Consider the following 134,475-nt stretch of genomic DNA (forward strand, 5'->3'; position numbering starts at 1 on the left):
TACGGTAAATGTCATCTGTTATGTACTCCTGTAAATGCTAATAACAATATAAGTCATCTAAATCTTTGAAGATCTATACGCATCCATAAGATTCACTAAGTATCATGGTTAGTCTATTGTCTGGAAAGATAGAACTATTTATCAAACTCAAAAGAGCCAGACTTTATTCAAGATCAAAAGCTTCTAATGTACTTGATTCAATTGTACTTTCAATTTTTTCATTCACTTCCCATAATTGGGCTACCAAATACACTACCAATAAAGTGATATGAAGAGAAAAATAAAAAAATCAGGAACAAAAATAAGGTATATATATAAGAGACACAAGCATACATTCTCCAAGTTCTCACCTTTCTGCCTTCTTTTAGTTTCTCCAACTCCAGAATTCATTTTTCAAAAACTGAATCTAAAAACCCTAAATAAGATCTGGCAAGCATCATAAGCAAAACAAATTCAATCAAAAAGAAGAAAAATCATAGAAAAAAATAAGAAGGAAAAATAAAAGAAAGATAACCTGCTACTAGAAACTTTTTCAAAATATGATGAAATGAGCAAATATGTGTGGTAAAATGATTATTTATTTGAGAAATTTTAGGATTTGATTTGTTAAAATATCCTAGCATTAGACATTAATTATGCTAACCTTTTGTAATTATATTTAACTAATTAAGAAAGGAAAATTTTGGAAAGAATCAAGAGAGCCAGGTAGATTGTGATATGTGACACTTACTAGTTTGTTGACCGATGACCTTAATGCTACACCATTGGCGTGATGCAGTGCTGTGGTCCCTTTTATTTTGCTATTAATTTAAATACTATGATTAGAAACATAATATATTGGACAGAGAACAACCACATGTGGCTTGAGCAATTCAAAATTATGAAGATTTTAATCACATGTGCAGACTGAAGCTTAAAATTTAATGCTCATTAATGGAGTTCGTAAAAATTTTGAAGGTTTTGTTTAGAAGAATCTTGATTTTTGGGTTTCATCATGATGAAAATTAAGAAAAAAAAGTAATATGGTGAGAAAAAAAAGAGAACTTTACCTTTTGAAACAAATCATTTTCAGTTTATGAAGTGAAGAGAAAATTAGGGAAAACTAATCTGTTAATAGGTCTTAAAATGAATGTCAAATTAACACATGATTCTACGAAGTTCTTTATGTACTTTCTCCCTTCTTGGCTAAAATGCGAGATGGTTCAATTGATAAGATATCAGACCATGATTTCATTGCAGTTTGCAGGTTGGGCTGTTCTTATTTTCCAATATTTGATTGAGTTTATCCCCACATTTTGCAGTATATGCACAAATAATTAATAGCGCTGGAAAGATATAATTTAGTCTTAAAAAAGCTTGTGTTTGTATCTCAATGTTATGCGTATTATATCAAATCAAAATTTCGTTTTTCCTTTTATTTTTTGTGCTTTTCATACTGCAAATGGGGAAAGCCGACAATATGGGGTAAATACGGGCTCATATTATCTTTTGAGCTGGGAATAAATTGCTTACATGGGGTAGTGGATGTCAGCCTAATATTTTTGTCAAGGCATTGTCTATCGTTCAAGGTTGTGATTGCATGAATTTGTCACATATTAGTAATGGAATCATTAATTTGTGTGAGTGCTTTAAGTAGATTGATAATTTTAGATCAAAATTTCTATATATACTCCTAACTTGGGTCTTTCAAAATCCTCCATTGGACTACTTGTTTATTTAAGATCAAGGTTGTTTGCAAAATCGCTTAGTAGTAGATAGATATAAATGAATCAACAAGGTTCTTAAATTATGATTATCTTAATTCATTTTTGTAATAAAAGATCACAAAGAGTAAATGGGTAATGTTTTTTTTTTACCAAGTACTCTTTTTGTGCTCTATTGTGTAATCAATCCAACCTTAATGACAATCGATCCATGTTTATTTTGTATGTGAAATTTCGAATTTACACTATGATGGTGAGTTAATTGATTATTAATGAGGATATATATAGGCTAAACTTGAATCATATGTGCTTAGGAAAGTAGTAAAATAATTTTTATTTTGACTAGGAAATTGATGGATATTTGGGTATGTGATGGGTGTTGTTGAATATCTATATACATTTTGATGGAGTGTTGGTGCATTTGTATGTAATTAAATTGTTAATTTTTATTTTGACTATGAAATTGATGGATATTTGGGTATGTGATGGGTGTTATTGAATATTAATTTACATACATCTTGAAGGAGTGTTGGTGTATTTGTATGTATATTGTATTATTTAAATTGTTGGAAGAGTGTTGGTCCCTCATGCATTCTTCCACAAGGGGAGTGATAGCCTTCTTTAAGAGTAACAAAACACCTATTCAATACCCATTCCCCTTGGAGAAGATAAAGGTTAATCTTAAAAGAGAAAAACACCCAAAAAGGGGGGTGAATTGAGTTTTTAAAAATTCTTTTTAAACACAACAAATTTAAGCACAAGAGAAGCAAATATAAAGAAATAAGGTTAGATAAATCAAACTCAGATTTTATAGTGGTTCAGCACTTCCTTGCCTACGTCCACTCTCCTCAAGCTCCTAACTTAGTGAAGGTCTCACTAACTTGAAGTTTCAATCAAGTTTCTAATCACCTTTACACTTGGATTCCGGCTCCAGTGGGCTCTTACACAATCTCTTCAAGTTTTAACTCACTTGGAGGCTTTAACACTCAATTAACAAGTATTAATCTCTCAACCTAGCTCAACAATGACTCAAATACAACTTAAGGTTAAGATGAATCACAAAGATGTACTAAAAGATATGCAAATGAAGATTTAATGCATCAAGAAAAGAAATGAGAGCTTTTAAGTTAAGAACAAGTAGGTAAACAAATAAATGCAGGTGTTCTCTTGCTCATAAATGAAGTAGAGCTCTCTATTTATAAGTTTCTAACCTTAGGAGCCAAAGAAACCAAAAAACAACCTCAACCAGTTGAGCTAAGGGGTCAACCGGTTCACTAACCGTTTGAACATTTAATGCTTGGCAGGTAATTATTACCCTAGATCGGACCTTGATCGGCCCTTGACCAGACCTTGATCGGGAAAGCAAATACCTCGACTGTGAAAGAAAAGTTATTGGAAGAGAGAGAATGTTTTTACACCTCTTGAATGGATCTCGACCGGGAGAAGGAACCAGTTAACTGGTACCTTATTTGGTTGAGTCGGTTTAGATAGTGTTTTGATCGGTTCACCATTTTTTGTCTGAAAACCTATCTTTTTCTGGTCTTTTTGCTTCTATCACTTAGGCAAGGTCTTTAGGTAAAATTATATGTCAATTTTGAAACGTTTTGCCTAAGGTTCATTTGATAGATCTCGGATTTTGATGGAAATGTAACTTTAAAGCATAAACCGAGTTTTTCAAAGATGCATGAAATGATATGTAAATCCTAAGTGCACCCATGCATTCATCTTATATATGTTTCCTATGATTAAAAGTCTTCCAAAAGTCTTGATCTTGCATTCATTAGGTCATTTGATGAAATTCCAAATTAATACCTGAAATTCTTTATAATTCAAACCAATTGTAACTAAACCATGGTTTGTTATTATCAAAACATGATTAGGAGAACCCTTGGGCTAACACCTCTCAATGTAGTCCATAGTTGAGATTCGTATACAATTAGTATCAAAGCAAGTTTCCAATTTAAATTTTTTTGGTCCTTGAATCTCAAGCATGAATCCTTATATCAAGAAGGCACCTAGTACATGATGAGACCATTTTATTTCAATGGTTAAAATTTTTCACATTATAAAATGAAAATACAATACGAAAAAAATATGGAATGTTATTGAATTTGAATGAATTCCATCAAAGGTGTTGAATAAAGAAGGTAGATCAAAAGTTTGCACCATATTGACCCTTTCAGGTTTAAAAAGGGTTTGTCCTCATTGTGCTAAAACAACATAATTATATTTATCCAACAAACAAAGCCTAAGTTGAGTATTCACTTATTCTCAAAGACTAATCTTATAGCCTACACAAATGATAAATTAATTACACACCCAAGGAATTTTACATTTTCAACATCCTTGCATCATATGTTATATAAGAAAATCCTTGATTTCACTTCTTGTGTCAATAAAAACTAGTGTCATATTATTAGTTCAATAACATAAAGATAAAAAAATCATTCACAAAAAAAGTATACGAGGTTTAATCTAGTTTGACCAAACATGCTTATGATATTTATGAAGAAGATAAGAATCATTTTACTGAACATGCATAGAGAATATCATTCAAAATAGAAAGAGAGAGAGATAGCCATTAAACTTTGATCAAACATCTTATATTTCCGACTCCATTTATTTACATCCGCAATAGCGAGCCTTCTAATTTTATGAGAAAATTCCAAATATATAAAATATTGTATATTATGCCATAAAAGTAAATATATACCGAATAAGAACTTGAAGCTCTTTCCAATATTATGCCATAAAAGTAATAGCATGCAGCAGGATCAAGATATAACAGACGATTCCCCTCAGACTACTGCTACCAGAGAAAGCCTAGCTAGTTCAGTAATCTTGAGCATTTTTCAGAGCTAGATACATCTTATGTGCTTAAACACACTGGAACTAGTGGAAAGGAGACTGGTTTTTGGATCAAGATAAGGTGCCTGCATGTGGAAAACGATATTATTCTTGTAAGTTACTTCAAAAAGAGATCATTTGACATAAATTGAAATTAAATTGCTCCATATTCTTATGAGTTTCACAATGTTGTTCATGCACAGATGTGGGGGCATAAACATGACCCCAAAAAAAAAAAATCCTGGCCAGAAATAATTGTACTTTAGTATCCCAAGACAGTTTGTTTTTTCGTCATGGCTAGAGTCCATAAATTTATGAGACAGCTACATACCTCCAATCCAGTTATATCATAATTTCTTTGGCATGGATTCAGAGAGGGTGCATGGTGAGTACTCAATGTTAACATCTGCAGAACAGGATAAAATGAAGTAAAAATTAACTTTTCAAATTATTGTTGACATTGATTTCCTAAAAACATTGATCACTAAGCCACAAATGCATGTTTTATTAGAAGGGAATACTCTTTTAGACAGAAAGAACATGTTTTCTCTTCCAGATGAAGAGTTTTGACTCTATGTTGAAGCACAAAATCTCCTAGAGCTGCATGTCATGATGAAATGATGCTATGCTTCCAAAATGCTAGCTTCTATCTTCTACAATTGCAACCATGTATGGTTTTTTAACCTAAAAAACACCTACATAATATATAGCAATGAGATTCTCATATATATATATATATATAACAAGTATGAGGTAAATTTAATAAAATTAATTATCTTAATGTTTAGAAAAAAATACAAATAGGCCAAATATCAATTCTAATACCTTGTCATGCCAATATGGCTAAGAAACACAGTTGATGGATCAGTTAGATCGATGGAGCCAAAGTTGGAAGCAGTACCGTCTCCTTATCAGATACTTCATTGCAGTTGTGTAAGCTTAATGAATAAGATCAATTGGCCAATTATCCAAGAAACTTCAATGAATGCTGGTTGAAATTAAAGAAATATCTACATAAATACTTTCAATAGGAAAAAAGTGCATTGGATATATTTCATATGGGATTTGTTAACAGTAATAGTGAATATAAACCTTAAACAGCTCGGTTTCATTACTAATGCAGTTTGCAACTTCGGAAACTTTTTCAATACTTGCAACATTCTGAAGAAGTTAAAAAATATTTGAAGCAAGTAGAAAATTCGCCAACATTCAACACAATTTTTGCTAACCAAGTAATCTATGTAGTCGATCACTTTGTTCTTGATCATGTCGACATTAAGGGTTGGCAAAGAAAAATCTTCCCGCTTGTTCATGGGAAGTTTGGCCTAGGGCTAGAAAAAGAGGAAGCCCCCACGCCATCAACCGGTTAATTTTCTGAATTTGTCCCAGGGTTAGGCTTCTTTTTCCTGTTGTCAACAGACTACAATGTAAAACAGCTTAAATTTCATATATTAAAGACAAATAATTAATTTGAAAATAATATCAATTTATCAACAAGCTTTGAATAATAATTATTGTATATCGATTCTCCATAAATAAATAAAAAATGACATGTGGCATAATTAAGCGACCAAATACGGAACTAGAGTCTCTTTAGATACACAACATTCACATCTCTAGGCCTCTAAGAAAAATTAATCCTAGCTAAAAAATATATTGAAAGATTTGTTAGGGATCAATACTAGTGATGAAGTGATTAATTAATTCAATATATATAGTATTGGGAGTACTAAGATTTGTTTCAACTACCAAAAATAGGTCTGAAGAGAGCCTATATGACATGGAGCGAAAAATCAGATAAACTAATTAAAGATCAACAAAATGAGGCAAGCAATGAAAATTCAACAAAGATCACATGAACAAACAGATGTTGCATGACAAAAATTAACTATATGCATACTTAAGATCTAACCTTTGTGTTTATTTTTAGCTTCTTCAAATCCACCCTTCATTTTTAAAATTAAATCTGAATACCCTAAACAAATCCCTCACCATAGTAAGCAAAACAAGCTCAATCGAAGAGAGAAAAAGGTAGAAAAATAATGGAAACCACTTAGCCGTTTTGAGACAACCTTTTGGCAAACAGTGAAAATGTATTTAACGAAATCAATGTTTATTTGAGAAGATTTTAGGCATTGTAATTATGACGTTAATTGTCCTATGACAATATATATAGAATTTGCTGCATATACACTAATGAATTCTTGTTTTACAAAATGAGGTATATAGTACTCATCATTATGTAGCCTTTGTTGCCAAGAAGCATATATATGAAAAGAAGAATTTAATTATCAACTTTCATTTTTATGTAGGGCTTTGAATGGGGGAGTAGAGACTTGCTTGGATAGCTAGATAAATTAATCAGTCCATTGCTTCCTTCTCCATGAGAAAATTGTTTGTACTTCTGAAATCATGAAAAGCAATTACTTATGAACACTTAATGGAGAAAAATGGCAAGAATTGAAAGTATGATGAATTTATGAGTGGCACTGGACATATATATTTGGTCATTGTTTCTTTGGGTAATTGGTTACCCACTTAATGTTGTCAATGGTGTGTCATGAAGTTCTACTTCCTTCAAAATTTTTTAAGATTGTTGCATATTAGTATTAATTATAATCATAGATTCATAATGAAATTGGGAATGATGGTCTGAGCTTCAAATTTATCAGAATCTAGTTATATGCATGGACTAAAGTTAAGGTCTAAGGGGGTAACACTTGTTTATGGTGGTTGAAATATAGAGATTCCAAACAAGATTGTCAAACCAAGGTTTGGTTAATCTTGATTTTGATAATAACAAAACAAGGTTTAGAACTAATGATTATATTTCAAGTGTGATTAAGTAAGACGAATTCCAAAGTGGCAATCACAAAGACAAATCAAGCCAAAGAGAAATCATGAAGAAGAAGACCACCTCAAAGAGAAGTGTTTTTCAAGACCCAAGCTTCATAAGAACTCTTTGTAAGGTTATTGGTGCACTAGGATTTTCATCCATTACATTCTTTACTTATGCACCAAAATCATCGAAGAGTTATTTTGTTTTAAATATTTTAAGAATTGGATGACTTCATGTTTTCAACTAAAATCTTATGTTAAATGTCTTTCAAACTTGTTTTAAAAGGTTTTAAGTTGGAAAAGTTGGTTGTTGAGCCAAAAAACGGCTCAACCGGTTGAACCGGATGAGGAACCGGTCGACAGCAAGCTCAACCGGTCGAGGTCCGGGTCAACCCCCAGCTCAATTGATCGAGGTCCAAGTCGACCCACAGCTCAACCGGTCGAGGCCCGGGTAGACCCCCAGCTCAACCGGTTAAGGGTGCAAAAAACTTTTTCTTTCTTTCAGAACGGTTGTTCAACCGGTCAAGGTTGAACCTCAATCGGTTGAGGTCAGGTCGAGGTTCGGTTGAGGTCCGGTCGAGGCCCAACGATCACCTGTCAAGCATTTAATGCTAACGACTAATCAACCGATCGACCCCTAACTTGACCAGTCGAACCCCCAAACGGCTAGTTTGACTTTTCTCTTCTATAAAAAGATTATAATCTTCATTGTTTAAAGAGCTTAACCTTCCCAAACCTTTCTTGATTATATTTGAGCCTTGGAAGAGTGTTTTTTAGTGCACCATTGTTCTAAAACTTGCATATTCTTAGTGCATCTTTTAATCCTAGTTTTCTTATATCATTTGAGCTTAAAGTTCTTGTGTTAGGATTTTTGTGAGATCATTTACTTGTAAACCTTTGAGAAGAAGTCTCTCAAGAGTATGGTATCTCTTAAGAAGTGTAAAGGGTGCTTGGAGCCAAAAGTCCAAGATGGTGAATTGAAACCATAATCCAATTGTATTGCTTGAAGGCTTGGTTTGGAAGCCTTAAATTAGTGGAACCTCAAGCTTGGGATTGAAGCTAAAGAAGAGCGGATGTAAGTCGGGTTGCGCCGAACCACTATAAACTCTTATGTTTGCATTCTCTCTTCCTTACTCTTTAATTTATATGCAATTGTCTTTATATTGCTTATTATATACTTGCATATAATTGTCTCTTACATTCACATAGTTTAAATTTGCAAAAAGAGACCATCACCCTATTCACCCCCCCCCCCTAGGGTGATTACCATAGGTTGGATTAGCTTAATTTTCCTAACAAAGACAAATCTTTGGATTCAAAACTGATAAGAAAATGTTGTAGGGATGCATGATAGATTTAAGTCATTAAAAGCATTTCCCTCATTTACTTTTACATCCATCGACAGACTTTCCAATTTATTGATTTCAATCTTAACTTGAATTCTTTCTTCTCTCTTGTAAGTACAAAAATCTAGGTTTTCAAGCCCTAAAACTTTATTTGCCTTAAGACACTTTGGATCTTGTCAATTGTTATGCAAAAATAAATGAGCAAAGACTAGCTAGATCTAGAATATGAATGAGAACATGAGAAAAAATAATATTTACCATGGTTTTGCAATTTGCTTGCATCCATGGAGAGATTGGAAATCGATTCACTATACATAAAAGAGTAGTTAAAAACTTAAAAATCTCAACTCAAATGTCTTAATTACACTCAAAAGGACTTCACCATTTCGGTCAAAATCTCTTTCTACATCTCATAAAAATATTTGGTGTAGAGAAAAACCTATTTTTCTAACAAAATCTCACCATAGAAAACTTATTTTATGGTAATAGAGAAGTTCATACAAAATATTATCCAAATCAAAGATTTAGAAATAGGCCAAATGGAAATTTGAGACATTTTTCAATAACCTCCACTTTAACTCAAAGCCCCAAACTTATGAACATCTTCACAATATCTCTATTAATATACTAAATTATACTCCTTTATAGGTAAAAGTACCCGACCTTCCATCTTTAACAAAATGCGAAACAAATAATATTCAAGGAATGCTTGATTTCCCTAGGAATTACTTTAGTTAACATATATAATCTCCATTATCCCTATGATATTTCACACAAACATGTTTTTTTCTAGCATGAAAATTTTGATTCTTTTCCAAGTGAATGGTATTTTGATTATCACAATGTAGTAATATACTCCCCCACTCAAAGTCAAATTTATTTTTTCAATCAAATAACTTATTTTGTAGCTTCATTAATAAAACCATGTACTTTTCCTTTTTCCTAGATAATGCAACGGTATCCAATAATACAAATTCCAATTAATAGATCCACCAACAAAAATGAACAAAAACCTAATTATAGACGTCTTTGAATCAAGATCTTTTACATAATTTGAATCAATATATCTAACGATTTTAATAAAATGCACCTTCTCTTTCAAATAAAACTTCTAAATTGCAAGTATCTAAGAGGCATCTAAGAATCCATTTTGTAGCATTTCAATACTACTTTTCGAGATTCTCCATATATCTATTAAGTACACTTATTGCAGATATGATATTAGGTTGTTACAAACAATCAAATATAGGAGGTAATTAACGACATTAGGGTAAGGAACTTTTGACATAAACCTCACCTCATTCTTAGTACTAGGACATAACTGGGATGATAATCCAAAATGTGTAACAAAAGAGATACTTATCTGTTGGCTTCATTTGTGTTAAATCTTTATAGCACTAATCCATATATTCCTTTGAGACATCTACAAATAAAGGATTTGCTAAAAGTAAGGGAGAAGAAAGATGATTGAAAAACTTAGATTAAAATAGTAGAAAATATGCTATAGAGTAGGCATCTTCTTGAAGTTCCCTCACATGGTCCTTTGCCCCAAACAATTTATATAACTCTAGCATTATAGTAAGAGTGACCTAGATTGGAGGATATAAGTTTAAAACTAATTAGACATTTTCAAAAACATGGTATCTACACAATTGTCTTGCTTTTCACAAATAAATGAACAAAAAAACTTCAAATCCTTGACTTCAATAGTAAACTTATAATTAAGTCAGTCAAATATAGGTCGAGTTAAAAACAGAAGCATCTAAAGTATCTACAAGCATTCCATAACCTAAAATTGGGTTGCAAGGAATGAGAAGTACCACACTTAAAAGCTCGACCCAAACCCTAGAATTACAAAGGCAAGTAGAGGAAAAATATAAGTCAAGGCATACAAAACCCAAGCATTAGAAGTGTCTCACAAGCATTATATGGATGGATTGAAAAAAAATTAAAAAAAAAAAAACAAGATACGACCAAGTCAAACTCCATACACTAAATTTGAAGTGTTTAATGCAAAACAACCATGAGAGTTTACTCTTGAAAAATCTATCTCCCTTGTGATAGAAAACTACCTAAACATGATAAACATAAATACCTTCATAAATGAGCCCAACAACCAAAATACATTGTGCAATTGTGGAAAAGTAATTACAAAAATGGAGCTCAAGGAAGATATCCTAAGCGAGAATAAACCAAAAACAAACTAAAATCTAATGGAAAGCATGGAGGACATGAAGAGAAGCTAAACCCATGAAATGAACAAAGGGCTTGCACAAGGGAAGAAAGGCCCTCTTTTCAACTACAAAATAATTTTTATAACCCTAAAATGTTGTCGTAAACCTCAAACACATGAAGGCATGCAAAGGGGAAAAAAGGCCCTCTTTTCAACTACAAAATAATTTTTATAACCCTAAAATGTTGTCATAAGCCTCAAACACATGAAGGCATCATGAGGAACCACCAAAGATCTAAAGGTTAGGGAGGAAATTGTTTAAAAAGTAGGCCTAGGCACAAGCAACATTTCTGATGACGAGGGCACTACTCCTAGGTAAGGTTAATTTTAGTCACTTCTCCTAAGATTTTGACTAAATACACAAAGTCAGCATTGATTTGAAAAACCATCAAATACCTCTTTTGTTTTGAGTGGGAGTGGAAATAAGTAAAAATAATAAATAAAATGGATAAGACATATATTTAATGAAATTTCAAACCAATAGAGACTAAGTGTACTTCACTAAAACCTCAAAAAAGGTGAATAGCACAAACCTTTCATTGATATGGGTCATGGCATTGAACTTGTCAACAAAAATGGCAACAAGCATAGGTGAGGCTGCTAGGTTGGGCACCACTCATTGGGTAGCATGGACTATGTCACCCAAATCATTGATAAGCATGCTTCCCTTATTTCATTTTCCTGCACTCCTTTCACTTGATTCTTGTACTTCATGCCTTCTAGGAGGCTTCACTACATAGTTATTTGCTTAAAATGTCTACAAGACATCATAAACTAGAGAAAAGTGTCACAAATTCGAGCATACGCGAGATCGATATTGCAAAATTGGGTGATTGAGGAATGTGGTTGATGATACAAATATTGAACAAAGAATATGATTTCTACTCTAATTTATAGAAATATTTGACATCAATCAATTTTTCACTTCCATCTTTAGCTAATCTTTTATTTCTAAAATTTCATTTCAATGATTTACTCTTGTAGTTGAGTGCTTTTGTTAACAATTTTATTTGTTTTGGTCTTTCTTTCCATACATGCTTTCCACCAATACCACACCTTAGCTCACCAATTACTAGATCCTAAGGTCTATTCTCTTTAATTCCTTTCTCAAATCCAAGGAATATGCACTTTATTGATTTCAGAATATGCTTTGATCTTTCTTCACTCCGCACATAGACATAAGCAGGACAACCAAATACTTTAAGAACTAAAAGATCAATTGGCTTACTAGACCATTCTTCTTTAGGAATCTTAAAATTAATTGTCAAACATAGAGACTAATTAATTAGATAACAGGTTGTGTTGATATTCTTTGGTAATGATCATTAATTCCATCACATGTACCTAGCACATTCCAATGGTGTTTGATTCATTTTTTTCATTACTTCATTTTGTGTTGGAGTTCTTTTACATGTGAAATGTTGAGTGATATTAGAATTCCAATAGCTCATAAACACCTTCCATACTCAAGCTACTTGATATGAAATATTTTATGTAGCTTCCTATTTAGTTTTTAACAACCCTTTTCCATTGCTTAAATATCCTAAAGACCTTGATTTGTGTTTCATAAAATAAACCGATAATTTTCTAGAATACTCATCGATGAAACAAACAAATAATATACCGACCATGGAAAGAGCTAAAATAGGACATCATAATAAACATAATATGATAACTTGAGACTGATTTTATGTTGCTTCTTAAAAGAGTTTACAAAGGTCTAGTTTATATCACTACACCTTTTAAGAGATTTTTCATATGTAAATTCTACATGTTCCTCCTCACCCAAATATTTGAGATGCACATGTGATAATTTTATATCATCTAAATCTGACTCTTCTTATGGATGGTAAAACTTCAGTGTTGTCTACCAAATTGTATAAATTTCAATTCTTTAACTATGTAGTCACATCCCAAAACTCTTGAAATGGGACTCTCACCTCTATGAATCATGGGTGCATGAATTATGGGAAATCTAGTCAATAAAGAAAAAATTAGAAGCAAGGAGATTAACATTGGTTGACCTGAGAATAAAATCCCTTTTAACTCTCCTAAATTGATGTAATATTAGTTAGCTTTAGCATATTCGTCCTTCCTCTTTTTATCATTTTCCCACTTTATTACTTTTTGGTCTGCTATTTACCAATAGACCAACTCCATGGAAGGACGCCCAAAATCCAAATTCCATTTTGCATACTATAATGCATGTTTCAAGCGATCAGAATATGGACCAAAATCTATACACGGTTCTGCTCATATTCCAAAGGTGTAAATGAAGATAACATTCAATATAAACAAAAAGTTACATAAAGTAAAGTTGTAAAGTAAAAATTTACATGACCATTATTTGTACCCTTTTGGGTGCAGTCACATTTGGTCATAAAGCATGACAACAACACATGTCCATATTCAAAATTAGGGTTAGATTAATACTGTTACAACTGCAATGACTCATCATCTACAGATTTGGATCTGAAACTACTGATCTGTTTGCTTGAAAGTCTTGACTTAATTACTGCTGAATTTTGCTACTAGATTGGAGGCCTGCTTGAACTTTTCCTGAGAAAAAGGATTCCAGCCTGCAAATAAATGATCAAAGTTAGAATCAGGAGTATGTTTATACGTATTGTGTAAGGGAGCATGAGGAAGAATGGAAGATGTGCCTGGTGGCGCATTTATAATAAATTGTATCAGGAGAGTTGTAGGTGCGGGCATTTTTGAACATTGTCCTGACATCGGTAAGAAACATCTCCAATGTGATATAGTATTGCTCTGACTCCACCCTCTTTGACATTGTCTTCAAATCTGCAGCTCAAATGATAAGGATGAGGCGATCTGCCTTACAGAAATTTCTTAAAGGGGTATGGAAGATACATGTTTGCAATCTGAAAATTACTTGATATTAATTTGCAAAAGGTTTCATTATAACAGCTGGAGGAGAAAAGGCTGGAAAGAATGGAGTTTCCAAAATCAATACCAGCATTTTACTAGATTGCACCAACATCATGGTGATTCCAATGGGAAAGTGACTGGAGGAGGCAGGCAAAATAGAGAAAAATAAGGTTCCAACTATTGAATCAAGCTCAAATATTAGATACCAGCAAGCAACATTTTGCCAGCAAGCGTACGACTCTCCTAGGCTACCCCTAGACTCTTAAGATTGATAACAGGTGATCTTACTAATAAGAGAGTTTTCCAATAATCCAGCTTTTTTCATAAGCAGTTAGTCACCAGTGGTACAAAAGGGTGACAGGAAAAAAAGAAAAAATAACAGCAGACAAGAACTGTTAGTAGCACATGGGTACACATGAAAGCAATCAACAAAATTGGTAGTCTCAAATAAAATTAAATTGTGCTCATAATTTTTTACCTCCACAAATTGGTTTCACTTCCAACTGAACTCTGGCACAAAAATGGATTTTAAAACCTCAGTTAAAGAGCTCACTTTTTAGAGATGCCTTTCTCAACACGAGTTATACATCATTACTTTTTCATTTTTCTGGTTTTTGAAAACATGAAATATTTTCATTCTGTCACCATATTGAAGTTGCTGGTTTCAATTTTATTAAGCAATTTCTGGTTTTCTTTGCAGAGGAAACAGCTGAAGTAAATCCAGAAAAATCTGACCATCGTTACAGTGTAGATATATAACTAAGGTTGTTAGAATGGATAACATCTACAAAATAGTTCTTACCCATAGGATCTTTGATGATGTCATAATAATCAGGCACATCACGTGCATCAACTGGTTCCTTGAACGGCCAAGCATCAGGATGATCATGCATTAACTTTAAATGAAAAACAATTTAATAAGAATCCAATGAATAAAATAAGGATAGGAAAGACAAATTGAAATGTATGCAAGGCAAAAAGATTTTGGGATGTGTATGGTGTTGGGGGATGGGTGGGGGAGAGAGAGAGAGAGATTGAGAGAGAGAGAGGTAAGTAAAAATAAAGTGGAATGAAGCAACTTTGCAATTCTTCTATTCATAATGACAGAAACTAAAAGCTCCTTAGATGTCAAACACAAGTCCGTTAAGTCTCATCACTCTTGTGTATCACATATAAAGACCTAACCAAGTCTGATATCCAAGAGAAATATGGAATCTAGCATGTGAGTTTGCCATTTTTGCAATTGCCTTGTTATCATTAATATATCATAACCACAAACTTCAGTCTAACAACTGTATAGTAAAATGAGAACACATGGACCTAACTATCTCTAGTTATTGGTTTCCCATTTTTTCATGGAAGTATTAATATATATTTGAAAGATAATCGGACTGTTGTGGCTAAAGGCTACCTATTGAAGAATGGTTACCCTAATGATCAAGCATAGAATTACCATAATAAAAAGGCATAAACGCGAAACATTATAAAATAATCCCTGAAGAACAAAAAGTACTTTTTATCATGCAGCAATTTCTAACTAAACTCTACTTTTGCAGCCTTGAGTATTTCATTATACCATGTCATGGAAGCTTTTCTGCTTCCTTTGACAATATGATTCAGAATGATCATCAACAAAAATTCTGTTACAGTATCCTTTTGTGAACATTACTTCATAGTTACAATTTTTATGCATGTGGGCTAAAAGTTAAATGATAATAATAATAATAAAAAATTAAAAATAAAATAAATTTGAAAAAAAATTATAAAGCTTGCCTTTAAAAGTGAGCGCATGAATGCAGTTAGGGATTTTCTATTCGATGCTCTATCCGCAGAGGCACTTGTTGTTCTAAATCGAGAATGGCCATATTGATCAGGAGTCCACCCAGCCTCCTCTGTTATCAAATTTACACAAACTTAATATCAGAATATCCTAAGACTGTATTGAGCACGTGCAAACATGCACTTGAGCAGCAACTTGACACATGATTCTCTAAATGGTGTAACAAAAAAAGATTCAAATTAGCATGAAAGCTAATAAGAAACCACAGCATATAACACACCACTAAGAGGAGTTTGTATTAACTAGAAATCATAGTCTCGCATAAGAAATTTTATTGCTCTATCTCCACCTTCAGGCTTTAACAACAAGGCTGCTGACCATCATGATAACAACCCATTTCCCTTTCATTTACAAATAAATGGGAATATATCTGATCAAATATATTCCGCATGCTAAGTGTTCAACTTTAAAGAACACAGCTATCTATTAGGCTATATCTAATAAAATGTTCATCCAGTTCCTTGTATATTAGGAAATCAAAAATCGTGGTAAAGAATATACAAACACAGACATCATGTCAACACACAAATAAAAAAAGGGGGAGAGAAGAAAATCATAGACAAATTTTGCAAAGAGTATATAGACAATGCAATTAAAACACAAATCAGCCCCACTGAAATCAAGAAAAAAAAAAAAAGGTTTGATTCAAGAATCTTGAGTAAAGACAGGTTATAGAAAGTTCAAACTTACTCAAGCCAGGAATCTCCTCAACTTTGATGATCCTTCTTGGAATGCCAACTTCATTCTGAATAAATAACTTCTGAGTTAGAACTAACTATGAAACATACATCTTAATACATTCAAAGCATACTTGAAAAAATGACAATGATAAGTATGCGTCATAATGATGCACTTGTTCAATAAAGTGCATCATTATTTCATGGAAGTCTGGATTTGTGCACTTCACCAACATCTGGTCTACATGATCCAATTAGGGACCAGTCAATATCTTAGAATTTTGTATATAAAGTAGAAGAACACATTGATGAACCTAAGTTTTTTGAGATAAAGACACTTATTTTTTGAAGGAGAAACTTTATTTTGGGAAACAAATGTAACAAACAAGGAAGTCAAAAGACCAAAAAATTAATGAAGAATAGGGTAGCCCCAACCCACAAATAAAAAAAAAAGATAAAAATTAAGAAAAGATTATAAACAGAAAAAAAGAAAAAAAGAGGTCTTCAGAAAACTCGTGTTATTTAAGAAATAATTACTGGATGTTTCGAAGAACTTCCAATGGAGGGTTTATTTTTTTAAACAATGGAACTGCCTGGAACCTGAAACTCCAATAATCCGGTCTCTTTTTCCAGCTAACAGAAGCTGGGCTGGAAATCTTTCACAATGTAAGGTTCCCTATGAGCTTATTGGTGCAGCAAGATTTTCTGAACTTTTTTCTCTTTGATAAGCAAGTTATCGTTTTTGAGACATGAAATTTGAGATTGGCATTTTGGTTTTATTAAAGTTCCAATTTCATAAAACTTACAAACGGTTTGATGGTTTCCAAAATTTTCAAGGGATTTCTATAAAAAAAAAATTATAAAATAACGTAAAATATAATAACAAATTACAAAAAAATGTAATTAATCATACATTTGTTAACAAGGAACCTTGTAAAGTCAATCTTGTGCACATTTTTAAATTCAAACACACAATTTGAATAGCTAAAGGAATAATAGAAGTAAATGATACAATTCCATATTACTGCTCTTATAGATACTAAGTGTAACTCTAACTAGGCTAAGAGGTCCTATCCAACCTTTTCCTCTTGACATATTGCTTCCCAAGTCGGAAAGAGAGACACCTATCAGGTTACTTAAAAATAAAAATAAACGCCATTCCATTGCATTGTATAAAAACAGGTTAGATCATTCACAACTCCCTATTTTAAATGTGAAGCCAGACCAGACAAATTCAGTAAAAGGTCCAGGGAGCTTGCAAATGTAATAGTCAATAGTGGTGGCAATACCTTCTGAAAATCAATTCCTGTGTAGACAATATGACAGTTCGAGAGTTGCCTTATCTTTTCATCAATTGCCTATGATTGACAGAATAACAAGAAGACAAATAACATATTAGTGTGAGTTGCCTTATCTTTTCATCAATGGCCTACAAATGACAGAATAACAAGAAGACAAATAGCATATTAGTGCAAAAAATTTTATGATCATTGAGAGAAAGTACAAATAGGATACATAGGTAGCAGCTTCTAAGAAGTAATAAAGATGATATACAGCAGGAACTTAAATGAAAGTTGTTTGGCAACGTTGGGAGTATCAAGGAGAAAGTAATGTAGCAGGTCAGGGTCTAAAACAATGCCTAAAATTTCAAACTGCCACAATAGCAAATCTCCACTCACCTGCCTCTGACGACGAATCATAGTTGACAGATCAGTGTATGGAAGCTTTGGATCAATTTTGCATTCCATAAGGATTCCTCCATCATAATCTTTGATGTACCTGAAATTCCATGAGATTCATATTAACGGTCTAGAAGCATGTGTGACGAGGACTTATAAGTTACAACCCATGAAATACATCCAAATAAGGTTCTTCCAAGGTATAAGACATGAATTCAGAAAAAGACCGCCCTCAGTACATCAGCTGAATAAACATCAGCTAACTAGCACTTTCTCACCAATGGCATAACTTGAATAATAAATAAACCAACACTTTTTTTTTTTTTTTGATAGGCAAATAATAAAATTTTATAAGCATCAAAGTACATGGGAAGTATATAACAGGCACCAAAAGGCACATACAATAAGGGAGGACACAAAAACAACTCCACTCACTTTGCGATTGTCCAACCAACCAACAAAATCGATTAAAGACATAGCACCTACATCTTCACCCACATGAAAAACTCATTAATTCCTTTCTTTTTAAATTGTTCAAAAAATGCACAAGGGAGCTACTCTTCAAACCTTTAAGAGAGTCTCTTTTACTATGACAGATTGCACCCAAGAAACACCAAACAGGGATAAAAGCAACTGCCAAAGGGCCCTTGTCTTGGTGCAAGGAAGGAGGATCTGATCAATGGATTCTTCTTTTAACTTTACAAAGATAACATCTATTAGCCAACGACCACCCTTTCCTTTGAAGTTTGTCTAAGGTCAACAGTGTTCCTCAACTTAGCCTCCCAAGTGAAGAAACATGCTTTAAAAGGAACACCTGGATTCCAAATTATGGCTGTTGCAGAAGGAATTAAAACCCCTGATTCCAAGACAGAATATAAAGACTTAACAAAAAACTTATCCTTCCTTGAGCTTATACACACCATCTTGTCCTCCCTCACTAAGATAAACCAGCACTTGTTCCACTTCTTATCAAAGAAACACCTCAACAGCTTATTAAGTGTGCAATAAAACAGAGAAGCCATCCAAAATATTATGCAGGAAAACAACATAGGCAGTCTTAAATACTACCAGAGTAGGGCAAAAAACATACCCTTGCCATCTATCTTTCTCCAAGGAAATTTCTTTTGTAAAACCCTGTAAAGAAATAAATAAATTTAAAACAAATCCATTCCATCAGGGACAAGATACTATCAGAATCTGAAAAAGGCCAACTAAAAAAAATTGTCAAACCATCAAAAACTGAGATTAACTCACATTTTCCAGAACATGTTATAGAGAAAGGCCTACATCAGACAAATTAAAAGTTCATATAAATTACTAAATAAATGATATTATGCACTAAATGAGCGATATTATGCTATAAGAAATAATAAAGATTTCTAACTCTTTCAACCAAACAACAACACCTAAGTTTCCTTCCCTTCCCCCAGTAAAGATTTAATAAAAAAGGACACATGCTGTGAAATGTTTATGATGGAGCAAAACAAAAGATTTTTATCCATTTATCTCCATTGACATTTTGCAAAGAAAAGGAAGAAAATTAGATATCAATTGCAATATCAGAACCACTCTAAATTAAATTAATCATACACCACTTAGTTATTCTAAGTTTTATTAAACCTGCCTGCCAGACCAGCATACAAAAAATCAATGATCACATTTAGATTTTTTTCCAAAGAAAAAAAGTTTTTTACACTAGATAATCTTGTCATCATTTCTTTAAAAAGAACCAAACATAGATTCCAGAAGCAACATAGTCATGCCTCCAAATTTATTGTGTAAACAAAAGTTCCAAAATTACAAGAAGAACCACAAAACCAGGATAAAAAATAATCAAACCTGTTTGATAAAATAACCAACAGCGTTGTTATCAGCATACGTCAGAAAATGAGTCAACCCATCAATATCACGTGCATACTGTTTTAAATGATTCATCAATCTGGTGCCATAGCCTTTTACTTGCTCATCAGCTGTGATAGCACAAAAGGCTATCTCTCCAAATTTTTGGCTGCAAATCAGTGAAAAACAGAAACATCACTTGGATGAAAATGTAATATCAATGGTGGAATAATTTAAAATGTTTGCACAATTTTTTCAAAGACCAAGCTAGGTTATTAAGAAACCCTAATATCTTTTTGCAACACCTATCACAAATCATTTATCTAATGTTAAATATGTTTATACTAACAGTAATAGAATAGCCATGTACATCAAGGTAAAGAAAGCTAATCAAAGCGAACAGATTCTGTCTCACCATACAGCATAAGGAAAAAAAGACGTACAAATTAAACATATGAAGCTTCAGTCAGCAGATAAACGGATAGAATAACAGAACTTACAATTTCCAATGGCATAGGAAATGGAATATATATATAGATAGATAGATAGATAGAAAGATAGATAGATAGATAGATAGATAGATAGAGAGAGAGAGAGAGAGAGAGAGAGAGAGAATGAAAATGGCCATATACGGGGACCCATCTTATAATTATTCATCACCATTTTAAATGATTAACTGTTTCTGCATATGTACAGAGAAAGAGGGTTTGTTAAGCCCCCCCCATCTAATAATATGACAAACACCAAATATTGGAAGGAAATATAACAAGATAAAAGGGGAACATCATTACAAACATTACCCAAAAAAAGAAAAACCAGAAACAGTAATTTAATCAGATACCCAAGGAAAAAAATAAGAAATTGTAATTACGTTAACACCAAATTACCTGACATATGGGCGGTATGTAATGCCACCAACAACCTGGTTACGTCTGATAACCATTACAGACTTGTGGCTTCTGCAAGAGAACCAATGTAAAATGCATAGATGAATATTTTGGAAGAATTGGAAACGTAGGTCACCAGAGAAGTCTGCAATGGCATACAACGATAAAAAGCATTCCTAATATTTGTGCACATGGTTTTGAACTTCAAGCAACACTGTAAATTTTATTTTTTAATAGATAAGAAGCAATTCTATTGAAAAGAGCCAAAAAGCGCACCAAGGTACACAAGCAACACTGTAATTTATGAAGATCTCAGGATGCTCACCGGTCCATAACAAGACGAACGATGTATTCCTTGGGCATATTTGGTAGTTGTCTGGCAAATACATTCTTCAATCCTATCAACCTGAAGAAAGCAAGAAATCAAGGAATAAATTGAGACTATTAATAATGCATTATAATCTAATGAATCACCAAACAGATAGTCATTATGTCAGTTTATTAAAGGCTGAGAATAACATTATGTCAAAATGAGTAGTTCTTAAATTTTTAGATGCAGGTTCATAAAGGGAAGAAGTAGCAACCATATGGATACTCAGGATGTGAGAGTACCAAATCATGTGCTGATCAACACCATCATTTCCAAGGCACACAAATTTGAGCCTTCCTGCTTCCTCCTGTAAGATTCCAAATAGATTATTCCATTAGAGTGAAGAGGTTATAATGCATTTGTCACATGGTTTAATGAAATTCTTAATTAGGAAAGACTTTCTTTTTAAAAAAATTTTGATAGACAACTTTCTTTTTAAAAAATTGGCACATGTATCAGCATTAAATTTATTGTTCATATGTTTTAAACCATCTTTACATATTAAACCATCTTTGCATATTAGGAAGAACTTTCTTTTTAAAGCATTGGTGCATGCATCAGCATTAAACCATCTTTGAAAACCCATTTAGTTTGATCCTAAGAAAATGCCATAACGGAGGAAAAACAAACAGTTAACCAAGAAGCTAATAGACACACACACACACACATATAGGCAACAAAAAATAATAAGGATGTTTAACCCAAAAACAATGCAGCAGAAGTGACTGACCAACAATTGTACAAATAAAATCAATATCTTTTAATAGTGAATAATTGAAATTTCAAATGAAATCTAATGTAAGCAAATTAATAAACACAAAATTCTAAGCCCTCTGACACAATAACTCCCATTAATCCAAAATTCTTTATAAATATCTCTGTTGTGTTCACCACAATTGCTTGTTACTAAACTTACCGTGATGGGCACCACTTGCCCCTAAACCACTATCCTTTGCAATTCCTAAGGACTTGATCTTGTTCATCAAATCATCTAGATTGACATTCATATATCTAGGATTATATGATCTATGTGAGCACTTTGTTATGGCTACAGGTTAGGGGAGATTGACATCCATATATCTAGGATTATATGATCTATGAAAATACTTAGTTATAGCTATGGGTTAGGGGAGATTGCTATTATCATTCGTCACTATATTAATTTTTTTAATGCATTTTTGTTAAGAATCATATCAAATAAGATGATGATCTTCTTTCTTATTTCCTGCTATTCTTAGTATTCACTAGAATTGACAAGATTTTTTATGCTTAGTTATTGGTATTTTTCCAAGAAAATCAGTAAGTTGTACAAAATGTGTCACACTGGGTCAGAACCATTGATGCAGTTTCTTAACTGAACAGCATTCTCACTCAAATAGACAAATTCATTCAGAATATTTTCTTATATTATTATATAGATATGGAGATATTTTTTTTATTAGTCCTGAAATTCTAAGGACAGGTTTATCAGAATTTTTCATGATTTTCTAGATTAATTCCCAAAGCCGCAGCATTAAAGCCCTGAATCATTCTAAAACAACTAATTATGAGATCCATATTTTTTATACAAGGATTGAAAATTTGTTAAATCATTTAAAAAAATTACAAAAATGGAGATTTTTTCTTCTTTCTTTTTTTTAATAGTTAATAAGAGTTTAACATTAACAGTCACCCAACAAAATGGGATGCCAAACAAGAAAAAAGAAGGCAGAAGGAAGATAGAAAACCAAGACTCACCATACCACAAGTATGGTCCAACATACCAATAAAATCTACAAAAGATGGTCTCTTTGTCTCTATATATCTACCAAACCATACATAGAAAATTTAAGAAGCATTTTTCAGTTGTAACTCTGACTGTTTCATAACATCAAAGACTCTTCCTCTCCTCTCTTTTTATAAACACCAAAATAAACAAGGCAGCACAATTCAGGATCATCTCATCACAAGTTTGATTGGATAAATACCATAATACAAACAACAGCAATGTCGAGATGAGCAAGAAAAATCAAACATGAATAAAAAATAAAATAAAAAAGTTGCAGAAATTGGGCCTTTGAACTTGGAACTGAAAGCCCCAGCTCCAGTTCCTCTGGTTGCTTGCTTTATTTCTCGATGCTTTCTAATTGACTCAAAGTTTCATAAACCCAACACTAGCAGAAGCAATTCCACAATAACCCAGGATTTTCTAGTAAAACATGATTGAAATTCAAAACAAATTCAATGTAATCAAAATTTAAGAAACACAGAACCCTACCTCCCTTTTCAAACTCTCTTCTCTGGCGCAATAAGTCCCACTAGTCTGCATATTTTCTGTGAATATCTTCGTGGCGTCCTCCTTCACCACAATAGCCGGCACAGAACTAGTTCCAACCGGCGCCGCAGCCGAAGAACCTCCGTCCTTCCCAATTTCCGACGATTCCACTTTCACCGTCGAATTCTCCGGCTTGATCTTGGTATTACGGACTGCCGCTGAAGCCGTCGCACTGTTGTCCAGCCGCGCAGTGGTAAACGTCCGCATAGATTCGTTATCAAAGTCGTCCTCTTCGTCGTCGACGACAGCGTCCTCCTCGGAGTCATCGTCGGAATCGGAGCCGGGGCCCCCGGCGCGGGCGCTGATGCTATCGAGATCGTCATTGGAGGTAATGTCGGCGGAAAACGGTGGCGCGTGGTCGTCAGAGGTGAGCTTGCGCTTGTGGATTGAGGAAGTGGCGGAGGCGGAAGCGGAGGCGGAGGCAGAGTGTGAAGGGGATTGAGAGCTGCGAGAGCGTACTGGGGCTGTTGGGTGGGTAGAGTGAGTGTCCATTGTGTTGATTCTGAACGAGTTAGGGTTTTGCAGAGTTTAGGGTTTTAAGGTTGATGAAGATTGAAGCAGTGACGTCCTAGATTGGAACGGTGCCCACTTCCTATGATTGGCAACCGCCATTTTTAATGTTTTGCCTTTTTTTTTTTTTTATAAATTCTTTAAATAAAAATAAAATTTTCAAATAAAAATCATATTTTTAACAGATAGATTTTGAAAAGCACTTAGCTTGTTTGGCCATTCGAGAACGGTTCTCATTGGAAAGTCATCAAAGACGTTCAGGTGTAAAAATTGTTGTTGGTACTTAAGTCTTCAGATATTGTATACTTATTATATAAAAGTTTTTAAAATATTTTATACCTTTTCAAAATAACTTAAAATAACTCAAATTTATTCAAAAATGTATTAAAATAATTATCAAATAAATCCCTGATAATTTCTAAAAATTGAGAAATTGATATTTTAATGATCATTTCGCTCCACTTTTTATTTTTATTTTTAAAATAAAAATTAATAAATAACTTTTATATGAAATATGAAAATATAGAGAGAGAAAATTAAATTAAAAAAATAGACCTAAAATTAATAAATCATTTTTTTACACTTTTTTATACAAGGATAAAAAAATTTGAAAAAAAAAAACATAAAATTTAACCATTTTTAATTATGATTTTTTTTTCATATTTTCTATGGTAAATTAAATATGAAAAATTTATTTTATTATTATTATTTTTTTAAGAACTAGTTAAAGATTGTAAGCTGACCATTAAAATGGTGTTTGTTTTTTGACTGAATAAAAATACTTTATTGATATTAACCAACGTAAATAAAATGAACTTCTATCAATAAGTTTAATTTAATTATGTTGGCTGATATCAATGAGTTATTTTAAACTTAATAGAAAAAACCAAATATTTTAGTTTTTTCTATTCGGCCAAAAAACAAACACTACCTAAATATTAAAAAAACAATGTGATCGGAGTACCAAAATTGTGAATCATAACTGTAGAAATTTCATATTAATCAGCCACAACAAGAGAAAATTCACCAACTCCTTATCACACACCAAAAAAAAAACACTAATTAGCAAACAATTTAAAAGAATGAAGACCCAAGTTCAAGATCCCAGGCTGATAAGGCTTTCAAGGAAGAGACTGCTTTGCTACTATGAACCAAATGCTGATCGACTCTGATTTTAAGTGAAGTGCACTTTGAAATAATAGACAATCAAAGGGGATCAGTAGATGGCAATTATACAACAATTTCCAGTTTCTAAAGTTACAGACACTACCAGTAATGCCATCAGCTGATCCTTTCTTCTTCATCTCTTTACTTTTCTGATCATAAGGAAGGGTCTATTAAGGACCAAAATTCATCAGCGGGCTTCACATATAAAAAGGAAAAGCTCGCTCCAGGAGAGAATAAAGGCATACCGGTTTGCTTAGAGCATGCATTTTCACAGTTCATTTAGTCTGATCTCCGCCGATTTGAGCCACCTTTATGGTTGTTGTATAGAGGTAGTAGTCCTCGCGACCCATGTTTTCTCCTCCCATAACACCGCCAGTAAAGTACTAATATTGCCACTAACACACAAATGGGAATGGCCCATCTGTCACAAACATGAACAAAAAAACTCAAAACAAGAAATAAAAATATATACCAGTATGAACTTCAAGATATGGTAACAAAATTCTTTTGATAGATGAAGTATGTCTTGCAGGTTTTTGTAGGAAGGAACTCATGTTCAACACAACTTGTGAGACCATTAAAAGGGTTTCTTTTTACAAATCCTAGAAACCATTAAAAGGTTTTTCAAAGGGCACACCAGCAGATTCATGAGCCCTCTGTTAACTGTCTAAATAGGCAATATGGCATAATATAGGAAGCCCTTAAAACGCCATCCTTCAGGAATAAGAAATGTCAAATATCAAATTGAGTCGAGTAGCAAAGGAAGAAATTGTTAGTTACCTGTCCAGATCAAGGATAGGGCTGTAAACAAGGGTTTCCCAAGTCGCTACAATAAAATGCCAAACTGGGTTGTAGTAAAGAGACTCTGCTGACCAAAACATCCTTGTGTATGTCTCCAAGAAGATAAAAAGAATCCATGCCCCAATTTCAAGCAAAATAAATTTTATGACAAACCGGCCCACCACCACCATGAAGAGGGAGAAGGCCACCAGCCAATTGAAGAGCCTGTGGTTATACTCCTTAATAAATAGAGATCGAGACTTCTGCATCATCTGCAGATTTATACAGGCACAAACATAGTTATAATCGAGGGAACATAACAAGGAGACAGGATATGTAAGATGAATGAAAAATTAATGGCACTTTTGGACACTACAAGAATATGAACTAGTTCAATTGGTTTAATAGAGCAATTTTTTTTATACCACTCAATGAGTCAGCACTTTTTAATCTCTTATTAAAATTTCAAGAATTGAACTTTCTGTCTTCTAGTGTCATTTAGGGGACATTTCCATTTTCTTGTGATGTCTCCCTTAAATTTTGTGTTTGGTATTCCTTTCCTTGAGATACTGATGAAACAAAATGAGTTGATTTTCTTTCCATGTAGTTTCCAAATGCTAAACAATTCAAGAAACTTGAATCAAACTACAATTCCCAACCATCAACCAGAATAAGAAAATAAAAGTAAAATCGCCTATAGAAAAGAGAAATTTGGCCAAACCTTTGTCATTCGCTGCTCATAGTTGGTCTTTGAAGGTCCAACACACTCCTTTCCGAAACTTTGGTTGCAGTGAAGGAACCCAGCATTAAATTTTGCCATGGAAGGAAGTCTAAGGACTTGAAGCTGGTCCATTTTGTCCTCGCATCTAGTATACAATGCCTCACACAGCTTCGACGATTGGTATTCATTTGCTAGAATGAAGTTTTTATATATCTACACAGAATTTCGAGCATGATGGGAATGTAGATGATTTTATCACATCATTTATTTCCAATATGGAAGGAAAATATGCATGGACAGAAAATATGAAATAGGGTCTAGCATTTGAGCCATAAGCCCTAGACAGGGCTCTTAAGCACCATTAAGGGCCTCTGCTCAATGTGCAATGCTCCCAGGCCTGCCACAGGCTGGGCCATCCTCAGGGTGGTTCACTATGAAAGGCAAAAGGCACAATGGTTGATCAGGATAAAGATATTATCTCCAAGAAAGTTCCCAACTGTTTTGAGTAAAAAGGGGGTCAGCAGACAATCATTTGATCATCCTAACATTTTATATCATACAGCAAGAGCAGAATTGACCATTTATCAAGTCATGGTGAACTTGCTTTGATCACAAGTCAGAACAATTTAAACTCTTGGGCGGGACCCATTAACTGCTAATCTTTCATCTTCTATTTCAGACACGTATACAAAGAACAAAGTGCTCATACAGGTCTTTTAATAATCAGATTCCAGATTTCCCAGTAAAAGTTGGAAGTAATTAAGGAAACTTACTGATTAGGTAACTATTGTTATAGCAACTAAATGCTGCAAGAAATTGACATTACAAACTTGTTCAATTAAGCTTCTGTGTCATTGACTTCATGAGTTTTTATCAAGTATGCAATAGTTTAAGTTAAATAATTTAATTGGAAAGAGAAGTCATAAATTCATCTTATCAAGTATTCATCCAAAAGAAAACACACCTTCTGTATTTCTTCGTCAAGTGTTGTGACTGATTTCTTAGCATGGTAACGACCAAAATGTTGCTCATCAAAAACATTCATTGCTTCACCTCGAGATCCTTCGTGGGCCTCTAGAAGATATTTCTCTGAGAGAGGTAATGCCACTTTACCCATCCTTTCACTATATAGCTTCAAACACCGTTCAAGAATACCCTTATTAAAAACCTCCACAAGAGAGCCTGTTGAAGGAATCTCCCCTTTATTCAAGGCTTCAAGTATCTGAAATATCAAATTTATAATTGAAGAGAATCGTTAGAAAGTTTATCATAAACTGAATTTGAAAGTTTATTTTCAATATTTCTTATCCTTTCCCCTTCTTTCTGTGCAGCCATTTTCTGACCACTTATTTAGTCATTAAATACCTAACTGTGACAAATTATTTGTTCAAATATAACCTCAAAAAATTCAACATGTATTATAATAAGAACAAAAAAGGAATGACACGGTAATAACCTCACAGCAAATTACTGCCACAGGACTGATTCCCATTACATGGTTCAGGCTTGTATCATTTATTTGAAAATTTGGCCCCTTAAGTAATTCATTTGTATTGATTTTTAGAGAAGGGAAATCAGTTTCCATCATCACAATCTAGAACACTGTTCATTACTTGGAAGAACCAAAGAGCTTTTTTTCTTCGTTTTTCTCCAAGCCATTGCTAATCAATGAAAAGGGAGGTGCATTTATCCAAGTTTGGGACAAACCCTATTCCAACTCAGATATAACTAGTTGGCGTACATACCAACCCCATCTAGGGTGACACGGACATGATGAACCATCTAAAAAAAATTTTCACTCTTAATTGTAATGTATTTGAATCAGAATACACAAGGATTAAAGAAAGGCACCTGCTCCATAAAAGAGACAAACTCCTTTCCATTTAGAGGTTTACCCTGCACAATCTTTGGACGTATAATGCTAGCAACAACTTCTTTCAATTGGTCCCTCTTCTGAACATATGCGGGGTCAAGTTCACCATCCTTCATATCACAAAGCCTTGTCCGCTGTAGATGAGGCTGTTTGAAGGTTGAAATTAACCAGGCTATTAGAGCATTAGAAGGATGACAACCCAACTCTCAAATCACACCCAAACGCTTATTCAAGAATTGTTAATCACGCATATCCTATTTGCCTATCAAAGAAAAAAAAAGGACAAAAAAAACGTACATGCAAGAAGAACAAAAAATCAATTAAGCTACAGAGACATCAAGGGGAGAAGAAATGATTAAGGAAAATCTATACTTGTGGTAAGCTAAAGGCTGTACTATTATCACCCATAATAGCCAAAGAGTCCCGAATCTGGTTAACCTGCTCAATGTTTTTGTCCCCTGAAGTCACAATTAGCATTCACTATCAAAACTTTGTTCTGGAAATGCAGTAAAGATACTACAAGAACATGGTTGTAAGTAGGAGAAAACTAACCATCATAATTAGGAACATGTCGCAGAGCTTCATTCACCATTTCTTGCACAGATTTCCCTTCTGTGAAACACCAACAACAATGTTAACTATGTCTGCAAAAACAGGGTTCTTTGGATGTTTGGGAAAGGTACTGATGGGTCAAACAAAAAACCATGGGGCATAAAACTGAAGCATTATTTTGGCAGGCAAGATATATGAGTGCAGAGCAACAACTCCCTCGAGGATACTGCTCTCCTAATCGCATCACATATACTGGTGTTACGTTTATAAATCATTGTTTGGACTTCCAGGCAGCCACCTAAATTCATCTTAAATGAACCATATCTCAAAAGGTATTTCTGAACTTACGTAGAAAATCACGTTGGATAAGCCACAGAAGCTTAGCAGGTTCAAAGGCAACATCTTGTCCCTGCAATATCCATTCAAAAACAAGAAAAAGATCAGCTTTATTAAAAGCATTCACTTTTAGAAAGATTTATTACAACAAACCAGAGAATATACATAAGCAAAAAAAGAAAATAAAACTGGCTTGAAGATTACCTTCACTCTATTTGCCACATAACATTTGAAGACACAATGTGAAACAAATTAGTGATGGCAATAAAAAAATGGTGCATAAAGAAGCAATATTTGAAAATAACTTGACTGGTCTACAAAATACGGTAACATAATTGAAATTTAGCAACCTTCCATAGAATTCTTCAGCAAGCTCAACAGCAAATGATAATCGAGAAATGTCGGCTTCACGAATCTGAACACCCAACCAGACAAGCATATTAATATTAATATCCAAGAACACACACACACACAAAAATTAAAAATTAAAATAAAAAGAACCCACCAAATGTGAGTCTGAGAGTGTTACCGTGGGCTTCTTGACGGTCCATAACTAAGGCAAGAGTGTATGCTGACCTCATGATTAATTAAGAAAGGAGCATGTGACTAGTTCTATGGTCTAGGTCAAGGCCAAATTGATATGAAGAAATTATTATTTGTGGGCCCTGCTTTGACCCACAATCATATTTCTGCCTATGCTGGTAACTAGAATTTTTAGAACTTCAGAAAAATATTTTATTCTTACCCTGGAGATGTTTTGTAATTTTAGGGAATACTTATAGCCCTTTAGAGTTTCTTTGCACTACAAAAAAGAATCTAGCCTTTTTTTTTCATTTTTATGATAGACAAAAAGATAGATAATCTCCTGAGGATGTTTGTGAGTTTTAGGATTCCCCTCTGCTATGTTTTTGTGTCGAGTTAAGGTTTGTTGTTTCGCTTGCCTTTTAGCACTATTTGAATACTCCGTGAGTACCTCATACCCCTTTTCCAAGCACTTTTAATATATCTACTCTTTACCTATCCAAAAAAAAAATGTTTTAGGGGATATCTTGGGTACTTTAGAGGTTTTTTTATTTTTTTCGACAGTCAAGGAACTTTCCATGGCCAGGCCTTTCGAATTCTCCATGGGGACCCAAACCTTAGGATGTTGATCACACCTACGACAACTAGCACTCGGTAATCCAGGACATTCAACCAACAACAGCAAATGAACCCAGGAAACATCTTGGCATTTGCCCTAACCAATTGGGCACCCTAACAAGTAGAGTACTAAAGGTTTCTTGGTACTACAAGTCTACAAATAAGAATTTTTCTTTTTTTTGATAAGGAAGTAATGATAATATATATATACATATAAAAGGACCTATATAGCAAGGTATGAGGTTGTATGCAAAGGGAAAACAAAAGTATAGCCTAACAAAGGGAAAATACAAAAAAGGAAATCCTTCCCTCATCTAGATCCCACTCAATCTACAAAATCGATTAAATGCATAGTTCTTTTTGCTATGTACATCCTGACCTAACATGATAAACTTTTAACAAAGGTGTTCTTGAGTGTCTAAGCCAATTGCTCTACATTTTCAAAGGCTTTTCTGTTTTTTTTCTTTCCATAAAGTCTAAAAAATATACAATTGGGTGGCTCTAGAGACCTTTTGCTTTCTTCCCACAATCAAACTGTGCCAATTTAAGAGGGCCTTCCTAACCAAAAAAAGAAGAACCCAAATTACTCTAAATAGAGAAAATAGCAAGTGTCATAACTCCTTCACTTTAAAGCAATGAAGAAGGATGAGATCAATAGATTCCACCTCACTTTCACAAACGTAACATCTAGTTACCAAAGACCATCTTTTTTTAAGTTGATCTAAAATCATAAATCTCTCTCAACAAGCCTGCCAAGCGCAAAACTCACTTTAGATGGAACCCATGAATTCTAAATAACGCATTATGGGAAAGGGATTGAGCACCCTAGCTCTAACATAGAATAAAGAGATTTCAAGGAAAATACATGATTCCTTGAACCCATCCACACCACCATGTCCTTTTCTCCCCTCTTCACAACTTTCCCTTGCAACCCAAAGATAATTTCCAACTCCCACTCATTTCGATATTTAACAAAACACATATTCCAATGTCCCTATCCACTTGCACTTTCTATACACCTACTACCCAAGCCTCCTTATCTAAAGCAACAGCTTATAGAGAGGGAAAAGATGAGTATAGGGTTTTTTTTTTTTTTTTTTCTATAAGACAAGCATAAGGGTTCCTCCCGACACTATTTATCCTTCTGAAACTTCACCCTCTCCCATTCTCCAACTAAAAAAAAAGTATTACCAAAGAAAAGCTCCCAACCTTTCCTAATAGCTTTCCAGAACCCAACCCCATACCCACCTCTCCCTATGCAAGACCTCCAACCCCCTTCCTCTTCTCCATGTTTCTCCTCAACATCCTGCTTCCAAAGCATCTCTCCTTCTAAGGCATAACTCCAACTCCACTTATCCTAAGAGCCTTATTAAGAGTGCAAAGACACCAAATGTTTTGCCCTCCTTTCCCTTTTCTCCAAAGCACCCTCTCTCCAGAGAAATCTCTTTGAATTTTCTCGAGCCTGACTATTCTAGGAAGGATGAACAAAGACATAAAGTAGATAAGCAAACTAGATAAGGTACTGTGAATCAAAGTAAGTCTCCCCCCTTTTGAAATATTCTACCATTTCCATATTGAAAGTTTATGACAAATAAGGATCAAACCCTCTTTTTTTAATGATAGACAAAAAAACAAGTATTGATAAATGCCTAACAAAACATAGGCTCACCTTATGTACACAAGAAGTATACAAAAGGCACCACCTAAAATATCTAAGCCAAGAAAAATATACAAATTACACTCATTGAAGCTTAGGGCCCACTATTCCCAGTTTAAACAATCAACAATGAAGTTCAGTAAAAAAAACCAAGACACTATTCTCAATGGAATTCTAAACTACTCCATAAGGGTTTTAATGAAGGCCTCCTTCAAATGTTGATTAGAAGCTCTCTAACAATCTTAAAAGTACAAGGTAAAAGCTTTCATAACATCTGAGCTTTGCTACAACGAATCATAATATGTTCTCTCATTTCCTCACTTGCTTTACAAAGATAGCATCTAGTTACGAATATTTACCCAATCCTCATGAGTTGATCTATTGTTAAGACGTTCTCCCATGTCACCTATCAAGCTCAAGACAATAAAGCACTCGAATAGCCTCTTCCAAAGAGCATTACTTGACCCACCCATCCAACCAAAACTTGGTTCTCCTCCTATTTCTAACCAAGATAGATGCTCTAAGGTTGAATTCATCCACTCCAAACTCCTTCCTCACCTTTTTTATACATCACCTACTATCCAAATATCTAGACTTTGCTCAAATAATCTTTCTCCATAAATTTTCATGCTCAAGAGCATATCTTCACAACCACTTGTTGAGCAAAGCTCTCTTTAGAATGTCCAATTTTCTAATTCTTAACCCTCCCTCCTTTTGTCCAAGCACACGATAGACCAATTCATAAAATACAGCCTTCGTCCCTCTACAAGATCCTCAAGAAATCCCTCTAGATCTTTTCTAATCTAAGTTTCACCTTCCTGGGGATGACAGATAAGGACATGAAATAAATTGGAAGACGTTGAAGAGTCCTTTTAATGTAGTCATTCTCCCTTCTTTAGACATATTTTTTTTCCAAAAGGCCAATCTTCTTTTAAAGCATTCATCAACTAAGTTCCATGCTCTATGTGACTTGTAAAAAGCTCCCAAAGGAAGGCCTACATAACTAGCAAGAAAGCTTCCAACTCTCAACCGAATAAGAAAGCCAATCTCTCCATCCCACAACACCTTGCCCACTAAGATCATTTCACTCTTCTAGAAATTGGCTTTCAAACTAGAGATAAACTCAAAGCAAATCAACACTCACCTCAACTATCTCAATTGCTCATCACTAGCCTCAGAAATCAACAAATTACCATCCAATGCCTGTTGTATACAGCTCGTGTACTTTGGTGCACCTTTTTTAGTGCTTTTTATAAATTTCTTTTCATTTGCCTATTAAAAAAAAAGAATAGTTTGAAGTTGGATTCCTTCTGTTTCTAAAGGCGTACTCAAGGCATTATGAAAATGTGTAGGAGACATTCATTTGAGCATCTTTCCCCTATTTCTGATCTCATCTTCTTCAATTTTCATTTCTTCTTCTTGTCATACATTCTCCTTTTCATTTCGAACTTCAAAATTCTTTTTTATTTACCTACCACTCCATCCCCATCATCAAAAAATCACAAGAGGTATCAACCAGGCTAGGACATTGAGCATTAAACACATGTATGTCTGTGTCCCATTGATCATAAAATAGTCTCCACTTTACCAAGTTTTGTCTGCAACAGTTGAGTTAGGATTCCTATTTTAGTCAGTAACTTGTCCCCCCTACTATTCTCAAAGCATTGTTGAGATATTGGTTTCAGACTAAAACCATTTCTCCATCTTTCATGAGTAACATAGAGCAAAAAACATTTTTCCCTAAGGTTGTAACTTTTTTTATAGGAGCATTAAGGTTGTGCATTGGAAAGGAAAATGTTCACTACTATTCCTAATAGAAGTACTTCCATTGCTTCAAAAATTATGTAAAAAGGAGGACTTAGAGTGGGACTATATTGATGATGGGTTAGTTAAAGCCCTCTCTCTTCAAAGAAAAGAGGGAGTTGAAACCAAAACTGTAATCCAATGAAGGCCTGAAGTAGCTTAAAGATGGTGGATGATGAGAATGGACTTTTTATTAGTACCAGTACCAAGGAGAATGAACGAAAATTTAATCAACAGGAGATAAAGAAAACAAAGAACCAACTGCCCAGTAGAGATGAACAAAAGAAGGAAGAAACCTCCTGAAAATGGGAACTGAAAATATATAATGCCACTCAAAGACTTTGGAGCGCTTTTTAGCTAGGCACAGTTAATATAGTTTTTGCTTGCAAAGAATGAAAATATGTAATCCACTTGCATGGAGGTTTGAATTTGATTATGACACATTTGATAATGTATGATGAATGAGATATTATTTTAGGTTTCAGGGCCCGAGTGCAACCTGAAATGCAAGCATGTTTTATCCTATAGTTTGCCCTAAAGCCATAATTTGATACTTTACACTGCTATCTTAATTTCTGCATTAAAATTCTAAAATTCCTGGTTCTTAGGAATCTATGATAATGATGTTCCGCAGTAAGAGCAATCGAATGTGAGAAAGCGTGTGCATACCCATATGTGTGTGTGAGAGAGAGAGAGAGAGAAAGAAGTTACAGGAAGAATAACAAACCGTCTCAGGCAGGTTATAAATAAGCACAGAACTCAAAATGGTCGCTAGAGCAAAAATACTGCAAAAAGTGAAATTGGAAAGGCAGGTTATACAAAAAGATTTACAACCACTGCATGCATATTGAAGATGACTTCATGACTGGAAGATTACCGGTCATCATATACATTTGACTTGCCAATACTTTCAAATCCCTCTGTATCTAAGTAAAGCACAGAACTCTTTACTCCATCAATATCCATTTCTATAGGGGTTCCCCACACCCATATCCCTGTAAGAAAAAAAGAACACATTATAAACATTATCAAAATCAACAGCCACATCAAAAAAAAAAAAAAAAATCAACAGTTGCACACATCCACAATATCTTAACCCTGCTTCTACCTTTTGTTTTGGTGTCACGCATGTGCCCCACGCCAAATCCTGCAAAAGAATATTAAAGTTCAGTTAGAAAATCACTGAGGCCAACCAAGTTATGTTGAAACATTCACAATCACCCATTCCATGAAAGAAGAAGAAGAGAAAACCGAACGGGAAAAGAGTCTTGACAGTAGTAAATGCTGCACCTTCATAACAAGAAAGGGAGAGAAGTTGATTGAGCAAAAAAGATTTTCCAGAGCGGTATGGACCAATTACCTGAAGACAACAATCAACATTGAATCAAAAACAGAGAAAAAAAGAAAAACAAATATCTAAAGACAAATTATTCACAAAGTATCCCCAACTAGGAACCAAAACTAAGGTTTTTATGTGCATAGCATTAAACAAAGATGGACAAATGGTAGTCATGCACACTAGACAAATTGATATTTCATATCCTAAAGCATAAACAAGGTTGGAAAAAATGACAATGCTTGGGAGCAAGTTTATTTTATTATAATTGGTAATTAGACTATATCAAATTTCCAGTATGTCTAACTTAATTTCTGTTGATTCAAATTTTTAAGACTCCAAAACATTTCACTAAGCAGGAATTTCAAGCACGTAGTTTAAGGAACGATTATGAAATTTCCATAATGTACACTTGAGTGGACATTCACGATAAAGATGGAGATTGTTTAGAGTGGTTGAAGTATTTAGGCCTTTTGTCTTTGTTTCTCTATCTTGCCTTTTGGTGTGCTCTACATGCTCCCTGTGTGGTATGCAGTATCCTCTTTTTTGCTAGGTGCCTCCCATTTTATTTCTTTTGCCTATCAAAATAATAAATAAATAAAGATGGAGCTAAACACTATCTAGATATCCTGTCATCCCCTGTCCATTGTAATCCATCTATACTATTTTCTGCCACAATTTCTTAATTTATTATTATTTTTATTTTTTTAATAGGCAAACTTCAGTCACAATTTCTTATTTAATGATTCAACATACCTAAACCTTCAATTTTTTATTAGACGTAAAAGCAGACACTTCAGTCACTGGCTCTCAAGCAGTTTAGGATTCTTCTTAACACACAAATGAGTGGAGGTAGAATTAGACACCACAAACTAATCATTTAACATAATCTCCATCTTCCTTCCTGATGTCTATGTATAATAAAGCAACTGGAAAATAGTTTTCAACAATTTTGCACCCTTTATGGACTAATATCAAGAAGAACTTGACCTTTGATGCATAATGGATAAGCTTATTAGATTTATGTTTCCTCATAATTCCTTTGTTTTTACATTCATTTCTTTTCCTCATTCTTTTTTTTTTTTTTTTTTGATAAGTAAATGAATTTCATTAAAAAAGGGGAGAGGCGCTAAAATAGCGACTCTAAGTATACAAAACCTATACACCCGCCATCAAAGGCCAAAAGACAAAAATTCGATTGCCACAAGCCTACTTAGAACCCAACCAATCAATAAAATTAGCTATAGTTAGAGGGCAATCGTCTATGAACAACTTAGCCTCAGCCCATAAAGTAAGAATAAAAGATTGTTTCAATCTCTGAATTGACACCGATTCATCCTTGAAAGCCAATCGATTCCTCTCCTTCCAAACCGTCCAAAAAATATGAAGAGGAGCAGCTCTCCACACCTTCTTGCGATTTTTGCCCATGAAAAAACCATTCCAACTTAGAAGGGTCTCTCTAACTGAAAAGGGCAAAACCCAAGACACCCCAAATAAAGCAAAGAGAAGATCCCATAACGCCCTTGTCCTGGAACAATGAAGCGGAAAGTGGTTTATGGTCTCCTCTTTCTCAAGACACATAAAACATCTATTCGTCAAGGCCCATCCTCTTTTCTGGACTAGATCCAATGTTAAGGCTTTGCCCCACGTGGCCTCCCATGCGAAGAAACTAATCTTGGGCTGCACATTCGCATTCCAAATAAAGCTTGAAGGAAACAAAGATGAACCACCCGCTTCAAGAGCTATGTATAGAGACTTGATCGAGAATTTACCGCTCTTGGTTTCAGTCCAGGATACCGTATCCTCCACATCCTCAATAACTCTTTTACTCTGAATCCTCTCCATAAATCTTTCCGCCTCCTCAACCTCCCAGTCATTGAATGCTCTTAAAAAACAGGGGTTCCAACCCCCCCATCCCCCCTCAGCCAAGGGATCCCATATATCTGCCACCCACGCTTCCTTCTCAACCGTCAAAGCAAAAAGAGAGGGGAAGGTCATACACAGAGGAGACTCCCCACACCATCTATCCCTCCAGAAGCTCACCCTTCTCCCATTACCAACTATGAAAGCCATCCTATCACTCACCAACTTCCAATCCGCCCTAATTCCTTTCCACAAACCCAAACCATGAGCCTCTCTCACTTCCCACGAGCACCATCCCCCTCTGGCTTCTCCATACTTCCCTCTAATCACTTGATTCCACAAAGCCTCTCTCTCATTTGCGAAACGCCAATTCCACTTAGCAAGGAGAGTCTTGTTAAGGAGGGAAAGGCTTTTGACCCCCAAGCCTCCTTTCGCCTTGCTTAAACACACCAACTCCCATCTTACTAAGTGAGGCTTATGTTCCAAATTGCCCCCACCCCATAGGAAATCCCTTTGGATTTTCTCTAATCTCCGTCTAACTGTGCTTGGACAAGTATTGTCTCTTCCACATAGTTAACCTTCTTCGAAAGCGCTCTTCCACACCATCCCAAACTGTGACTGACTTAAAAGGAGCACCAAGGGGCATCCCCAAATAGGTGGTTGGAAGACTACCTAGACTACAACCAAACTCCTCAACAAGATCATCCATACTCTCCACCCTCCCTACTGGAATTAATTCACTTTTTTCCAAGTTTATCCTCAATCCTGAAGCAGCCTCAAACCACATTCTTTATATTCCTCATGTTCTTCCTCTACTCTTTTTTCATGATGCATGTTGAAGTTTCATGCATATTTGGACAATGAAATAATCAACTGTCATGCTAAGCAACTAAACATGTTTTTTAGAAGACTTAAGCATTGCCATTAGGCTTTACCCGAACTCTTCATGCCTAATGCTAGAAAGTTCCTAAAGGTCTGACCAGTTGAATGGTTTTTCGACTTACATTATTACACAAAGTGTTGAATCAACAAGCTGCACCAAAAAAAAAATGTTTAATTCTAATCCCAAGTCTTCTACTAAAACTTTTCTGAAATGCTACTTTCTTCTTAAGCATGTATTCTTGTTTTTCTTCCTTTTTCATATTTTCTGGTTTTTTAATGAAGTGAGAAATCTACGATACTTTAAGGCTTGCACTTTTACTGCAACAGGACAAAAAGTTGGACCTCCATAACTTCCTTCTAAAAACTGAGCTTAAGACAAGCCAATTGAAATGTGTCATAGAAGTAATTGTCGTGGTAGTGGAAATTATAATGCCTATTTGTTGTGCAGCAGAAGCTTAGACACCAGGTCTTGCGTAATAACTATAAGGATAAAACAATTCACACAAAGAAACACAAGTTTTACTGAGGTTTAGCCAACGATGATTACATCCACAGAAAAGACAAATCTACCCACCATAATATTTCAAAGGAAAGAAAATAATAAAAATACATAATGCAACTCCAAAACAATCTCATGTTTCATTGCTCTTAGTAACTAAATCTTGAACTTCAAGCCCTAAAACAATCCCATGTTTCCTGCTCAACCAACTCATACTTTGTATAGTATCTACAAGTCAATATCCATCTCATAACTTTTCTTCTCACAACCTCATAATATTTACAAAGATATTCTTAATATTGCTTATTCAACAAGGAAATTTATTTCCATAAGGAAACATCAATAAAGGAAAAATAACCTATACGGCATTCCATATCAGAAGGAATTCTCACTAATGTAACTATTGAACTAAATTTGGAACTTGAAACACTAACCAACAATAATTTTAATCTTGACTAGGTAATTCGGTTGACTATGATACCCAGACTCACTAACTTCGCATAGCACACCTATGTCAACACGATATGCCATTGGTGTGAGTATAAGCTCCTTGTCGAAAACTCCTGTTTTGCTTCAAATATTATTATTTGATTTTATTTAATTTCCTTTTGGGTAATGACATAGATCTCCCTCAATTTAGGCCCAATAAGAATTTTTTTTATAAAACTTAAGGTAGATGACAAATCAATAGAAAAGGCCCTTTTGGCAATGTATTTAAAACAATTCCTACAGTTTTTTTAGAGCAGTTCTTAAAACCAAATTTCAAATGTTTTCATAAACAAAATTTTATTTGGTAATTTAAATATGAAAAAATGGTTTTCTGGATTTACCATCCGCTAAAAGTACTATGTAATTATGTGTAATAAAAAAATCAAAATTTTCTCCATATTTTAAATTGTTTCTCAGAATATTATATAAAAATACCAGAAGACACCTTAAATTGTTCAAAAAACAACCTGCTTTTCAAACAAATTATCAAAAAACTGTTTTCAATCAAAAATTTTCTAAATGTGTTTTTTTTTTTTTTTTTTGTTAAAAAATTGTAAAGAACATAAAACTATTTTCAAGAATAGTTCCCAAATAGGTCCTTAGAGTTTTGAAGAAAGATGGCACATTAGAAGATTTGAGGTTTTGAAGATGAAAATGAGGAAGATAACAATGAAATTAGTGCATAATTAAGTTTGAAATGGGATTATTAAATTAGATTAGGATATTTGAAATTCATTTAAAATTAATTAAAATTTAATTTTGCTAAATCAATATTAATTTCTTGTTTATTTGAAACTAATTTAAATGAAGGGTTACTTGGGCATTTTTTTAAAACTTTTAGATTGCGCCAATTGCTAACACCACAATGGCGCATTATGGTGGATGAAGGTCATGTTGTTTGACTAAAATCATGCAGTCGTAACATTTCAAAGTGGAGGAGAGCCTAGAGTAACTAGGCATAATATCAAGGGAAGTCCGTCTAATTTACCCTTCCTTTTTTAGATTTCGACTTTGATAATAGATGGTTGCATTTAAGAAAGAGAGTTTGCCGGAAAATAAATTGTTATTGAAAAGATTTTTCTTTCAATCGATTTCTAATTGATTCTTTTTTTTTCTTTTTTTTTGTAATTCCTTTTATTATGTGGTACCAAGTGCCCATAACCATTGTTGAGATCCTTTCTTGGTGAGTCCCCATATGCTAAAATTTGGGAGTATGAAGGATCAAATACCTACACACATACCCATGCCTAACACCAGCACACATTCAACATAGTCAGTTGGATTCTCAGAATCCACATTTCTATAGCAACAATTTGACTACTCTTAATAATAGATAGGAAAACAAGGGATGATCAAATCATTCTGTCAGCAGATGTACAAAGGACTTATATGAACTAGTTCCTTTTGCTTATTTGTCAAAAAGACTCAACCACATGTCTAGATTATAGAGAGATCCAAGCAACTGAATGCAAAGTTGTTTTAAAAAACATTCAAACATATATTTTAATCATGGTTAAGCAGCAAACATTTTGCAACAAATAACTTCTCAAGAAACAAGTGTCTAAAAATTCGAGCTTACAGCAACAGCTGCAATCGGAGTTGTTATTCTCTCAATTGCCTCCAAGCCCTCCCTTGCAAGACGAAGTTTTGTGTGACCAGGATCAGGTTCCACAATAGGAAACCTATAAGTAGAAAAAACAACCACAAGCATAAAATAGCCACAATAAGCTTCTAAGAACATCTGATATTAGATGTGAAAACAAGAGTATAATGAGCAGAAAACAGAAAAAAAAGGTAGATAATTGATACACGACATGCATCATAATGGACATGATTCAAAAGTGCCCATGAGAAACATTAGTTCTAAGAAGTATAAGCAAAATTAAGATGAGAGAGAGCATGTTAAAGGAAAAAGGACAAGAAAAGTAAAGGGAAATTGGCAAGATATAACCTAAAAAGGTTTTGTAGATCCCAAGAAGGATAAAAAGGTAAAGTATGCACTTCTAGTATCAGATTCAAAATGATGAAATGACTTATGAGGATGGACATACCCATGCCCAATGTATGAGACTAAATAAAGAAAACTGATTGCTTCCTATGATTCTGCTACAAGCTATAACTGTTAGACATACATACAAATGGAAGGACTCCTAAATGAGAGTGTGAAGATCCCACCCACTACAAATGTCAATCATCATCACTTCTGTTCAGGTATCTCAAAATCACATCCTTCAATTTTCAATTAGAACATATACCAAATGCTTATGTGCCACCTCCTTCCCCAACCATAACCTCCCAACACCAACACCCCCTTCCCTACTTCTTCCCTCCACCCCCATCTGATAACTGTAAGAAGAGAGGTGAGAAACCGATGCTCTATTCCCAAAACCTGAACAAAGCTTCTCTTTATGTTTATTTATATGATTCAAGAATGCATGGGAAGAGTCTCGAAGATAGTTAAAATTGGTTCTAACAACCTAATTGAATCTAACCTTTCTACAACTAATCTAACAGCCTAACTGAGCTAGTCATCATCTTACACCACCAAACTCAATTGTTGGATATTCTCCAAGTATGGTTCCCATCTCAACAAATATTACGAATATTCATTTATTAGAAGCATGCATATGCAACAAAGAGACAACTAGTTACAGGTTGTTTAGGAATGTAGTAGTGAAGTCTCCCCCAACTGATTGCACAATTTTACATAATCACCCATCAAACTGCAAAATTATTAGGAATATTTTAGGGAAAAAAAGTAGTGGCAAAATTATTACAGTAAATAACCAGAAAAATAAGGAGGCCAGTTCACTTTCTCCAGTAGTATAGATATGTGCCATAGAGTGTAGCACATTCCATGAATCAGAGCTTTATTTTAACAATATCAACAAGACATTCTATGTTGAGAACCCATGATGGAACTCTTGAGAAGTTGCATGGAATTTAGTGTGGAACAGAGTCCCTATCTGCAGAAGAATATGAGCATAGTTGGGTGATTCAATAAGAGGGAGCACCTTCAACATTAAACATGAATTGGAAGTTTCATTCAAACATCAGCACACAAGCTGGAATGTGCTTGAGCACATCAAATGGCACTATTCCGCCTAAAAACAACATAAATATTACTAGCTATCCTTGGTCCTCTAATTTCTTGTCCTCACTAAGAAATACCATCTTTCAACTTTGAATTAGGACATTTATTCTTACTTTACTTTGACCATGTCTTCTTGCTTGTCCTAACCGAAGATCTCCCTCCACATATATTGAATTTGAAACTGTCTACATAATCCATGCCGAAAAAGCATTTACTAGCCGTCAGCCATAATAAACAATTAACCATCATTCTACTTAATGTTGAACAAAACTCAGAATTTTGCTACTAAAAACAATTGTCTGTATGCATCAAATGGGAAACGGCCATTGATACAGAGTAATTAACCGTGTTTGGATTAGATTCTGAAATCATAATTTCGTTTAAAAGGTCATTGATACAGAGTAATTAACCATGTTTGGATTAGATTATGGAATCATAATTTACAATGTAAATCTTTCCTCCAAAAGCAGAATAGTAAACTCTACACATTATACAAAGATGAAAATCTATAACAAGCACCCAAAACAGAAACAGAAACTAAATTGAAACACACAATGTATCACCAAATCAACAAAAACACGAAAACCCCACATAAAAGTTTCTACTTTACACAACAATCAAACGTAAAATTCATTATAAAACCAGACAAACTCATCAACCAAGACTCAAATTCAAACAAATAGCAACAACCAAGAGCCACTCACGCTTGACGAAAATTCTCAATCGAAGAAGACCCAGATGCGAAAAGGCAAAGAAAGATCCAGAACGCCAAGACCCAATACGAAATCTCCATCACTGATCGAATGCAGAGAGCGCTATCTACCAAATGCGACGCAGTCAAAGGCGGGAGTATGAAACTGTGCGGACCAAGAGACGATGTGGGGGCAGAGGAGAAGAGAAGGGAGAGGGGTCGGAGACATAGAAGAGAAGAATGGGATCTCAAGAAGCCATGGAGGCTGGTGTAAGTTAAGAATCGTGGAACAACCACCTTTCCGGGGCGGTTTCGTTGGTGGAGAAGAAACCCGAGCTTTGCAATGAAAAGTACCAGATTCCTGCCCTAGAGCGAGAGAGAGCCAGCGTCTTAGAAAGAGAAACGGTCAGGAGACTGCCGTGAGCTCCGAGATTTGAAACAGGGGGCATTATTGTAATCATGAGGGGTATTTTTTGTAAATTCAGGTAAGGGCTTGGACTTTAATTTATGACGTGGCAGCTATTTATTGGTCTGACTGAGTTGGAAAATGGAAGGCCCCTGTCTGGCCTTGCCAGAATATGAGAATAGAATTCAAGCGATCATTATTTTCCGATTCATCCAATTTTAATTAGGAAAAATAAATAAATAAAAAACACTTCTCTTTTTCGGTTTTTTCCTCCCATTTATAGCAGTAGCAAGTAACTTAGTCACTTAATACTCAAAACTTAGTATCATCTTCATTTTTTCCGTTCTTGTCATACTTTTTTATTAATATTTTTGCTTGATTACTCTTATTTTTATCCATTTTTTCAACATCTTGTGTAATTTTTTTTAATAAATGGCAAAAGTCACTTTGTTTTCATAGGTGATGATTCTATTTTACCCGATGAATTTGAGTCATTTATCTTATACCAATATTGTATTTATTTTTAATTTTTTAAGTACTAAAACAATTATATGTTTTTTCCGAGACTTATTTAATAGTTGCCAAGTTAAATTCAAATAAAGGTTAATTTTCGAGTTTTCATTGTTTGATTTTTATAAATTTTATATCCTAAAAATGTCTACAAATGGAAAGACAAACTATAGTTAAAATATTATTTTCTAATATTCAAACATTAAATAATAATCTTTTTTAAAATTAATGTAATTTTTTTGTATGATATTTTATAAAATATTAAAAACTACAATTTAGCACGTGCTTTTTAACGAGCACAAATAAATATAGGGTTTTAGAACCTTAATTAGATTTATTTTTTAGAAATTAAAGGTCATTTCTTAAGTTAAATGAGAGTTTTTAAACCCGTATAATTCATTTTATTAAAAAAGTAAAAAATTATAGACTTTCTTTTTTAAAAAAAAAAAAAAGTTTGGACAAGGCCCAATGCTGATTCTTAATACCAATCTGACCATAATGCAGGCCCATGGGCTCAAGCCCAAAGAGATGCCCATCAACTATACTGGATTTTGGGCTGACTGCAGCCTGATCCACTGCCACAATTAAGCTGTAGACTGACACCCTACCTAACTAGTAATGGTCTGTTTTCCTGACCTGTCTTCTTCTATTTTCTGCTTCAAGTTTGTACATATTGACGGACAATTTTGTTTTTTGTTTCGTACATCTAAAAATTAAGTTTTAATTCATATAAATTATATAATTAATAAGAAGAATATGAAATATAAATAAATCAATATACTCTTTAAAACTATTTTATATTATAATGTTTGATAAACTTTTTTATCTTAATTTTTTTAAATAATTATTCTGAAAATTTATTATTTTTAAAAAACTAATTTTGTAAAAAATATATTCTAAAAATATATCATTTAAAAAAAATAATTTTGACATATTTTTAGTTATTTTTTATATACACAATTTTAAAAATATATATCTTTCAAGATATTTGATTTTTAAATAATAATAATAATAATAATTTATTTTTGTTTTTATTTTTTGGAAAAATTGTGTATTTTTTTCCAAATATCTAAATTATATTAAAGTTTATTAAGGTTTACAAAATGAATAAAATTTAAATTAATTTTTTTCTTTTCTTTTTCATAATGAGCAAAGGTCATTTCTAGAAATATAACAAATTCATATCATTTTTCTCAATTTTCACATTTTCTCTAAGTCTTGCGCTTAAATGGTAAACTTATATGAACCAAAACTTAATTTTTTTTTTGCCCAATTGAGTCCAAAACATAATTATCCCATTCAAATATAAAAGGTATATTTTATAATTTCAAAATTTTAAATTTTGCTTTAACAAAAGTTTTTAGTTATGTTTATTTCACAAAGTATTAAGGAAATAAAAAAAATGGTAAAAAAAAATAATTTATTGTATTTGATTTCATTGTGAAAAAAAAAATCAAATATAATTAAAATTATATAAAAATTTATGTATTTTTAAATTATTTAATATTTATATATAAGAGATAAAAACAAGGGAAATAAATTTGAAGAAATATATAAAATTAATTTATTGATTTAATTTTTTTTAATTTTCTTCTATTTTTCCTTATTATTTTTTTCTCTTGCATTTTCTTTTAGCATATGTTTGGTTCTGTAAATTTTGATGGAAAATGTGAGGGAAAGAAAATAAAGAGAGAAAGTGGAATGAAAAAAAAAATGAAGAAGAATAAAAAAAAAATAAAAAAAAAATTTAAAATTAATAAATTATTTTTATAAGTTTCTTCAAGCTCATTTCACTTAATTTTATCAATTATATAAAGATTAAATAATTTTAAAATATATAAATTTCTAACTAATATTAATTATATTTAATTTTAAAAAAAATTATAGTAAAACCAAACAAGAAAAAACTGAAAAATCCTCCAACCGAACCAAGCCCCACTGGTATACCATCAGACAATTCAAATTCAACCCTTTGCTTACTGGCATGCTTTAATTTTCATCTTTAAAAAAAAAAGGAAATAAATGCACAAACAGGCTCAAAATGGCTCATTTATTAAAAAAATTATAAGATCCAACCACTTTTTGAAACTTATGTTCAAATTGACCTATTTGGTGCCACGTAGGCGCTGTGTAATTAATTTTTTTTTTCATCATTTTAGTTAAAGCCTCAATTAACAACTCAGATTTCATTTTTAAACTAAGTCACATTGTCAACTAATACTTCATTTTTAAACTGAAACCTCAATTAGTAACTCAGACTTTATTTTTTAATTATACCCGCTAACTGAGGTTTCATTTTTAATGACATGATATAACATCAAAGAGGTGAATTTGAACATAAATTTCAAAAAGTAATTAAATATTATATATATATTTTTAATAAATAGGTTATTTTCACCAAAAACTATGGGTTTTGGGATAGGTACATCAAATAGGAAATTGGAATTTGGAACCGAATCCTTCTTTCTCATTTTTGGAAAGTACATTTAATAGAATAGGACCACATCTGCAAACACAATGGTTATAGGTTGAGCATGCATGGACCAGCATGGTAGGGTGCTTATTTTTACTTTTACATAAATGTAATAAAATATGTAGAAAAATATCTTCAATTGGATGGAATCATAGTATTTAAAAATAAAGAAAAATTATTATTAGCCATCTTTTATTATTATAATTATTGATTTATTACTTAGAGGTTGTTCATTATAATTTTTTTTTTTTATAAATTCATGAGTCGGTAATTTTTAAATAAAGCTAAAAATATAAATTATAAATAAGACATAAAACCTAGTACAAATACGAAAATTAAAAAGAAAAAGAAAAAAAAGAAAAAGAAAAAAGGAACGGCTTGATCAAACAGCACCCATTACGAGTTTACAACAGATCATGATCATCACAATCATGTTGGTTCGAACGACTCAAAAAAGAAGGAGAATGATCCTGTGCTCTGCGGCTGCACCACTGGAAACTCATCAATCTCATCGCTCCAAGGATTCATTTTTTCCCGACTATCAACGGTCCTCATCGCCTTCCAGATGAGACTAGTGCACTTGAACCCCGACCCAAATGCAATCTGCCACACACGATCACCCCTCTTAACCCTACCCTTGGCCTCGGTGTAGGCTAGCTCATACCACACTGTACTACTGGAGACATTTCCAAATCTATACAGTGTCATTCTAGATGCTTCCATTTGGGTCTCACTTATTTTCAGGTTTCTCTCCACTTCGTCCAGTACAGGCTTCCCACCAGGATGGGGAAGAAAGTGATCAAACGCGCTCTTGAAATTTGGCACGTACGGCTCGATGTTTGCCACGTGGAAGTATCGGATTATGTAGTTTGCAAGAAATCGGAGCTTTTCCGATGCCGGGAGGATCAGGCGGCCCAGTGCGGCTAAGTTGGAGTTGATGGCTATGGTGGCGACGGCCAGGAGATCTTTGCTGACGGTGACGCCCATGTGGCCTTCATGGTCCTCTTCTTGGAATATGCAGTTGTAGGAACGGTCGGAGCTTGCCGTGTGGGTGTCGACGGTGTGGATGAGCTGGTACTTTGAGCAGCGGCGGTCGGAAGGCCGGTTGGAGAGGAGGATGGCGGCCGCGCCCACACGGAACAGGCAGTTGATAAGAATCTTGGATCGATCATGGCCCATGTAGCAATTTGGGGTGATGTTCTCTGTACTCAGCACTAGTGCATAGGAGTTATGGTGCACCTGCAATCTTCTTTTTCATTACATGCTCTACCCATGTCTTTATATTACATACAAAGAAAAAAATATTAGAAAAATGAATAGATTATTGGGAGTGATGCCCAACCTGAAGGAGGTGTTTGGCAAGGGATATGGCTCTGACTCCGCCGCTGCAACCCATCCCACCAAGATTGTAGCTCAAAACATTCTCACCAAGCTTGTATCTATTCACAATCATGGAAGAGAGAGATGGCACCGGGTTAAAGATAGTGCAATTCACCACCACTATCCCTATCTCCTTACCCTTCAGTCCAGTCTTGGCTAGTAACTCGTCCACAGCTCCGAACATCACCATCTCGGCCTCTTTTCTCGCCTCTTCCATGCAGGTATTCGGAGGGTAAAACCTCATCAATCCCTCAGGTAAGTATGTGGATTCGCCCAGTCCCGATCGCTCTAACGTTTTTTTAATGAAATCCAGGCTGTCCTCGGAGAAGTTCCCGACTCGTCTGCACCGCTCCAAGAACATTTCTTTGGTGCATTGTAAAGAGTTGGCTGGTTTGTAGCATGCGAAGTCTAGTAAGTAGACTTTCCGACAAGGGTTTGCCATGAAAAGGTTTAACATGAAGGCCATTAGGGTTAGGCACAGTGTTACTTGGAGCATGAAATTAAGCTTCGGGTGGTTTGTTAGGAGCATTAACAGATGGTTTTCCATGAAGCTGAGGACAAATATGGCGTGGGAAATCATATTAGAGGGGCTTTTTTTGGAGAGTTTTTGAAAGAGAAGGCTGAAACTTGAGAGACGGAGGCCGATGGATTTTAGGGTTTTGGAGGTGGGAGAGAGATCATACGTTTAATTAAATAGGGAGAATTATGTTTTGGGCCTTAGTTGGGCCCAAAAATTAACATTTGGTCCATATATCGTGCATATTTAAGCTCAAGACCCATACAAAGTATGAAAATTAAGATGAAGGATATTGTCTTTTATTAATCCCTAAAATACCCTTAACTCTTACATAGATACAAGTGATTGTGAATTTCAATTTTTTTGTGTTTTTTTTTTCTATTCCCTATTAAGTATTACTTATTTCTAATTTTTTTTTATTCTAATCTATATTTCTATTTTATGTCAAATAAAAAGTAATAATGTTTTTTTGTTTTTCATTTTTAAAGATATTGAATCTTTTTACTCTTATTATAAGCAATGATAAAAATTTTGGGATTTTTCATCCAAATATTTTTTTTTTTATCTTTTTGTATTTATCTTTTAGTTTTATTTTTTATTTTTTATTTTAAATTTATATTACCCTTTTATTTATATTTTTCTCTTATTTTTAATTATTTTCTACATTAACCATATTTAAAAAAAAATTAAAATTGACTATCACTTCACTCTATTATATATATATTGAATCTTTTTGCTCTTATTATAAGCAATGATAAAAATTTTGAGATTTTTTATCCAAATATTTTTTTATCTTTTTGTATTTATTTTTTAGTTTTATTTTTTATTTTTTATTTTAAATTTATATTACCCTTTCATTTATATTTTTCTCTTATTTTTAATTATTTTTTATATTTTCTACATTATATATATATATATATATATAGATATATATATATATATCCTTTTAGCTTTTTAATTTTTAATGTTTCTATTTTAAAATTTTTAAAAAGATAAATTTATTGAAAAAAATAACTAAGATATGAAGTTCTAATATTATATTAATAATTTTTCTTATCTAGATAGACAAATGCAAAGTATTTTGATTCACAACAAAAAAATTATCAGTACAAAAAACTCATGAATTTATCTAGATATGAAGTTATTTAATTATTTTTCGTATAAAAGATAGTCCCACAAAAAACTCATAATTGATCAATTTCTTTGCTTAATTGTAAACATATTATATTTTTTTATATTATTAAAATAACTAATGGAAAAAAAATAAAAATGGATAATCAATGAATAAAATTTAATTCTTTTAATTATTTTCATATAAAAAATAGTACTAAATAAGGTTTTCAATTTTTATTTTTTAAAATAGTTTTCATTTTTTAATTAATTTTTTTTTCAAAAAGAAAATATAAAAAATATAAATCATATTACTATTTTTTAGAAAGTATTTTTTAAAATAGTTTTTGAACATAATTTTTCTTTATTTATAATTTAAAATAGAAAATAATGTTGATTTTCAATTATTTATATAAAAAAATTAAATAATGAAAAATCCAAATTGTTAAAATAGAATTATTATGGTTGCATGAATAATGGTGCAATAAAATAAAAAAAAACTTATGTGAAAAGTCATTGGGTATTTTAGTCCATCACTATTTTATATCATTAAAAGGTAATGTATAGAAATTTGAAGGATATATTGGTCTTTTAACATTTCATATCCTTTCCATCAATTATGGAAGTTATATGGATCAAATGTTAATTTTTGGGTTCAGTTGGGCCCAAAACACAATTCTCGCTAAATAAAACATGGGAAGTAGCAAGTATTCAAGAGAGTATTTGCCTTCCAAGAGACGAAAGCACAAAAGGGGTTCCTTAGAAAATGTAGTGATGCGTGACTGGTTGATGGATATGTGTGTGTGGCAGAGATACAATGCCATTAAGAAACTCCGATCCCATATATGGAAATGAATTATGGGTAAAGATCGTTCATGGCCGCTTCATTTATGGGTGGAGTTGCACTCCTGGATGTACGGTAGATAAAGATGGTCGCCCAGGAAAATGATAGGCTTTCTTCACAAGAATTTCTCCGTGTGAAACCTAGAAATCATTTGAAAAGGAGAATTCAAAAGCCCCAAGATGGATATGTGGTGTAGAATGGATCAAGCTCGTTAAACCCTAGAATGAGTGTGACATCCAACCGTATGAAAGAGAACTAACTTATGTTCACTGAGAACCAGTTGTTTTTGAATAGTCATTTATCCTAAGTTAATTTCAAGTTAAAGGTTCAAACATGGGATAAATTAATTAACTAGATGATATCCCTTCACATTTTTATACTTGAAAGTTTTATGGGCCAACCAAGGTTGTTGCCCTAACTTTGAACCCCTATTCCTTTATTGATATGGTCACTCCAACTGCCTCAATTTAAGAACCCACCTGCAAATCCACACTGCTCACCATGACCAATGCCCATCTGCAATGCTAAAGAAAAGAGGTGGGTATTAATGATGAAGTGCTTCAAAGGAGTGTTTGACCATTTATTCCTAGGACTTCTCTTCCGAAAAAGGCAAACATTTCAGATTGCAACCAGACTTTGATGGGTCATGGCAGATGGCTTGCCTCTGTTCATTAAGCTTTCTGAACCTTTATTCATCACTAGTCATTACCCATGTTCAGTGGGTCATCAGCATGCTGTCACAATGGTTGCATATATTTTGAATACTTTCAAGGATAGATCATAGAAGTAGATGCTACTGCCATCTAAATCATTGGTTAAAAACCTAATAGCTAAGTTTTTGGGTCAAATTAATGTCCTAACATTGTCCTAATGTTATTCTTTTTTATTAAATTTGTGATGAATATTGTCCATCCAAAACCTGATGAACCCTATTTTAAAAGTTATTTGATAGTTAAAAAGATTCCATACATACATGTACAATACGAAAAAAAATAAAAAATCATTTATTCCAATTTGAGCTTAAGTTGTTTAAGTTTGCAAGATTGCATTTCATACTCAACAAAATTTGGATTCATATCAAACAGACAAATGAGAGAATGTAAATTGAAGATTGGTTCGAACATGAAACCTCTCTTCAAACCAAACTTTGATATTATGTTGAATTACCAATTTTCCTAAAAATTTAAACATATCAAATTTGGATTTAATATGCATATCATGCTCTTAACACCTTCCCTTCCCACATATAACCCCATTCTTGCACGTGGAGAGACAGAGGAAAGAAAGATAAACAAATGCAAATAACCTTATTTTTTGAACTTCTAAATATATATATAAATGGGGAAATAAACATGCAAATTACGAAAAGAGAGTTGAACACATGACTTCCCGTCAAATCGAGTTCTAATACCATGTTAAACTACCAATTTCTTAAAAGCTTAAGTTTTTAGGAAAATTGGTAGTTTAACAGATATCGTAATCACCCTCTAAGTCCCATGGGATTGAGGGGTTAAACAACAAATAGAGACCCATATCAAGATTATAGATTTATTCTAATATCATTTATAATAACTTACTCTCAATTATGTAAATGTTGTTCATTTTAAATCCGATAGATTCCCATAATTTTAAAACATGTTTACATTATTAGAAGGAGCTCATACATGTATAATGCTAATTTTTTTTCTCATATATGATTAGGGATATCATAAGAATTATAGTTTAATAGTAAGTTTGAATTCATTAACCCATAAAACTTAATCACAAAAGAAAAATGGAATCATAATCTAGGTGACATAAATTTCTGACACAAAATTTGAAATTTTTGTGTTGAAGACAGTTACTTAATACCCTGATTTGGCGTTCTGCAAGTTTTGTAATCAATTGCAATTTTAAGGTGTTCCATATATGGACTTCTTTCAAGTCTGTATTTACTTCTTGGATTTGATTTGTTACTAACCTCTTGGCCATATAATTATTACCTAACCTGTATATGTGACTCTGTGAGATGATCGTTCAGATTGATCTTGAAAACTGCTTGTCAAAACATCCGGAAAGTTGTCCTTGTTTGAATGATAACATTGAATCCCTGGAAGTGTTACATCTGACATGATCAATGTGCCACCATGCATGGACCACATTTCATCATTCAAAGTAGAAAAAAATTTGGTGCTCAGCAATTTTTAGCACAAATTTTTTATACATAAAGGAGAAGGTGCATGAAAAATGGGATTCCAACCCATCCCGTTATGTTAAATATGTATTACCTATGTTTTTTTTTAATATATATATATATATATATTCCAACCCATCCAACCCATCCCGTTATGTTAAATATGTATTACCTATGTTTTTTTTTAATATATATATATATATATATATATATATATATATATATATATATATTTTAGTGAAGTGGTTTCTTCAAAAGGTTAATTGAATTTATTTTCTCAAAGGTTTTGATTAAATATTCATAATTTTTATTGATTTGAAATTTCATTAAATATGTGAGAGGACTAAGAATTATTTTTATATTGAAGTTGTTTTTTTAATATATTTTAATATAAAATTATTCAAGTCAAGTTAGATTAGATTTTCAATCATTTAGTAGTGTTCTAATATAATAGATTAGCAGCTAACATGTGTTAGGTGTAATTGTTGTAATATATATATATATATATATATATATATATAACATTGAAGGAAAATAGAAATTGTGAAGTTTAAACCAATCCAATCAAGGTTAGGATCTAAAAGGCGTTGAATTAGGTGTTAGTGAAATTTTAATAAATATAAAGGTAAATAATCATTTATGTAATTATTAACAAGATCAAGAAAATAAAGAGAGAAGGAATAGATAATACAAAGAATTTTAGTGACTATAAGAAAAAAATATTATTTCCAGTTAATAAATATAGCCTTTTCCAATGAAATTTCAAATATTATCATTAATATCAATTTTCTAAAAAATTTTACTTGCGAAACTTCAAATACTATCATTAATATCAATGTTCTAAAAACCTTTTGTAATGAATTTGAACTTTTCATTGCAAAAATATGTGGCAAAAAATTTAGTGTCGGTTTTTTTTTTAATGAGAACTCTTTTGTGATGAAAATAGATTATTTGCTCATGAAAATATTTATCATTAAATACAATTAAGTAACTTATGGTTTTTAATTGAATTATTTAATTAATTGGAATTCATCTTATGGGTTAATAAATTAAATAAGGCTTAATGGATTAAATTAAGTGACTCATGATCCCTTGTTACTTAAGTCCACAATAGTCTATACAAAACTTTTTAGGGTTTTGGGTTAGACATTTTTAATCTTTTATATTTTTTAGAGAGGAATCTTAACCTTCATCCCTTCAAGGTGAAAGAGAGGCTCTTACTTCTCTTTGCGTCTAGATTCAAAAAGAGTCATAGGGTGAAAAATACTTGGTTTTTTGAGGTACTTTTCATCGACTTGAAAAGGATTTGGAAACATTCAAGTCCAAGGTATGTCTTGCAACACCTTAGGCTAAATTTCGAACTGGTATGTTTCTTCACTTCATCACCTAAGATTCATTAGGATGCTCCATTCTTCAGTCAAACATCATATTCAATTCAATGTTAGTAAATATTAATTTTTACCAATTGTTCTGCTGACTTTATGGTTGAGAGATGAATGGAAGGAGGCATCTTAAATATTTATCATATTACTACAAATGTATACACAAATATGGGACTTTTGACAAGAGTACGGTAATTTAAAAAAAACATTCTTAAATTACCATAGTAGAAAAAGTTATTCCAAATGTATGGTAGTTTTTACCAAGTAGAAGAGAGGCACAAATAAAACCTTTTTTTTAAGCAAAATCGTCTTTTAAAAAGATGATTTAAAAAAAATAAAAATTAAATGGAAATCTTCTCTTTAAGAGAAGATTTCCATTAAAAAAAAAATAATATTACAAAAAATTGGAAATTTAAACTAATTTAAAAAAAAAATTCAAAGGGAAAAAAAAAATCAAAAGGGAAATCGTCTCTTCATTAAAAAAAAATTAATATAAAAAAAATCTCAAATTAAAAAAAAAATTAATATTACAAAAAATAATTTTTTTTAAAAATAAAATAAAATCCCAAATTAAAAAATTAATATTACAAAAAATTGGAAATCTAAACTAATTTAAAAAAAAAAAATCAAAGGGAGAAAAAATCAAAAGGGAAATCATCTCTTCATTAAAAAAAATTAATATAAAAAAAATCTCAAATTTAAAAAAAATTAATATTACAAAAAATTGGAAATCCAAACTAATTTAAAAAAAAATCAAAGGAAAATCATCTCTTCAAGAGACAATTTTCCCATTTAAAAAAAAAATCAAAAGAAAAATCATCTCTTGAAGAGACGATTTCCCATTGAAAAAAATTAATATTACAAAAAATTGGAAATCCAAAGTAAATTAAAAAAATATATATTCAAAGGTAAATTTCCCATAAAAAAAAAATCCCAAAGGGAAATCGTCTCTTCAAGAGACGATTTCCCATTAAAAAAAATTAATATTACAAAAAAAAAATTAAAAAAGAAAAAAAATCCCAAAATAAAAAAAAAATTAATATTACACAAATTTGGAAATCCAAACTAAATTAAAAAAAAAATTCAAAGGGAAATCGTCTCTTCAAGAGACGATTTCCCATTAAAAAAAATAATATTACAAAAAATTGGAAATCCAAACTAAATAAAAAAAAATCAAAGGGAAATCGTCGAGACTATTTCCCATTTAAAAAAAATATCAAAAGGGAAATCGTCTCTTGAATAATACAACAAATAATATTTTAACAAAATTACCATAAATTAAAAAAATTAAAAAAATACATGTAACAACAAATATCTAATATCTATCATGCATTACACAATAAATATGAAATAAAGACAAAAATGTTAACTACCAATAAAATAATATATCTTTTATTATTTTTTTAATGATTTAATCTATTTAAAATAACAATTTCCAATAAATATTATTCAAACAAATATTAAATAATCCAAATAAATTTAAAAATTGATATAATAATAAAAACTATACATTATAAAATAACTTCAAATACAAATAAAGTAAAAATATTACCTTATAAGCAACAACGTGAGTGTCGAATAAAAGAGAGGAGATAAGATATGCTCAAATTCTAACAAAGATGAAAGGTGAAAAATTTTCAAACGGGGAAAATGGACAAAACGTGAGTGAAGAAGTTTGAAGGTGAAAATTAGAAAGAAAAAGTTTGAAGGTGAAAATGAGAAGGAAGAAGGTAATTTATAGTGTATGAAAAGTTGGAATTTGCGGAGTGTAGTAAATTGGATGGATATGACAACACATAAATAGGTATGAAATAGGTAAGAGTGTAGTGTATAGGATAAGTATATGAATAAGTAAGAGTGTAGTGTATAAGATAAGTGGTTAAAACTTGAATTTCAAATTTCAATTGGAATTTGTGAGTGTAGTAAATTGAAGTATTAAATGAATGAAGAGACGATTTCCTTTGGGATTTATTTATTTATTTTTATGGGAAATTTACCTTTGAATAAATTTTTTTAAATTTAGTTTGGATTTCCAATTTATTGTAATATTAATTTTTTTTAATAGGAACGATTGTTTTTTTTTTTAATTGGAAATCGTCTCTTCAAGAGACGATTTCCCTTTTGAATTTTTTTAAATGGGAAAATCGTCTCTTCCCTTTGATTTTTTTTTTAAAATTAGTTTGGATTTTCAATTTTTTGTAATATTAATTTTTTAAAAAAAATTATTTTTTGTAATATTAATTTATTTTTTTAAATGAAGAGACAATTTCCCTTTTAAGTTTTTTTTTTTTTTTGGATTTCCATTTTTAATTTTTTTTTTAAATCGTCTTGTCAAAAGACGATTTTGTTTAAAAAAATTTTTATCTGCGAACCCTCTTTCCTATTGGCAAAAAGTACGATACATTTAGAATTACTTTTTCTCCTATAATAATTTAAGAATAATTTTTTTAAATTACCGAACTCTTGTAAAAAGTCCCACAAATACGCATATATATATATAGTCAAGGAGTAGATGTAGGTAGGCCTCATGTTCAATTCAGTCACTAAATGTTGCAAAAGATTGCATATAGTGGACCACCATTCACCATTCAATCTTGTAATTGAGGGATAGATGGAGATAGTTCTCAAATTCAATCCCAAATCACAAAATATACAATTTTACTAACAAATGAAAGAAATTAATTAATAGAGATCGGGTGTATTTAACCAAAAGAAGGTGAAAGAAATTAACCATTTCATTAAATAAAAATAAAAATAAAAAAATAAAAATTTACTCTGACTTCTTAAGATTTATACCATCAAGTGACAACACAACTTCAAAAACAGTCCAGAAAAGGCTAACTTTATCATTTTTGCATACTCCTTTGTATCCACATGCCTTAAGCAATAACCTCATCAATCTATCTTAAGTTGTACAGGGCATCCACACCCAGCATCCTGATTTTCAATCTCTCTAAAACCATGGAGTGATTCAAGGAAAAATGGGTTTTATATAAGAATTCACCTAAAAATGATGCTCATAAGATGGTTTCAACTTGGACCTATTTCATTGATGTTTTTGCAACAAAGCATCATTATTTACCCTTTAATACAGAAAATTGATGTTTGGTCCTCAAAATATACTAAAAAAATAATTATTTTTTCATGTTTCATTTATTACAGAAAATTGTAAAAATAAATATAATTATAAATTCATATATTTTTAAATAAATTAATATTTACTTAAAAAAAAAAAAAAAAAGAGTTTAAAGGATTAAGTAAAAATGGTTTATTAATTTAATTCTATTTTTTATTTTTATTTTTTCATTTTTCTATCTGTCTTTATTTTTTACTTAAAATTTTTTTTTTCTTTCACATTTCCTCAAAATTTCTTGTCTACAAAAAAATAAAAAATGAAAACAAAACACTTAAAAAAATATAAAAATAACTTATTAATTTTAAATTTTCATTTTTCCTTCACCTTTATTTATTTATTTTTTTTGCTTTCTTCCTTTCACATTTTCCTCAAAGTTTTTAACAACAAACCATAACTTTAGTATTTTATGATAATGAATTGTAACCAGAATGTTGTAATAAATGAAAAATATAATAAATTTCTCATTCTCATTCTTTGTTATAAAGTTTCAAACACATCACATGGGTTTATCATGTCGTTTCCGGCTTGTAGTCAATTTTATTTAAAAAAGTCTTTGTCACGTAGTTTCTAATTTTTTTTTTTTAAAAAAAAAAAGACAAAAGAAAATAAAAAACTACAACTTGGGTTAAAGTCATTTTTATTATAAAAAAAAATTTGGTCCACGGTTGAACTTTGTGACCCACATGCATAGATAAACATAACGTACACTACCTTCTATCTAATTTATTAATTTTAAGTCTTTTTTTATTTTATTTTTTTTCATTTTCCTTTACCTTTATTTCTCTCTTTTTCTTTCTACCAACCATTTTTTAATTTTTGATAAATTTCTTATTCTCATTCTTTATTATAAATTTTCAAACACATCGTAAGTGCTTATCCCTTAGTTTCCAAAAAAAAAATATATGACTTTGCTTATGGTCATTCTTTTTAAATATTTTGGGACGCGGTTGAATTTTGTGACCCAAATAGACATAGCGTAACACCATATTGTTTGATACCATGCATGTAGCGTCACACCATATTATATATATGATATCATGCATGTAGCGTCACATAGTATTCATCCATGTTTGAAATTCTAGAATGTTGGAATAGAAAATCCATTCTATTTATTACCGACAATTATATTTTAATATTTTATTAATCAAAATAAAAATCCTATTAATGCCGACACTTTCTTTGGCGTGATTCACCTGCAGCCTCATTCCATGCATGGAAGAAATGATTTAAATAGAGGGCATATCTAACATTAATTACTTGGAAAGTACAAGTGGGTTGAATGTGTCACATATTATTTGTCTTTTGCCACCGTGGGACACATGAACTATGAACTGTAAAGGCAAGTGGAACACGCATAATCAATAAATAAATAAATGTTGTTTTGGCTATTTAAATGCATGGGTTTTAGGCCATTTTTGATCCAAAAACTACATACATTCATATAACCCATTTCATCATGTTTCTCCTTGGATTCATATCAAACGATCTCTTAGGGTTTCTGATCAGCCAGTCCGGTTTCATCATGCCGGCAGCGGCCATCATGGTGGGCTTAACCCTAATTGCTTTTATGTTATACCTTTTCGCCTTTGGGTCTTCTCCTAAAATTTTCTTGTTAGATTTTGCATGCTACAAACCCCCCAGCTCTTTAGCATGCACTAAGGAAATGGTGATTGAGAGGTTGAAGCTGCATGGGAATTTCTCTGACGAGAGTCTGGAATTGATGAAGAAACTAATGAAGACGTCGGGACTAGGCGAGGCTACGTACTTGTCTGAGGGACTACTTAGGGAGCCGCTGGATATGTCGACGGAGGCGGCGAGGAAAGAGGCGGAGATGGTGGTGTTCGGAGCTGTGGATGAGTTACTGGGCAAGACCGGGGTGAAGGGTGAGGAGATAGGGATAGTGGTGGTGCATAGCAGTATTTTTAACACTGTTCCATCCCTGGCTTCCATGATTGTGAATAGATATAAGCTTCGTGAGAATGTTTTGAGCTACAATATGAGTGGAATGGGGTGCAGTGCTGGACTCTTATCCATCGGGCTTGCCAAAGACCTTCTCAAGGTTGTATATTTTATTTTTCATTTTGTTTGAAAAATGTTTTCAAAGAAAGTTTTGAAAAATGAGTGATGGTTGATCATTGTTTTTTAAAATAGTTTTCAAAAACAATTCTTGAGAATAGATTTTCTATGTTTAGGTTATGTTGGAAAAATGTTTTTAAAGACAATTGTGAAAAATGAGCAACGGTTGATCATTGTTTTTCAAAATAGCTTTCAAAAATAATTATTAAGAATAAGTTTTCTATGTTTAGATCATGTTTGGAAAGTGTTTTCAAAGACGGTTGTGAAAATTAAGTCATGGTTGATCATTGTATTTTAAAATAGTTTTTAAAAACAATTCTTGAAAATAATTTTTGAAAATTATTCTCTAACATTAAACAAAAGTTTGTTGAGAGCTAAAATGTTTTTCATTTGGCTTTAATGTTTTAAAGATAATTTTTATATTTAACGTATTTTTTAATCATTCTACATGTTTTTATATAATTATTTTTTGGTTGTTAAACATATTTTTTGGTTTTTTTTATTTGAAAAACACAAAACTATTCTAGAAAATAGATACTAAATAGGATTATAGCTTTTAAAAATATTTTATGATGTTTTGTAAAATAAAAGTCTCTTTGAGAACTTGAAATCTTCTTAAATTTGTTTTCTATATTTTTAAATATATTTTAAAAATAACTTTACCTAAAATCTTCTTTAACTTATTTTTTTATATTTTTAAATATATTTTAAAAATTACTAATCATTTTTTTGAAACAATCTTCAAACAATAAATGATAATATCCAAAAAACATTAAAAGATGTTTTTTAAAAATACCTTATTTTTATTTATATATATATATTTTTTCTGGTTACTAAAGTTATTATTATTTTTTTTTTGCTCTAAAGGACAAAAAAATTATTCTAAAAAATAATTTCCATACCAAGCCTTAATTTTATTTATTTTTTAAATAAATAAATAAATAAATTTTCGTTTTTCTGTTTTTACTCTCTACTTCTTAAGTATTCCAAGGCCCAAGTCTGTCCAACTCTTGAGAGAACTTTGGTTTGGTTCATTATTGGATTGTCTTTTATAGTTGGTGGGCCGGCCTAACAATGGGCAGCCACTAGGCCTCAACTTGTTTCTTGAAAGAAGTTGTTCTTTTAAATTTGTTTTATTTATTTTAACTCTTTCATATAAAAATTAAATAATTTGAAAAAGTATAAATTTTTAATTATAATTATATATATTATTTTTCATAGTATAACCAGATAAAAAAAATTATTTTCTTTATTATTATTATTATTATTATTTTTCTTAATACTTTTGGGAACCAAACATAATGTAAACAATATATATATATATATATATATATATATATATATATATAATTGTAAGATTTAAAATGTAAAAGAAAAATATAATTATTTGTTTGATACATTCTCTATTTTATGTTTTAAAAATAAAAATATTAATAATTTCTACATTAAATAAAAAAAGAAAGAATTTTGGTTGTGGGTTTACCATGTCACTGAAAAAACAAAACAATTTACTCAAAGTATCATATTTTTTATTTAATTTTCAAATAATCATTTTTATAATAATATTTTTGTTACAAAATACCCTCTAATTGCAGGTGCACTGTAATTCGTATGCATTAGTGGTGACTACTGAGATTATCACTCAAGGTTGTTACATGGGGAAAGATCCATCCAAGCTCATTGGCAACTGCATCTTCCGCATGGGTGGCGCCGCAGTTCTCCTCTCCAACCGACTATCTGATCGCAACAACTCCAAGTACCAACTCATCCACACCGTCCACACCAACACTGCAAGCTCTGATCGTTCGTACAATTGCATCATCCAGGAAAAAGACCATGAAGGCCACGTAGGTATCACTATCAGCAAAGATCTCTTGGTCGTGGCCTCTGAGATCATTAAATCCAATGTAGCCACACTGGCTCCCTTGATCTTCCCCGCATCAGAACGACTCCTCTATCTTATCAACTATTTAATTAGGTATTTCCATGTAGCAAGCATCGAGCTGTATGTGCCAAATGTCAAGTGTGCAGTGGATCATTTCTTCCCTCATGTGGGTGCAAAGCCCATACTAGACAAAGTGGCGAGGAACTTGAGAATGAGTGAGGGACAAATGGAAGCTTCTAGAATGACCTTGTATAGGTTTGGGAATACATCGAGTAGTTCAGTATGGTATGAGCTAGCTTATGCAGAGGCCAAAGGTAGGATCAAGAGGGGTGATCGTGTGTGGCAGATTGCATATGGGTCTGGCTTTAAATGTAGTAGTGCATTTTGGAAAGCCATCAGGACTGTTGATCGTGAGAAAATGAATCCTTGGAGCGATGTGATTGATGAATTTCCAGTGGTGGACCCGCACAACACCGAAATATTTCCTTACGCTTTTGAGCTGTCAAAGTCAAAGTGATTATGATCATCATATTGCCATGAGTTGATTACTATTTGCATGTAGGGCATTAGGCCCATTAATAAGAAATAAAGATCGAGTTACTGCAATTCATTGAAGTGATTAACATAATGCTATATTTGATTACCATTTTTTTAAATTCAAATTTCATTTTTATGGGACAAGTCTAACAAAATTCTACATGGTTAATTTAATTCTAAATCACTCTCAATTTTTTGTAAGATAAAAAGTAATTTTTTTTATGAGTTTGGGTTAAATTCATATTGATCTGCATAATTTATTTAATAAATAAGTGATTTTTGGGTGAATTTGATCTGAATTGACCAATTTTAATAATCTTACTATTAACATAATTATAATTTTAAACTATTTAACTCATATTTGTCTCATTTTAAACTTGTTTTTAATTAAATAAATTAATTGAGTTATAAACATATTTGGTTGAGACATTAATCTTATAGACATGTATAAGGCCTAACTCAATTTGATTATTATATTGGAGAACCTGATTATTAAAAGGGTTAAATGGATTATACGATGTGTTACTCGTTTAATAATTATGTGGTATTTGAGTTGATGTTTTTTATACTATTATTATTTGTATTGAGTTTGGGTTAAGTTATGTAGTAGAATATCTAGGTTTTGACACATCACGAACATGACCCACAAACACAAATTATCCCCTTAATCTAAGCAAGTCCTTAGTATCAAAAGAAGTAAAAATGAACATACCAATTCAAAGCCACTTAATAGAGACCAATCATGACATGCAATTGCCATTAGAGGATCACCTAACACATGGAAACATATAACTGAAGACATGCATGTTGATTTTTCTTTTAAATCAACTGTTACACCTGTCCCACATCGGATTACAAACGACAAAAAAAGGCCTTTAAAATTCTCATCTAACTCATTGGCACCGCTGGGTGTCCGCTGGACCATGGAAGTCTGGGTGATAAATGAATTTTTGGCCCAATATAAATAGAGGCCCAACTTTGCCAAAACCCACTGCAGAAAGTTTGTTGTATCGGTTGGGTCAATTGATGATTTTACACTTTTTAATTTAAAAAATAATAATAATAAAAAGAATTTGTCGAAGAGACAATTTTTGCTTATATTTTTTTAAAAAATAAAAATAAATTGTCTATTCAAAAGATGATTTTTACTTTGGTAAAAATTATGATTGACATTATGATAGTTTACGAATTATTTTTTTAATATATATAATGCATGTTTGAAATAGTGGAATATTGGAGAAAATCCATTCTAATTATTATCCATAATTATATTTTAATATTTTATTAATCAGAATAAAAATCCTATGAATTGCCGACACTTTGTTTGACATGACTCACCGCATCCCATTCCATCCATGAAAGAAATGATTTAAATAAAGACCAATTCTAACGTTGATTACTTGGAAAGGACGAGTGAGTTGAAAGTGTAACATCTTATTGTCTTTTGTCACCGTGGAACGCATGAAACATGAACTATGAATTGTGAAGGCAAGTAAAACATGCATAAATAAATAAATGTTTTGGCTATTTAAATACATGGTTTTTAGGTCATTTTTTATCCAAAAATTGCACATACTCATAACCCAATTCATCATGTTTTTCCTTGGATTCATATCAAATGATCGGTTTCTGATCTGCCAGTCCGTTTTCATCCTATGGATGATTTTAGACTTTTTAATTTAAATAATAATAATAATAAAAAGAATTTGTCTCTTTAAGAGATAATTTTTGCTTATAATATTTTTAAAAATAAATAAATAAATTATCTATTCAAAAGATGATTTTTACTTTTTTTTAGTTGGTAAAAATTACGATTGACATTACGATACTTCACAAATTATTTTTTAATATATATATATATATATATATATATGTATATATATATATAATGGATGTTTGAAATAGTGGAATATTGGAATAGAAAATCCATTCAAATTATCATCCATAATTATATTTTAATATTTTATTAATCAGAATAAAAATCCAATGAATTGCCGACACTTTGTTTCACATAACTCACCGTAGCCCATTCTACCCATGAAAGAAATAATTTAAATAGAGACCAATTCTAACATTGATTACTTGGAAAGGACGAGTGAGTTGAAAGTGTGACATCTTATCTGTCTTTTGTCACCGTGGAACGCATGAAACACGTATAAATAAATAAATAAATGTTTTGGCTATTTAAATACATGGTTTTTAGGCCATTTTTTAATCCAAAAATTGCACATACTCATAACCCAATTCACCATGTTTCTCCTTGGATTCATATCAAATGACCTCTTAGGGTTTCTAATCAGCCAGTCCGGTTTCATCCTGTCGATGGCCGTCATGGTGGGCTTAACCCTAATTGCTTTTATTATGTTAAGCATTTTCGCCTTTGGGTCTTCCCCTAAAATTTTCTTGCTAGATTTTGCATGCTACAAGCCCCCCAGCTCTCTAGCATGCACTAAGGAAATGGTGATTGAGAGGTTGAGGCGGCATGGAAATTTCTCCGACGAGAGTCTGAAATTCATGAAGAAACTAATGAAGACGTCGGGATTAGGCGAGGCCACGTACTTGTCTGAGGGACTGCTTAGGGAGCCCCTGGATATGTCGATGGAGGCGACGAGGAAAGAGGCGGAGATGGTGGTGTTCGGAGCTGTGGATTGTAAGCAATTCATAATGCATATAAACAATCTTAATTTGTAACTTATGCCATACTTACCTCCAGCCATTGTTGGGTTGCAAGTCTTTGGTTTCCAAAACTCTATCTCTCCTTATGGATGGTGTAGTTTCTGAAGATTTTCAGCAGCATGAGAGAGGAGCTCGGGACCAAGACCGATATTTAAAATACAAAGAAAACGTGGCTTCCCATCAAAGCCACGTTTCTCTGATTTGCCACACGATGAGCAGTTGAGAGAAACATGCTCCTTAACAGCAGCTACATGATGAAGGACGTGGCCAAGTGTTGGACCACTTCAGGGCAGCGGAACGTGGGTGATTTGATAACATTCTCCCACTTGGTCCACACTTTTAACCTCATGTCCTATCTTAGATCATCATTTTTCCACATTAAATAACAAATATATGAATCATGGCGATAAGTCCTCTATATAACGAGTGTTATCTTCCATGTATTACAATGTATTCATTTCTTAACATTTTACTTTATGTGGCAATATTGCTTAATGAATAAACCCTATGTTCATTCTTGGTCCAATGAAGTTGAATTTTCTCAAAATTAAATAAAGGTGCACATCAATATGAGAAAACATCATAATAAGAGTTTGTACAATAAAACTACATAAGGGAATTAAGTCCCATGTTCATTACATGATCATTGAATTTCAACGGTGGCATGCCCTTAGTCAAAGGATCAGCAATCATCAATTCAGTGCTAATGTGCTCAATAACCACTTTCTTTTCTTTAACACGTTCTCTTATGACTAGATACTTAATGTCGATGTGTTTGCTTCGACTTCCACTTTTATTGTTCTTTGCCATAAAGACTGCAGCTGAATTGTCGCAATATATACTCAATGGCCTAGATATTGAATCCATAACTCTAAGCCCGGAAATGAAACTCTTAAGCCATACACCATGTGAAGTAGCCTCAAAACAAGAAATGAACTCAGCTTCCATAGTAGAAGTAGCAGTCATGGTCTGCTTAACGCTCCTCCAAGATATAGCTCCACCGGCCAATATAAAAATGTATCCAGATGTTGATTTACGTGAATCAACACAGCCAGCAAAGTCTGAATCTGAGTAGCCAACTACCTCTAAATTGCTTGTTCGTCTGTACATAAGCTTGTAATCTTTGGTTCCTTGAAGATATCTCATCACTTTCTTTGCAGCTTTCCAGTGGTCTATACCTGGGTTACTCTGATATCGTCCTAACATTCCAACAACAAATGCAATGTCAGGCCTTGTGCAGACCTGAGCATACATCAAACTTCCGACTGCAGAAGCATATGGAATGTTCTTCATTTGTTCCCTCTCAAGATCGTTTTTCGGGCATTGGTTCAGATTGAACCTATCACCCTTCACTATAGGAGAAACACTAGGTGAACAATTCTTCATCCGAAATCTCTCTAAAACTTTATTGATATAGGTTTCTTGAGACAAACCTAAGATACCTTTAAATCTGTCTCTATGGATCTTAATGCCAATGACATAAGATGCCTCACCCATATCCTTCATGTCGAAATTTTTAGAGAGGAATTGTTTCACCTCATGAAGTAAACCCTTATCATTGGTTGCAAGTAAGATGTCATCCACGTATAAAACAAGAAAACAAACTTTACTCCCACTGACCTTAAGGTATATGCATTGATCCATAACATTTTCAACAAAACCAAATGAAGAAATTATGTTATGGAATTTTAAATACCATTGGCGGGATGCTTGTTTTAAACCGTATATGGATTTCTTAAGCTTACAAACCAATTGCTCACCATCACTAGAGGGGAATCCTTCAGGTTGTTTCATGTAAACCTCCTCCTCTAGCTCTCCATTAAGAAATGCAGTTTTCACATCCATTTGTTGCAATTCTAAATCAAAGTGGGCTACTAATGCCAATATAATGCGCAAGGAATCTTTCTTAGATACAGGAGAAAAGGTTTCCGTGTAATCGATTCCTTCTTTCTGAGTGAACCCCTTTGCAACAAGTCTGGCCTTGTATCTCTCAATGTTGCCTAATGAGTCTTTCTTTGTCTTAAAAACCCATTTACAACCAATGGTTTTCACACCATTAGGCAACTCAACAAGGTCCCAAACATCATTGCACTTCATGGAACTCATCTCATCCTTCATGGCATTGTACCACAATTCAGATTCTTTGCAACTCATGGCTTGTGAAAATGATTCGGGATCATTTTCGGCTCCTATATTATAGTCAGATTCTTGTAGATACACTACATAATCACTAGGAATTGCTGACCTCTTAGTTCGAGCAGACCTTCTTAAGGTTGTACCAATATCTTCCGAGGAAGTATGAGGCTCAACTTGTTGTTCAGAAGTGTTAGGCAACTCCTGATCAACTTGGTCTACTGGAATGTTGTCAACAACTTGTGGAACTTCAATGACTGGTTGAACTTCATCGATTGTTCATTCAACACCCGTTTGTACTTGAGGGGTGTTATGAACAATAAACAATCTATCGCTTGAAGTGGAAGGTTGAGACTCTGTATGATCAATATCAGAAACTATGTTCCTAAATTGATCGCTCCCACTGACCAAGTCATATTCAAGAAATTTAGCATTTCTTGATTCCACAATCCTAATGCTGTGAGATGGACAGTAAAATCTGTATCCCTTAGACTTTTCAGCATATCCAATGAAATACCCACTAATAGTCCTTGGGTCCAGTTTCTTCTCCTGTGGATTATAAATTCTCACTTCAGACGAGCATCCCCAAACGCGCATATGTCGCAAACTCGGTTTCCAACCTTTCAATAACTCAAATGGCCTCTTTGGGACAGCCTTGGTTGGAACTCGGTTTAATATATACACAGCTGTCTTAAGTGCTTCAGTCCACAAGAATTTAGGAAGTTTTGAGCTGCTAAGCATACTCCTCACCATGTCCAATAAAGTTCGGTTTCTTCTTTCTGCTACACCATTTTGGTCTGGAGAACCAGGCATGGTGTATTGGGCAACAATCCCATGCTCTTGAAGAAACTTCGCAAATGGCCCAGGTGATTGTCCATCTTCCAAGTATCTACCATAATATTCTCCACCTCTATCTGATCTCACAATCTTAATTTGTTTACCATATTGTTTCTCTACTTCTGCCTTGAAGACTTTAAAGGCATCTAAAGCTTCATTTTTATTATGAAGTATGTAGAGATACATGTATCGTGAGAAATCATCTATGAAAGAGATGAAGTATTTCTGACCATGAGAGTCCATGTCAAGACAACATATATCAGTATGTATGATCTCTAGTATGGTGGAACTCCTAGTAGCACCTCTCTTTGACTTATTGGTCTGCTTACCCTTAATGCAGTCCACACAAGTCTCAAAGTCAGTAAAATCTAGAGTACTAAGTACCCCATCATTCACCAATCTTTTGATTCTATCTATGGAAATATGACCTAATCTCCGGTGCCACAATGTAGAGGAATCCTCTTTTACAACACATCTCTTAATGCCAGTTTGGACATGCAATGAATTATGAGCGGTATCATTTTTTAAGAATATACAATAAAGACCATCAGACAAGATACCATTCCCAACACATTCAGATTTATAAATCAAATTGAAAGATGTTTCTGAAAAATGAAAGGAATATCCAAACGGTACAAGTCTAGAAACTGAAATCAAGTTTCGTGAGAAACTTGGTACATAAAAAGTCTTTTGCAATTCTAAAACAAAACCACTATTTAAAGTTAAATAACATATCCCTATTGCTTCCACATGCGAGCCCATCTTGTTTCCGGATAAGATGAATTGCTCACTTGTCATTGGCTTCCTTAGGTTTTGCATACCCTGCAAGGAATTTGAAATGTGGATTGTAGATCCATAATCAATCCACCATGTGTTGGTGTTTACATTAACCATATTAGATTCATAGCAAACAAATGAGGTAGGGTTACCTTTCTTCTCAAGCCAATTCTGAAATTTCAGACATTTCTTCTTCACGTGTCCTTTCTTTTTACAGAAAAAACACTTTTCGTCTTTCTTAATGTCAGATTTGGGAGGAATTTGTTGCTTCCCTTTCTGACTAGCTTGAGATTTTCCTTTCTTTCCTTTCCTTTGCGTCACCAGCATGGCACTTTCTCCTTGTTCCATCAATAACCTTCCTTCCTCTTGAACACACATGGTCATCAATTCATTGATAGACCACTTATCCTTATGTGTGTTGTAAGAGATTTTGAAAGGTCCATACTGAGGTGGAAGAGTGTTAAGAATAAAGTGCACCAAGAAAGATTCAGACATTTCTACCTCGAGTTTCTTCAATTGAGCCACAATGTCCCTCATCTCCATGATATGTTCACGCACACCTCTTACACCGGTGAGCTTCAGGGATGTGAACTTCATAATTAGGGTGCTTGCCAAGGCTTTATCTGAAGTGACGAATTGCTCGTCAATAGCCTTTAGCAATTCACGGACATTCTCATGTTGCTCGATTGAACCATGTATACCAGCACTGATTTTTGTCTTAATGTACATCACGCTAAGGCGATTAGATTTCTCCCAGCGTTCGTACAATAAAATTTGTTCAGGTGTGTTGGTATCTGTGATCTTATGCGGTTCATCTTTCCTTATAGCATAATCTATGTCCATGCACCCTAATTGAAGAAGAATTCTCTCCTTCCATATCTTAAAGTTATCTCCTCTAAGTTCGGGAACCTCACAACGAATATCAGATATGCTAGGTAAAACTGCACAAAAGGATTAGAAGCTTATTAAAAATTTGAGGCTTTAATATAAATTCATGCTTTACCAATGTAGAACATGCTTAAAATTGAATCTAATTTTATTAAAAATTGCATGTGGGCTAAATCTTTAATTCAATAAGATTCATTATCTTTATGATAGACTTTATCAAACTATTTTATTAAATCATGAAATTTATTCTAAATATAGTTTGATATTTTCTGTCTATAATCTTTATGATAAACTTATTAAATTAATTCTTCCTAATTCCTGTGGGTAAATTAGAAAAAATTAATTTTAATATTTTATCATAATTAATTATATAAACATAATGAAAACCCTGTGGGGTAAAACATCATATTTATATAGTTAATTACAATTAATGTCCATAATGCGATCCTTATTAATATATAATTTTTTATATAATTAAGGATGCTGTGGCTATTCCTTAATTATTTAAAAAAATCATATGGATTCACTAGACATTAAAATCATATGATATAATTTTAATATATCTAACTAAATTTTAGGCAACAATTGCATGCATACTATATGATATAATCTTAATATATCTAACTAAATTTAGTCAACAATGTCAACAATTGCATGCATACTATATGATATAATCTTAATATATCTAACTAAATTTAGTCAACAATGTCAACAATTAGGCTATATTTTTACACATACAAACATATAAATTAAAATAAATAATTTAATTTGCATGTATAAAAATCACACATAATTTAGAATAATTTAAAAGGAATTCATATTATGAAAGGGTACCTAAATCCATATAAAAACAATTAATTCAAAACCAATAAATAATTTATCAGATTTAACCCATGGCCCAATGCACAAAGACCTTTAATAATTTTATTGGTCACTAATAAGCCTAATGGGTCCAAAAGTAAAAACCCAATATCTCTCTAGTTTTTATTTATTTATTAATTTATGTGTTCCAACATTCAGCACGTTGGCATCATAACCACCCTAGTCTCCTGCAGCCGCATCATCCGCGGCACCAAAACAACACCTCAAATGGCGCTTCTGGAACGCCCGAAAATGGTGCCTGCAGCGGCGCTTGACTAGTTCCTGAATGGCGCTTGCAGTGGTGCCTGAATGGCACTCGGAACAGGCACCTGCATCGGCGCTTGAACAGCGCCTGAATGGCGCTCGTAACGAGGGCTTGCAGCGGCAAAGATCAGAGCTTGAATGACACTGAAATGAGTGCCTGAATGATGCTGGAATGAGTGCCTGAATGGCGCTCAGAATTGGGGCTGAATTATGCTCAGAATTGGCGCCTGAATGGCGTTTGGAAATGGCACTTGCAGCCCCTTTGACCAGCACCAGCAGCGGCGCTTTAATGTCGCTTGAATGTGGGGCCTGTAGTGGCTGAAACTGCAGCCCCAAAAGCACCGAAAATGGCTCTTTTGGAACGCCTTAAATGGTGCCTGCAGCGACGCTTTGACTAGCACCTGCAGTGGTGCTTAATGGTGCTCTAAATGGGGCTCGAAATGGCGCATGTAGTGAATATATATATATATATATATATAATATATGTATGTAGATAGAGAAAGAAATGGGTTTTTATGGTGAAGAAATAATCTAGATCAAAGACGTTGTAGTTGAATGGGTGGCATGGCTGTAGGTGGAAGCAAGGATTGAAATGTCGGTTTTTACGGATATATCGGTACTTCGATTTTACGGATATATCGTAAATATCGGAGAAATATCGGTGGATATTTTTTCACAAATATCGATAAAGTGAAAATTATTTAAAATTAATATAAATGCTTGAAAAAACTTTAAAAAATGATAAAATAAGTAAAAATACACGTTTTAAAGTTATCTTGTAAGTGTAATTGACATATATATAATTAAAAAGATATTTTAAACAAAGATATATTGGTAGATTCGATATTCAAATTTTAAAAATAATATATATGAATTTTGAAAGTATATAGAGTTAGAATTGAATTAAAAAATATTTTATTTTATTGAATAAAAACAATTTATACATAAATATAATACATATGATATTACAATAGTCCTTATATTAAGGAAGAGATCGATGTGATTTCATTATATTGTTAGATGAAGATGACCCAATTTGTTGAAGATAATGTTTATTTAAAAAATTTTAAAATACTTTTATTAAAACATATTTTATTATATTTTAAATGAAAATTAAATTAATTTATATAAATATTTTATTTGAGATTTAATTTTTAAAATTTTATTAAAAACATATAGTAACAACTTTTTTTATTAATATTAATTTATTTAATAATCAAAATAAAATTCAATAATTTATAATTATTTATATGGGTAGAGGAAAATTGCTCTCATGATTTGTTTTTTTTTTTTTTTTTTTTTTTTTTTTTTTTTTTACCTCTACTAAATCTAAAAATTAAAAGGGTCACCCACTTCTGAAGTTACCCTCCAGCCGAGAGAATTCCCCTTTCCCCTTTTCTGAAGCTGCCCTCCAGCCGAGAGAGTTCTTCTTCCTAAAAAGACCTATCTTCCTCTGCCACTCTCAATCCTCGCAGGTACTAATCTAATCACGTTGATATTTTTTTTTTTGCAACCCCCGTTTGATTCCCAAGAAAATCCATCCCCCATTTGATTTCCGGGAAAATCCATCCCCCATTTGATTTCCGGGAAAATTCATTCTCGTTTGATTTCCGAGAAAATCCATTCAAAACCCCCAAAGAAAACCAAAAAATTTGCTTTTCTTTTGCTCCCTGTGTTTTCTGGATCTGTTTTAAGGGTCTCTTTGCTGTTGTGCCATTGGATTTAAATTTCACGAACCCTAAATCCACGATTTTTGAGCCAGATTTTGTATCCTGTGCGCGGGCTGGACTGGTAGGAAAATATCGGGAAATTTTCCGATAAATCGGTGCTTCGCCGATATTTCGCCGATATATCGGCGATTTTGCCATTTTTTGTCGATTTTTCCGTCGATCGATAATCGGTGACGATTATCGTTTCGGCGCCGTCCGATATCCGATATTTCTTCGAAATATCGGCGACATTTTCCGATTTTTCAATCCCTGGGTGGAAGTAAACCACAAAAGCTGAACCATTTCACCTAATTTCTTGTTCTATTTGATTTTATTTCCAGAAAGGAAACAATTATCTAAGCAACTAACACCAAGGCAGAGGCAAGATTGCAAGGCTCTAATACCAAATGTAAGCAATTCATAATGCATATAAACAATCTTAATTTGTAACTTATGCCATACTTACCTCCAGCCATTGTTGGGTTGCAAGTCTTTGGTTTCCAAAACTCTATCTCTCCTTATGGATGGTGTAGTTTCTGAAGATTTTCAGCAGCATGAGAGAGGAGCTCGGGACCAAGACCGATATTTAAAATACAAAGAAAACGTGGCTTCCCATCAAAGCCACGTTTCTCTGATTTGCCACACGATGAGCAGTTGAGAGAAACGTGCTCCTTAACAGCAGCTACATGATGAAGGACGTGGCCAAGTGTTGGACCACTTCAGGGCAGCGGAACGTGGGTGATTTGATAACATGGATGAGTTACTGGGCAAGACCGGGGTGAAGGGTGAGGAGATAGGGATAGTGGTGGTGCATAGTAGTATTTTTAACACTGTTCCGTCTCTAGCTTCCATGATTGTGAATAGATACAAGCTTGGTAAGAATGTTTTGAGCTACAATCTGAGTGGAATGGGGTGCAGTGCTGGACTCTTGTCCATTGGGCTTGCCAAAGACCTTCTCAAGGTTCCGTATTTTATTTTTCATGTTTATCATATATTTGCTAATTATTTTTTAAAACAGTTTTGAAAAACAATTTTTGAGAATGATTTTGAAAAATTGTACTCAAATGTTTAGTAAATACACCTAAAATATTTTTAATCTGATTTTAATATTTTTAAATATATTTTGAAAATAATTTTTATATTTAATAATTTTATATGTTATTTGAAAAGGCCATATTTTCTGTTTTTAATAATATTAAACAAAAAATAATTTTTCTATTATCAATAGTACTTTTCAATTTTTTTGAAAATAATTGTCATACAAGGTCATCGTTTTTTTTAAATTATTTTATGATGTTTTGTAAAATAAAAGTTTATTTAAAAATTTGAAATATTTTTAATTTATTTTTTATATTTTAAAAATAAATTTTATATGTAATATTTTGTTTTTAATATTTTTTATATTTGTATAATTATTATTTTAAAACAACCTTCAAACAATAAAGACAATAACCTAAAACAATTAAAAAATATTCTCTAAAAATAATTTTTAAAATTTTAAAAAATAAAAAATTATTCTTAAAAATAATTTCCAAATAGTGCCTTAATTTCATTCTTTTTCCCCCAATTTTTTCGTTTTTTTGTTTTTGGTCTTTACTTCTTAACTATTCCAACGCCCGACTCTGTCCAACTCTTGAGAGAACTTTGTTTCGGTTTATTTATTGGATTGTCTTTTATAGTTGGTGGACCAGCCCCAAAATGGGCAGCCACTAGGCCTCAACTTGTTACTATAAAGAACCTGTTATTTTTTATATATGATACTTTCAACCTGTTGCATGTAAAAATTAAATAATTTGAAAAGGTATAAGTTTTTAATTAATATTTATTTAATTTAATTTTTTAATATATTTTTATAATATAATCAGATACAAGAAAATTATTTTGATCTTCATTATTATTATTATTTTGTTTTCCTTAGTATTTTCTACTTTCGAGAACTAAATATAATGTAAAAAAAATTAACATGATTGTAAGAGTTAAAATTAAAAAAAAAAAAAGGTAATTATTTGTTTGGATACATTTCCATTTTATGTTTTTAAAAATAAAAATATTAAAAAAATTTACATAAAAAATGAATTTTTGTAATAGGTTTACTTAGAGTATCATATTTTATATTTATTTTTCAAATAATCATTTTTATAACAATATTTTTCTAAAAAATACCCCTCAATTGCAGGTGCACCGTAATTCGTATGCCCTAGTGGTGACCACAGAGATTATCACTCAAGGCTGCTACATGGGAAACAATCCATCCAAGCTCATCGGCAATTGTTGCTTTCGTATGGGTGGCGCCGCGGTTTTCCTCTCCAACCGACCCTCCGATCGAAGCAGCTCCAAGTACCAGCTCATCCACACTGTCCACACCAACACCGCAAGCTCTGATTGTTCGTACAACTGCATCATCCAGGAAAAGGACCATGAGGGCCACGTGGGTATTACCATCAACAAAGATCTCTTAGTCGTGGTCTCCGAGATCATTAAATCCAACGTAGCCACATTGGCTCCCCTGATCCTCCCTGCATCAGAACGACTCCTCTATCTTGCCAACTATTTAATTAGGTATTTCCATGTGGCAAACATCAAACCGTACGTGCCAAATGTCAAGCGTGCAGTGGATCATTTCTTCCCTCATGTGGGTGCAAAGCCCATACTGGACAAAGTGGCGAGGAGCTTGAGAATGAGTGAGGGACAAATGGAAGCTTCTAGAATGACCTTGTATAGGTTTGGGAATACATCGAGTAGTTCAGTATGGTATGAGCTAGCTTATGCAGAGGCCAAGGGTAGGATCAAGAGGGGTGATCGTGTGTGGCAGATTGCATATGGGTCTGGCTTTAAATGTAGTAGTGCGTTTTGGAAAGCCATTAGGACCATTGATCGTGAGAAAATGAATCCTTGGAGCGATGTGATTGATGAGTTTCCAGTGGTGGACCCGCATAGCACTGAAACATTTCCTTATGCTTTTGAGTCATCAAAATCAAAGTGATTATGATCATCAGATCTCCATGGGCTGATTACTATTTGCATGTTGGGCTTCAGGCCCATGAATAAGAAATAAAGAATGAGTTATTGCAATTCATTTAAGTAATTAACATAATGTTATATTTGATTATCAATTTTTTAAAAAAATATTTTTAATTCAAATTTCATTTTTGTGGGATAAGTCCAACAAAATTTTACATGGCTAATTCTAAATCACTCTCAATTTTTTGCAAGATAAAAAGTAATTTTTTTTAAATGTAAAATTGAAATAGGATTGTTTAGAAAACAATAGCATCGCTATTAATTTTTTTTTTGGATGTTATAGAAAATATATATTTAATTCTATATTTTTATAATTCCATTTCATGATAGGTTTTAAAAATATTTTGATTGAATTTCTTATTTTATTTATAATTTTTCTTTTTTCTACTTTCTTTCTTTCTCATTTCCATTCTCTTTCTTGAAAAGCTAGTATACATATCATTTATTCAAACACCTTCAATAAGATTTGACTTCTAAATTTAGGGCATGTCGAGATAGGTGCTAAACAATGTCATGATTTTTAACTGTCGATATTGATATTATAAAAGCTTAATTAAAAATAAAAGGAACTTATGGTGTAAGCCAAAGTATGATATAACTTCTATAAAAAGAAACAAAATTAATTTCTTTGAACAAAATTGCCTAAATAAATTCATAATTTTTCTTGAATTAAAAATAAATAAATAAATTTCTTAAAGATCAATCTAAGCAAGGCCTTAGTTGCAAAAGAAGTAAAAATAAACATACCAATTGAAAGCGGCTTATGGAGACCGACCATGACATGCAATTGCCATTAGAGGATCACTTAATGCATGGAAACATATTAGTAAAGACATACTAATTGAGAGCTGCTTATGAAGACCAATCATTAGAAGACTAGTATACCACAAATTTTTGTACAAATTAATATTCACGTTAAGAGTGTTCTTTTGCCTTATTTTCATGATTTGGGAGGGTGGTTGAATACACCTATATCACACATTGTGCACTCTTAGATTGTTGTGGTTGAATGATGGAAATAAGATGTTCATGTAGACCTATATTTTTGGGAGGGTGGTTGAATACACCTATATCACACATTGTGCACTCTTAGATTGTTGTGGTTGAATGATGGAGATAAGATGTTCATGTAGACCTATATTTTTTAAAATTATAATATATCGAGACACTATCATTTATGAACTTGGTACATCATTTGTGAACTTTTTTATTTGGCTTTAAATCTAAAACTCATTATATATATATATATATATATATATATATATATATATATATATATATTCTTTTATCAATAAAAAATTAAAGGTGATTTTCTTGTTGATAGTATTTTTAGAGTTTGATCTTAATCACCTAATTTATAACATTAAGTTTGAATTGAAAGCTAATTAGAAGTGTTCACGGATGTGATGTATTGGACCCATATAATATTGTTTTATTCACCTCATTTATTCTTTGGGATTATTGCCCAAAAACTTTTTAGCCACATTCAAAGTCATCCTATAATGGACTTGTTTCAATTATTAGAACCTACATTAATCTTCATGTCCATAACGTGGCACCTCTATATTCCTTAGCAAACTTTTCAACGACTTGAAGGATGTGATTGACGACTATGAGCCAAAGTTTAAAATATTGCGAAATTTAGAGGATGTATTGTCAAAATATCATGTATTGAAAGTGGCCAATACGATACTACGCCTAAAATCTCGACCATATGATGTATCCTTTTATTTATATTTTTTCATCGAATTTTTGACAATTTTTATGCCACATCACATATTTTTTTGAGTTGGATTGTCAAATCAAAATTTTGCAATGGGCTTTTATGGCCCAACCCAACAGCTATCTCCCATACTGTGACTCCTTTGAGACGAAGCCCAGCTTAGCCTACTAGACACATTTGACTTATTCATTAATTAGAACCCATGACCTCAGGCATGTATGGGCGATGCCACCAAGCTAACTTTGTTGTTTGTTTCAAATCATACATTTACAGATTTTATATATAAAATTCATAAATATAAATTTCTTATATATATATATATATATATTATCCATTAATTAAAATAAAATTATTGTAAATAAAATAATTTTAAATATTGTCTATTTTGCATAATAATTAAATATAGATTTATAAAAAAAATACTTATGTATATCATCATTTGTTTTATGTCATTAAATACATCTAAATTAGATAAATATTTGCAATGTGTAGTTGTACACATTAGTGTGCTCACCATGGGAACCTCATCTTGATGATCAAAATCAATTATTCTTCCAATTTAGAAGTATTAAAATCTTAAATGGATTGTCTAAGTCCATGAAACGATTGTTAATAAATCATCTACTTGCAAGGAATTCACGATTTAGATTTTTCATACAACTCCTAATGCATATAAGTCATCTACAATATAAAATATGTCAAGTAAGAATGCTCTCATAAAGTATAATGTATGTAATAATGATATATAAAAGTGAAACTGAAACATCATTAAATGAACGATGAATTCTAAATTTATTATATAATTTTATGTTTTTGAAGGCTCTATCCTAATAGTAAAGTTAGTAAATGTTATAGATAATTACATGTGGTGGACCACCATTCACTATTCAATGATTGAGGAATAGATGAAGCTAAGTCTCATGTCCAATTCTAAGTCACAAAATATACAATTTTAGCAATAGTCAATCTTATACACTATCTTAATTTTGCAATTGGTCTCATTCCTTAATTTTATGGTTGAGAGATGGATGGAAAGAGGTGGAGTCACTAAATATAACAGATAATTGCATGCAGTAGACCCTATTCACCATTCAAAAATTAAATAAAGGGAAAAAGTTGTATGGTATATACTAGCTTCTATATTATTTTCACTTTTAACCTGAATTATATCACACAAATATTAATGTTTGTCAAAATTAATTTTTCCTACCATACAAAATTACAAATTAACATGATTCTATAATATCTATAATCTTCTTTAAATTCAAGTTTAACAATTTTCTTACTAGTATAACACCAGAATGGAAAATTGGGAATAAAAAATCAATTTCGTTTATTATTACTTATTATGTTTTAATATTTATTAAGCATTAATTTCAATTACCTTTCTTTAGGATTTAACAAAATATATTTTGTCGGTTTGAAATTTCATTAAATACCTAATTTATTTTAAGGAAGTGGGTGAGTGAAAATAAAATGTAAATCAAAACTTTGGTTTCAACTTGGACCTATTTCAGTGATGTTTTAGGCTTTTTGCAACAAAGCATCGTTTTTGTGCTCTTGAAAATCACTATTAACCCTTTAGTACAGAAAATTGATGTTTTCTCCCAAGCACCAAGGAAAAGTGCATGGACCTATTATGCTGCTATCTTTGGTCCTCTAAAATACTAAAATAAATAATTATTTTTTTATGCTTGATTTATGGTAGAAAATAGTAACAATTCATATATTTTTAAATTATTTAATCTTTATATTAAAAATAAAAAATGAGTATAAAGAATTAAGTAAAAATGGTTCATTGATTTAATTCTTTTTTTTTTTTTCATTTTTTATCTATCTTTATTTTTATTTTTTTCTTTCACATTTTCCTCAAAATTTTATATTTACAAAAAAATAAGAAAAATATGTTTAAAGAAAAATATAGAAATAATTTATTAATTTTATTTATTTATTAATTTTTAAATTTTTCTTTCACCTTTATTTTTGTTTTTGGCTTTCCTCCTTTCACATTTTCCTCAAAAATTCTAATAACTAAACATAACTTAGTATTTTATGGTAATGAATTGTAACTAAAAGTTGTAATAAAAAAAAAAATGATAAATTTCTTGTTCTCATTGTTTATTATGGGTTTTCAAACAAATAAGAAGCGTTAATCACATTGTTTCCAAAACATAAAAAACGAAAGAAAATAAAAAACTATAACTGTGCTTATACACCTTACTAAAAAAAATTTGGTCCACTGCTGACTTTTGTCACCCACACATGAACAGATGGACATAGCTTACATCACCCACGCATCACGTAGCGTACACCATCTTTTATCTAATTTATTAATTTTAAGTCTTTATTTTTTTCATTTTCTGTCACGTTTATTTTTCTTTTTTGCTTTCATCCTTTCACATTTTTCTCCAAATTTTTAATAACTAAATATAACTTTAATATTTTATGGTAATGAATTATAACCCGAATGTTGTCATAAATAAAAAATATGAAAATTTTCTTTTTCTTGTTCTTTATTATAAACTTTGAAACACATTAGAAGGGTTTACGACGCTTTCAAAAAAATAAAAGAGGAAAAAAAACCAACGACTTTACTTATAGTCATTCTTATTAGAAAATTTTGGTCCATGGTTGAATTTTGCAACCCAAAGATGAATAGATTGTGAGAATTGAAAGAAAGTTAAATGGAATAAAATTGAAAACAAAGTGAAACAAAGGTTTCTTAAACTTTTGAAAAACTTTATTCTCTAAGATTTCTACTTCTTTTTGAGAAGTGATTCTACATATTTTTATGTATTTGAAGTTAACTATATCTTATAACTAATTATCTAACAATACCATAACTAATCATCTAGATACAGGTTTCTAACTAATTTGGTTTAATTACAACTGTACATGGCTTAACATCCCCTCTCAAACTCAAAGGTTTAGCTAGAATAGTGAGTTTGCTTCGTAGATTGAGAAATTGTTGAACATGTAAGGCTTTGTTAAGAACATTAGCAATCTGGTCACAAGAAGGAATGTGTTGAACCACCAGTCTTATTGATAACCTTTTCCTGAACAAAATGACAATCTAGTTCCACATGCTTAACTTGAGAATGAAAAATAGGATTGATAGCAAGAAAAGTGGTTAAAAGATTGTCATATAACAAAATAGGAGAAGAATGAGATGAGATAAAGAGCTCCTAGAGAAGATGTTGAATCTACTAAAGTTTAAAAGCAGCATTTGTTAAGGCCCTATACTCAGCTTCAGTGCTAGAACAAGACACAACCTTCTGCTTACAAGAGCTCCAAGAGACTAGATTATAGCCAAAAAAGATACAATGACCACTTGTACTTCGACAATCATCAAGGCAACCAACCCAATCAACATCAGCATAAGCAGTAAGTTAATGATCAAGAGAAGAATGGAAAGAAAGACCAAAGGAAGTAGTGCCCTTGAGATATCACAGCAACTGTTTAACAACTTGCCAATGAAGATCAGTTGGTGATTGCATGAATAGCAAAGTTTGTTAACAAAGAAAAATATATCAGGTCTTGTAATGGTACAATATTGTAAGGCTCCAACAATGTTGCAATATTGAGAAAGGTCAGCCAATAGAGAACCATCAGAGACAGATAAAGTGTGAGAGGTAGTCATTGGTGTAGCAATAGGTTTACAATCTGCAAAACCAACACGAGTTAGCAAGTCCTGAATATATTTGGTTTAGGAAAGATGAAGAGAAGATCCTTGCCAACATACTTCAACACCTAAAAAGTAATTCAGAATACCAAGGTCCTTGAAAGCAAACTAAGAGTGTAAAGAAGAAACTACTTGGTGTACCAACATGGAATTAGAACCAGTAACAATAATGTCATCAACATAAATGAGAATAATGATCATGTCAGTCCCTTTCCGAAAGAGAAACATAGAGGAATCAGATAAAGAACAAGAGAAACCCCAAGCAAGTAATGAGTTCTTTAATTTGGTGAACCATGCTCGATGAGCTTGCTTAAAACCATATAAGGCTTTTTGAAGTTTACAGACGACATCGGGTTTAGAATGATCAACAAAACCTGGAGGTTGAACCATGTAAACCTCTTCTTCTAACTCACCATTGAGAAAAACATTATTAACATCTAATTGTTTCACTAACCAACCATGAGAAATAACAAGAGAAATAACAAGTCGTATAGTAGTTAGTTTAACAATAGGGCAAAAGGTTTCAAAATAATCAATACCATATGTTTGATTAAAACCCTTTGCAACTAAGCGGGCTTTAAAACGATCAACTGAGCCATCAACTTTGAGTTTCAATTTGTATATCCATTTACAACCAATTATGCGTTTATTAATAGGTTTAGGAACCAATGACCCTGTGGAATTGGTGGGAAGAGTAGCATACTCAGTCTTCATAGCATCTTGCTAGTCAAGATGCAACATGGCTTCTTTGAAAGAGGAGGGTTCATGAGCAGTAGTTTGGACAACAAGGCTGAATATTTTTTTTTAGGTTTAAAAATACCACTTTGGCTACGAGTAACAATAGTTCGGTTTGGAAGTAAAGGAGGATCAACATTGGAGGCTAGAGAAAAGGATTGTGGTAAAGTAGGAGAATAATGTGGATTAGATGGGACTAATGGGAAATCAGACGAAGTGGAAATATGAGTAGAATTGGTAGGAACGGTAATTGGAGAAGAAAAATTAGGTTGATGATGATTAAGATTCCTTGAAGATTGTGTAAGAATAGAGAGAATACCATAATCAAGAAGTGTTGAAGAATAGTTGGATGATGATACTGGTTGAGAGGATAAAAACTTTGTTAAAAATGGAAATTGAGTTTCATCAAATACACATGACAGGAAGCATATATCCGGGAGGAAGCCATATCCAAACGGAGAAATCTCTTGTGCTTAGCACTATAGCCCAAAAAATAGCAAGCAACATATCTATTTGCCATCTTGTGAGAAACACAAGGACAAAGATAAGAGAAACACAAACACCCAAAACTTCAAAGAGATGTATAATCAGGTAAACGATTATAAAGAACTCCATAAGGAGAATTTTGTGAAAGAATAGCATAAGGAAGTTGATTTATGAGAAATATGGCCGTTTGAAATGCAAATGATCAATATTTGAGAGGCATACCAACTTGTATTAATAAAGAAATACCAACTTCCACAACATGACGATTCTTCCTTTCAACTCTTCCATTTTGCTGAAGAGTATAAGGACAAGAGACTTGATGAAGAAGACCATTTGTAGCTAAATAATTCTAAAAGGCCTAAAACTCACCTCTCTCCCATCACATTGAACTTTAGTATCAAACTATCTTTCAACCATGGCTTGAAAACGTTAGAACATAAGTAAAGCTTCATCTTTAGTTTCCAAAAGATACAACCATGAGAATATGCTAAAATCATCAACTAGCAAGAGGAAATATCGAGCACCATTAACAGAAACTATAGGAGTTGCACCCCAAAGATCAACATGGATGAGACCAAATTGTTTTATTGCTCTAGAAGTGGACCTTTCAAATGGCAAACGATGGCTTTTAGCCAACTGGCAAGACTCACAAAAAGAGTTATTATTGTCATGTTTAATTTCAAAGGCATTTTACAAAGAGATAAAATTTTGGAAACAACATCAAAAGAGGGATGACCAAGTTTATTATGCTAGAGCCTAAAAAAACCAACATCTGAAGGACTATTGGTAGAATAAAAGGCTAGTAGATGACCAACATCTCTTGTTGCAGCAAGAAGTTTGTAGAGGCTCTTCTCAATTTTTCCTTCAAGAAGAGCAAGTCTCATTTTCTAATCCTTCACCACAAAATGAGAAGGATGAAATTCAATAAAGGTGTCATTGTATGAGCAAAATCGTTGCACAATAACCAAGTTGGTTCTAATAGAAGGAACATGCGCACAAGATGTCATTGAAAACCAAAAAACCACTTGAAGAGACAAGAGAAAATTTACCAATATTTGCAATTGATAAACCCTTACCATCTCCAACAATTACTTTGTCACCATTGGTAAATGGATTATGGATCATTAAATTGTTAAGATCGGATGTGAGATGATGTGTAGTTCTTGTATCAAGAAACTAAGAAGTGTTTCCCATTGTTGTAGAAGTTGCAGTCATAGCCTGAGGATTATTAGAAGTGGAATGCTTAGAATCTTTTGGCTGATGATCAGAGTTAAATCAATACCAGCATTGTAAAGCAGTGTGCCCGAACTTAGAACAAATTTAACATTGAGGCTTGAAAGTTCCAGATGAGTTACCACTATTGTTTATGGTATGTCCAGTAGTAGAATTCTTTGTTTTAAAATTCTGATTGTTAGAATTATGGAAGATACCACCAGAAAATTGACCATTTCTCGAGATTTGTCTGGTATTTGGACGAAAATTAGAATTGTAGGTTTTCTTCCTGTTCTTTTGTTGCTGAAACAGAGCAGTATTTGCTTAGATTAGAGTATGTTCTTCTATAGATCTTTATCGTTCAAGATGTCGTTCAAAAACCATGAGGTGACTTTGTAATTCTTCAACAGAGATTGGTTCAGCTCGTGAAGTAATGGTCACTACAAAAGGATTGTACTCAGGGCCTAATCCACCCAGAATTGCCATAATCTGATCTTGCTCTAACACTAGTTCTCCAATAGCAATTAGATTGTCACAAATATTACATATTCGTAGCATATAGTCAAGCATGCTCAAGCCACCTTTGCGTATAGTTTGAAGATGCAAACGAAGCTCCATTATATGAGCTTGAGAAGCAGAAGTGAAACTACGTCGTAAAGATTCCCAGATTTCATGAGCTGTATTGTAACTCATGATCTGAGTCATCATCGGTTCGGTGAGTGAGGAGTAAATCCAACTCATCACCAATCAATTTTGACGTTGCCAAGTGATGTATTTTGGATTTACAAATAGAGATTTGATTGTTGTGACAGAGGTAGAATTTGGATCAGGTAGAAAATGTGGTGGACATGGTTGGGTTCCATCAAGAATATCATCAAACCCATTTGTAATGACCATATTAAGCATTTGATTGGGCCAAATGAGGAAGTTATTGTGATCGAGTTTGATCGTAAGAGATTGACCGAGTGAGGAAAATGATTTGATTCATCATCTGAAAAGTATTTTGTCCCGTAATCAGACCAGATCCAGTAGTTGGAATTTCTCCAAAATCTTGCAATAGAGTCACATTGGTTGAGTGATCTTCCATTGTTACAGGCTCTGATACCATGTGAGAATTGAAAGAAAGTTAAATGGAATAAAATTAAAAACAGAGTGAAACAGAAGTTTCTTAAATTTCTGAAATTTCTACACAATGTTTTGAAAACCGAACCGGACTGGCTGGTCTAACTGGTTCAACGGTTGATCGGTCACATTTCCGGTCTGATTTACCCTATTAAACCGTTTGAGCATTGAACCAATCACGAACTGCCTAAACCAGCGGTCGGACTGGTGAACCAATGGAATCGGACGGTGGAATCGGACGGTTCTAAACGAACCAAACGGTTCAAGTTGCTCCTCATTTTGTAGGCATGAGGACCCCATTTATAAAAACTTTTGACAAAAGCCCATGTTGGGCAATGTCTTAATATGACAAAGCCCATACCCACCCCAACCATTAATGGGCTGAGTTTTGAGCCCACAAGATGGAATGATGCCTTGGCCTTCATGAGAATAGCTTTTATAGGCATGTTTTGCACCATTATTCCTCTATGTGGGATTGCTAACTAATATCAATGAAAAAAAAATTAACAAATGCACCCAAGAGAATTTGAACCTTAGACCTCAGGTTTTGTAACTAACCCAGGACACCACTCGGCTACATGCGATTTGTTATCTAATATGCCAAACAAAACAATATATATTAGATTTTAAAATTTTTTATAATATTAAATAAAAATAATATAATATTTTTAAAAATTATAAAATTAGTTTAAATTTTCATTTTTAATATATTCACATTTAAATATTATACATATTTCATTTAATAAAATTTAAAATATTAATATGATTTAATTTGATAATATCAAATATATAAAATAATATTATTGATTTTTAATTTTTTTATATTTATTTTTAATTTTTTTATAATTATTTTTAATTTTATTAATATATAAATTACATATTTTTTACGTCACCAGTTCGATTGCAGTTCGACCATCGGTCCAATCAGTTAACCGTGAACTAGTAACTTTTCTGGTTCAATGACCGGTTCGGTTATGAAAACATTGGTTTTACATATTCATATGTATTTGAAGTTAGTTATACCTCATAACTAATTACCTAACAATACCAAACTAATCATTTAGATACAGGTTTCTAATTAATTTGGTTTAGTTACAACTGTACATGGCCTAACATAGATAGACATAACGTAACACCATATTATATGATGCCACACATGTTGCAGAACACTATATTGTATGATGTCATACATGTAGCGTAACAAATAAATAAATGTTGTTTTTGCTATTTAAATGCATGGTTTTTAGCCATTTTTGATCCAAAAACTACATACATTCATAACCCATTCCACCATGTTTCTCCTTGAATACATATCAAATGATCTCTTAGGGTTTCTGATCAGCCAGTATGATTTCATCCTACCAGCGGCCGTCATGGTGGGTTTAACCCTAATTGCTTTTATGTTAAGCCTTTTCGCCTTTGGCTCTTCTCCTAAAATTTTCTTGGTAGATTTCGCATGCTACAAACCTCCCAACTCTTTGGCATGCTCTAAGGAAATGGTGATTGAGAGGTTGAGGTTGCATGGGAATTTCTCCGACGAGAGTCTGGAATTCATGAAGAAACTAATGAAGGCGTCGGGATTAGGTGAGGCTACGTACTTGTCGGAGGGACTGCTCAAGGAGCCGCTGGATACGTCGACGAAAGCGGCGAGAAAAGAGGCGGAGATGGTGGTGTTCGGAGCTGTGGATGAGTTACTGGGCAAGACTGGGGTGAAGGGTGAGGAGATAGGGATAGTGGTGGTGCATAGCAGTATTTTTAACACTGTTCCGTCTCTGGCTTCCATGATTGTGAATAGATACAAGCTTAGTGAGAATGTTTTGAGCTACAATCTTAGTGGAATGGGATGCAGTGCTGGACTCTTATCCATTGGGCTCGCCAAAGACCTTCTCAAGGTTGGGCTTTTTATTTTTTATGTTTACATTATGTCTGAAAAGTGTTTTCAAAAACTGTTTTAAGAAATATATCTCATTTGGTAATTATTTTCTGAGAACAAATTTTGAAAATTATTCTTTCATATTAAATAAATATTTGTTTGAGAGCTTGAAATGTTTTTTCCGTGATTTTAATGTTTTTAAATATGTTTTAAAGATAATTTTTTATATCTAGTGTGTGTATATATATATATAATTATTTTACATGTTTTTATAATTATTTTTTAAAATAATTCTTAAGCAATTAAAAGATGTTATTTGAAAACAGTATGTTTTCCATTTTTAAGAATAGAAAATAAAAAATATTTTTCTAATTATCAAACGTATTTTCTTATTTTTTTTGTTTTGAAGAATAAGAAACAATTACCAAACATAGTCATAGTTTTTGAAAATTATTTAATAGTATTTTGTGAAAAAAAGTCTCTTTTGAGAACTTGAAATCTTTTTAACTTTGTTTTTTATATTTTTAAATATATTTTTAAAATAACTTTACCTGAAATCTTCTTAACTTATTTTTTATATTTTTAAATATATTTTAATAATAAAATTTTTAATATTTTATTTTTAATCATTCTTCATATTTATATAATCATTTTTTTAACTCTTTACATAAAAATTAAATAATTTAAAAAATTATAAGTTTTAAATTAATTTTAATTATATTTATTTTTTATTTTTCATAATATAACAAGATAGGAAAAAATTATTTTCTTTATTATTTTTTTATTTAGTACTTTTGGGAACCAAACATAATATAAAAGAAATTAATATGATTATAAGAGTTAAAATAAAAAAAGGTAATTATTTGTTTGGATAAACTTTCTACTTTATATTTTTAAAAATAAAATATTAATAATTTTTTTATAAGAAAATGAATTTTCGTCTTGTGTTTACCATGTCACTATAAAAACAAAAGAGTTTCATATTTTATTATTTATTTTTCAAATAATGCAGGTGCATCGTAATTTGTATGCACTAGTGGTGACTATAGAGATTATCACTCAAGGTTGCTACATGGGAAACGAACCACCAAAGCTCATCGGCAATTGCATTTTCCGCATGGGTGGTGTCGCTGTTTTCCTCTCCAATCGTTCGTCTGATCGTGTCGGCTCCAAGTACCAACTCATCCACACCGTCCACACCAACACCGCAAGTTCTGATCGTTCATACAATTGCATCATCCAAGAAGAGGACCATGAGGGCCACATGGGTATCACCATCACCAAAGATCTCTTGGTCGTGGCCTCCGAGATCATTAAATCTAATATAGCCACACTGGCTCCCCTTATTCTCCCCACGTCAGAACGATTTCTCTATCTTGTCAACTATTTAATTAGGTATTTCCATATGGCAAACATCGAGCCGTACGTGCCAAGTTTCAAGCATGCAATGGATCATTTCTTCCCTCACGTGGGTGGAAAGCCAATACTAGACCAAGTAGAAAAGAACTTGAGGATGAGTGAGAGGCAAATGGAAGCTTCTAGAATGACCTTTTATAGGTTTGGAAATACATCGAGTAGTTCAGTGTGGTATGAACTAGCCTATGCGGAGGCCAAGGGTAGGATCAAGAGGGGTGATCGTGTGTGGCAGATTGCATATGGGTCTGGCTTTAAATGTAGTAGTGTGTTTTGGAAAGCCATTAGGACTATTGATCGTGAGAAAATGAACCCCTGGAGCGATGTGATTGATGAGTTTCCAGTGGTGGACCTGTACCCGCAGAGCACTGAAACATCTCTTTACACTTTTGAGTCAACAAAATCAAAGTGATTATGATCATTGGATCTCTTGGGCTGATTACTATTTGCATGTTGGGCTTCAAACCCATTAATAAGAAATAAAGAACGAGTTATTGTAATTCATTTAAGTAATTAACATAATGTTATATTTGATTACCAATTTCAAAAAATGTTTTTAGTTCAAATTTCGTTTTTATGGGATAAGTCTAATAAAATTTTGCATAGCTAATTCTAAATCACTCTCAATTTTTTGCAAGATAAAAAGTAAATTTTTTTTAAAATGTAAAATTGAAATGGGGTTATTTAGAAAACAATATCACTATTAAATTTTTTTGGATGTTATAGAAAATATATATTTAATTCTATGTTTTTATAACTAAGTATATTCTATTTCATGATAGGTTTTGTAAATATTTTAATTAAATTTCTTATTTTCTTTATAACTTTTCTTTTTCCATCTTCTTTCCTTCTCATTCCCATTCTCTTTCTTGAAAAGTTAATATATATGTCATTTATTCAAACACCTTCTATATGATTTGACTTCTAGACAATATCATAATTTTTAAACTTCCATATTGATATTATAAAAGTTGAGTTAAATATAAAAAGAACTTATGTAATAAACCAAAATATAATATAACTTTTATAAAAAGTAATAAAATTAATCTCTTCGAACAAAATTACTTAAATAAATTCATAAGTTCTTATTGAATTTAAAAAGGAAATTTTAATTTCTTAAAGATCAATCTAAGGAAGGCCTCGGTAGTAAAAGAAGTGAAAATACACATACCAATTCCAAGCCACTTATGGAGAACAGCCATGACATGCAATTGCCATTAGAGGATCACCTAATACATGGAAACATATCAATGAAGACATACTAGTTCTTATGGAGATCAAGGTCTAAAATGTCATAAAACTTTGACGATATATCACTGAAATATCGTGAATCGAAGACGGTTGATACAATAACAAGCCCAAAATCTCAACCGTCCGATGTATCCTTTTATTCATGCTTTTTCGTCCATTTTCACCAAAATTTTGGCCATTTTTATGCTACATCACACATTTTTTGAGTTGGATTGTCAAATCAAAATTTTGCAATGGGCTTTTATAGCCCAGCCCAATTGTTATCTCCCATACTAGGACTCCTTTAAGATGAAGCCCAGCTCGGCCTGCTAGACACATTTGACTTATTCATTAATTAGGACCCCTGAACCCAGGCATGAAATGTATGGGGGTGCCACCAAGCTAACTTTGTTGTTTGTTTCAAATCATATATGTACAGATGTCATATATGGAATTCATAAATGTAAATATCTTCTATATATTATTCATTAATTAGAATAAAATTATTGTAAATAAATGAATTTTAAATATAATCTATTTTGTATAATTAAATATTAATTTATAAATAAAATTATCAACATTTTAAAATAAAAAAAATACTTATACATATATCATCATTTGTTTATGTCATTAAATACATTCAAATTAGATAAATCTTTATAAAACGTAAATTTAAATTTTGAATGTTATAAGTTATGTCACACATGTATTAATTTTATTTTTTTTAACAAAACAATCTCAAAATATCTATTATTACTTTTTATGTTATGTCTTAGAATTCTTCTCAATGACTGCATGACTTTTAATCAAGTTCATTTCATCGATTTTTTGTGTCAAAATATCAACTAATATTTTTTAATATATCTTTATATATTCATAAAATTAAGTTACCAATATATCAATAAAAACCCTTGTTACGAACAACATTTTTTCCTTTTGAGAGCGTTCGGAATGTATGATGCTTAAGGGATGTAGGACATATTCAAGGATACTTGGGTGCTCCTTTCATAATTTTGTTTTTTAATTAAGTTTCATGGCTAATTTCCCTTGAAAACCACTTTATGCTGCATGTTTATTTGTGTTATCCATAAATGAATATGCAATAATTTTGAGTCTTTACGAGGAGAATAAGTAATAGAAAAATATATGAAGTCCAAACCAAAATGAATGAAACAAAATCATGAATTTAACTAAATAATTGAATAATATTACATAGATTTATAAAAATATATATATTTTTTATTTTTGATTTTATTAAAAAATTATAAATTATGTTTATTTAAACCCTAGAAAATTAGTGTTTTTATTAATAACATTTAAATATCATTACTTTTTTATCTTTCAAAAATTTAAAATTAAATTTATATTTTTTAAGCCACAAGTCTATTTTGTTTGTATTTTGAAGGGCATTATGAATCAATAATATCATAAAATAAAATAAATTACTTTTATTAGCATTTTAATTTTTCTATTTATATAATATTACCATTCATCTAGAAGTTTATTCCTTTCACTCTTATTTTGGCAAAGGTTAAAACAAAAAGGTTGGTGTTCCCTTTTCCCTTCATTATTTGATCTTTTTAAAGACATTAGTATATTACTTTCTTCCATTTTCGACTGGAGAAGAGCATTGAAATCACATAACTCTATGCTCCTTGGTTTTACGACAAGGGCAGACCATTAATATTTCCCATTTATGATAAAGATCAGACTATTAATGATTGGACGTACACCAGCCAATTAACCACACCTACCCACAAACCCACCCTCAACCCGGCCCTGGGATGGTGATGGGCCTCCTGGCACAATCTTTTCACATTGAAATGCATTAAGTTGGTAACATTTGGAATTAAAATAAACGGATTGATACGATTTTAGGGTTTTCTTTTGAATTCGAGACATATTAGAGTATTTTTCTTCTTTTACTTCTCCTTATTCCATAAAATATGAAAAAATCTGTCTCGTTTTAAATTTTTTTTTATTAGAATGGAAATAAGAATTAGTTTATATCAACGAGATGTATTGAGATGGGTGCCACCCGTCCTGAACCTGTCCTTTCCGAACCTGTCCTTTTTGCTATCGCTGCAAAACCCTACATAATTGATAGTTAGGTTTCACTGGTTTCCCTAATAAATGCATCCATCTATCTCTTTCCCACCTCTTAACCACCCCTATATAACCCATTCACCTTCATGCCCTCTGATCATCGATTCATATACTCAAAAAAGAAAAAAAAAAACATGTCTCTAATCATCCCAAATTCTCTCTTCCAGTTCTTGACCAACCTCAACTTCACTTCCACTCCTGCAGTTATCTGCTTTACCCTAATGGTAGTTTTCATGTTAAGCCTAATTTTCATCCTTAAGCCTTCACCTGAAATTTTCTTGCTAGATTTTGCATGCTACAAACCCCCCAGCTCTTTGGCATGCACCAAGGAAATGGTGCTTAAGAGGCTGAGACTGTATGGGGATTTCTCAGAGGAAAGTTTGGAATTCATGAAGAAAACATTGGAGACATTGGGCTCAGGCGAGTCCACGTACTTGCCGGAGGGACTGGTCAGGGAGCCGCCGGAGATGTCGACGGAAGAGGCGAGAAAGGAGGCGGAGATGGTGATGTTCGGAGCTGTGGATGAGTTACTGGCGAAGACTGGAGTGAAGGGTGAGGAGATAGGGATAGTGGTGGTGAATTGCAGTAGTTTTAAGGTTGTGCCATCTCTGTCTTCCATGATTGTCAACAGATACAAGCTTCGTGAGGGTGTTTTGAGCTACAATCTTGGTGGGATGGGGTGCAGTGCTGGACTGTTAGCGATTGGGATGGCCAAGAACCTACTCAAGGTCGGTTGACATTCTTCTTTGAGTTCCTCGTCTCTCTCTCTCCCTTCACGTTCTTGGATTTTGTTTGAGTAGAAGGTGCATGCTTTTTCAAAAATTGATGTCATATTCCAGCTACTTAATTAAAAGTAGTGGAAAATTCTAAGCAAGCAATTTATCCAAGATATGGGGTGCATGGTTGGACCTTTGCTTTTCCACCAGATGGGCAGCAGGGTCCAAATCCCCCTAGTTGGGCCAATTGGGCCCCCTAGTTTTCTTGTCTTTGGAATGTTAGTTGGGCCCCCTAGTTAGTAGAGCCGGTTGGTCGATCCAGTTCTGAAAGCACTCAAAGACTGGAATAGACTACATGATGTTGGATGAAATAGACTACATCATTTTGGAGGAAGGACAGTGGAATAGCCTTCATAACATTGGACAAGGATTCATTAAAGACTGAATAGCCTACACGATGTTGGTGGAAATTGACTACTTCCTAACACTGGAATACACTACGAGTCTATCTCGTAATGATAAGAGGAAGTATTTCCAATATATTTAATATTTAAAAAATAAAAAAATTTAAGTATTAAAAATACTAAAAATACTCTATAAAATCACTATTAAATACACTCTACATCGTGTTGGAGGATGGAATGTTGCGCTTAAGAGTGGTATTATTGTCAATGGATGAATCTAATCAAATTCTTGAATCAGGTTTAAAGAAAAGGACAATGTACTTTTTTTGTTCCTTCCATTTTTTGAAAGTGAAACTGAAACAAGATATATTTTATAGCAGGAGATTTATATGTTAATTAAATAACCAAAATGTTGCCCAAAGTTGTTTTTGTTATTTATATAGTCAACAAGATGGAGTTTTGATCATTTTATTTAAAAATGAATTGATATTTAGTGAAGATATATTAAACCTTTTACGATATTTCAAGAATTATTTGAAGGATTCATCCTTAAAACTTTAAGAATGAGATAATTGTACAAAAAATAAAAAAGACGAAAGAAATAAAAAAAGATATGTATAAATAAGGTTTTGTTTAGTAATTGATGTTTAAAACAATTTTTTATTTTTTAGAATTAAAAAAACATGAAAACACATTTAACAATTAGAAAGCGAACTGTAGACCCCCATTTGGGGAGCTTAGTTTTTTATATAGCATTAGAGGAGCTGGCAGCACCCGGGAGGTGTGGGGGGGACCCCTCTCCATGCGTGGGACCAGCTGCAAGAGACAGAAACGCCATGCTTGCTGAGCGGAGGAATAGTAGGGCAAGTAGAAGCTTGCCAAAGAAGATAGAAACAGGAGACATCCGAAGAAAAAGGTAGAGGTTTTCTGAAGAGAGAGGGGGGAGCTTGGGGAGGAGAGCATGGTGGCTAGAGAGTGACGAGCAACTTGAGGAAAAGAGGAATGGCAAGCGAGCTGTCGGAGCTGGAGAAGGAAGGTGGTGTCTGAAGGAAGGAAGTCTACCCGAGGGCTTTTTCAGGTAAGTTTACGGGATACTCCTCTTGTTCATTTTCACTTCCTCTGCTCTTCATCGTCTGTTTTTGCTACTCGAGCATCATTAGTTTAGGTGTTTATGGATCGAGTTTTGGCTGAATATGAGCTTGTTTTCATGTTTGCTCTGCTTTGGTTGTCTCACCCGTTTTAGACCCGTCGAGTGCAGCATGAAATGGGGCCTGGATAATAGATTGCTTATTTTGTTTTTAGCATGCTCTGCTTTCCGAGCCCCCCCCCCCTCTTCTTGCTTTTGGAAAAATACCTACCATTGTTTTTCTAAACTATCAGGAAGCTTTAAAATGTTTTAGTTCTGAATGGTTTCTAAATGTGACACCTTATCGAATATTGGGTGGTGAAGCTCAGATGGTTCAGATAATGCTGAAACCACAAGAAAAGATTATTGCAAAACCTGGTTCCACGTGCTACATGTCTGGGTCCACTCAAATGGAGAATGTTTATATCTCCAAAAATGTAGTAGGTATGTGGCAGTGGGCTTTCGGCAAGGCTACGACAAGTGTAGTTCTTCTCAATCAAGGTTCAGGTGATGGCTTTGTTGGAACTGTTGCACCATCTCTTGCAAAAATCTTCCCGATTGATTCGGCAATGTTTGACGGGAAGAGAGCTGCGAGACTTTTTTTTGAGAGAGAAAAATCTGGTGACTCATGAAAAAAAAAAAAAAAACGAGTAGGGGGATATTTTCTTTTTGAAGAAAAGAAAAGCTGAAGAGGTGGGAGTTTGGAGAGCTTGCATTTTGAATTGCACAGCTTTATTTTTGGGCAGTAGGTGTGGACGAGTGGGGCAGGTTTCAATGGCGTTTTTGATTTTGGATGGAAGGGAAATGATGGTTGATGAGTGTAAGTGGAGTTTCCAGGAAGAAAACTTTAAAGAATCGGTTTATGGAGCCTTTTTGTTTTCCATTTGTTTATTCCTTATGTTGAGTGCCTGTACACGTTATGGTTTTCTTTTATTTGTTTATTCCTCATGTTGAGTGCCTGTGCACATTATAGTTCTAAGGCCATGTTTATTTTATTTCATTTTATTACTTTACTAGTTTCCTTCAACTTTTGATGCGAAAAATTTCATTTTTAAAATTTTAATCTTAAAATAATACACCCAAAAAAATTAAAAAAAAAAAAAAAAACTCCAGTTTTAATTTAATTTCTCAAAGTTACAATTTTAATTTAATTTTTCAAAAACTCTCATTTTTAAAGATTTAGTTTTCGAAACTTTAACTTTCCAATCTTTAATTATTTTCAAATTTTATTTTATTTTTTAAAAAAAATTCAATCTTTAAATAATCTTCCAAATTCTGAGTCCCTAATTTAATCTCCAATTTTAAAAATTCCACTATTTGTTCATTTATTTATTTTTTTAAAATCTCATCATTAAGTGTTTATTCAAAATTCTGATTTCTAAATTTAAATTCTAATTTCCGAAACTCCAATTTTCACATCAATTTATTTAATCATTATTATTCTATTTATTTACTTATTTGTTTATTTTTAAAATTCAATCTTTAAATAACTCTTCAAAATTCTTTTTTTTTTTTTTTTTTTTAAACTTAACTTCCAAAATTCTCATTCTTAAATTTAATTCCCAAGACTCCAATTATCAGATAATCTTCGGGACTTCAATTTTCAAATAAATTTCAAAAATCTAGTTTTCACTCGAACAGTTTTAATTCCACTTTGGTTTTCAAATAATCTTTTTTTTTCTCTTAATTTTATATAAGCATGAATGTCATTTTCATAATTTCGGAACAATGGAATTTGTGAGATTAATTCATGCAAGATTAATCGGGCTTTGGTGGGGGGCCTCACATACTTGATCTTATGATCTATGGATTGATTTGATTGATTGACTTGGTTATCATATATGATTTATTTATTCCACTCTATGACATGCATGTGATTATTCTGTGTTTAATTGCTAACATTCGCTTTCATTGAAGTAAATCGGTTCATCACTCAGGTACATTCTTTGCCTCTCCTTCATTCAATTATTTTGTTTTGAGTAATATTCATTTGGTATCACGCTCGATTAATCAATTGTCATGATTGCTTCATTTTATTAGTAGAGACCCACTTTAGGGACTTAGAGGGGTGCTACGGTCCTTACCGTACCTTCCTGATAAGTAACCTGACCCCCGAACTCAATCCGGTTTTTCACAGACCACCTTTTCCAAAGTAAGGAGTCACACTTAGGGTTTTTCTTTCTTATTTTGTTTACCCTTTTAAAAATAAAACAAAAATAAGTGGCGACTCCAAGTCATTTTCAAATAATCAACAAAAAATCAATCTTTCAAATCAAAATCGAGCTCGCCATCGAGTGGGAAACGCATGAGCTGAAATGTGGGGTCCACAAAATGGCGACTCCACTGGGGAATTTTTTTAGAGGGTCAAGCTTGAACTTAAAGTGAAGCAAACGTGGCATTTGATTGGACGATCAGTGGATGCTCATCTCTTGATTGCACATTGAGGATTTCTTGACGCATGCTTAGATGTCGTATTCATTTGAGATTTTGACATGCTGGATTATTGATGATTGATCTTATTGCATTGCTTAGTGTATTGATTATGATTTTGGCATGGTTTTTCTGATAACTTCACATGCATGCACTCACCATTGTATATCACTCGGCTTGACATGTTGATTCTCTGACTTGTATACTATTTTGATCGTCTTTGAGCATGATGTTTGTATCACTATTCATCTTGATTGTCGTATTCTCGCTTATCTTGTGTGTACATGAGTGATATATTCTGCTCTGCCTGACTGTATGATGCATGACTGCCCTCCCTCTACATGATTGCATGTAGCTTGTCTATGTGGGTCTCACTTCTATCCCCTTACTTCCAAATCTCTTGGTCTCGGTCATTCCTTTCATCTCGGTTTTCACTATTGCAAGTGTGAGACCTTCTGTGTGCTTGCTCTCTGACCGAGCCAGAGATTAGGAGTAGGGTCTAGCGACGGGCTATATCGATGCACGGGAGCATTCTGGAGGAGAGCGACACTTTGATGTCAATTGGAGTCCGATCATTGAAGACCTGTATAGCCCCGAGCTAGGTTTCATGGATAGTCGTGCGACCAGTGTTTTTCCTCTTTTGCTCTAGATTCTTAGGGTTTTCGGATGCACCCACACCATTCACTGTGCACTTTAGTTGACCATTGAGCGTCGAGAGTTTGAGAGGTTTCACCATAGGAAACCCCCTGGGATGTCGAGGTAGTGCATGTGTGGAGGTGATGACCACCTTGCATGGAAGCACCCCGTCTCTTTTTGAGGCGTGCAGATGGTTGCGTACCGCCGGAGGGTACGATCGCTTCTGCTATGGATCTTTTAAAGTCCACCCATATCCATTTAGAGCCACCTTTCACCTTGTAGGTTGAGCCGTAGATCCTCCGATTATGACTCCGTCCCTACACGTGGGTGCATCTGTGGGCCTTCAGAGCCGGTTCAGTAGTAACAGGTTTGGTTACCTTCACAGTAGTCTCTTATATATCTGCTCAGGGTTGGATATCAGTTTGTTTGCTTCCAGGCTACCTTTTGACGCATCTGATAGACATTCTTTGTGAAGTTTCCCTTACCCCGCACCTTATCTAGTATTTCCACTATTTCAGGAGTACCGATACGTTCAGTCTGGGTTCGACTTCTTGGATCAGAGTTGGGGGTAGATTGATCAGGGTATCGGACCAGTTGGACCAGAGATCAGATCAGAGGGATATGGATTCACAGATAGTTACCGTCGATCAGTTCGCTGAGGCCATGGCTTCGATTCAGGAGGCTATAGCTAGCCTTGGCCGGAGGATAGATGGGCAGCAGGCCCAGCAGGTCCCGTCCCTGGATGGTGCCCAGTATGACCATACAGTGCCACCACCCCCTCCACCCAGTCAGTCAGCACCACAGGCCATGCCGTTCACCCTACATAGCCGGACCGAGGTTGCTCCGCCTCCCGTCACCGTGCCTACCCCGACCTCAGAGGACCCACATGCTCGCATGGATAGGCTTGAGCAGGGGTTGAGGCAGTTGAGGACTTCCGACAGAGCCATTACTTGGGAGGGTTTTGATGGAGTGCCGGTAGCTAGCTTGCCGGCTAAGTTCAGGATGCCTGACATTGAGAGGTATACTGGCATTGGTTGTCCACGCCTCCATCTCCGATTATACAGCACCGTGATGAGGGCTCATGGACTGGACGAGCCTCAGATGATTACTCTTTTTCCACTATCTTTGAGTGGGGCGGCCCAGCGTTGGTTTGCATCTCTGGAGGCCTCGAGGCGCCGCACATGGGACGACTTGGCCCAGGAGTTCCTACGACAGTTTTCGTTTAACACTGTCGTAGATGTATCGAGGAGGGAGCTCGAGGCTTTGAGACAGAGGGCGGAGGAGTCTGTTTCTTCTTTCATTTCCCGCTGGCGCGGGAAGATAGCTGAGATTATCGATAGACCATCAGAGAGGGACCAGATTCAGATGGTTTTGAGGAGCCTGCAGCCGCGGATCGCCAGACATGTGGTAGGGGCCCCGTTCACAGATTTCGGGTCTCTGGTTATGGCTCTGTATGATGTCGAGGATGGCATCTCGAGAGGTTTATGGACAGATTCTTCCCCTAGTGATATCAAGGGGAAGAAGCCCTTCGTAGGGCCGAGGCCAGCAGATGTGAGTGCTATCGGTTCTTCCAGTCTGAGGCCTCTTAGGCGCCATCAGTCGATCCCACAGTTTTCCGAGCCTCATTCGTCCTATGCATCTCATCAGTACAGGCCACGGGCACCTCGTCCAGCTTATGATCAGACATATACTCCGCAGACTTTAGCTTTGCCTTATTATGCTTCCCAGGGCATTGAGAGACCCCCGGTTTCTTACACGGCTACAGGACAGCCATGCTATGCTGCTCGGTTCACTGCGAGACCCGCAGCTCCTTATCCCCGACCCAGAGCTCAGCAGACTTCTGCTCCCTTTGCTTTGAGGACGCAGAGACAGTTCTCACAGATAGGCATGCCGTTGAGCCAGGCTCTTCGGAAGCTTACAGAGGCTGGGTTATTGACTACTCTCACCCCTCGTCCACCGCCTCAGCCGATTCCGCCCCAGTTCAGGATGGATCTACACTGTGCATACCATCAGGGGCCTGGACACGAGACCGATCGATGCACCGCTTTGAGGCATGCCGTTCAGGATTTGATCGACCAGGGTTTGGTACACTTGGGTCAGCCGAGTGTGACCACGAACCCGTTGCCTGCTCACACCACGCATGCAGTCCCTCCACCAGCCGATGGCATTCATTCCTTGGAGTTTGATGAGATCGATGACCACATCCACATGCTGAGTGATGATGATCCAGACCCGGAGCCCATCATGCCAGATGTGATTTATGAGATGAGTGGGGTGACTCTGGGTCCTCGGACGCCTGCTCCATTCCGATTAGTTCCCGAGGCGGCGTCAGTGCAGGCTGCCACCGTTGAGCCATTGATCTTGTCGCGCTATAGCATTCAGACGCCGTTCGTCTTAGTCCCAGATGTTGAGGAGTTTCAGGCTCCGTACGCTGATGATTCTCAGACTCTGGACATTCAGTATGTTCTCCGAGGAGGTAGAGTGATGAGACAGCCACCTCCAGCCGCTGCCGCTAGACCCTTAGGGGGTACGTCATCCCAGGAGGAGGTCAGAGCAGAGGATGACGAGATTTTGAGGCAGTTGCAGAGCACTCAGGCTCGTATTTCTATCTGGAGCCTCTTAGCGTCCTCCAGTACTCATCGGGATGCACTGACTCGAGCTCTGAGCCAGATCAGAGTTGATACCACGACCACTCCTGAGGGACTCATTCATATGGTGACGGCTGGGAGAGCCACTTGTATCGTCTTTTCCGATGACGACTTGCCACCAGAGGGATCTGGCCACACGCGTCCTCTCTATATATCTGTTGGCTGTTCAGGTCGCCGAGTTCCATCTGTCCTTCTGGACAATGGCTCGGCCCTGAACGTATGTCCTCTGGCCACCGCCATCGCTCTTGGGTACGCACCATCCGACTTCGGTCCATCCACTCAGACCGTTCGAGCTTATGATAGCACTCAGAGGGAGGTCATGGGTACACTAGAGATTGAGCTACTGATTGGTCCAGCCACTTTTGTCGCCGTGTTTCAGGTTTTGAGGATTCCTACATCCTTTAACCTGCTTTTGGGCCGACCGTGGATTCACCGAGCTGGAGCCATTCCTTCTTCACTTCATCAGAAAGTGAAGTTCATTCATGATGGCCGGGTCGTCGTGGTACAGTCTGTAGGGGATATGTTCATTTTGGCCGAGCCCGTACTTGAGATCAGTCATGCTGATGATGATCTTTTTCTGACCGGATTCACCTTTGATGAGGTGCAGACTCTGGAGATGGAGGACTTCTGTCGAGACTTTGTAGCCCTGTCCTTCGACCAGCACAGCAGCACGGTGGTACTCGATATTATGAGGAGCATGTCTTATCTTCCTGGTATGGGTTTGGGGCGGCGTCAGCACGGGCCTAGTGAGGTCATGACCTTTCCAGACCGCGATGTACCATTCGGGCTCGGATTCATTCCCACTGAGGCCGACTATCGTCATATGGCGCGGCTGCGCAGGGAGAGGGTGAGGGCTCGCTTGACTCATACGCCCTTTTATTATCCTGTCCGCCCATACACCATGAGCCTAGCCGATTACTTTGTGAGGGCATCAGAGCCACATGCACCATCTGATGGGATCATCGGAGGACTCAGCACCACTCGGGAGGCCGAGCTTCAGCGCCTCGTCCAGCAGTTACAGTTGAGTGACGGAGCCCCTGGCCCTTCGGCTTCTGTGTTGATTGCTCATCCCTCCCCAGATCGCACGAGCCTTATGACGCTTTGCTTCCCGGATGAGATCGATGATCATGAGACTTTTGCCGAGATTGGAGATGTAGTGGATGGAGCCGTGCCGCGTGACGAGTACGTTGATGAGATGCTCGCGATGAGCTTGAGCCAGACCGAGGAGATAGCCCCGCCAGAGCTCGCTTCGCCATTTGATCTCTTCGGGGTGTTCGTCCTCGAGATCGCCGAGGAGATCCAGGTTGCCCCCACTCCAGAGGTCGTCGAGGATGTTATAGTTGCTGTTGATGTGTTTGATGGCCCTGTTGGCCTAGTTGAGGGAGCGTCCGACCTTGTGGACCCACCTCTCCCCTTTGATGTTTTATCAGGATTTGTCTCCCGTCATGACTATGTTTCTGACTTTTCATCTATGGATTTGAGCACCTTTGAGTATTTGCTTGTCTCTCATGTTATTGATTTATCTGCACCATCTTCACCCACATCACAGATTTTTGACATTGATGATGAGATTGCACAGCATGATTCAGATGATGACTCATCTCCTGCTTCCGATTCAGACCCCGTTGATCAGAGGGTTTCACCTGCTGTAGGGGACACCGAGATTGTTGACTTTGGCACGGCAGATCAGCCTGGGGAGTTGAGGATCGGATCGGATTTGTCTACAGATGAGAGAGATAGCCTCATCCAGCTACTCAGATCCTACTTGGATGTTTTCGCATGGTCTTATGAGGACATGCCAGGCCTTGATCCATCTATCGTCCAGCATCGTTTGCCACTTCTGCCCCAGGCCAGACCGGTTAAGCAGAAGTTGAGACGATTGCACCCTCGTTGGAGCTTGCAGGTGAAAGAGGAGATCCAGAAGCAGCTCAATGTGGGATTTCTATCAGTGGTCGAGTACCCGGAGTGGCTGGCCAATGTCGTCCCTGTTCCCAAAAAGGACGGCAAAGTGAGAGTCTGTGTGGATTTCCGAGATCTCAACAAGGCCAGTCCTAAGGATGATTTTCCTCTCCCACACATCGACATGTTAGTTGACAGTACAGCAGGTCACTCGATGTTGTCCTTTATGGACGGATTTTCCGGGTACAGTCAGATCTTGATGGCTCCAGAGGACATGGAGAAGACGTCCTTCATTACCGAGTGGGGTACTTATTGCTATAGAGTCATGCCATTCGGATTGAAGAACGCAGGAGCCACATATCAGAGAGCAGCGACCACACTCTTCCATGACATGATGCATCGGGATGTCGAGGTTTACGTAGACGACATGATAGTGAAATCCCGAGATAGATCAGATCACTTGGCAGCTCTTGAGAGGTTCTTTGAGAGGATCAGACGGTTCAGATTGAGACTAAATCCCAAGAAGTGCACTTTCGGAGTGACTTCTGGGAAACTCTTGGGATACATGGTCAGTGAGCGAGGCATAGAGGTAGATCCAGACAAGATTAGAGCCATTCTTGACATGCCTGCGCCGAGGACAGAGAGAGAGGTCAGAGGCTGCCTGGGCAGACTTCAGTACATCAGTAGATTCATAGCCAGATTGACAGACATCTGCGAGCCCATATTTCGACTCTTGAGGAAGAGTCAACCTACTGTTTGGGATGACCAGTGCCAGCGTGCCTTCGAGAGGATCAGAGAGTACTTGTTGTCACCTCCTGTTTTGGCGCCTCCTACACCAGGCCGTCCTCTACTCTTATACTTGTCCGTATCAGACGTGGCTTTGGGTTGCATGTTAGCTCAGCTCGATGATTCGGGCAAGGATCGAGCCATTTACTATCTGAGTAAGAGGATGCTAGACTACGAGACGAGGTATGTCATGATTGAGCGTTATTGTTTGGCATTGGTTTGGGCCACTCGCCGATTGAGACATTACATGACCGAGTATTCCGTGCACTTGATATCCCGTCTAGATCCTTTGAGATATTTGTTTGATAGGCCCGCTCTGGTTGGTCGCCTTATGAGATGGCTGGTACTTCTTACTGAGTTTGACATCCATTATGTCACTCAGAAGTCCATTAGAGGGAGTATTGTCGCAGATCATCTAGCATCATTACCAGTTTCCGATGGCCGAGCCATTGATGATGACTTTCCAGACGAGGATGTCGCTGCTGTGACTAGTCTGTCGGGTTGGCGCATGTACTTTGATGGTGCAGCTAACCATTCTGGATATGGGATAGGCGTCTTGTTGATATCCCCTCATGGTGATCACATTCCCAGATCTGTTCGTTTGGCATTCTCGGATCGACATCCTGCCACGAACAACATTGTTGAGTATGAGGCTTGTATCTTGGGGTTAGAGACGGCCTTTGAGCTCGGGATTAGACAGATGGAGGTGTTTGGTGACTCCAATCTGGTATTGAGACAGATTCAGGGTGAGTGGAAGACTAGAGATGTGAAGCTTAAGCCTTATCATGCATATTTGGAGCTACTGGTTGGGAGATTTGATGATTTGAGATATACCCATCTGCCTAGAGCGCAGAACCAGTTTGCTGATGCTTTAGCTACTCTAGCTTCCATGATCGATATTCCAGTTGACGCCACTGTTCGACCTTTGTTGATCGAGTCGAGATCTGCTCCTGCTTACTGTTGCTTGATCGATGATGTAGAGCCTGATGATGGTTTGCCATGGTATCACGACATATATCACTTTTTGAGACTTGGCGTATATCCTGAGGCCGCCACGGCCAAGGATAAGAGAGCATTGAGACAGTTGGCCACTCGATTCGTGATTTGCGGTGAGACATTGTATAGACGATCGCCTGATGGGATGCTACTATTATGTTTGGACCGCACCTCTGCCGATCGGGTGATGAGAGAGGTTCATGCGGGAGTCTGCGGACCACATATGGGAGGACATATGTTGGCTCGTAAGATCATGAGGACAGGATACTTCTGGTTGACCATGGAGACAGATTGCTGCCAGTTTGTTCAGAGGTGTCCCGAGTGTCAGATACACGGAGATCTCATTCACGTGCCGCCCTCCGAGCTGCACGCACTGACTTCACCATGGCCATTTTCCGTCTGGGGTATTGATATCATCGGGAAGATTTCACCGAAATCTTCCAGTGGTCATGAGTTTATCCTGGTTGCCATCGATTACTTCACCAAGTGGGTGGAGGCCGCTTCGTATGCGAGATTGACATCGTCTGGAGTTGCTAGTTTCATCAGATCACACATTATCTGTCGCTATGGAGTCCCTCATGAGTTGATTTCAGATAGAGGAGTACATTTCAGAGCAGAGGTTGACACCTTAGTACAGAGATACAGCATCCGGCATCATAGATCGTCTGCGTACAGGCCGCAGACGAATGGGGCAGTAGAGGCCGCGAATAAGAATATCAAGAGGATATTACGGAGGATGGTCGAGACTTCTCGGGATTGGTCAGAGAAGCTCCCATTTGCATTGTGGGCTTATCGGACTTCTTTTCGCACCTCTACAGGCGCCACACCCTACTCCTTGGTATATGGCATGGAGGCGATGCTACCCGTTGAGATTGAGATGGGTTCGTTGAGAGTAGCACTAGAGCAGCGGATTCCCGAGGCAGATTGGGCTCAGGCTCGATTTGATCAGCTCAATCTCCTAGATGAGAGGAGATTGAGAGCAGCAGACCATGTTCATGCATATCAGAGGAAGATGGCCCGCGCTTTCAAAAAGCGGGTCAAGCCCAGATCATTACGGATAGGTGACTTGGTTCTGAAAGTCATCAGGGGATTGATCAGAGATCCTAGAGGGAAGTTCAGACCCAATTGGAGCGGACCTTATTTCATCAGGGAGTTGACCCCAGAGGGCGCTGCATGGTTGATGGATTTAGATGGAAACCGATTCTCAGAGCCAACCAATGTGGATCAGCTAAAGAGGTACTATGTTTGAGACCATGGTCGCAGGATGGGTGGCCATCATTTCGGTTAGCCGTTACCTTGTTATTCCTTTGTGATACATAGTCCGTTGCTAGCCCATTGAGCCTCGCATGCGCATTATAGCCTTTCTTTCTTATCGCCTTGCTCACATTTTCACACCGGGATAGGGGCCCCTTTAATGTATGCATGCATTGTTTGGTAGTTTCATGAGCCTTGGACCTAGGGGCATGTTTTTCTCATCATCTTTTCCTATCACTGCACCTCTGCATTTTCATCTCATCTTAATGGTTGTGTTATTCATCTCTTCTTTTTTTTATCCTATCTACTATTTGTTTGTCTCATATTCTCTCCACCCTGAGTGGTGAGCCTCCTCAGTTCATCACATGGAGGATAGTCACATCATTTCCATCATCTATCTCACGGACACTGGTTTAGAGATCCTTGGTTTGAGAAGGTCATCTCGTCAGAGAGAGTTTGTTTGTTACCTTATCACTTGGGGGTGTGTCCATTTGTTATTGATATCATCTTTGGGGTTCATTTGTTCACGTTCAGGGTACGCGTATTTGTATATATGTAAAAAAAAAAAAAAAAAAAAAAAAACAAAATCAAATAAAAAAAAAAAAAAATCATCATTATTATTATTATTAGCACATGTGTGTATGTGCATAGTGTTCTCGATCATTGGGTATGTATATTGATGTCTGGGGGTCATTTTTATCGAGTATGTTCGTTATTGGGAGTTCGTATGTGAGCTCTCTGAGATCCCATGTTATTTGTATTGCTTCGTCATATCTATTTGTGAGAGAGATGAGTGACCTTCTCCTTAGGACTCCGAGTCATTGTCCTTCCCATCATTACATTCATTATTGATGTGACTTCACTTCATGTTTGATCTGAGTTGATCACTACCTTTCTTCACATATCCATTGCTTCGCTGTCGTTTTTATCGTTGCTTGTGATTCATCTCATTCCCTTCGCATCTTATTCTCCCCTTACAGCGACCCATCTCGGGTTCGATACTTCGCATCATCATTACACATATCACTACCAGTTCATTTTGCTTCATATGTCTCCTTATCGATATCATGTTCACATTAGGCATTCTCAGGTCCATGGCTCATGGGGTTCACCATACATGTTGCATTTCATATATATGAGGGCACGAGTTTTGATCATTGGGTATTTGAGCCTAGTTTCCTTTCATTTCTATCACCCTATCACCTTGGCCTACGTTACGTCCCGTGTCTTAAGACCACCCTGAGGCCATGGGATCAGATGTCGTCTTCGGCAGCCTCTACTTGGACAGGTGATTGAGATCTGGCTGATGTTTAGATATCGCCATGCTTCTTCTTCTGGGAGCCGCCTCTTTGATGTGTAGGTCTGATTCAGTTGTGTTCGGATTACCAGGATCGTGGGTTTGATGATGATTGATTTGGTGTCACCTGATTTTTGACCTATCATACCTCTGGTGCCACACTGGGGCATATCCCATTTCATTTGGAGGTTTATGGATCCTCACTCTGCACGATCATTATCACTTACTGGATGCTCACTGAGACGTGGACATGGTCGTTACCTTACGGAGCCCCTGAGATCCATCCAGCTAGTTCCGCACTTCTCGACGCTTGGATGCCACCATGCCTCTCTATCTGGGAGGTCATCTTGGATATATGTGCATGATTCAGTTATGGATTCGGATGACCGGTATTACATGTTCGACGATAGATGACTTCATGTCGTGTTGTTCTTCGGGCCTATCGCGCACCTGATGCCATACTGGGGCATGTTTTCCGCTTCAGATGAGATTTACGGATCTTCGCGGAGGTCACGTGCTCGACGATAGACGATTTCATGACACTTGTTCTTTTGACCTGTCGTGCACTCGATGCTCATACTGGGGCATATTTTCCGTTTTAGATGAGGTTTATGGATCTTCACTTATGTCGCATGATCGATGATAGATGATTTTATGTCGCCCGATTTTCGGACCTGTCGCGCACCTGAGGCCATACTGGGGCATATTCCGTTTCGGAGGATCTTTATGGATCTTCGCAGAGGTCACATGTTCGAGGATAGATGATTCCATGCTATCTGATCTCCGACTTATCATACATTTCGATGCCATACAGGGGCATATTTCGGTTCGGATGAGATTTATAGATCATGAGGGAGTCGCGTGCTTATCCTTATTTGGCGAGATGTATGCAGAGATGATGATATATTCGCTATCCTCACGATGATTCCTTAGTGGAGCCTATCGAGAGCCCCCTAGCCAGGCATGGATGACCTGAGCTCATCTGATTTTTCGACGTATTACATTCTCGATGCCACACTGGGGCATATTCCCCATCTTGATCGAGGTTTATAGATCCCCACTGGTTTACATGATCATCCACAGTTATGAGATACACGCCAGGTCGATGTTTGATTTCATTTTGTCCGGCTACTCCGAGGAGCCTCTCTTGAGTCATTCAGCTAGATTCATACCCTTTGATATAGTCGTGATCCTTGGACGGAGTTGTCTTTGGTGCCTGGATTTCCCGCGTCATCATTCCAGAGGGGTACATATCAGATCCGTTATGCGTCCCATTGGTGTTATTCTCGGGTTATCAGGACAGATCGGGTACATCTGACGCCATACTGGGGCATATTTCCCTCATTTAGCCATGGAGGCGATCGCTCTCTCACATATCCGTTACAGTTTCCATCACTCGGCTGAGATATATTGTATTCGCCTCACTGACCATTATTCCTGAGCTTTTCATCGATATGAGCTCTCAGCGGAGCGTCGTTCGAGACTCGTAGAGTCCCTTTCAGCCATTTCCAGCGGATTGAGATTTGCAGTGGCATGCCACACTGGGGTATACCCCCGTCTTTGAGTACATCGGTTGTTTTGCACATCTTTCTCACTACTCAGTCCATTTCTTGATCTTTGCGGGTCATCATACTGGAGCATACCCCCTTTAACATTTTTCTATTGGGGCAACCCCCCACTATCATTTACGTTTGGGGCATCCCCCTACTGTCATTTTCGTTTGGGGCATCCCCCCACTGTCATTTACGTTTGGGGCAACCCCCCTACTGTCATTTTCGTTTGGGGCATCCCCCCACTATCATCTTTGTTCAGGGCATTCCCCGTTCTCGTCACTTTGTTTAGGGCATCCCCCTACTTTAGGTTTGTTTAGGGCATCCTCCTATCTTTACTTTGTTTAGGGCATCCCCCCACTGTCATTTACGTTTGGGGCATCCCCCCACTGTCATTTTCGTTTGGGGCCTCCCCCTACTGTCATTTTCATTTGGGGCATCCCCCCACTGTCCTTTTCGTTTGGGGCAGCCCCCTACTTTCATCTTGTTTAAGGGGTATTTCCAGTTTGTTTAGGGCATTCCCCTTTATTTCAGTTTATCACCACCATGGATCTTCATCCTTGGGCTTTCAGTTATTTCACCACCATAGATTGGCATCTGGGCATTTATATCATATCACCACCGTAGGTCTTCACCTATGGGCCTTTTAGTTTAGTGTTTAGGTTTAGTTTTTTTGGGTTTGGCTTCCAGAGCTGTTATTTTCTCAGTTTGGTGTTTAGAGTCAGTCTCGACGTTCAAGGTCACATTCTCAGTTTCGGCGTTCAGAGCCATCATCACTTCCTCAGTTTGACGTTCAGAGCCGCATTCCCTGTTCCGGCGTTTAGAGCCATCATTATCGTTTCTCAGTTTCGGCGTTCAGAGCCATTATTGCTCAGATTGACATTCAGAGTCGTATTCTCGTTCGGCGTTCAGAGCCATTACATCGTTCGTTCCGACGTTCGGAGCCATGTTTTGCTTCGTTTGGCATTCAGAGCCATCATCGTTTTCCAGTTTTGGCGTTCAAAGCCATTGTCGCTTCTCAGTTTTGGCGTTCAGAGCCATCACTATTTTCAGTTTTGGCGTTCAAAGCCATTGTCGCTTCTCAGTTTTGGCGTTCAGAGCCATCACTATTTTCAGTTTTGGCGTTCAAAGCCATTGTCGCTTCTCAGTTTTGGCGTTCAGAGCCATCACTATTTTCAGTTTTGGCGTTCAAAGCCATTGTCGCTTCTCAGTTTTGGCGTTCAGAGCCATCACTATTTTCAGTTTGGCGTTCAGAGCCATCATCGCTTTCCAGTTTTGGCGTTCAAAGCCATTGTCGCTTCTCAGTTTTGGCGTTCAGAGCCATCACTATTTTCAGTTTTGGCGTTCAAAGCCATTGTCGCTTCTCAGTTTTGGCGTTCAGAGCCATCACTATTTTCAGTTTTGGCGTTCAAAGCCATTGTCGCTTCTCAGTTTTAGCGTTCAGAGCCATCACTATTTTCAGTTTTGGCGTTCAAAGCCATTGTCGCTTCTCAGTTTTGGCGTTCAGAGCCATCACTATTTTCAGTTTTGGCGTTCAAAGCCATTGTCGCTTCTCAGTTTTGGCGTTCAGAGCCATCACTATTTTCAGTTTGGCATTCAGAGCCTTTATCGCTTTTCAGTTTGGCATTCAGAGCCTTTATCGTTTTTTAGTTTCGGCGTTCAGAGCCATTATTGTCGCTTTTCAGTTCGGCGTTCAGAGCCATCATCGGTTTTCAGATCGACGTTCAGAGTCATCATCATCACTTCTCAGTTTCGGCGTTCAGAGCCATCATCGGTTTTCAGATCGACATTCAGAGTCGCATCCTCGGTTTCGGCGTTCAGAGTCGTTACCACTGTTTTCAGTTTGGCGTTCAGAGCCATCATCACTTTTTAGTTTCGACGTTCAGAGCCATCGTCGGTTTTCAGATCGATATTCAGAGTCGCATCCTCGGTTTGACGTTCAGGGTCATCATCATCACTTCTCAGTTTGACGTTCAGAGTCATCATCATCACTTCTCAGTTTCGGCGTTCAGAGCCGTCATCGGTTTTCAGATCGACATTCAGAGTCACATTTTCAGTCTCGGCATTCAGAGCCATCGTCACTCCTCAGTTTGACATTCAGAGTCACATTCCTGGTTTCGGCGTTCAGAGCCATCATTATCGTTTCTCAGTTTCGATGTTCAGAGTCATTATTACTCCTCAGTTTGACATTTAGAGTCGTATTCTCGTTCGTCGTTCAGAGACATTACGTCATTTCTTCCGGCGTTCAAAGCCATGTTTCGCTTCGTTCGGCGTTCAGAGCTATGTTTCGCTTCATTCGGTGTTCAGAGCCATCATCGCATCTTTGTTCGGCGTTCAGAGCCACCACTCATCAGTATTAGTGTTCAGAGCTATCCTCGTCGTATTTTCAGTTTCGGCGTTCAGAGCCATCATCGGTTTTCAGATCGACATTCAGAGTCGCATTTTCAGTTTCGATGTTCAGAGCCATCATCGCTTTTCAGTTTTGGCGTTCAGAGTCATCACTATTTTCAGTTTTGGCGTTCAGAGTCATCACTATTTTCAGTTTTGGCGTTCAGAGCCATCATCGCTTTTCAGTTTTGGTGTTCAGAGCCATCACTATTTTCGGTTTGGCGTTCAGAGCCATCATCATTATTTTCAGTGTGGCGTTCAGAGCCATCATCGCTTCTCAGTTTTGGCATTCATAGCCATCACTATTTTCGATTTAGGCTTCCAGAGCCATCACTATCATCTTGTTTAGGCTTCCAGTGCCACCGTCATCTTGCTTAGGCTTCCAGAGCCATTACCGTCATCTTGCTTAGGCTTCCAGAGCCATCACCGTCATCTTGTTTAGGCTTCCAGAGCCATTACTGTCATCTTGCTTAGGCTTCCAGTGCCACCGTCATCTTGCTTAGGCTTCCAGTGCCACCGTCATCTTGTTTAGGCTTCTAGAGCCATTACCGTCATCTTGCTTAGGCTTCCAGAGCCATTACCGTCATCTTGCTTAGGCTTCCAGTGCCATTTCCGTCATCTTGTTTAGGCTTCCAGAGCCATCACTGTCATCTTGTTTAGGCTTCCAGAGCCATTACTGTCATCTTGCTTAGGCTTCCAGAGCCATCACCGTCATCTTGTTTAGGCTTCCAGAGCCATTACTGTCATCTTGCTTAGGCTTCCAGAGCCATTACTGTCATCTTGCTTAAGCTTCCAGAGCCATTACCGTCATCTTGCTTAGGCTTCCAGAGCCATTACCGTCATCTTGCTTAGGCTTCCAGTGCCATTTCCGTCATCTTGTTTAGGCTTCCAGAGCCATCATTGTCGTCTTGTTTAGGCTTCCAGAGCCATCACTGTCGTCTTGTTTAGGCTTCCAGAGCTGTTATTTTCTAGTTTAGCTTTTAGAGTTAGTTTTTGGTTTGGCTTCTAGAGCTGTTATTTTCTAGTTTAGCTTTTAGAGTTAGTTTTTGGTTGGCTTCCAGAGCTGTTATTTTCTAGTTTAGCTTTTAGAGTTTATTTTCTAGTTTAGCTTTTAGAGTTGTTTTTTGGTTGGCTTCCAGAGCTGTTATTTCCTAGTTTAGCTTTTAGAGTTAGTTTTTGATTTGGCTTCCAAAGCCATCGTTTTTCTTAGTTTAGCGTTTAGGGTCAGTCCCGTCATTTAGAATCACTGCTCCTAGCGTTCATATTCACTGGCATTGCGCATCTTACCTTCATGGTTTTGCATTCTTCCTCGGTTTTCCCTCACCTCGTTACCCTGTGCTTATCGCCTATTCATCTCGTAGTCCACATAGGGCAGTCTCCTTTAGAAGCATTCTTGTTTGTACTCCAGGGTGGTTCGACCGTTACTCATCTTTGACATTGATATCTTGAGTCACCTGTAGAGACGTCTTAGAGGGAGTCTGGGTCCTCGGTGCAACCTTAGAGGCGTTTTGAGATGCGCTTTTCTTTTAGGGTTAGTGTCTTTGTGTCCATGTTTCCCTAGTGTCCCTGTGGGGGTCTCTTTGGGTCTTCGGTAGAGTTCACTTCATTACACTCATTATTCACACTTTCTTTTCACTTCAGTGTTCGTATTCCTTACACTCGTGAACTTTACCGAAGAGGGGCATATTTGTAGACCCCCATTTGGGGAGCTTAGTTTTTTATATAGCATTAGAGGAGCTGGCAGCACCCGGGAGGTGTGGGGGGGGACCCCTCTCCATGCGTGGGACCAGCTGCAAGAGACAGAAACGCCATGCTTGCTGAGCGGAGGAATAGTAGGGCAAGTAGAAGCTTGCCAAAGAAGATAGAAACAGGAGACATCCGAAGAAAAAGGTAGAGGTTTTCTGAAGAGAGAGGGGGGAGCTTGGGGAGGAGAGCATGGTGGCTAGAGAGTGACGAGCAACTTGAGGAAAAGAGGAATGGCAAGCGAGCTGTCGGAGCTGGAGAAGGAAGGTGGTGTCTGAAGGAAGGAAGTCTACCCGAGGGCTTTTTCAGGTAAGTTTACGGGATACTCCTCTTGTTCATTTTCACTTCCTCTGCTCTTCATCGTCTGTTTTTGCTACTCGAGCATCATTAGTTTAGGTGTTTATGGATCGAGTTTTGGCTGAATATGAGCTTGTTTTCATGTTTGCTCTGCTTTGGTTGTCTCACCCGTTTTAGACCCGTCGAGTGCAGCATGAAATGGGGCCTGGATAATAGATTGCTTATTTTGTTTTTAGCATGCTCTGCTTTCCGAGCCCCCCCCCCCCCCCCCCCTCTTCTTGCTTTTGGAAAAATACCTACCATTGTTTTTCTAAACTATCAGGAAGCTTTAAAATGTTTTAGTTCTGAATGGTTTCTAAATGTGACACCTTATCGAATATTGGGTGGTGAAGCTCAGATGGTTCAGATAATGCTGAAACCACAAGAAAAGATTATTGCAAAACCTGGTTCCACGTGCTACATGTCTGGGTCCACTCAAATGGAGAATGTTTATATCTCCAAAAATGTAGTAGGTATGTGGCAGTGGGCTTTCGGCAAGGCTACGACAAGTGTAGTTCTTCTCAATCAAGGTTCAGGTGATGGCTTTGTTGGAACTGTTGCACCATCTCTTGCAAAAATCTTCCCGATTGATTCGGCAATGTTTGACGGGAAGAGAGCTGCGAGACTTTTTTTTGAGAGAGAAAAATCTGGTGACTCATGAAAAAAAAAAAAAAAACGAGTAGGGGGATATTTTCTTTTTGAAGAAAAGAAAAGCTGAAGAGGTGGGAGTTTGGAGAGCTTGCATTTTGAATTGCACAGCTTTATTTTTGGGCAGTAGGTGTGGACGAGTGGGGCAGGTTTCAATGGCGTTTTTGATTTTGGATGGAAGGGAAATGATGGTTGATGAGTGTAAGTGGAGTTTCCAGGAAGAAAACTTTAAAGAATCGGTTTATGGAGCCTTTTTGTTTTCCATTTGTTTATTCCTTATGTTGAGTGCCTGTACACGTTATGGTTTTCTTTTATTTGTTTATTCCTCATGTTGAGTGCCTGTGCACATTATAGTTCTAAGGCCATGTTTATTTTATTTCATTTTATTACTTTACTAGTTTCCTTCAACTTTTGATGCGAAAAATTTCATTTTTAAAATTTTAATCTTAAAATAATACACCCAAAAAAATTAAAAAAAAAAAAAAAAACTCCAGTTTTAATTTAATTTCTCAAAGTTACAATTTTAATTTAATTTTTCAAAAACTCTCATTTTTAAAGATTTAGTTTTCGAAACTTTAACTTTCCAATCTTTAATTATTTTCAAATTTTATTTTATTTTTTAAAAAAAATTCAATCTTTAAATAATCTTCCAAATTCTGAGTCCCTAATTTAATCTCCAATTTTAAAAATTCCACTATTTGTTCATTTATTTATTTTTTTAAAATCTCATCATTAAGTGTTTATTCAAAATTCTGATTTCTAAATTTAAATTCTAATTTCCGAAACTCCAATTTTCACATCAATTTATTTAATCATTATTATTCTATTTATTTACTTATTTGTTTATTTTTAAAATTCAATCTTTAAATAACTCTTCAAAATTCTTTTTTTTTTTTTTTTTTTTAAACTTAACTTCCAAAATTCTCATTCTTAAATTTAATTCCCAAGACTCCAATTATCAGATAATCTTCGGGACTTCAATTTTCAAATAAATTTCAAAAATCTAGTTTTCACTCGAACAGTTTTAATTCCACTTTGGTTTTCAAATAATCTTTTTTTTTCTCTTAATTTTATATAAGCATGAATGTCATTTTCATAATTTCGGAACAATGGAATTTGTGAGATTAATTCATGCAAGATTAATCGGGCTTTGGTGGGGGGCCTCACATACTTGATCTTATGATCTATGGATTGATTTGATTGATTGACTTGGTTATCATACATGATTTATTTATTCCACTCTATGACATGCATGTGATTATTCTGTGTTTAATTGCTAACATTCGCTTTCATTGAAGTAAATCGGTTCATCACTCAGGTACATTCTTTGCCTCTCCTTCATTCAATTATTTTGTTTTGAGTAATATTCATTTGGTATCACGCTCGATTAATCAATTGTCATGATTGCTTCATTTTATTAGTAGAGACCCACTTTAGGGACTTAGAGGGGTGCTACGGTCCTTACCGTACCTTCCTGATAAGTAACCTGACCCCCGAACTCAATCCGGTTTTTCACAGACCACCTTTTCCAAAGTAAGGAGTCACACTTAGGGTTTTTCTTTCTTATTTTGTTTACCCTTTTAAAAATAAAACAAAAATAAGTGGCGACTCCAAGTCATTTTCAAATAATCAACAAAAAATCAATCTTTCAAATCAAAATCGAGCTCGCCATCGAGTGGGAAACGCATGAGCTGAAATGCGGGGTCCACACGAACATACTTTTTTATTTTTAAAAACAAAAAAATATATATATTGTTTTCATATAACATTTTTTAATTATTTTTCATTACTTTTATATTTTTTCTATGATTTGTTTTAAAAAATAATTATATAAATATAAAAATGGTTAAAATAAAGTATTATATATAAAAATTATTTTTAAAATATAAAAAATACATTAAAAATATAAAAAATATATTAAAAATATTTCAAGTTCCCATTCCATTTTTATTCTATAAAACATATTAAATTATTTTTAAAAAATATTTTTTGAAATGGTTTTCAAAAATATTTCCTAAACAAATCCTAATAAATTCTCGTCTTCTACAAGTACTGCAGGTGCACCGTAACTCTTATGCACTAGTAGTGAGCACAGAAAACATCACCCAGAATTGCTACATGGGCAATGATCCTCAAAAGCTCATATTCAACTGCACATTCCGCATGGGCGGCGCCGCTGTCCTCCTCTCCAACCGGCCCTTTGACCGCCGCTCCTCCAAGTACCAACTCATCCACACCATCCATAACAATACAGCAAGCTCTGATCGCTCATACAACTGCATCATCGAAGAAGAGGACCACGAGGACCACGTGGGTTTCACGTGCACCAAAGACCTCCTGGTCGTGGCAACCAACACCATTAGATCCAACCTCACCGCAACGGGCCCCCTAATCCTTCCCGCATCGGAACAGCTCCTCTGTCTCGCAAATCATCTAATCAGGTGTTTCCACGTGGCAAACATCTTGCCGTACGTGCCAAAATTCCAGCATGCGGTGGATCATTTTTTCCCTCACGTGGGTGGAAAACCGGTGCTGGACGAAGTGGAGAGAAACTTGAGAGTAAGTGGAAAACAAATGGAAGCTTCTAGAATGACACTGTACAGATTTGGGAATTTATCCGGTAGTTCAGTGTGGTATGAACTCTCCTATGCTGAGGCCAAGGCTAGGATCAAAAAAGGTGATCGCGTGTGGCAGATTGCATATGGGTCTGGGTTCAAGTGCAGTAGTGTGATCTGGAAGGCGATGAGGACCGTTGATCGTGAGGAAAAGATGAATCCTTGGAGGGATGTGATTGATCAGTTTCCAGTCGTTGACCCACAGAGCGCAGGAACATTTCCCTTCTATTTTGAGCCATCCATATGAACGAAATGGCGATCGTACGACTTGTGTTTTTCTACTACTGTATTTTAAAAGAATTTTTATTGAATAAAAATTTAAGGATGAATTTTTATTTGAAATTTCATTATGCAATCTTCATTATTTTGTGTGGGAGAGAAGGTGAATGAAAATAAAAAATAAAATATTTTAATTGTTTTCACTTATTTTTTTTTATAATATATTTAACAAATAGGAACATGTTTGATAATAAATAAAAAATAAAAAAATGATAATTTTAAATAATATATTTTAATTGTTTTTGTTTTTTTTTTATAATTATTTAAAAAAATAATTATATAAAATACTAAGAATGATAAAAAATAAAAACATTATATTTTAAAGTTATTTTTAAATTAGTTAAAAGGATTTTAAGTTTATAAATAAATTTTTATTGTACAAAACATGATAAAAGTGTTTTTTTTAATTGTTTTTTCAAGTACTTCCCAAACAAAGCTTTAAATTCAAATTTGAATTCACCACCTGGGTTTAGAGATCCCATTTGACTGGGGTTGGTGTAGCAGCTCTACTGACTTGCATACTTGGGTTGGTGTCTGGGGTTTGGCTGGGTTGGGCTGCAATGTACAATTTGTACATGTTTTTGCTTAACTCGGCCTCAACTACCCTTACCCACTGTTTGGTAGATGAGAAAACTCAAACTCAAGAAAGTCTAAGAAAATTGATGGAACCGTTTCTCCCAAGAAACACTCCCGCTTACCTAAGGAACTTTGGACTTTACTACCACCTATATATTTGACTCCAATATATATAAAGTTCATATACTAGTACGGAGGGTGTCAAAGAATGAAGATTTCCAGGCAAAAACACACAATTAATTATTTCCATTTCATATCTTTTCACCCCATGAAAGGAATTACAACAATATACAAGTCATATTGAGTAGAAAATGGAAGGGAAGAACAGTAACACAATTACGCAAATCATATGGATATTATCGGCTCTAGATGACTTTAAAATGCGTCTACCAGATTAAGAAGAGCCTTTTTTTCCCCCATTATACCAAATTGGAACCTAACCCTTCAATTCAATGAAGCCAATGGAGTATGTCGGGACCCTTTAGTTTGAGTAGCATGGCCCTGTTGAAGAACTGCTCCCTTGCAGTGGCTCTCACCTCTTTTATGTAGGCTTGAAGGGTCACCACCCCCTGTTCAACAGCCTTGTCCAACTCATACATCAAGTCTTCCATGGCCTTATCCCCAGCCAATTGATCAAGCACCACTTCCGACTTCTCATCCGCCGCTTCAATCACATCCTCCATTCGATCTTCCCCGGTAACAGCCATAACATTCTTTGGATCATTAAAAGTTACCCAATTCATAAGCATATCCGCCTCGTCTGTCAGCTCTTTCACCCTCATTTTCAGCTTCTTCTTCTCATGATCAAGCCCCATGACTATACTTGTAGCAATCCCAACTCTCTTAACCATTTCCCCTTGCAGGGCTGACAGCTCCTCTATTTCTTCTGCTGTTTTAGCCCTGATTGCAGCTATGTCGTAGTGCAGGCGCCCGGCAAGCCTGTCAAGAGCTTCCTGTTTGGATACAAGTGAGGGGTGGGTGAAGCTTGAAGCTGGCAAATACACAAAAGGGTGGTCATGGGAGAAGAGCTTGACAAGGTTATGGACAAAATCAGAGAGATTGGAATGAGGGTGGTTCCAGTATATGAGGTAAGGGGAGGCGGTGGCACCGGAAGAATCCACAAAAGGATGGTTGCCATGGATTGGGGAGGTGGGATCTGATGAGACAAACACAAGTGGAGCCATAAAAGGGTAGTTTTCATGGAGCCAAATATTAATGGGGATAGGAGGTGTGGACTGAGACACATGGAGATAGCCCCTTACATTCAGCAGGTTGACAGTGGAGCCATTATCATGAAAAAATGGATCAACAGAAGGGCTTAGGTTGGGGAAATTCTGAATCAAGGAAATGAGGTGTTTTCTAATGAGCCATTTCTGATCAGGGTCGGTGTAGGACACAGCAAAAGGGCCAGTGCAGGAAAGAGCAGTTTCAATAAATCGAATCGGAGATGGTGGTGCCATTTGAGAGATACATAAGCTTGGATCATCGATCAGAAGCTGAAATGTTGAGAAGTAAGAATTTTACACGCTTTTCTTCTTCAACTACCAAATAAAAAAAGACCCACAAGGCACAAGACCTAAGTCAACCTACAAAGTTTTCTATAACAGCTTCTTTGAAGTGTTCTTGTACCGAAAAGGAGGTTTCCAAGTCCCTCTAATTGTCTATTTCTCTCCCATTCATACGCAAGTCAATGTGACTACAAAGCAATTTTTTTCCTTTAATAAAACAAGATGGATAAGTCTGATCTTATAAAACCATTATATCCAAAAGGGTTATCATCAACTGTATGAATGGCCCAGAATTAAAGAAGAATTCAAAGGTTTTCTGTGCCTTGACTAACAGATTCTCACTGCCCGAAAGGGGACCTCATGAGACAAAGTCATCACAAAAAACAACGGTCCCAAGCTAGGCAGTTGGTCTATATATTCTATCGCACAAACCAAAGGTGGGGAATTTTGACTTGAGGGCTTTGCTATGATTTGGATTTTGTAGACGATAAGGGATGGACGGGGAAACGATGCTGTTCTTCTAGAGAATGACATTGAAAAAATGAGCCTAGGATGACTCTGTAAAATTGGAAATGGTTAATTGATGGGTGCGTTACGTGGGATAGGTCAAACCCCATTATGAGCCTTTGGATGGTTGTGTCCGAGCGATGGGTGTGACATTAACGACAACCAATGGATTTTTGGACAGAGTAGTAACGCCTAATTTTTATAAAATAAAAGTTTGTTTGAAAACTTAAAATAATTTTAACTTATTTTTAATATTTTTAGGCATGTATTTAAAATAATTTTTATATCTAGTATTTTATTTTTAATTATTCTATATGATTATATAATTATTTTTTTAAATAACATTTGGAATACAAATGAAAATAATAGAAAACAACTAATAAATATTTTTTAAAAGCATTATGTTTTTTGTTATTAAAAAAATATATAAAAAGTTTTTAATTTTTAAATATATTTTTTATGTTTTTTTTTTTTAAAAACAATTATCAAACCTACCCTTGATTTCTTAATCAGAAGGGTTTAAGAAATTAAGATTGCAAAATATGAATGTATGACTATATCATATCACCATGCTGAGGTGTAATAGAGGAAGAAGTATTGGATACTTTCTCCTTGAGCAATGGATTATTTTTCTGTTTGTTTCTTGGGTAAATGGGACAAATGGAAAGTTCAACCAAATTGGAGCAACAAAAGATTCCAGGATTCTATGTAAAATAAACAATGTGATCCGGCACTAGAACCCATGAGTTGATGAGTGAATCAACACATAAAATATCAATTCATGCCATGAGATCATAATAGAATCCATCTATGATTCTATGATCTATGGACATCTTTAAAAAATAAAAAAATAAAAAAATATATATAAACAAAGTATCACTGGGATTTTTTAATTTTTCCCCTTATCATTGAATATTTTATTTTTATTATTTTTATTTATGAGAGAGTTAGATGAGTGTTGAGCAAGTTTCTTAGGGGAAACCTCCTGAAATGGCAAACCCTTTTGTCAACAGGAATAGGTAAGACAAAGACTATGCCATAGCTTGACTTATGATATTGAAAAATAAAAAATAAATAAAAAGAAAAAGGAAAAGAAACCACAATCAAAGCAATGGATTGCCCCAGAAGAACTTTCCAAAAATGGACCACCCTAAACCCATGGATTGAAATCATTGGGATTGCATCCATGCTTCCTTGAACTACAAGTGATTACACAAGAGGACTTTTAAAAAATAAAATAAAAAAGAAAAGAGAAAAAAAAAATGTTTAAAAAGCATAATGAATGTAACTTTATTTGGGGTAGTTTTCTTTTTTCCTTTTTTTCTTTTACTTTAAATTAAAGTTAAAAGTTAAATTTGCAGTAATAATTTTTAAACACTAATATTAGTATTATAAAAGTTTTTTTTTATATAAGGCTAAATGGAATTATCACAAATAATAATATTTTCAGGTTTTTATATTAAGATTTTTTTAAAACTATAAACTCTTTTAATAAAATTAGTCAAATAAACATAAAAGTTTTTATTAAACTTAAAATAAAGTTTTTGTCTTTTCATAAATGGATTCGAATATATTAGTAATATAAAATTATTCAAAAAAACCTTTTAGATAAAATAATTAAAATTACATCTAATATTCGATATTAAAACCAATGATTATATATTCTCAATTATGAGACCATACATAATATTAGCTATAGGGTTTTGCCCTCTCAGTATACATCAAATGAGATTATTAAAACCCGATCTAAAATAATAATTTTAAACCATTATTTTCATTTTGTACCAAAGCTACCATGTAAAAAGTAGGTTGCTTGTTGATACCAAGCTTAAGTGCTTGTTTCAATTAGATGTGATTCAATCCTACTTTTTGCCCAACAAAAACAATCTATTTTATCATTATTGTATGATTTGTATGTATTGTTGTGCATCTCCCTAGATGGGCCTCGTCTTGTTGATTGTTATACAAGTTTTTGTCATGCATTACGTTTACAAGACTTTTAAACTAATTCCCAATTTTTTTATACACTTACTTTTTTTTTTTTTCAATTTATGCTTAAAATATTATTACCATAATTTGAATAAGTAATTCAATTGGCAAGAATAATGGTTCATGAACCAAACATCCCATTTGTATAGTTTTGTTCCCGACCACCTAATGTATGACTTCAGGTGGGGGTGATTGTGGAGCCGATAAATAAATTTTTGCATCTGGTATGAGATCGATTTTAATATTATTTCTATTTGTATAGTTTTGTTCCCGACCACCTAATGTATGACTTCAAGTGGGGGTGATTGTGGAGCCGATAAATAAATTTTTGCATCTGGTATGAGATCGATTTTAATATTATTTATAATGATTTATCCTCCCTTATATATATATTATTCGATTTAAATTTAATGAACCTTACAACTTGAAAATGAGTATCCTCAATTAAAAGAAGTTATTATATATGTAGTATTGAATTTTTTTTTTAATCTAATAAATGATATAATATTTTTTATTATAAAAATAAATAAAATAATAAATAATTTTACTAAAGGAAATTTTCAAAATTTATTTCTCTAATTTTCAACCATTTTCAAATTCAAATAATTCTTTATTGAATTTTAAGCTTTGAGATATCAAAATCTATGAGTTCCAACATAATTTCCATTATTTTTTTACTTTCTTTCTTGCTTTCCATGGTAAATTAGACAAAATAATTGGATTTCCTAATATCAAACCAAATAAAAGAATTTGAGAGAGAGAGATGGAGGCCCATTGGACCAGTCTCTGGCCTGTACATGGCTTTCACCGGTATAATGGGCCAATCCAGCCCAATTTCATGAATAACTTCCCAAGTGGTTACAGGCTAATGCCTCCACCAAATGGGCCCAATCCATGAAGCTACTATTGGACAGGCGGCACAATGCTCCAATCCAATTTAGTGCCTCGTAGAAACATTTTTTAGACTCTATTTGAAAGAGATGATTAAGTGTTTGATGATTTTTTAAAAATCCAAATGATTATTTAACATAATCACTCAGAAAACTGATTTTACAAACCAATCAATATTAATATATATATATATATATATATAATATTACCAAAAATGCTATTAACTTTTTTCTTTATATTCAAACATTAAAATTGTCTTTGACAATGATTTTGAAAAGTGTTTTTAGTCTTTTTAACACTTGAAAATTTTTATTTTTCAAGTATTAAAAAGACTAAAAACACTTCTCAAAATCATTGTCAAACACACTCTAAAAGCATGTTTGATAGTGATTTTAAGAAACGTTTTTAATATTTTTAATACTTGAAAATTTTTATCATTCAAATATTAGAAATACTAGAAACGCTTTTTAAAATCACTTCTAAACGAGCTCTAAGTCATTTTCCTTGTATGTTTCTAATAGAAGTATTACTAATAAAAACGCTATAGAGTTAAAGTTTTTTAGTCTAAGTTACTCTTAAAAAGACTTTTATTATGCGTTTTGAAACGTATTGAAGAACAAAATTATGTTTAAAAACTCAAATATGAAAAATAGTTTTTGACTTATTCTTCGTGAAATATCTCGTAGTTATATATAATACACAAGTTTTGAAAGTATTATCTATATTTTTTTATTGTTACTTAGAATACTCTAAACAATTATAATAACTAAATTTGTTCCAAAAAATCAACTTATTTTCAAAGGGTCTGAAATGAAAATTTTATTTTCATTAACTTAAAAAAAATGGTTATTGGATTAAAAGGATCATCTAAAACTCAATTTTGGAAATTTAATCTTTTGTCATTTTTTACCTTTTATTTGATAAAAATACCCTTATTATTTTTTTTGTAAAAATTATTATTTTTTGAACTTATATGTAAATACTTAAAATAGTAAAAGACATTTATATAAAAAAATATTATTTTTTAAATAAAAACACGAGAAAGATTAAATTCACAATTTTGGGGTTTATTTTATCTCTTTTAATCAATTAATTCTAAAAATAATACATGTTGGTGCATGACCATTATGGGCTCCTTGCATCTAGAGGTGTCCAATCAAACATGTCGGGCCAGCACGACCCACTTTAAAATCGTGTCGGATCAGGCTGACCCATGCATGCTAAATAGGTGGCCTAGCACGGCCCATAAGCCCACGAGCTGATCATGTCGAGTCGTGCAGTGCAAGTGGGTTGTGGCCCATGGATCACTCACTTTGTTAAAAAATTTAATTTAATTTTTTATGTCATTTTGTCTTATGTTTTTTTCATTATTAAATAAAATTTATATTTATTACTTTAAACATCTCTGATAATTATGCTTTTTATTTTTATATTTATATTTATGGAGTTTGTAATTGTAAAATTTATAGAAATATTAGTTTTTTGTTTTTAAAAATAGTTAAAAAAATTATATTTGAATTTTTTTTATCAAAATAACAATAAATTTAAAATAATGAAACATAAAAGGAAATTAAATATAAAAAATAATTTGACATGAAAAAAGTAAAAATAGCTATTGATTTACTTTTTTACCCTTCAAACTAGTCTTTATATAGTTGTTAATAAAGGTATTATAGATTTTTGACATGTAATAAAAAGAAAAAAGGAAAAAGTAAAAAGTGAAAAGTGAAATTTAAAAGGGTCGGTTGGGTTGGCACGAGGGGTTGTTTCCTTTGGCCTAGTACCACCTTCTCATTTGCGTCATGCTGGTCTAGTCCAGTCTTTTGGCGTGTCGAGCCACAAGCCAAAATGAGCGACCCTACCCATTGGACATCTCTACTTGCATCCATTTAGCATGATCCTGTTCTCGTCTTGGAATTTGGATAGCGCAATACTATTAGTGCATCATTAAACAATTTTTTTTAACAAAAATTGATTTAAAAAAATTCTAAAAACAAATTATTTTTTGAAATAAATATAAAGTGTTTTAGTTTTTTTTTTTTTTTTTTAGATCATTTTGAGAAACGATTGAAAACATTGAGAATGTTTTAAGAGCTTTTGCATTCCATATATCCCCTTTGTAGATTGTTTTTATTTTTATTTTTTTTAATAACTATTTTGGAAAACATTGTGAGACAATGAAGTTTGGGACAAATTTTTAAAGTTAAATAACTATATAATTAAATGGGGGTAGAGTCAGAGACATGTGGTTGGAAGATAGGTGAAGAAATGAATAGTCAAGCGGAGACAAATGGGTGGTGAAGATAGAAATGTGTGAGGAAGCAAAACCAATACGAGGTTGGCGGTTAAGCTTGAAGTGGTCCTAAAAGCTCAGACCAGGAACGGAACTCTCGTGTCCTTTCCATGTTCAGAACACCCCATTCTTTGTTTCCAAAAGCCCTTGAAAATCACAATTCACGAGATTCACCCTCTCTTTTGCCTCTTCTTCTTCTTCTTCTCCTTCTCCTTCTCCTTCTCCTTCTTCTTTCTTTGCAGGACTTGCAGATTGAGGTATAGGGCATGGCCCTCATGCTCCCTACTCTGCTCGTATGGGGCTGGCCCCCACATTCTCCTCATTGTCTTATTCATTGTGGGTTGTGTCGGTTGAGTGGTCCATTGGTCGGTTTAGCACCGGTTCAACCCTTGAAAGGAGCTAACATTTAAACCTAATGGGACGGATGACCGACTGGTCCAATTTGATTTTAAAGTTTACCATCGGTTTAATCCTCAAAACAAGCTAATATTTAAGCCCAAAACAACTCTCTAAACCCAATTGGACTGATGATCAATCCATGGTTGGATGGGTCTGACCGACAGGTCTAATTTGATTTTAAAGTTTAGCATCGGTTTAACCCTTTAAACAAGTCAATATCTAAACCCAATCGAACCAATAAGCGATCGGTGGCTAGATCAATTCGACGGATAAGTCCAATTTGATTTTAAAACTTTTTATATTTTTAACTTTTACCCCATTTGATATTAATTGAAATAATTCTCGTGGAGTCACCATTTATCTTAGATAAACTAAAGTGTATAATTTCTTTTCTTCCAAAAAATTCACCTTTTTTTTTTTTTTTTTTGTCACATAAGTCATTATAATTTAAAAAATGGTTTTTAAAACTTTTTCAATCACATCACATCACTTTTGTATATAAAACCGTTTCAAACAAAGTATTTCTAACTCTTTCAAAATCATTTCTAAGTAGACTTTGATTACATTATAATTTCAACATTTCTACACCTTTCAAAATCATTCCTAACTAGACTATGGTTATATCGTAACCCCATTGCTACGGAATCTCACTAATATGAAACAATATGAAAAGAATCGTACAAAATTCAAAATCTAAGTTGTAGATATGTATGGTCAAATCCAAATCATTAAATAAATGTATTGAAAAATAAGATTGATATATAAAAACAATCAAGATTAAGATACAAAGAATGAAACCTAGATACAAATAAATAAGACTTGATATAATACCTTATTATCTCTCATATAAATATTGTACAATTTGAATTTAATAGATTTTTACGACATTAAAACACATGTACATAGTTAAAAGAAGTTACTATAAATATAAGATATCATAATCACTTTTCTCATATAAGTACGATATCCTCACTATGTCGTTTAAAAGTATAATATCATATAAACGTCTTTCTAGGATTGAATAAATAAAGTCTCAATACCATTTTTGTAAATATTATTTATACTATATTTAATTAGTTTTTGTGACTTTAAAATGTATGTTAAAAAAAGTTTAATACATTTATAATATTAATATTTTTTTTTTTATAATCGATATAAGGTATTAAGCATAAGTAAAAGTCAAAATGAGATATTCTAAGGATCGGTTGTGATTGACCAACATACCCAAAGGTGCCACAATTAAAATGACCCCACATTTAAATTATGTAGAAATTGTTGCCCTAGCATGATTGGGAATCCCCCAATCAAAATTGAGTGTCAATTCAAAGGCTTAGGTGGTGTTTGTTTTTTGGTTGAATAGAAAAAACTAAAATATTTGGGTTTTTTTATTAAGCTAAAAGTAACTTGTTGACATCATCCAACATGGCTAAAATGAACTTATTATTAATAGGTTCAGTTTAATTATATTGGATAATGTCAACATGTTATTTTTAATTGAATAGAAAAAACCAAATATTTTAACTTTTTCTATTCAGTAAAAAAACAAACACCACCTTAGTGTCATCTTATGTGACACCCATTTCACTTTTTTTTTCTTTTTTTTTAAATCAAAACCTTCAATGATTTTTTTTTTCCAAAATATAATTACATAATAGGTAATTTTTGGTATAAATGGGAGAATTTGGGTACGGTATACTGCCAAATGTCTATTAAAAAAAGAAATGTAATAAATAAAAGAGAAATGGGAATTGAAGGAGACAAGACATGAAATGAAAGATGGGGGAAAAAACTCATTGTAGGTGAGGCTTCCACAACGGCAGTATTCCAAATCCGGTAGACCAACCAGCAGCCCACTGATTCATATTTCCTAAAGCTGACTCTACTTTACAAAAGCACTTGATTTTCTACTCACGTCTTGTATAAACTTTCTTTGTACTTTTAAGTTTAAATTTTTTATTTTTTTATTTTTTATTTTTGCTTTATGTATTCAACATGTGACATATCACAATAATAATAATAATAATAATAATAATAATTCAGAAAATAGTCAGACCCAAGATTGTATCCAACATGGCTTTGGAGTTTGGCCTCAGTGCTGCCTTGAGAGTGGGAAAAAATGGGTAAATCCATAGACCCAAGAAAAATTCAACTAAATTAAATTAAATCAATTTAAAAAAAATTAATGAATTAATTTGGAAAGAAAACTATAAAAAAAAATGGTTTAATTTACTAAGCATGTTTGGAAAAGTTTTTTGAATCAGTTTTTAAAAATAATTCTTAATTATTTTCAAGAAATTTTTTTTTGATACTTGAATATAAAAAACAATTTCAATATTTTCATCTCATTCTCTAAAAAGGTATTATGCATTTATGTATTATGTAAAGTTTTTAAAGTATCTTAATTATTATTTAAAAATACTCTAAAAAAAATCTCAAAAAATTATTTTATGTCAAAAGTTCATTAAATATATATTCTAAATTAGAAAACTATTTTCAAACTCTAATTTATCAAGCTAACTTTAAAATAACATTTGATTTTTTATTTTTAAAATTGGAAAATAAATTTTATTTAAATAATCAATTATTAATCAATAAAATTATATATTTTCAACTTCTTTTTGTTTTAAAAAAATAAAGTGATAAATGTATATATATATATTTTTAACTTTTCCATAATTCAACATAAATGCATATCCTACCTACCAAAAAGCAAAAGGCTTTTTGCTTTTTCCTACACGTGTGAGAAGCATGCGTATCTTCTCCTTTATAATATGTACTTGGAAATGTTGGATGTCACGTGCCAAGCTAAGTGATTTTTTTTTTCCTTTTTCAAATATTAAAACTTATTACTTTTTTTTATCACTTATTAATGTATTAAATATAAATAATATTTATATCTATTTATAATAATAATAATAATTACTATTATTAATTTTTTGCTTGGTACTAAAATATGCTTTTTGATATTCAATGTGCACCATGAACCATCCTTTGAGTCATTATTTCCTTTTAATTACCACATGCTACTACTTTAAAATAAATTAAAAATTACATTTCTCATCCTCTGGCCAAATGATTTTTATAAAAGCCCTTTTAATTTATGGTATTTTTAGAACCTATTTACAAATAATTTTGAGAAATACTTTTGAAATTCCAAAAACACGTTGTTACTTCTAAACGTACAAGAATCACGTAAAAATATTAAAAGTGTGTTCAAAAATGTTTTGCAAAACAAAATTTAGAACAATTTTCTAACCTTATTATTCATGAAAATACTATTCACTTACGTATAAGTTTTTAAAGAGTCATATATTTGAAAGGTAGAAAACAGTATTAAAAAACAGTTACGAAAACAGTAGCGAACTCGTCCACAGAATTAAAACCCCAAACCAAAACCAGTAGGGGGGCATAGATGAACATCATAATGTTTTTAGAAGAAACATAAAAAGTGGGGATAGAAAGGAAAGTCTTCAAGGCAATGATATTAAATTTGGAGGGCAATGCCAACCTCTATATTGCTTTAACTTAACAAATTAGAATAAACCAATTTGTACCTCACAAGAAATGTGGAAGAATTCCATGGGCAAGCAACCAAATGGGGAGTGGAGGTTAAAAGAGAGTGGGTGGGAGGTTGCTTTCGTAAAGTAATCTATAATTGTCAAGCTTTGGACATAATTGGCCCTAAAGGACACGTGGCCCCATCCCTCCCAATTTATTCGTTACTTATCTAATATAGTCAAGTTTTATTAAAATAAAATTTGGGCCCACCACCCTGATTTTTATTTAATATTTTGATGTCCTAAGATATGGATAACAGGAGGCATCAGGGTTTTAATATTGTTAGTGTATCCCTAAATTTTACAATTGCAATGATTGTAGTGTGACTATGATCACATGAAATAAATTAATTAATTAACTAGACATTAAATAGGGTAAATGGCTAAAAGCTTCCTAATTTCAAGTCCCCAGATAAGGCCCGGTGGACCCGGTCGAGTACGAGGTGTGTGTGAGGTGAGCGCGTCTGGTTTGGTGTAAGTTAGCTTCAACAGCACTTTTACGGCATGTTTGGTTAAAAGAACAGGTTGTTTTTCTAACTTTTTTTGATTGATCACCGGGAAATTTTCAGTTGTGAGAGCTGTTGTTTAAGGACTTTTCAAAATTGTTTTCAAACAAGTCCTTAATTTTTGTAGGGTTTTTTTTTTTTTTTCATTGGGTTAATTTCGTTTTTTCTTTCCTTGTATCCAAACAGGAGTTGTTTGGGAGACGGTTTCAATGGCTTCCCACGGAACTCGAGACTGCACGGTCCTACTTTCTGGGTTCTGCACTCAGATTCTCTCCTTAGTCCTTTCACCTTATCTGCAAGAAAAGAATTTCATATCAAAAACTACACTGTCAAATTGAAAAAGAAACCGAGGGATTAAGAATTTACCCTCCCCTGTTCTTCTTTCTCTGGTTCTGTGAAAACCTTGAAGGTTGCAGAGGGACTGAGGTAGAACCATAAAGACGGGAAATGAGAAAAGGGAAAAATTCAAACTATTATTCATATTAATGGATCAAACCCTTACAAAAAAACCCACAAAAAAAAAAAAAAAAGGGAAAGGGGGAGGAATGATTTTTTTTTTTTTTTTTTTGCGCTATTTTAGTTTTTTCTATTATTATTATTATTCATATTAGTAGATCAGACCCTTACAAACAAAAAGGAGAAGGGGATTCAAAGGTTATATACCATATACGATATCTGATTCTCGGAACCAGAAAAAGTAAAAAAAAAAAAAAAAAAAATTAAAAAAAAAATCAAAATTTTTCAAGGCCCATCTCTAATAACAGAAGCGAAACCAGTTACGATATTGCCGGCGATCTGCAGACTCTTCTTGGGTTTGATCTCTGGTGGGTTCCATTGCTTCGCCGCTGCTGTGTTTTCCGTCTTCTCTTCTTCCACGGAGCTTTCTGACAGTACAAACATGGAATCGTCGGGACCAGAGTTGTCCTCCCTGAAAATTATATCCAGCTCGCCGGAGGAGCTCTTGGTTGGGATCAAGGCTTGATTTTTATCACTCTTGGGGTGGGTCTCGGAATTATTGGTCGGAGTCAGTATTGAGGTTGGTGTGGTTCTGGTGTAAGGAGAGAGCCATTTGGATTTGACGTACTCGGCCTTCCTCCAGGGAGGAAAGTGCATGCCTTTCTTCTTCAGGCTCTGCCTCGAAGCCTCCGACACGATCGAGATGATCTTCTGTAGACGATCCGGTTTGCCCACGAATATGTGGGGCAGTGTTTGGAGGATTGCTTTGTATGATTTGGTCGAGCGAGCGATCTCGAATTCTGATCTGAAATCGATGTCGATCAGCAACCTTTCCCCTTCCACGATCACGTCTATGTACTCATATTCTCCTGTAAAGAAAAATTCTAAAAATTTTCAGAGGACTGAGACTCATTCAATGCAATGGCAAACGGAAGGAACAGAAAATAAAATTTGAACCCAAAAATTCCCTAGTGGAAACGAAATGAAAAGCTCAAATTTTGTCTGGTATAATTTCTTGTCCGGGTCAAACAAGCCGTTAGTTTTCTTAAAAATTAGTAAGTGTGGGACTTGTAACTTTTTCGGTTTTTCTCTGAAGCCAAACAGACCTAGAGAGACAAATTACCGGCGGGATAAGAGGACGATTTCTCCCAACGAGATTTGCAGACTGACGCATCGTAACCGAGAGCTAGTAAACCGTCAGTGACGAGCTTTCTGCAAAAGTCATCTTTTCGCTTGCAGATCTTGTTCTTCTCAACAATCTTGGCAGTGTCCGCCAATAGATTTCTTTCACGAATACTAGCACAAGGAACCAGGCTCTGTTCGGAAAAGTAAACATTTTTCAGAAACAGAGAGAAAAAAAATTGTGGAAAACGTAAAATGCTTTCCAAAAACAGAGTCGGTTGATCTATATCCATACCTTTAGAATTTCGCATGCTTCGCCTGATGATGTGAGAGTAGAGTCACCGAAACCGCCCCCGTAAAAGTCGAATTCATCCTCCGAGATGTCCGTACAATTCCCGTTGAAGCAATTGCAGCGATTCCGGCCACACCTAACCGGAGGCAATTGCTTCTCGTTGCTCTCTTCGATGAAATTCTGAACCATCTTCGCTAGGCAAACTGAGCTGGGCTCGAACTCGGTGGAGATGCCATCTTTGCTGAAATGCGACTCCTCAACGCTGGTCTTCTCCACCGCATTAATCCTCAGAACGCTCGGGAACTGCCGCTCCAACAGCCGCTTGAGCCGCGACTTCACCACCGGCTTAACAGTCTCGCACCGTAGCGATTCTTCATGTGTATACGAGTCAATTGGCTGGATCTTCATCGGAAAAGGCATGACGATCATGAAAATTCCCACACTTCTACCGCTATCTTTATATCAACTTTTCTTCTCCATCTTCAAAGCTTAACCTCTGGATATTCCTCAAATTTCAATTGATAATACACACCTAAACCCTAATTATTTCTAATTTCAAAAACTCCACTTATGTAACACCACCACCAAAACGCAAGACTCACATACATTGATTTACAAAAAACACAGCGATGTGATCACAGAAACCGAAATTGAATTTCGCCAAAAATCGATGTATTTTATCGAAATTCGAGAGACTTCGAGCTAAAACTGGTACCTTTATCTTCCCTTATTATATAGATTTTTGCTGCCGATTTGCGAGACAAAGCATGGAATAACTTCCAAACTCTTCTAAGCAAAGTCGCTTTTGCTTAGGGTTAGCAGAATCGTTTAGGGTTCCCGAAATAAGCTACGGCTATGCAACTACGGTTCAGAACCTCACCGGTGCCCGCACACTCCATTTCCCCCGGTGACGACCTCGAATTTTCCGTCTAGGCGATCTCCGGCGAAGTCACCGAGACATCGAGAGAGGAAATGGTAAAAGAAATGAAAATGAAGTTTTCGTTTACCGTGGTTTCCTTTGGCTCTACTGCTGATCAGGGAAGGCCTTGGATGGGGACTTTATAGCGGGGGGTTTGCTGACTAGGACTGTCTGTCCAACCTGGCAGATGATATCCTGGTTTTGTTGGTTACGTGTCGACTCGGTGGGCCCGATTGTTTCGTTGCTTTATGTTGCCACGTCTGCTTCCGGTGAAACCAGGTCTACTAATAAATGACGACAATGCCCCTACGTTTTCATTAAGTACAAGGGTTGTTACTCCACGTGACAGGGGGCTTTAGGAACAGGCCTCGCCATCGTGGCATAGGTCAATTCGAAAGACAAAACTGTATTTGTTACCCGTTCTGACAAATCTGTCTTCCCTTTTCGAACTTTTCAGTGCAAAAACCACGAGGCAGATGCGAGGGTAATACCGTCAATTTAATTGTTCCGACTCTCGGCTATTTTCCACCACCGTAACTTTCCGAGAGGTAGGTCCCAGAATTCAATTTACCCGGGCCCACGTTGTATAATTACTATTCAGTACATGCTAATCTCATCTAGCTTTGGATGAAATTGAGAGCAATTTCGGGACTATATTCCAGTTTCAAGGGAAGCGGTTAATGGACGCCGTGTATCAGGCAGACGGCGATACGGACCTGATGTATTTGGACGAGAGGATATCGCCACGTGGAATACGGTAGTTGGTAGCCGTTGGATTCACATACCAAACTTCCAGAACAAGGAATGGTTAACAAATTAGACCAAGTTCACATTATTCATTTAAAAGAATTATTTAATAATATTTACCACTTTATTTTGGCTCATTCGATGTAATCCGCATGGTTTATTTAAAAATAAATAATATTATGTTTAATTATTAATTATTATTTATCATCTAATAATTTTTATTTTTATTTTTATTTTTAATTAGTTGCATATTTAAATTTAAGGTAAATCAGATATCATGTGAAAAGAAGTAATCAACAAGATATTTTATTAATTATAAAAATATCAAATAAATAATAGATATAATGAAATTTATTTAAAATTTTATATATTTTAAAGTTTTTATTGTTCAAAGAAAATGCGATGAAAGAAATAAAAAAAAATATTTCCTTTTATTTTTTTATTTTAATATATTTTCCTTTAATTTTTATTTCTCTCAAACTCTACAAGATTTAAATAGAAAATGCTAAGGCTGAAAATGGCAATTTTTCTTTGTTGAAATGGCAAAATAATAAAATATTAGGTACATTACCAACTAAATAAATTCTAGATTGTTAAAAACATTAATAATATAATTGATAAAAAAAATTCCATTTTATTTATTATAAATTTTCATCCATTTCCAATATATAGCTTCCACTTGGAAATGAGAAGTTATTTTTATTTTTCATTTTCATTTATTAGTATATTGAGATTACAAATAGAAATGAAAATGAAAATCAAGGATTTATTTTCTTAGAAATTCAATCTTACAATAATTTTGAGGCTTGAAGTCTCTCTTGATGCTCGAATATATATATTTTAAAGGTATTTTTTAAAATTTTACAAAATGTGTTATTTTTATTTGATAATGCTTTTTAGACTAGAATTGCTTTTAACAAACACAGTCAAAAAATACTTTTAAAGAAAAATAAAACATTTGATAAAATTTATAAATTACTTTAAAAAAAATTGAAAATCACTTGTGATGTTGCATAGATAAGCATTTAATAGATTATTATTTTAAAAATATTTTTATGAAACACTTTCATTAGATGCTCATTTGATTATGATTTTATAAAGTGTTTTTCATATTTTTAATACTTGAAACTTTTTATTATTCAAATGTTAGAAATATTATAAATACTTTCTAGAATCACTTTTAAAAAGTGCATTTAAGAATAATTTTAAAAAACATTTATAACCTTTCTAATACTTAAATAATAAAAAATTACAAGTATTATAAGAATTAAAAATGTTTCCTATAATCACTGTCAAATAGATAATAAAAAACATTATCAAATGCACTCTAAAATGTTGAGATCAAAATCATATTCAAATGAGCTCTAACTTTTATTTTTATTGATAAGCTTTCACACAAAATATACGTTATAAGACATTTTTTTAATCAATTTCTTCATTTGAATTTTCAACGGTATAAGAATTTTCAATATAATATAGAAAAATAGTAGCCTACAAAAATAGACCACATGAAAAATTAAGATCTTATTTCATACTTCGATCCAAATTCCTATTTTTCTAATTTTTATTCAACAATTCAAATTAAGTCGTACATGTGACTAAGAATTTTCCTTCCCTTGAGAAGTGTTTTGAAAATGGAATCCATGAATAGGGAAGATACTTTGAAGGGCATGGATGAATAGTCATCCTAGCTAAGGTTAGGGTTTTGCTTTTAGCAATGTGGAAAAGATTTCCATGGAGTGTGAGTTGAGAATGTCGGAGCTCTTTTTCTAATATCACGTTTTAAATGTATTTTAATAATAATAACAAAAATTCATGAAAAGGAGTGTAGAATGAAAGAATAAAAATAAAAAAAACCGGTTCCAAAGTCCAATGATTTAATGATAGAAATATTTAAAAAAATAAATAAATGAAATAATAATAATTCAAATGGTAAGTTGACAAACCCACTTGTCAAATTGACAACCTAATTGGGTTCAAAAATCTTTTAAAATTATTTTTTTGAGAAGTTAAAATATTTTTATTTTAAAATTAATACTTTGTGGGTATTTTAAATTAAAAATTGTTTTATATTTAACAATTAATTTCAAAATATAACCCTAACGATTTTAAAAGTTTCATCCATGTAAATACAATATTCTCGTTGTGTCGCATGATATTATAAGATCAAATGCTTTGAACCCAAACGAGCTCTCATAATTTTAAAACACGTTTACAGGATTATAAGAAGTCCATACTTATATAACATTAGAAACTTTTCCTGACAATACAAAAAAATATCAATAAAATCACATATGTTTATATTTAAATCATATTTTAGAGAGCTTGATTCCAAAGACATTTTTATTTTATTAAAAAATTTAAAATATCATGATCATTCTTATATTTAATTAAGGTATTTTTTTTAAAAAGGTCTTATAATTAAATTTCTAACAAATTTTAGGCATTAATTTGTTTTTGTTTTCTAAAATAGAAAAAATAGAAAAAACACGGTTGAAAAAAAATTAGAAAATAGTTTTTATTTTTAAAAATAGAAGATACAATGTTTTCAAATAATATTATTTTTAATTATTTTCAGTTATATACATTTGTTTGATAAGAATTATTTAAAAATAATAATTATATAAATATATAAAATGGTTAAAAATAAAATATTATCTTTAACATGTATCTGAAAGCATAAATAAGAGATTAAAAACATTTCAAATTTCAAACAATATTTTATGAAATATGCAGAAAAAAATTCATATTTTTGGAGTGGCGTATCATGGGTTGGGCAACTTGGGCTATATAACCCATTTTGTACGTGGGAGACTTTTTCTTTTTCATCTTTGAATATGGTGTAAACATTCTCTCTCTCTCTTTTTCCCACTAAAAACAGATGGCCAAAAAAGGGCTTTAACGGGGAGAAGAAAATTCCTTACGTCTCAACAGGACTTCTTCTTGATGCTTTATGAATTTTCCAATTTTCTTTTCTCCCAAACACCGCCTACTTTTAAAGCTTTTGGAACATGGGCTTCTTTGTTACCCCTTTTTTTTAAGGCTTGAATGCTTAAATTTTGTTGCCATTTACTTTATTGCATCCCAAGAAAAAAGCCAAAAGCTTTGAGTTAAACAATCTTGGAAGCCCCACATTTGTAATTAGAATTTGGGATTCATTTTCCTAGAAATGTCTTAACTATCCTCGAGGACTTGTTTGGAATGATAGAAAATTGTTTGAAACAATGGAATAGAGAGTGAGAATTGGATTTTCATTCCCATTTTTGGATGATTATTATGTGTAGGACCTTAAACCCTAAACCCGTCCATGGTGAACACAAGGGGAGTTGATGGACACAGTCAACCCTCCGATCTGCCAACAATCTCCTTCCAGCGACACCCTTGGGATTCGAACTTACAACCTCGGCTCTAATACCACTTGTAGGACCTCAAACACTACCAACTTTCTTAAAAGCAATTGCTTGTAGGAAAGACGCATACCATAACCTTATAATGCATTCACCCAAGCGCCCACGGCGAACACAGGGAGAGTTGATGGACGCGACCAACCATCCGATTTGCCAACACTATGTTTGTATTACAATTACAAAAAAAGAATGAAATTCACCATATTATAATTTGGTCATGATTCAAGATATAAGTACGAGAAAACATCATTTCGATACCCTAAAATTATATTTATTATTGTTTTTTTAATAATTTCTTTATATTATAATAAATTAACATGAATAATTATACATATAATTGGTCAAATCATATTAAAATCCATATACCTGAAACACGTTAGGATGATTTTATCATATAGCTAAAAATATTTCTTATTTTTTCGTATTTCAATATGAATATTTAATGTGAGATATGGGTCTGGCTAAAATAATATTAGAACTTTAAAATTTTGGTCCAAAATTGGAATATAATATTTGCAATTATAGTTTTAAAAATAAAAATAATTTATCATGAGAAAATCATTTATGCATGAATGATTTAAAGGTGAAAGCTAATTATTGTCATAGGAACAAAAAATTGTTGGGACCCATATTAATTAGGTTTCATTTGAAAGATATTATGATCAAATTTTGATGAATTGAAAAAATATATGACCAAAATATATTATATTTCAAAATTAATATGATTTCATTTTAAAAGATATTAAGCAAGACTTATGTCATAATTAATTTATTAAAGCTATGTTTGGTACCTTGGAAATATTTTTAAAAAGGGAGAAATGCTGAAAATTTTATTTTCTCATATCTAATTTAACGTAAAAAAATATAAAATTAAATTAAATATAATTAATTAGAAGCTTATTCAATTTCAAATTATTTAATTTTTACATTATTATACGGAGAAAGAAAAAAAAGTGACATAAGTTTGAAACAATATGTGAAAATAATTTATTTATATTAAATTGATTTTTTATTTTCTTTCATTTGCATTTTTCTACAAATTTTTGTATATTTACCATCCGAAGCTCATTGAGATAATTAAACAAATCTATATACTAAATTTGAATATCATAAAATTAAATATATTTAAACACTGGCATTTTATCATTTTTATTTATATTTTAATAAAATTAAATGTATTTATATATCGAATCTCGTCAAATAATTAAATTGATTTACTTTTATTTATAAAATTAAAAGTATTTATATATCGAATGATTAATCAAAATGAACGTGGAATGTCATCACGAGATAGTTGGAGGACAACCATTCAAAGATAAACTCCCATGTACAAATCAAACCCAACACAAATTCAAAGGCAACTAATACGGTTTATTTTGTGGGCAAGGCAATAATAGAATGGTGACGCGGGAGGCAAGGCATCCACACAGATGGGGTAGAGTCCTATCATGGTCGTGATTTTCTTGTGGGCTCCATGACCCATGTGAAAGACCCAATGGGGGGCCCATGAACATGAAAGT

The 134,475-nt window shown here is 34.1% G+C and overlaps 10 protein-coding genes across 11 annotated transcripts; 4 read left to right on the top strand and 6 right to left on the bottom strand.

Annotated features, from left to right (window-relative positions):
* Positions 1-13,234: 13,234 nt before the first annotated feature.
* Positions 13,235-24,256, bottom strand: LOC100252806 (histone acetyltransferase GCN5). The gene is made up of 13 exons (XM_002275110.5): positions 23,409-24,256; positions 21,394-21,458; positions 21,107-21,187; positions 20,782-20,853; positions 19,895-20,063; positions 19,146-19,189; positions 18,056-18,155; positions 17,666-17,734; positions 16,390-16,444; positions 15,633-15,751; positions 14,662-14,755; positions 13,631-13,772; positions 13,235-13,546 (listed from the first exon to the last, which is right to left on the bottom strand). The coding sequence occupies exons 1-13, from the start codon at positions 23,955-23,957 to the stop codon at positions 13,480-13,482; spliced, it is 1,626 nt and encodes a 541-aa protein (XP_002275146.2). The 5' UTR covers positions 23,958-24,256; the 3' UTR covers positions 13,235-13,479.
* A 688-nt stretch (positions 24,257-24,944) lies between these two features.
* On the bottom strand, positions 24,945-43,437 carry LOC100257954 (uncharacterized). The gene is made up of 15 exons (XM_059737788.1): positions 42,872-43,437; positions 40,653-40,755; positions 35,295-35,364; positions 35,113-35,151; positions 34,882-34,999; positions 34,732-34,789; positions 29,723-29,819; positions 29,417-29,530; positions 29,069-29,128; positions 28,889-28,974; positions 28,495-28,662; positions 27,608-27,865; positions 26,644-26,856; positions 25,923-26,194; positions 24,945-25,563 (listed from the first exon to the last, which is right to left on the bottom strand). Exons 1-15 carry the CDS (start codon positions 42,958-42,960, stop codon positions 25,422-25,424), a joined length of 1,887 nt encoding a protein of 628 aa, XP_059593771.1. The 5' UTR covers positions 42,961-43,437; the 3' UTR covers positions 24,945-25,421.
* Positions 43,438-46,518: 3,081 nt separating this feature from the next.
* Positions 46,519-48,334, bottom strand: LOC100263120 (3-ketoacyl-CoA synthase 2). Its single transcript, XM_002280828.4, has 2 exons — positions 47,590-48,334; positions 46,519-47,486 (listed from the first exon to the last, which is right to left on the bottom strand). Exons 1-2 carry the CDS (start codon positions 48,205-48,207, stop codon positions 46,677-46,679), a joined length of 1,428 nt encoding a protein of 475 aa, XP_002280864.1. The 5' UTR covers positions 48,208-48,334; the 3' UTR covers positions 46,519-46,676.
* Positions 48,335-58,225: 9,891 nt separating this feature from the next.
* On the top strand, positions 58,226-61,396 carry LOC100263090 (3-ketoacyl-CoA synthase 20-like). The gene is made up of 2 exons (XM_003632247.4): positions 58,226-58,848; positions 60,461-61,396. The coding sequence occupies exons 1-2, from the start codon at positions 58,246-58,248 to the stop codon at positions 61,265-61,267; spliced, it is 1,410 nt and encodes a 469-aa protein (XP_003632295.1). The 5' UTR covers positions 58,226-58,245; the 3' UTR covers positions 61,268-61,396.
* Positions 61,397-67,574: 6,178 nt separating this feature from the next.
* On the bottom strand, positions 67,575-68,439 carry LOC132254111 (uncharacterized). Its single transcript, XM_059738794.1, has 2 exons — positions 67,863-68,439; positions 67,575-67,755 (listed from the first exon to the last, which is right to left on the bottom strand). The coding sequence occupies exons 1-2, from the start codon at positions 68,437-68,439 to the stop codon at positions 67,721-67,723; spliced, it is 612 nt and encodes a 203-aa protein (XP_059594777.1). The 3' UTR covers positions 67,575-67,720.
* A 3,744-nt stretch (positions 68,440-72,183) lies between these two features.
* LOC100240826 (3-ketoacyl-CoA synthase 20-like) lies at positions 72,184-74,508 on the top strand. The gene is made up of 2 exons (XM_010653653.3): positions 72,184-72,393; positions 73,609-74,508. The coding sequence occupies exons 1-2, from the start codon at positions 72,184-72,186 to the stop codon at positions 74,413-74,415; spliced, it is 1,017 nt and encodes a 338-aa protein (XP_010651955.1). The 3' UTR covers positions 74,416-74,508.
* Positions 74,509-84,653: 10,145 nt separating this feature from the next.
* LOC100245920 (3-ketoacyl-CoA synthase 2) lies at positions 84,654-87,201 on the top strand. The gene is made up of 2 exons (XM_010653625.3): positions 84,654-85,305; positions 86,299-87,201. The coding sequence occupies exons 1-2, from the start codon at positions 84,706-84,708 to the stop codon at positions 87,109-87,111; spliced, it is 1,413 nt and encodes a 470-aa protein (XP_010651927.1). The 5' UTR covers positions 84,654-84,705; the 3' UTR covers positions 87,112-87,201.
* A 2,787-nt stretch (positions 87,202-89,988) lies between these two features.
* Positions 89,989-113,854, top strand: LOC104879742 (3-ketoacyl-CoA synthase 2). The gene is made up of 2 exons (XM_059737789.1): positions 89,989-90,763; positions 112,951-113,854. Exons 1-2 carry the CDS (start codon positions 90,122-90,124, stop codon positions 113,752-113,754), a joined length of 1,446 nt encoding a protein of 481 aa, XP_059593772.1. The 5' UTR covers positions 89,989-90,121; the 3' UTR covers positions 113,755-113,854.
* A 723-nt stretch (positions 113,855-114,577) lies between these two features.
* On the bottom strand, positions 114,578-116,040 carry LOC100256221 (protein ELC). The gene has a single exon (XM_002274938.4). The coding sequence runs from the start codon at positions 115,820-115,822 to the stop codon at positions 114,812-114,814; it is 1,011 nt and encodes a 336-aa protein (XP_002274974.1). The 5' UTR covers positions 115,823-116,040; the 3' UTR covers positions 114,578-114,811.
* Positions 116,041-126,460: 10,420 nt separating this feature from the next.
* LOC100245954 (uncharacterized) lies at positions 126,461-128,921 on the bottom strand. 2 transcript variants are annotated; one of them, XM_059737790.1, is made up of 4 exons: positions 128,598-128,921; positions 127,886-128,378; positions 127,592-127,784; positions 126,461-127,337 (listed from the first exon to the last, which is right to left on the bottom strand). In XM_059737790.1, the coding sequence occupies exons 2-4, from the start codon at positions 128,309-128,311 to the stop codon at positions 126,754-126,756; spliced, it is 1,203 nt and encodes a 400-aa protein (XP_059593773.1). In that variant the 5' UTR covers positions 128,312-128,378; positions 128,598-128,921; the 3' UTR covers positions 126,461-126,753. The 2 variants fall into 2 exon arrangements, with proteins under 2 accessions (XP_059593773.1, XP_002280916.1); XM_002280880.4 differs by having other exon boundaries at positions 127,886-128,921.
* Positions 128,922-134,475: the final 5,554 nt, after the last annotated feature.

Source organism: Vitis vinifera, chromosome 7 (assembly GCF_030704535.1).
Source record: "Vitis vinifera cultivar Pinot Noir 40024 chromosome 7, ASM3070453v1".
Classification (NCBI taxonomy): Eukaryota; Viridiplantae; Streptophyta; class Magnoliopsida; order Vitales; family Vitaceae; genus Vitis; species Vitis vinifera.

Excerpts from the sequence above, each read along its gene's own strand:
- LOC100245954 (XM_059737790.1), bottom strand. The coding sequence starts at position 128,311 with ATGATCGTCATGCCTTTTCCGATGAAGATCCAGCCAATTGACTCGTAT. Across the intron at positions 127,785-127,885 it reads AAGCATGCGAAATTCTAAAG|AGCCTGGTTCCTTGTGCTAG; the intron begins GTATGGATATAG and ends TTTTCCGAACAG. Across the intron at positions 127,338-127,591 it reads ATCGTCCTCTTATCCCGCCG|GAGAATATGAGTACATAGAC; the intron begins GTAATTTGTCTC and ends TTTTCTTTACAG.
- LOC100263120 (XM_002280828.4), bottom strand. The coding sequence starts at position 48,207 with ATGATTTCCCACGCCATATTTGTCCTCAGCTTCATGGAAAACCATCTG. Across the intron at positions 47,487-47,589 it reads TTGCCAAACACCTCCTTCAG|GTGCACCATAACTCCTATGC; the intron begins GTTGGGCATCAC and ends AGAAGATTGCAG.
- LOC100252806 (XM_002275110.5), bottom strand. The coding sequence starts at position 23,957 with ATGGACACTCACTCTACCCACCCAACAGCCCCAGTACGCTCTCGCAGC. Across the intron at positions 20,854-21,106 it reads GTTCGTCTTGTTATGGACCG|AAGCCACAAGTCTGTAATGG; the intron begins GTGAGCATCCTG and ends GTTCTCTTGCAG. Across the intron at positions 13,547-13,630 it reads TATTATAAATGCGCCACCAG|GCTGGAATCCTTTTTCTCAG; the intron begins GCACATCTTCCA and ends ATTTATTTGCAG.
- LOC100256221 (XM_002274938.4), bottom strand. The coding sequence starts at position 115,822 with ATGGCACCACCATCTCCGATTCGATTTATTGAAACTGCTCTTTCCTGC.
- LOC100240826 (XM_010653653.3), top strand. The coding sequence starts at position 72,184 with ATGGATGAGTTACTGGGCAAGACCGGGGTGAAGGGTGAGGAGATAGGG. Across the intron at positions 72,394-73,608 it reads TTGCCAAAGACCTTCTCAAG|GTGCACCGTAATTCGTATGC; the intron begins GTTCCGTATTTT and ends CCTCAATTGCAG.
- LOC132254111 (XM_059738794.1), bottom strand. The coding sequence starts at position 68,439 with ATGTACATTAAGACAAAAATCAGTGCTGGTATACATGGTTCAATCGAG. Across the intron at positions 67,756-67,862 it reads GAATTGGCTTGAGAAGAAAG|GGTATGCAAAACCTAAGGAA; the intron begins GTAACCCTACCT and ends AATTCCTTGCAG.
- LOC104879742 (XM_059737789.1), top strand. The coding sequence starts at position 90,122 with ATGCCCTCTGATCATCGATTCATATACTCAAAAAAGAAAAAAAAAAAC. Across the intron at positions 90,764-112,950 it reads TGGCCAAGAACCTACTCAAG|GTGCACCGTAACTCTTATGC; the intron begins GTCGGTTGACAT and ends CAAGTACTGCAG.
- LOC100245920 (XM_010653625.3), top strand. The coding sequence starts at position 84,706 with ATGTTTCTCCTTGAATACATATCAAATGATCTCTTAGGGTTTCTGATC. Across the intron at positions 85,306-86,298 it reads TCGCCAAAGACCTTCTCAAG|GTGCATCGTAATTTGTATGC; the intron begins GTTGGGCTTTTT and ends CAAATAATGCAG.
- LOC100263090 (XM_003632247.4), top strand. The coding sequence starts at position 58,246 with ATGTTTCTCCTTGGATTCATATCAAACGATCTCTTAGGGTTTCTGATC. Across the intron at positions 58,849-60,460 it reads TTGCCAAAGACCTTCTCAAG|GTGCACTGTAATTCGTATGC; the intron begins GTTGTATATTTT and ends CTCTAATTGCAG.
- LOC100257954 (XM_059737788.1), bottom strand. The coding sequence starts at position 42,960 with ATGGAGATTTCGTATTGGGTCTTGGCGTTCTGGATCTTTCTTTGCCTT. Across the intron at positions 27,866-28,494 it reads TTGTCTCTTTTATGGAGCAG|ATACTTGAAGCCTTGAATAA; the intron begins GTGCCTTTCTTT and ends TTGATATTTCAG. Across the intron at positions 26,195-26,643 it reads ATGAGCAGCGAATGACAAAG|ATGATGCAGAAGTCTCGATC; the intron begins GTTTGGCCAAAT and ends ATAAATCTGCAG.